This window comes from Mesoplodon mirus (genome assembly GCF_964341445.2).
Source record: "Mesoplodon mirus genome assembly, chromosome: 4".
Lineage (NCBI taxonomy): Eukaryota > Metazoa > Chordata > Mammalia > Artiodactyla > Ziphiidae > Mesoplodon > Mesoplodon mirus.
In genome coordinates this window covers 49,337,833-49,460,434 of record NC_138979.1, presented here as the reverse complement: position 1 = coordinate 49,460,434, position 122,602 = coordinate 49,337,833, and the positions used below count along the sequence as shown (strand labels likewise).

Here is a 122,602-nt window from a genome sequence, read left to right as displayed (position 1 = left end):
ATTAAAACTAGCAAGGGAAAAACAACAAATAACATACAAAGGAGTTCCCCATAAGGTTAACAGCTGATCTTTCAGCAGAAACTCTGCAAGCCAGAAGGGAGTGGCAGGACATATTTAAAGTGATGAAAGGGAAAAACCTACAACCAAGATTACTCTACCCAGCAAGGATCTCATTCAGATTCGATGGAGAAGTTAAAACCTTTACAGACAAGCAAAAGCTAGGAGGATTGAGCACCACCAAACCAGCTTTACAACAAATGCTAAATGAACTTCTCTAGGCATGAAACACAAGAGAAGGAAAAGACCTACAAAAACAAAAGCAAAACAATTAAGAAAATGGTAATAGAAACATATATATATTGATAACTACCTTAAATATGAATGGATTAAGTGCTCCAAACAAAAGACATAGACTGGCTGAATGGATACAAAAACAAGACACATACATATGCTGCCTACAAGAGACCCACTTCAGACCTAGGGACACATACAGACTGAAAGTGAGGGAATGGAAAAAGATATTCCATGCAAATGGAAATCAAAAGAAAGCTGGAGTAGCAATTCTCATATCAGACAAAATAGACTTTAAAATAAAGACTATTACAAGAGACAAAGGAGGACACTACATAATGATCAAGGGATCAATCCAAGAAGAAGATAAAACAATTGTAAATATGTATGCACCCAACAGAGGAGTACCTCAATACATAAGGCAAATGCTAACAGCCATAAAAGGGGAAATCGACAGTAACACAGTCATAGTAGGGAACTTTAACACCCCACTTTCACCAATGGACAGATCATCCAAAATGAAAATAAATAAGGAAACACAAGATTTACATGACACATTAAAAAAGATGGACTTAATTGAAATTTATAGGACATTCCATCCAAAGACAACAGAATACATTTTCTTCTCAAGTGCTCATGGAACATTCTCCAGGATAGATCATATCTTGAGTCACAAATCAAGCTTTGGCAAATTTAAGCAAATTGAAATCGTATCAAGTATCTTTTCTGACCACAATGCTATAAGACTAGATAGCAATTACAGGAAAAAGTCTGTAAAAATTACAAACACATGGAGGCTAAACAATATGCTACTAAATAACCAAGAGATCACTGAAGAAATCAAAGAGGAAATAAAAAAATACCTAGAAACAAATGACAATGAAAACACGATGACCCAAAACCTATGGGATGCAGCAAAAGCAGTTCTAAGAGGGAAGCTTATAGCAATACAATCCTACTTCAAGAAACAAGAAACATCTCAAATAAACAACCTAACATTACACCTAAAGGAACTAGAGAAAGAAGAACAAAAAAACCCCCAAAGTTAGCAGAAGAAAAGAAATCATAAAGGTCAGATCAGAAATAAATGAAAAAGAAATGAAGAAAACCATAGCCAAGATCAATAAAACTAAAAGCTGTTTCTTTGAGAAGATAAACAAAATTGATAAACCATTAGCCAGACTCGTCAAGAAAAAAAGGGAGAAGACTCAAATCAATAGAATTAGAAATGAATAAGGAGAAGTAACAACTGACACTGCAGAAATACAAAGGATCATGAGAGATTACTACAAGCAACTCTAGGCCAAAAAAATGGACAACCTGGAAGAAATGCACAAATTCGTAGAAAAGCACAACCTTCCAAGACTGAACCAGGAAGAAATAGAAAATATAAACATGCCAATCACAAGCACTGTAATTGAGACTGTGATTAAACATCTTCCAACAAACAAAAGCCCAGGACCAGATGGCTTCACAGGTGAATTCTATCAAACATTTAGAGAAGAGCTAACACCTATCCTTCTCAAACTCTTCCAAAACATAGCAGAAGGAGGAACACTCCTAAACTCATTCTACGAGGCCACCATCACCCTGATATCAAAACCAGACAAAGATGTCACAAAAAAAGAAAAGTATAGGCTAATATCACTGATGAACTTAGATGCAAAAATCCTCAACAGAATACTAGCAAACAGAATCCAGAAGCACATTAAAAGGATCATACACCATGATCAAGTGGGGTTTATCCCAGGAATGCAATGATTCTTCAATATACACAAATCAATCTTTGTGATAAACCATATTAACAAATTGAAGGAGAAAAACCATATGATCATCTAAATAGATGCAGAAAAAGCTTTTGACAAAATGAAACACCCATTCATGATAAAAACCCTCCAGAAAGTAGGCATAGAGGGAACTTACCTCAAAATAATAAAGGCCATATATGACAAACCCACAGCCAGCATCGTCCTCAGTGGTGAAAAAGTGAAACCATTTCCTCTAAAATCAGGAACAAGACCAAGTTGTCCACCCTACCACTATTATTCAACATAGTTTTGGAAGTTTTAGCACAGCAATTAGAGCAGATAAATAAAAGGAATCCAAATCGGAAAAGAAGAAGTAAAGCTGTCACTGTTTGCAGATGACATGATACTATACATAGAGAATCCTAAAGATGCTACCAGAAAACTACTAGAGCTAATCAATGAATTTGGTAAAGTAGCAGGATACAAAATTAATGCACAGAAATCTCTTGCATTCCGATACACTAATGATGAAAAATCTGAAATTGAAATTAAGGAAACACTCCCATTTACCACTGCAACAAAAAGAATAAAATACTTAGGAATAAACCTACCTAGGGAGACGAAAGACCTGTATGCAGAAAACTATAAGACACTGATGAAAGAAATTAAGGATGATACAAACAGATGGAGAGATATACCATGTTCTTGGATTGGAAGAATCAATATTGTGAAAATGACTATACTACCCAAAGCAATCTACAGATTCAATGCACTCCCTATCAAACTACCACTGGCATTTGTCACAGAGCTAGAACAAAAAATTTCACAATTTGTATGGAAACACAAAAGACCCCGAATAGCCAAAGCAATCCTAAGAACGAAAAAGAGAGCTGGAGGAAAGTAGCTCCTTGACTTCAGACTATACTACAAAGCTAAAGTAATCAAGTCAGTATGGTACTGGCCCCAAAAGAGAAATATAGATCAATGGAACAGGATAGAAAGCCCAGAGATAAACCCACGCACATATGGTCACCTTTTTTTTGATAAAGAAGGCAAGAATATACCATGGAGAAAAGACAGTCTTCAATAAGTGGTGCTGGGAAAACTGGACAGCTACCTGTAAAAGAATGAAATTAGCACTCCCTAACACCATACACAAAAATAAACTCAAAATGGATTAAAGACCTAATTGTCTTTAAGGTCATTAAGGCCAGACACTATCAAACTCCTAGAGGAAAACATAGGCAGAATACTCTATGACATAAATCACAGTAAGATCCTTTTTGATCCACCTCCTAGAGAAATGAAAATAAAAACAAAAATAAGAAAATGGGGTCTAATGAAACTTAAAAGCTTTTGAAAGCAAAGGAAACCATAAACAAGATGAAAAGACAACCCTCAGAATGGGAGAAAATATTTGCAAATGAAGCAACTGACAAAGGATTAAGCTCCAAAAGTTTCAAGCAGTTCATGCAGCTCAATATCAAAAAAGCAAACAACCCAATCCAAAAATGGGCAGAAGTCCTAAATAGACATTTCTCCAAAGAAGATATACAGATTGCCAACAAACATATGAAAGGATGTTCAACATCACTAATCATTAGAGAAATGCAAATCAAAACTACAATGAGGTATCACCTCACACCAGTCAGAATGGCCATCATCAAAAAATCTACAAACAGGGCTTCCCTGGTGGCGCAGTGGTTGAGAGTCCGCCTGCCGATGCAGGGGACATGGGTTCGTGCCCCGGTCCAGGAAGATCCCACATGCCGCGGAGCGGCTAGGCCCGTGAGCCATGGCCACTGAGCCTGTGCGTCTGGAGCCTGTGCTCCGCAACGGGAGAGGCCACAACAGTAAGAGGCCCGCGTAACGCAAAAAAAAAAAAAAAAAATTGTAAAAAATCTACAAACAATAAATGCTGGAGAGGGTGTGGAGAAAAGGGAACCCTCTTGCAGTAACGAAGACACAACGCAGCCAAAAATTAAATTAAAAAAAAAAAAGATCTGTTAGTTATCGATGCCACTACACACTTCCACTCCTTATCTAACATGTAAATTGACACAGCCACTATGGAGAATGGTATGGAGGTTCCTTATAAAACTAAAAGTAGAACTACAGTATGACCTAGCAATTCCGCTGCTGGGCATATACCCTGAGAAAACCATAATTCAAAAAGAGTCATGTACCACAATGTTCATCGCAGCTCTGTTTATGATAGCCAGGACATGGAAGCAACCTAAGTGTCCATCAACAGATGAATGGATAAAGAAGATGTGGCACATATATACAATGGAATATTACTCAGCCATAAAAAAGAAATGAAATTGAGTTATTTGTAGTTAAGCGGATGGACCTAGAGTCTGTTTAACAGAGTGAAGTAAGTCAGAAAGAGAAAAAGAAACACCAAATGCTAACGCATATATATAGAATCTGAAAAAAAAAAAAAGAAAGGTTCTGCAGAACCTAGGGGCAGGACAGGAATAGAGACGCAGACATAGAGAATGGACTTGAGGACACGGGGAGGGGGAAGGGTAAGCTGGGATGAGGTGAGAGAGTAGCATAGACCGATATACACTACTAAATGTGAAATAGATAACTAGTGGGAAGCAGCTGCATAGCACAGGGAAATCAACTTGGTGCTTTTTGACCACCTAGAGGGGTGGGATAGGGAGGGTGGGAGGGAGATGCAAGAGGGAGGAGATATGGGGATATATGTATATATGTAGCTGATTCACTTTGTTATACAGCAGAAACTAACACACCATTGTAAAGCAATTATACTCTAATAAAGATGTTTAAAAAAAAACTTTAAAGAAAAAGTAAGGCGGGGATTTCCCTGATGGTGCAGTGGTTGAGAGTCCGCCTGCCGATGCAGGGGACACGGGTTCGTGCCCCGGTCCGGGAAGATCCCACGTGCCGCGGAGCGGCTGGGCCCGTGAGCCATGGCCGCTGAGCCTGCGCGTCAGGAGCCTGTGCTCTGCAACGGGAGAGGCCACAACAGTGAGAGGCCCGCACACCGCAAAAAAAAAAAAAAAAAAAAAAAAAAAAAAGGCGGAAGATCAGGAGAGAGCACTGTCTTGGGAAACATTGGAGGAGGGAATTTTGAGGAGAGAATGTTAATTGACCAAGAGGTCTAGTTAGATAAGGAGTGAAAGTGTGTAGTGGCATCGATAAGTAACAGATCTTTTTTTTTTTAATTTAATTTTTGGCTGCGTTGTGTCTTCGTTACTGCATGCATGCTTCCTCTAGTTGCAGCTAGCAGGGGCTACTCTGTTTCAATGAGTGGGCTTCTCATTGCGGTGGCTTCTCTTGTTGCAGAGCATGGGTTCTAGGCGCGCGGGCTTCAGTAGTTGTGGCTCGTGAGCTCAGTAGTTGTGGCTCGTGGCTGCAGAGCGCAGGCTCAGTAGTTGTGGCGCGTGGTCTTAGTTGCTCCACGGCGCGTGGGATCTTCCCGGACCAGGGCTCGAACTTGTGTCCCCTGCATTGGCAGGCCGATTCTTAACCACTGTGCCACCAGGGAAGCCCCTAACAGATCTCTGATGGCCCCAGGAAGAGTAGCTCCTTGAGAGTGATGGTGTTTGAAGAAAACTGCAGTGGAGTGAGGTGAGGTTTGAAAGCAGCACCAGAAGTGAGAGAGACTGGAATGGGATGGATTAGAAGTCCACCAAGCAAGAGAAAATAATTGTGTAAATTGGAGTGACAGTAATGGGTAGGGATGGATTAAAGGCAGAAGAAAAATATTTTTAGGGAAGAATCAATTCTTGGTGACTGTTTATGAGTAGACAAGGGAAGAAGAATATGAGATGATTCCACTCTCCATCCCAGGTTACTGAGAGGGTCGTGGTGCCATTATCAGAGATAAGTTACACATATTGAGTTTGGCATGACAGTAAGACATGCAGCAGGCAGTTTATTAGGAGCTGGAAAATTGAAAATGTAATTGTTGTAATATTTACCAGGACTGGCTTTAAGTTGTGCCAGAAGCATTTCCGTACAGTATTACTTGTATAATATACTGTATACGGCCATATACTTCCTAGCTGAATTTCTCACTATTAAAACTTGAGGGTAACTTTCTTTTATACTGGTAGTATCAAAGCTGTGTATTTTAGCTAAGGAAATAATGCTATTAATCACTGCTTTCAAATGGATGGTTGTTCATGGAAGAACCATGATATTTATATATTTTTAATTAAACACTTATATAGCAATTATTTAAACACTTATGTAGCAACAGCCAGACACTGTTATAATCACTTTAAAAATATTAAATAATTTAAATTTAATCATCAAAACAGTCTCATGAGGGACATATTTTACCACTCTCATTTAAAAAAAGTAACATTGAGGTTAGAAAGGTGAAATAACTTGGCCAAAGCCACACAGCTTATAAATGGTAAAGCTGGGAGTCCAACCCAGACTGTCTATGATGGTATAAATGCAGACCTTATATTTCCACATTTCATCAGTTTCCCATACATTTAAAAAATACCAAAAATGTAGTAAATTAAAATGTCAAAAAAAAATAGTGTTTCAAACTTGTAACATTGGAATACCATTCATTATGATGCTGGTATGCGATGAATGTATGTTTTTAAATAAAAAGAGATACAATCTTAAATGTAATTGATCACCTTGGCAATGTAAAACACGATTTTGGTTTTTTTCCAGTTGAAATTAAAGAGAAGGTGCCCTTTGCCTCTAACCACTGGAATTAACTGTAAAAAATACTGTGGGGCTTCCCTGGTGGCGCAGTGGTTGAGGATCCGCCTGCTGATGCAGGGGACGCGGGTTCGTGCCCCGGTCCGGGAGGATCCCACATGCCGCGGAGTGGCTAGGCCCATGAGCCGTGGCCGCTGGGCCTGCGCGTCCGGAGCCTGTGCTCCGCGGCGGGAGGGGCCACAGCAGCGAGAGGCCCGAGTACCACAAAAAAATATATATATATACTGTTCGGCACTAAACATGCCACAAGATGGTCTAATAGCTAGAAAATCAAAACATTTGTTCACAACACCACCAAAAGAAAATAGTAATAAGCACAGGGTATATGCAATGTAATATTTTCATGTAACTGTGTCCTAAGATTGGATCTTTTAAGAAAGAAAAAAAAAATCATGAGATTCTGCCATCCTTCTAGACATCTCATTGTAAATGGACACTATTGATGATTTTAGAACTTCTGACTGTATTTTTGAGCTTACTAATGTTGGAGCAAGACTATAATAATTCATTTTGGGGGGCTTCCCTGGTGGCGCAGTGGTTAAGAATCCGCCTGCCAATGTAGGGGACATGGGTTCGAGCCCTGGTCCGGGAAGATCCCACGTGCTGTGAAACAACTAAGCCCGCGCACCACGACTACTGAGCCTGTGCTCTAGAGCCTGCGAGCCACAACTGCTGAGCCCACGTGCCACAACTACTGAAGTCCACGTGCCTAGAGCCTGTGTTCTGCAACAAGAGAAGCCACCGCAATGAGAAGTCCGCGCACCACAACGAAGAGTATTCCCCGTTCACCGTCAGCAACGAAGATCCAGCATAGCAAAAAATAAAAATAAATAAAATAAATAAATTTTTAAAAACTATAATAATTCATTTTTCAAAATGAGAATTAAAGAAGCATATGGTAATAAATTGTAAAAAATACACAGTAAAAAGAAGTAGGAATTCCAAATTATTATTAGTATTAATACTATTAATACTTAGATTTTTAATTCAGCCTCCTGAAGCAGGATGCCAAATAGATGAAGACTAATTAGATGTCATTGAAACGTTCTAATTCATGAAATACAAGTTTTTTTTTTCTTATTTTTCATATGAATATGTCTTGGGAGTAGATGGTGGTAACAGTTGCACAGCACTGTGAATTTACTAAATGCCACTGAATTGTTTACTTTTATTTATTTAGTTAGTTTTAAATATTTACCAGCTTTATTGAAATATAATCAACATATAACATTGTGTAAGTTTAAGGTGTATACATGTTGATTTGATACACTTATATATTGCAAAATGCTTACCAGTATTATTAACTATAGTTGGCATGTTGTACATTAGATCCCCAGAACTTGTTCATCTTACAACTGGAAGTTTGTACCCTTTGACCAACATCTCCCCATTTCCCCCACTTTCCAGCCCATGGTAAGCACCATTTTACTCTCTCTTTAAGTTTGGCTTTTTTAGATTCCACATATAAACGAGATCACACAGTATTTGTCTTCTCTGTTTAACTTATTTCTCTTAGCATAATGCCTTCCAGGTTCATCCCTGATGGCAAGATTTCCTTCTTTCTCATGGCTGAATAATATTCCACTGTATCTATATACCACATCTTTAGTCATTCATCCATAGAGGGACACTTAGGTTGTTTCCATATCGTAGCTATTGTGAATAATGTTGCAATGAGTATGGGAGTACAGATTTCTTTTCAAGATCTTGATTTCACTTCCTTTGGTTTTATACCCAGAAGTGGGGTTGCTGGATCATATGGTAGTTCTTCTTCTTCTTTTTTAAATATTTATTTGGCCGCGCTGGGTCTTAATTGCGGCACACAGGATCTTCCCTGCTGCATGTGGGATCTTCACTGCAGCATGTGAGATCTTTAGTTGGCATGTGGGATCTAGTTCCCTGACCAGGGATTGAACCAGGGCCCGCTGCATTGGGAGCACGGAGTCTTAGCCACTGGACCACCAGGGAAGTCCCTCATATGGTAGTACTATTTTTAATTTTTTGAGGAACCTCCATGCTGCTTTCTGTAATGCTGCACCAATTTACAATCCCACCAGCAATGCCCAAGGGTTTCCCTTTCTCCACATCCTTGTCAACACGTATCTCTTGTCTTTTTGACAATAACCTTTCTAACAGCGTGGCAATATCTCACTGTGGTTTTGATTCACATTTCCCTGATGATTAGTGGTACTGAGCATCTGTTCATGTACCTATTGGCCATTTGGATGTCCTCTTTGAAAAAATGTCTTTTAAGTTCCTCTGCCCATTTTCAGATTGGATTGTCTGCTTTTTAGCCATTGAGTTGTAAGGGTTCCTTATATATTTTAGTTATTAACCCTTTCTCAGAGATACAATTTGCAAATATTTTCTCTCATTCGGAAGGTTGCATTTCCATTTTGTTGATTCTTTCTTCTGCCATGCCAAAGCGTTTTAGTTTGAGGTAGGCCCACTTATTTAGTTTTGCTTTTGTTACTTGTGTTTTTGGTGTCGCATCCAAAAATAATTGCCAAGACCAACATCAAGCTTTCCCCTGTTTCCTTCTAGGAGTCTTATGGTTTCAGGTCTTATGTTTAAGTCTTTAATCCATGGAATACTAGTTTAAAGAATCAAAGGGAGTTACTGAGAAATCAAATAGCTTCAAAGAAGTTGGGGTGAAGGAGATTCCACAGTTCTGTTCAGAGATGGAACAGAGAGAGTGGTAAATAGTACATTTTTCGGGCTAGAGATTCCGTACCCTGTGGTTGAGGCGGCATGCTTTCAGAATGGCTAAGGCCTGATCTGTGTCACAAATTTGTAAAGCGATCAGAAAGATATGACAGGCTGTGTTTCTGCTGCTGGAAGGTCTTTACATTTAGGTTCTGATTGTTGGCGGCTGTCTCCGATGTAATTACCGCTTGTTCGCACTTGGCTTTTTTGGTGGGGGACTTTGCTTTTGTTTACTTAGTAGACGTCGTGCACCCTGAGAGGCAAAAAAAGAAGTATCCAAAATCTCCGTTCCCTGTGAAGTTAAGAAGTGGACAGCTGCCCCTTGACTCTCCCACTTTAACCCAAGAGACAGTTCTCAGCAGCTCTAAGAACCAGCCTTGTGCGGTCCGCAGATTTGCGCTCCCGTCCGGGGGCGGAACCCCAGGAAACCCCGCCTCCCAAGCCCAATCCCCGCTCTCAGCCTGCGGACAGGAAGCAGCTGCTGGCCTAGCAGCCCGGGCACCAGCCGCAGCGCGCATGCGCGCGCCCCTGGGGCACCTGGGGGAGGGGGAGGGGCGGGAGGAAGGGGTGCGGCTCCGCCTGCTGGTTGGGCGCTCGCCGGTCACGTGGCAAGGAAGGAGGCGGAGGTACCGGGCTCGGTGGGAGGGAGGTAGAGAAGAGGGAAGGAGCGAGGGAAGGAAAGCGGGGAGGGGAGGAAGGAAACGAACGAGGGGGAGGGAGGTCCCTGTTTTGGAGGTGCTGGGAGCTTTGCCGGCCCCTTAAGTGGGGCGAGAGGGAGGTGCTTCGCCGTTTCTCCTGCCGGGGGAGGTCCCGGCTCCCCGTGGAGGCTCCGGACCAAGCCTCTACAGCTTCTCCCTCCGGATCGATGTGCTGCTGTTAACCCGTGAGGAGGAGGCGGTGGCAGCGGCAGCGGCAGCGGCAGCGGCAGCGGAAGATGGTGTTTCTGAGAGTGTTAATTCTGCTCCTCTCCTGGGCGGCGGGACTGGGAGGTGAGGCACGACCCCGAGCGCCGGGGGCGCGGTGAGCACGGCAGACCGCGCAGCGGCAGCGGCGGCCGGGCCGAGCGGAGCCCAGTCGCTCCGTGTGGCTGGCGCGTCAGTCAGCCCGGCCGGCCGGCGGCGCCACTCGGGCGCGCAGCGCTCCCCGCTCCCTATTGTCCCCCGCGCCCCGACCGCGTTCCCTTCCGTGGCGGGCTGAGGAGGCTCCGAGCCTTCGGCGAGGCCTTTCCCGCCCCCTGCCGCCCCAGCAGCAGGGGATCCTGGGGTTGCCTGCCTGAGAGGCAAAGTCGAGATCCGGGTCGCCAGGCGAGAGCCGGTGGCGCTCAGGCCGGCGGCACCATCCCTCCAGCCTGCTCGACGGGCGCCGGGGCGGGCATCTGCAGCGGGGCCGCCGGTCTTTGCCATCCTGGTCCCGCGCTCACCCTCCTCACCCTTCCGCCCCCAGCTCATGCCTGGTGGCGAATTCCGGAGTCCGCTCCGTCGCGGAGAACAGCCGCGCAGGCTCGTGGGAAGTTGCGATTGTATTGTTCTTTACCGGGCGCGGCGATCCAGACCGACCCGGTTCTGCAGAGGGGCCGCCCGTGGAGGGGTTAACAGTGGTCTCCTTCTGGTCTGAGCCGGGCGGCTACCGCTCTCCAGAGTGCCTCGCCTCTGTCCGGGTGTTCGGAGAGAGATAGCGGGAGGGTGTGTTTATGTTCAATGGAAACATTTTGTTTCCCAGGGGAAAGGTTTTGGTGGGGAGAAAGATAAGCCGTTTTCGGGATGTTCACTGATCTGTAGGCTGGATTGCGTCTTTTAGAGGGACGGTCCCTCGGTGACCCAACTTGAAGAGTTTTCTTAAACTCTCAGGTGGAGTAGACATACAGTGTAATTAGTGGATTGTCAAAACAGTGGCAACCCTCCACCCCCCACGTTGGCGTTAAGTGTGCTAAAAGCATATAATTTCTTGATTACTCCAGTTTTGAAGACGATTTTCATTTCCAGTGTATCCCAGGACCAACTACATCATTTTGTTGTTGTGTAAAGTGCTTTATTTTAGGTTAACTTTTTGACTTCCTCCATAGTATACTTAAAGACCTTAAAATATGTTTAAAAGAATTGGATTGGAAATTTTTCCGGAGTGCTTTGGATTAGTATAGACAAATTTGATAATTTAGAAAATATCTGAGTATTTCATGTAGTGGATTGTTTTTGTTCTTTTCTTTGTAACTTTGACTGCAGAGCCAAGCATATTTTTGTCCTGTCTTCTACTTCGTCTGAGGATGATACTTTGTAGGTAGACTTCTATTGTAGTTTGTAGTGTTCATTTGCTAGCGAAACAGATTAGGAGCTTCTAGTAGATGTTTAGTTTGAAATATCTGTGCTGGATACCCTCTATAAGGGCCTTTGTTTTTACATTTGTATTTATGTCCTAAATGTGGCTTACAAGAAATTTCTGTTTTCACTTTTTGTTAGACACCGGTTTCTATGAGGTAGTAAAAAGTAAGGCGTCCACGTGAGGCAGTTTAAACTCCTGATGAGCAGTAGTCTATAAAATGTCCTTTGCTTTTCAAGAGTGAAACAGTAAGAATAGAAACTGGTGTATTCTGATTGTCGAAGAAAAATTATAAATTGACAGCATAATGTTTGTGGGCTAAGGCCCTTTTTAAACAAAATTTTTCTAAATTCAGAACTCTGGAGTCATTTATAAAGTACCATTTCGCATTAAACATTGGTTAAAAGGCTACTTGCTTTTTGATGTTTGTTTTAAGCAGAACTTTTACAAAAAGACACTAAGAAATCTTTCATTTTAAAATTAGCATCAAGATTGTAGCTTTTGGGTGCATGGAGATATTTGTAATTTAATTGTAATATATAATATTTTTATCTACAAATCTGAGCTTTTATGGTCAAGTTTGTAAGAAGTTTTTATGAGGATGATAGAATAGAATACATTCAGATTCTCTTATGAGAGGATGAATATGTTTGTGTAGATTAGAAGAAGCTGTAGTGGAAATATGGATTTAACTTTAAAGTATAAATCATTATTGGGTACTTAATTATCCTTTTTAGTTGCTTTCCCCTATCCGATTTGTCAGTCACTGTTTTGCATTAGTTTTTTCTTGCTCTTAGTGTGTTGGTGGGAAGCTGGAAAACAGAATGTTTAGAATCATAAAACTAAACTTTCCTAAAGTTGTCCATTTCTTGCACATGTCCCAGCTTATGCTGTATTTGTAGGAAAATACCATACATTTTCTAGAGTTTAGTGTCTATTTAGACATGACTCAAATATATACATAAAAATACTTTATTTTATACAACCACATTAGAAATTTATTAGAACTTCTGACTAAATGTAGCCCAAAGAATTTTTATGTATGTGTGAATTATACTTTTTAACACAAATATGTTGGTGAGTTGATGTTTTTTCTTTCTCCTCTTTTAAAGAAATTAATTGGTGTGTTTGAGAGGTCCACAGGTATTTTAGCTGTAGCAGTAAATTCAGTCCCATGTTTTGGTTTAATGAAATCATACTTTAAATGAACTTTAGAGTATGACACTTTTTTTTTTTTGATGGAGGCACGGCTCCTGGGGATCTAAGTTCCCCGATGACCAGGGATCCAACCGGGGCCCTCGGCAGTGAGAGTGTGGAGTCTTAACCACTGGACTTCCAGGGAATTCCGACATGTTTTTTATATTAAAAAATCTGGTGTAAATGCTTTGCTTTGTAGCATGCATTATAAAGAAATAAGTTTTCTGGAAGTTTGGCCAAAAGTATTAAAAGTATCAAAGTTTAAGCTTAAACTATTTCTCTCACTTTTACCAGCAAGTAGGGGCCTATGATGAAATTAATAAAGAGGACAGACTTCTTATCTTCATCTTTTTCTTAAAATAAATTTATTTATTTTTATTTTTATTTATTTTTGGCTGCGTTGGGTCTTCGTTGCTGCGTGCGGGCTTTCTCCAGTTGCGGTGAGCAGGGGCTGCTCTTCATTGCGGTGCGCGGGCTTCTGCTTGCGGTGGCTTCTCTTGTTGCTGAGCACGGGCTCTAGGCGCACGGGCTTCAGTAGTTGCAGCACGTGGGCTCAGTAGTTGTGGCTAGTGGGCTCTAGAGCGCAGGCTCAGTAGTTGTGGCACACGGGCTTAGTTGCTCCACGGCATGTGGAATCTTCCCAGAATAGGGCTCGAACCCATATCCCCTACATTGGCAGGCGGATTCTTAACCACTGCGCCACCAGGGAAGTCCTGTCTTTTATCTTTAAGGAGCTCTGACTCTTCATCTTTTCAACCTGAGATTGATAATCCAGGTAGCTGTATCATCTTGTGAAGGCCCATTTCAAGCCATCCCCTACATTAGCAGTATCTTTTCTGTGTGTGTACAGGACCTCTCTGAGTAGCAGGGTTTGAGGGAACTGGGCATGGCAAGCACCTCTGTCTTTTCTGATCTCCCTTTTATAACTTGTGATCTTCAAGGGTGTTTATTATCTAATATTTTAAAAATTATCTTACAGACTTGTAGGGTGGAGCAGGGAGAGTAAAGGGACATTTTTGTGATGTCTGCTGTGTATCTGATATTGTGTTAGAAGTCTCGCTTTTCAACATGTATGAGAAAGTGGTGATATTTTACATTTGAAGAAACAGGCTTGAAGAAATAATTTTTCTGGCATCATCCACCTGCTAAGTGGTGAATTAGATATTCAAACCCAAGCCAGTTTGACCTCAAAGCCTGGGCATTTTACCCATTGCCCCCTCATACCTTAAAAAAAAAAAAGTAATTAATTAATTAATTTTTGCCTGCGTTGGGTCTTTGTTGCTGCGCACGGGCTTTCTCTAGTTGCAGAGAGCGGGAGCTATTCTTTGTTGCGGTGTGCAGACTTCTCATTGAGATGGCTTCTCTTGTTGCGGAGCATGGGCTGTAGGTGCGCTGGCATCAGTAGTTGTGGCACACAGGCTCAGTAGTTGTGGTGCTCGGGCTTAGTTGCTCCGCAGCATGTGAGTTCTTCCCGGACCAGGGCTCGAACCCGTGTGCCCTGTATTGGCAGGTGGATTCTTAACCACTGTGCCATCAGGGAAACCCCTGTGTCCCTTTTAAATGGACTGAATTTAATCTTAAATGATTGAGGTTTAGTATAAGAACAGCTTACAGTTTTGGGCTAAACTTGGTTTAGCTGTCAATTTTTGTACTTGGAAAAGGGAGCAATACTAAGGATAAATGGAAAAACTGGAATAATCCTGCCAGTTAGATTCCTATGAGGGCAGTAACACTGCTGTCTAGCAGTGTGAAGGCTTTGCCTTAGGACTAATGGGGTGGGGACAGGCCTGTCCTAGCTAGGTTGCAGGAAATAGCAGTACTGAGAATAGTTCTCAGGGGGTGTAGACTCTCTTTGATGTTGGGTGAATTCATTCTGAAGCTACTACAATTCCAACTAAACAATGTGAGAACATGTACAGTTAGAACATTGCTGTTTAGTCACCAGTGTTTATTGTATGTCTGTGGCTAGTAGGAGTCATGATGGCACAGTCTTGAGTGAGAAGAGAAGAAAAAACATTGAGTTTGTCAGAGTAGACAGAAATGCCAAGATATAAAAATAGAGTTCCAATTATGTATTATAGCTGCAGTTGAAATGAGGATTTATTAAGCTGGAGGGACATCAGCCAGTTGGGGAGAGCTTTTTGAGACAGAAGAGAATGGCTTATAGTGTAGTAAGATGCATGTAGGCTTACTTGCCTGGAATGGAGAGTCCATGGCAGGAAATAAGGAGAAATGCTAACTGGGCCATAATGACTGGGACTCTCATTATTCATATAATAGGCCATGATAACTATGAAGAAGAGTATTGTGGAATTTTGGTTGGCTGAGCAGTTGGGATATGATACAATAAGGAATAAATTAGCTGCTTGATGAACTGGGTGATTGAGTCCTGGGTTAGGGTAGTGATTGTAGAAACAAATACGGGTACAACAAGAAATCATATGGAAGAAAAACTGGTAAAACTTGGCAAATGTTTAATGTGAAGGTATCACAATTTATTGAGGGCTCACTCTGTGTTGAGTTTGGATCTTAGAGGCTGTTGCATTGGAGAGAGTGTAGTTTTATAAAGCTTTGAGGACCTCAGCCTTTGAAGTTGAAAGTGTCTAAGATCTTGAATCTAGATTGAAGGTTATAGGTTGGGATGTGTGTCAGAGTTGAATTTTATCCTACTTGCAAACTAATACTTTTGTTGGGCATTGGTTAAAACTTTGCACAATCCTTCAATAATCTGTGGTTAGTCACTTGGGAAGCATTGTTCCTGACAGTTGGGAGATAGAAGTTTGGTGAATTTGAGGTGGAGGGGAGAAGTTAAAGGTACATTAACGAGTATATTTTTACCTTACAAGTATATATTTACTGTCCTTCAGTTGGAATTAGGCTCTTCAGTTCAAGAATATGCTTGATACTGTTGATTATATGTGAAATGTGAAATTCCTATTTCAGACACAAATTGGGGAAAAGAATGTGACTTCTGCATTTGAGGCAAATGTACATATACGATTTGTGGAGCAAAATTTTCTTTCGTTTATTTTTGCTTGCATTAATGATTGCAAGGGATATATATGTACACATATTTTTTGAACAACTTTGAACTTTGGATTTAGTTTTCAAAAGAATATGGATAGAATCCTATACTTATGAATTAGGTGGAATATTAATTTGCTTCTTTTTTCCTAAGAATTAAGTGGGATAAGTTTGTAAAAATGCTGAAGAGATTGTAAAGTGCTGTGCAAATATTGTTAAAAATATGTTGTTTCCAGGCCTAATTTCATTTGGAATCTATTAGTTACAAAATATAGATAAATAAATGTATTTTTAGAAGTTGAAATACTAGAACATCATTATCAAACATTAGCAAATAGAATTTGAGAAATCCATAATTCCTTCTTGAACACAGTTCTATCACTTTTTAATACTAATCATTCAGTCTTTTAAAATGCCTGTTATTATGAATTTACATCATAGTATTTATGTGGTTTTGTAGCTTTTAAAAAATTAATGTGTAGTTAAAATGTATACACAAGCATACACTGAAATATTTATAAGTAGTCTGGAGATAGTTTTGGTTGTCACAACTTGAGGGATGCTTACTAGCATCTGGTGGGTAGAGGCCAGAGATGCTGTGAAACATCTTTTTTTTTTTTTTTGCGGTACGCGGGCCTCTCACTGTTGTGGCCTCTCCCGTTGCGGAGCACAGGCTCCGGACGCACAGGCCCAGCGGCCATGGCTCACGGGCCCAGCCGCTCTGTGGCACGTGGGATCTTCCCAGACCGGGGCACAAACCCGTGTCCCCTGCATTGGCAGGCAGACTCTCAACCACTGCGCCACCAGGGAAGCCCTGTGAAACATCTTTTAAAATCCATGGGGCAGCCCCCACACAGCAAAGAATTATCGGGCCAAAATGTCTCTAGGGCCGAGGCTGAGAAACTCTGCTCTAGCAGAAATTTGCCGTCTTTGTCCTCTTCATCTTTTTAATTTTTGTTGTTATTTCTGATAGCTTACTGTCTTGATTACTCAAGTCACATAAACTCCCCATATTCTTATCCAGTTGAAGCCTTCCTCTTCCAGTGTTCTGTGCACTACAGTTAGGAAAAAAAAAATTCCAGAATTGCCCATTCTTCATCTTTGAGTTTGCATTTGGGAAGAAAATGTGATTCTCTTAATTTATTTATTTATTTTTTTTGCTGTACGCGGGCCTCTCACTGCTGTGGCCTCTCCCGTTGCGGAGCACAGGCTCCGGACACACAGGCTCCGCGGCCATGGCTCGCTGGCCCAGCCGCTCCGCGGCATGTGGGATCTTCCGGGATCGGGGCACGAACTCGTGTCCCCTGCATCGGCAGGCGGACTCTCAACCACTGCGCCACCAGGGAAGCCCTGATTCTCTTAATTTATAATAGTGATTGAATGACTGATAGCCAATAGTGATTGAATGACTGATAGCCCATGAGGATTATTTAAAAACCAAACCAAACCAGTTTCTTGTTAACCCAGAAGAGCCATGGATTAGCAGGATTTTAGTTTCTGTGGAAAGATACTTTGAGGCACTTAACCAGTAGCTTACTCTGCAAATCTCTCTTCAGAATTAGTTCTACTCAACTTCAACTTTTCACAATTTATTTTCTTCAAAATTTTAACTTATCAGTACTCAAAAACTTTCATGTCTTTTTCATAACTCCATCCCTCCCTCCCCTTATTGTCATTGGTAACACCTTTGGCAGAATTGTTTTATTTACACATCAGATTTCCTGGAAGGAGGCAGAGGCAGATGGTTTGGGGTACAATATGGGAGAAGGGTGAGGTGCTGAGAGTAGGTTTAGGATAAAATGCAATGTGTGGGGTAAATATATATCAACATTGCAGTGGTGGCTGGAGCCATTTTTTGTGTGTGTGTGTGTGTTTGTGTGTGTGTGGCAGACTGAAAGTCAAAGTCCCTTGTCTGTACTTATGTTTGCATTTACTTGAAATGGTGTAAAGGCATTTCAAATCAGCATAGAAATCTAAATTATGTACCTATTCCACTTTTGGATTTTTAAGTTGTATTTCATAAGTGGTCGAAGTTTAATACATTTGGTGGGTTTTCACTATTGATGTTTTATGTCCTTTGTGATAGATTTAGTTTAAAATTTATAGTTTATAATTTCACTTTGAGCCAGCTAACTTTACTATTTTTAATTCTTGGAGACTAGCTTATCTGAAAAAGTGGGTATGTTGGAATATGCTTATAATTGTAGACATACTCTCCTATTTTGAGCTTTCACTTGTAACTCAGGTGTAGATATTTGTAGAAAATGATTTGACTGGTTTCTAGTGAAGAAATAGATACTGTGGCTTAAGTTTGAAGTCACAATTTAGAAGTAACTTTTCCAAGACTGAAGTAAAGGCACTTAAGTATATTGCTAAAATATAGGACACTATAGTTCCTGGAAGTCTACCTTTGTCATACAAGAGAACAGCTTTGTTAATGGTATTTAGTGCTTCAAGATCAGAGTGAATACATATCACATATAAGAAGCATTGGTCAACCCAGTGTGATGCCTAAGACACAGTTGATGACTCAAGTTCCTTAGGAAGGAAATACACTTTAAAGTTGTGGAAAAATGCTCTTGGTTCCTAATTTTAAAATTACACAAGTGAAAAGTCTGTAGAAAACAACTTGATTACAAGTAATTTTTCTGACGAGTGGAAGTGTGCCAGCCTTAGCTTATTCTTACACATCCTCTCATTTATTGTAATTGAGTTTTTCTGTAAATAGGGAGATGTGTAATGTCAAAAGATTTTTGCAGATTTCCTTCCCCCATCCTTAAGACTGTACTATCAACTTTCTTTGATATTAATAGGAAAACAAGTTTATTTCTTACATATTGCTCTCCCACAAAAAGTTGTTATCCACCATCAGTAAGATATACTCTGTTTATTCCCCCTGATGTTAATGAAATTTTCATTCTGCGTTTTTTTGCCCTATTCTTATATTTAATTTAGATTGGAACAGAAGATTGTATGTTTTGGATTCAGGAGTTAGGAAGGAAGCTTTTGTTTGCAAGCATTCCTGAGAAGTAAGATGCTGCCTACCCATGGAATATGGGAAATAATCATAATGGTTAGCATTTATGGCATACTTACTATATTCCAGGTATGATTCTTAAAGTATAATGCGGTTGTTAGATTCTGCCTTTGTACGAAGATTGGGTCATTTTGCCATCAGAGCATAATTTAGGCTCTTTGTACTTATAGTATTTGAGCCATTTGACTTTTGGTCAGTCAAGTTCTTTGAAAGGTTTTTTGTTTTTCTTCGGTTTTTTTTGACATTAGAAAATGTTTACAGTTAAGACGGGAGAAGCACCTTAGAGAACATTTTATGCATAATATCATTTCAGTTTTGTCACAGATAAATTTATACATGTATTCTGTTTTTTTTTTTTTTTTTTTTTTGTGGTACGCGGGCCTCTCACTGTTGTGGCCTCTCCCATTGCGGAGCACAGGCTCTGGACGCGCAGGCTCAGCGGCCATGGCTCACGGGCTTAGCGGCTCCGCGGCATGAGGGATCTTCCCGGACCGGGGCACGAAGCCGTGTCCCCTGCATCGGCAGGCGTTCTCTCAACCACTGTGCCACCAGGGAAGCCCCCTATACATGTATTCATTTTTTAAAAGCTTGAGGACAGATACTAAATCTCTTGATGGTGAGATATAGGTTATATCTTTTACAAAAGTATCTATTAAAAAACTTTTGTGATGCGGAAAAAGAAAAAAACATTTTTTAAAGTTGGATTACCTTTAGTAAATACCAGTATCCTGGTGACTTTGAAAACAGTCACAGGAAATAAAATACTGTTCTCAAATTGTGAAAAGGGAGAGAGCGCCTTAAGATCTCCAGTGGCAAGGAGACTGAGTTATTGTTTTTTCTACTTAAAACCTGCTGGCAATTTTTCTGCCATTCTTGTATTGTAGGTGATTTTGTTTTTTTTTTTGGTGTTGCTTTACTTTTTTAGTTTTTTTTTTTTTTGAAAATTAATTATATGTTTTCTCCATCTTATAGGTCCAGTCCAATTATTCTTCTACCGATTTTACACATAGGCATTTGCTTGATATACTGTTTTAATTTTTCCTAACTTTTAATCTTAAAAATGTATGTATTTTCTGAAAGGTTGGAAGTATATATAGTCCAGTTAACATTTATATACCTTCAACCTAAGTTTATTAGTGGTTATCTTTCACCACGTTTGCTTTATCACTCTTAATATGTATTCTTTTTTTGTTCTGAACCCCTAAAGTAAGTTGGTACCCTTAAATACTTAAGTATGCATCTCGTAAGGTTAAGGACATTGTCCTTACATAACCAAGAAGATTCTTTTTTATTTTTTAATTGTTCAAATTTCCCATGGAGCTTGTAGATACTAAGTACCATGTGAGTTTATTATATATTTTGTGAAGGCCAGATTTCTGGCAACTACAACTAAGGACTAGAAAGTAAAACACTGTTGGTATGCTTTTATGTATAGGTAAAAAAGAGTAATAGTAGAGAAAGGAGACATTGACAGAATAACTACACTGCAGGATGGAGCTATTTTATGTAGGAACAATGGCACAATAACATAATAGCCTAGAGGTTATCATATCATTATGACCTCTTAGGTTAAAGATGTTGATAAGGGTGAGCCTGGCTCAAGAAGATGTTAAAGTAGAGGGAAAAAAAATCAGTAATGGTTCAAAAGGAAAGCTATTAGGCACATAGATAAACCCCAATTATCTAGAAATTTTCCTTAGTGGAACCTGTCATTTTCCTTTGATGTCAGATTACTAACATCCTACTGTACTCTAGGTTAAATGTACTTTATTTTCATCATTGTCTAGTAACAGATCTGTTTCTCCATTGTTAAGGACTTTACATGATGAGAATGTCTTCAGTGAGTATTCTGTTCTTTTTTTTTTTTTTTTTTTTGCTGTATGCGGGCCTCTCACTGTTGTGGCCTCTCCCGCTGCGGAGCACAGGCTCTGGACGTGCAGGCTGAGCAGCCATGGCTCACGGGCCCAGCCGCTCCGCGGCATGTGGGATCTTCCTGGACCGGGGCACGAACCTGTGTCCCCTGCATCGGCAGGCGGACTCTCAACCACTGCGCCACCAGGGAAGCCCCGAGTATTCTATTCTTTATCAGAAGGGAGAAAAGGAGTTAAAGATTGCCATCGATTGAGTCCTTCCTGTTACCTTCCCTGTCATTCATGTTGCCCTGCTTGGGTAATATATCAGTGATAAAAGAAGCTCCAGTTCTGTATTCAGGGGCAGCAACAGAACATTAGTTTTTTTGCATTGTTTGTTGTTGTTTTGTTTTTTACTCCTAGACTTGTAGGCTATGATTCCTTTTGTACAGATCTAGTTCATCTAAATAAAGGATTTAAATTAAAGGAAGAAAATAGTAGGCTGTTATGGGCCACAAAGCACATGTTAATTTAAATGGCAACAGACCTTTGGAAGAAGAAGCTTCTGTGCTGGTACTTACTTACTAGTTGTGTTAAATAACCCCTAATATGATGATGACCCCTATATTTGTATCTCCAGCCCAGGACTCTCTCTTGAATTCTACACTCCTGTATCCCAGCTACATCTCCAGCTAGATGTCTGGTGGGCATCTGAAACTTAACATGTCCAAAACCAAACCTCTGATTCCCCTTACCCCAGTCTTTTTTCCTGTAGTCCTTCCCATCTCAGTAAATGGGAGCTCCATTCTTCAGTTGCTTAGGCAAAAAACTTTGAGTTATCCTTGATTCCTCTTTTCACTTACACCCTGCATGCAAATCCTGTCAGCTTCTCCTTTAGAGTATATGCAAATTTTGACAAATTCTCATTAGCTCCACTGCTACCGCATCCATCTCGCTTTAATTACCGTAAAACCTGCTAACTCTTCTCCCTGTTCTCTTGTTCTCCCAGTCTCTTCTCAACATAGCAGTCAATGTGATTGTGTTCAAAAGCTGCTTTGGTCAGAACCATCCCCTGGTACATTGTGTACTTTAAAATGGTTAAAATGGTGAGATTTATGTTCTGTGAATTGTACCTCAACAAAAAAGGATAGCAAAATAAATAAAAAATTAAAAATACCCATTCAGTGGCTTAATATTTTAAGTAAAATCCAATGTCCTTATAGTGGCTTCTAAGGCCCTACCTGAGGTACATGCATGCTTATTCTCCCTACCTCCTGCCCCCAGTCCTTCCCCACTGTTCATTTCTGCTCCAGCCACACAGAGCTCTTTAAAAATTGCCAGGCTTGCTCCTGTCTCAGGGATTTTGCACTTGCTGATCCTTTTACATGGAACAGTTTCTCCCTTAGATTGCTGTATTATCTACCCTCTTTCTTTTTTATTTTTTAAGTTAAAAAAAATTACATGGTGGTGAAATACATGTAAAATTTACCAGCTTAACCATTTTTAGCTGTGTGGTTCAGTAGTATTTAAGTACACTCACATTGTTGTACTTTGCTCTCTTTCTAAGTCTTTACTGAAATATTATGAAGTCTTCTGATTACCTCATACAAATACATACATATAATACAAACCCCTTCCTTGGCATTCTCTATCCACTAACCCCGTGATAACATTCTTATAGCCATCCAAAGTTGTTTACTTGTTCACAGGGAACTCTATTCAATATCCTGTGATAACCCATAATGGAAAAGAATATGAAAAAATATATACGTTTAACTGAGTCACTTTGCTGTACGGAGAAATTAACACACCATTGTAAATCAAATATCCTTCAATAAAATAAAAAAATTGATTATGCGCCCCCAAAAATGAAGGTATTTACTTGTTTGTCTTACTGTCTGCCTTCCTTCTCTAGAATAAAGTTTCCTAAGGTCAGTAATTTTGTTTTGTTAGCTGCTATATTCCCAGCATCTAAAACAATGCCCATATAGTATATAGTGCATATAGTAAGTGCCCATTGTATGTGCTGAGTGAATAGATGAATGATTACTGAACTAGATAATTTCACTTTTTATGAATTAAATAAGAATTCCAATTTTCTAAGAGTATGTCTGGAAAAAAAGCCTTCAAAGCTTATAATTAATCTTTTTTACTTTAATTGACTTTAAAATGGAATGAAAATACTTTTTTGTTACTGTATTGGTTTTGCTCATTATTTTTATATGCCCAGCTAATTAAAAGAATTAGGTAGGTTGAATGGGTTAAAATATTCTTTATAGAAACCAAGTTGCTTTTTCTCAACTACTATGTGTTCCTGTTAAAAAATATTATTAAAGCACTTAGCACTTGTTATTCACTGCAAAAATTAGACTAAAAGGGGAAATGTAGAATGTCTTCATGGTTATCTGATTTTACTCAATAAAACTTGTAAACTTTGCTATATTCCTAAGATGAAACTTTAAAAAACCCATTTTCATTTTAGGGTAAATTTAGAATCACAGAATGTTTGAGCTAGAAGGAAGTTTTGGGAACTTCCCTGGTGGGGCAGTGGTTAAGAATCCGCCTGCTAATGCAGGGGACACGGGTTCGAGCCCTGGTCTGGGAAGATCCCACATGCTGTGGAGCAACTAAGCCCGTGTGCCACAACTACTGAGCCTACGCTCTAGAGCCTGTGAGCCACAACTGCCGAGCCCTCATGCCACAACTGGTGAAGCCCACGCTCCTAGAGCCCGTGCTCTGCAACGAGAGAAGCCACCGCAATGAGAAGCCCGTGCACCACAACGCGGAATAACCCCTGCTTGCCACAACTAGAGGAAGACCGTGCACAGCAACGCAGACCCAATGCAGCCATAAATAAATAAATAAGTAAATAAATAAATAAATAAAAATAAAAGGAACTTTTGTAGTCTTGAGTGGGTCGCTTAACCTCTCTGTGCCTTATCTTAAGATTAATTGTACTTGCCCTGCAACGTTGTTATGAGGGTGAAATGAGAGAATACATTCATTAATTAATTTAGCCATAATTTACTGAATTCTTACCTGTTATGTACTGTAAACTATTCTAAGCCCCTTTATATATATTAAGTAATTTAATCCATATAACAACACTGTTAGGTATAGGTATCGCTATTTCACTTATTTTACAGACAGGGAAAATGAGACACAGAGAGGTAGGTAACTTGTCCAAGATCACTCAATTAGTAAGTGGCACAGTTGGGATTCTAACACGTGACTTATAAATAAAGATAATGCTTGCTAAACTGTTGAAACCTAAAGTAAGATGTGTTGACCATATACTTCCACGGTTATTGAAAAACTTCATTACGAAAGAATATAACATTTTTAACTGTCCAGAAAGTCATGCAAAATGGTGATGAAAGCTGCATAGGTGATTGCAGAGACAAATACCTGAAATGCACTCATAGCATCAGTAGAAGATTAAACAAAAACTTACCTAGCAAATAGGTCTATAATAAGTTTAATTTTAACAAGTAGCACTTCGCAAATACTAGACCTGTTAGAAATTCTGATACTTCTTGGATGAGTATCGTAGATCACATTTTCTGATGATTGATTTATGGCTTTCTTATCAGCAAGGTATAGGCTGCTTTCTTTTTTTTTTTTTTTTTTTTTCTTTTTGCGGTATGCGGGCCTCTCACTGCTGTGGCCTCTCCCGTTGCGGAGCACAGGCCCCGGACGCGCAGGCCCAGCGGCCACGGCTCATGAGCCCAGCCGCTCCGCGGCATATGGGATCCTCCCAGACCGGGGCACGAACCCGTATCCCCTGCATCGGCAGGCGGACTCTCAACCACTGCGCCACCAGGGAGGCCCTAGGCTGCTTTCTTTATAAATTCAAATGAAAAAGGAAATTTCCGTGAAACGTTGAGTGGATTCATTAATTCTTACAGCAAACATTTACTGAGCACCTGTTTTCTTACTCTGTTTAGGTAATGAGGGTACATCATTGAAAAAATCAAAGTCCTTGTTCTCATGGAACTTTTGGCGGTAGAGGGATATGTCAATAAAAAATAATATGAAGAAAGAGCAGGATATTAGAATGAGTATGATTGGGACATAAGCTTTTAGATAGGGTGATCAGAGAAAGCTTCTGAAGAAATTTTGTAGATATCTGAATGAAGTGTGCCAACCCTGCTTTGGAGGAAGATGTTCCAGGCAGAGGGACGATAAAGAGACTAATGTGGTTGTAATACACAGAGTAAGGGGAGAGTGGTAGAAGATAAGGTGAGACCAGCATGGAAGTGGAGTGGGGGAATGCAGCCCCTTATCATCTTCAGCGTTATAAGCCACGGCTATGACTTTTTTTTTTTTTTGAGATTATAAATCATGATGAAGGCTGTGGAGGGGGAACAGCTAGTGAGGGGTGTGGGTGAGGGGTGGAACATTTTGAGCAGAAGAGTGACACAATGTAACTTTATTTGAACATTATCACTGTGCTGTGTGAAAAATAGACTGTCGGGGGCAAGAGTGGAAGCTAAGAGGCCAGTTATTTGCAATGGTTTTTGATTGTGTAGAACCTTTTGAACCTTGCTTTGTTTGGCACATTTTCAGCCTTATGAATTCCATCTCCTTAATTTAGATTCCCCAGCTTTCAGTTGCAACTAGGACACAGGCATGTAAACTAGTCTTCTGAACTAGGCTCCTCTAATCAGAAGCATCACTGGAGACCTGGATTCTGAACTGAGCAGACATGTATGCTTGCTGAAGTTTTGCCAATAGCGTGCATCTTTCAGACTGTTATGACAGATTTTTTTTTCCCTCGTTGTTTTAAGGTTGTGTTTCTGGTACAAAAGTGGGATTGGAAAGGCAGGACAGTGTTGGTGTTTTTCACAAGATATTTTTGGGGTAATTATGGTGTGTACTGCTGCTGCTGGGGATACCTGGATAATCTTGAGGAAGATAAAATGGGGAGGGTTCCAATATTATTGTCAAGTAGTAGAATATTACTTCAAGTAATAGACTATTGTATCAGAAATATGGGAATTGATTAAGATCATAATGGAGAATGCTTTAGTGTTTATGGAAAAATCTGTAAGTTCTGGGTCAGGTTTCCTGTGTAGGATTTGCATGTTGGGATCACTGGTTGTCATTTACTCTTTTTTTTTTTGCGGTACGCGGGCCTCTCACTGTTGTGGCTTCTCCCGTTGCGGAGCACAGGCTCCAGACGCGCAGGCTCAGGGGCCATGGCTCACAGGCCTAGCCGCTCCGTGGCATGTGGGATCTTCCTGGACCAGGGCGCAAACCCGTGTCCCCTGCATCGGCAGGCGGACTCTCAACCACTGCGCCACCAGGGAAGCCCCATTTACTCTTTTATATCCTCCAACTTTTACTACTTATGTCTGTCCCATTAACAAAAATATAGTTACTTATGAATAATGAGTCATTATAGGATGCTTAATAGTTTCTTGGAGGTGAGTAGAATGTTGATTTTATTTAGTTTCCTGAAGGGAGGACAAGCTGGACTATTTTGAGTTGTCTTTGTTTTAGATTCTGGATTTTTTTTTTTTTTTTTTGAAAAAGTGTATAACTTAGGGAAGAGTAAAAGAAAGGCCAAATACCCATATGCTTACCACTTTGACTCACCATTTTTCTTTAAAAATTTTTTAATTAGCTTTATTGAGGTATAATTTCCATACAATAAAGTTCAACAGTTAATTTTGAGAAAGGTATATAGTTGTTTAACCACCACCACCATAATAATAATAATAATAATAATAATATAGAACATTATTTACACTAACCAGTAAAGTTCCCTTGTGCTGTTTGCAGTCAATTCAGAATCCTTCTGATTTCCCTTTTGATTTCTTCTTTGACCCAAGGGCTATTTAGAAGTGTGTTAAGTTCCCAATATTTGGGAATTTTTCCAAGTATCTCCTACTGATTTAATTTCACTGTAGTCAGAAAATATACTCTCTGATTTCAGTCTTTTAAAATTTATGGAAACATGTTTATGGCTTAGAATTAAGGTCTATCTTGGTGAATACTCCATGTGCCTGTGAAAAGAATATATACTCTATTGTTCGGTGGACTATTTTGTAAACGTTAATCAGGTCAAGTTGTTTGATAGTGTTCAGTCCTTATTTTTTGTCTACTTGTTCAGTGAGGAGTGTTCATGATTTCCAACTATAATTTACAGATTTGTCTACTTTCAGTTCTGTCAGCATTTTTAATTTCTAAAAAATAGTCCTCCTCGTTCTTTTTTTTTTTTTTTTTAATATTTATTTAGGGCTTCCCTGGTGGCACAGTGGTTGAGAGTCTGCCTGCTAATGCAGGGGACACGAGTTCGAGTCCTGGTCTGGGAGGATCCTACATGCCACAGAGCGACTGGGCTCGTGAGCCACAACTACTGAGCCTGCGCGTCTGGAGCCTGTGCTCCGCGACAAGAGAGGCCGCGATAGTGAGAGGCCTGCGCACCGCGATGAAGAGTGGCCCCCTCTTGCCACAACTAGAGAAAGCCCTCGCACAGAAACGAAGACCCAACACAGCAAAAATAAAATTAATAAACTCCTACCCCCAACATCTTCTTTTTTTTTTTTTTTTTTTTTTTTTGTAGTACGCGGGCCTCTCAGTGCTGTGGCCTCTCCCGTTGCAGAGCACAGGCTCCGGATGCGCAAGCTCAGCGGCCATGGCTCACGGGCCCAGCCGCTCCGCGGCATGTGGGATCTTCCCAGACCGGGGCACGAACCCATGTCCCCTGCATCGGCAGGCGGACTCTCCACCACTGCGCCACCAGGGAAGCCCCCCAACATCTTCTTAAAAATAAAAAAAATAAAAAAAGAAAGAAAGATGAAGGCCAATATGCTAAGGATATCAGAGCAAAAAGAAAGAGTCTGGGTTCCTGATGGCATCAAAAAAATTTTTTTATTTAGGCTGTGCCAGGTCTTAGTTGTGGCACGCGGGATCTTTGTTGAGGCATGTGGGATCTCCAGCCACGGCATGTGGGATTTTTTTTTCTTTTTTTCTTGGTTGCGGCATGCAAACTCTTAGTTGTGGCATGCATGCAGGATCTAGTTCCCCAACCAGGGATTGAACCTGGGCTCCCTGCACTGGGAGAGAGGAGTCCTACCCACTGGACCACCAGGGAAGTCCCCTGTCAGCTCTTTCTTCACATACTTTAAGCTCTGTTATGTGATGCACATTTAGGATTGTTATGTTCTTTCGATGGGTTATGAAATGTCCTTTTTAAAAATTTTTATTTATTTTATTTATGTATTTTTGGCTAAATTGGGTCTTCGTTGCTGCACGCGGGCTTTCTCTAGTTGTGGAGAGTGGGGACTACTCTTCGTTGTGGTGCGTGGGCTTCTCACAACGGTGTCTTCTTGTTGTAGAGCATGGGCTCTAGGTGCACGGGCTTCAGTAGTTGTGGCATGCAGGCTCAGTAGTTGTGGCTCACAGGCTCTAGAGTGCAGGCTCAGCAGTTGTGGCACATGGGCTTAGTTGCTCTGCGGCATGTGGGATCTTCCCGGACCAGGGCTCGAACCCATGTCCCCTGCACTGGTAGGCGGATTCTTAACCACTGCGCCACCAGGGAAGCCCCTGAAATGTATTTTTTTAATCCCTCTTTTTTTTTTTTTCCCTTTCGTTTGTTTGTTTTAAAGTTTACTTTGATAATACTGTAGGCACTCCAGCTTTCTTGGATTAGGGTTTGGATGGTATAACTTCTCCCATTCTTTTTACTTTAACTCATCTTTATTTTTGTTAAAGTATCTTTTAGACAGCATGTATTAACATTTTCTTTCTTGAAAAATAAGAAAATGACTTCCATTTAATTATGTTTAAATCATTAACTTTTAATGTAATTATTGATAAGATTGAGTTTAAAACTGCCATCTTACTGTTTGTTTTCTGTTCTATGTGTTCATAGTCCTTTTTACCCCTCTTTTCCTATATTCTTTGGGATTAATTTGCTTTAAAAATGATTTCATTTTATTTCTGATATTGACTTATGTGGTATACCTGCTTAGTGTATATTTTTAGAGATTGTTCCTAGGGTGTACAGTATACACCTGTAACTTATCAATGTATACCTTTAAATAAAATACCACTTCATTTATAGTGTACTTTCATTTATCCTCTCCTCCATTATGCTGTATTATCATACATTTTAATTCTATGTGTGTCATAAATGCCATAGTACATTGTGTTTCTTGAACACAATCACTTAATTTTGAAAGAGATTAAAGAATGAGAGAAGAAATCTTTTTTATTTTCTCATTATAGTCATTGTTCCTGTGTCAACACAGGTTTGTGTCAACACAGGTTTCCAGCTGGCATGTTCCTTCTGCCTGAAAAACTTCCTTTAACATTTCTTGTAAGGTCTACTGGTGATACTTGTCAGCTTTGATGTCTGAAAAAGTGTTCATTTTACCTTTTTTTTGTTCATCTTCATTTATGAAAGATATTTTTACTGGGTATGGAATCTTAGGTTGACAGTTTTTTTTTTGTAACACTTTAAACATGTTGCTGAATTATCTTCTGTCTTATGTAGTTATGCTGTCATTTATACCTTTGTTCCTCTGTATGTAATGTGTCTTTTTCTGTAGCTCCTTTGGTCCTAACCCACCAGCTGATTTTAAGGGGTTTTTTGTCCCTAGTTTTCAGCTGTTAGCCCATGATAACTTTTAATTTCTTTGTATGTTAATTCCATCATCTCTATAGTTTCTGTTTCTAATATCTGATTTTTTTCTCCAGTAATATGAGAAAAAGACATTTTCCTGATTCTTTACATGCATGGTAATTTTTGATTGGATGCAGATCATTCTTGATTTTTACTTTTTTGTGTGTGTTTGATTTGTCTTGCCTTTAAACACTGTCAGATTTTTTTTGGTGTACAATTAAACTACTTGGAATCAGTTGAGTCCTTTGGAAGATGGCCTTTAAGCTTTGTTAGAGTGGATCCCAAACAGCCTGTAGTCTATGGCTCATTTTGCCCCGTAAATAAGGTGATGTTTTCCTGAGGGCTCTACCCAATGCTCCGTATATTACAGGTCTTTCTTCTTTGGATGGTGGGAATGTGAACACTTCCCAGCCCTATCAATATAAGCTTTTAAGATTGTGTTGCTTACTGTTTTTGTGGTTTATTTTTTTGGCCTGGGATACTTGATTCTCTCACATGATCAGATATGAATCTGCCAAACATGTAAGGGGACCCTTCTTTAGATCTCTGAGCTCCTTTTCTGTTAGCTTCCTTTTCTTTGGCACTCTGACCCACAAATTCTAAACGCCTGGCCTCTCAGAACTCAGATACGTGGCTCCTCAATTCAGCAAGACCAGCAGGCTCTGTTTGGGTTCCTCTACCCTGCATATTGACCTGAAACTGCCTCTGGGTAGTTAAGTTGGGCCAATTGTAGATCTTATCTCATTTGTTTATCCTCCAATGTATTTTGTCAAGTTTTCTGAATGTTTATGGTGGTAGGTTAAATTTAGTTCCTCTTACTCCATTATAGTCAGAAGTGGAACTGATAGCAGTTTGTGTCCTTTTTCTTTTTTGTCCCACTCTGAATCACTTCAGTGAAAATTATGCATGTCATTTACTCTTAAGTACTTCAAAGTACATCTCCCCAAATTCAGATTATTCTCTTACTATATTACCACAGTGTTGTTGTATTGAAGAAAATTAACAAGAATTCCTTAATATCATCTAAGACTGATTGATTCCAGTTTGTCCCGGATTGTTTCTAAGTGTTTTTTTTTTTTTTTTTTTTGTGGTACGCGGGCCTCTCACTGTTGTGGCCTCTCCTGTTGCGGAGCACAGGCTCCGGACGCGCAGGCTCAGCGGCCGTGGCTCAAGGGCCCAGCCACTCCACAGCATGTGGGATCTTCCCGGACCGGGGCACGAACCCATGTCCCCTGCATCGGCAGGTGGACTCTCAACCACTGTGCCACCAGGGAAGCCCTCTAAGTGTTTTTTGTTTCCTTTCTCAGTTGGGTTTTTTTCTCTTTTGCTTTTTTTTTTTTTTCCATTATTTTTGCTCTGGTATGTTTTGACATGTTCATGGTTGTGTGGCTCTTCTTTGTTCTGTCGTTTTTTTTCTGTGATAGAATTTGTGTTTAACCTACTTTTCTGCAGTCAGGACTCATGACCATTTACAACCTTTTTGAGAATTCCAGGGCTCTGTTCTCTTGAGATTTTTTAAAAAAGTGAATTGTATGGCTTATGAGGGTTAGGGGCAGCGTCTGGAGTTCAGTGTGCTATGCTTTGACACTTTCTCATTAGAGTATTCTGTTTATTTCCTTGACTGCTTCTTTGAAAGATTATACCATTAGGTTATACCCAGTGTTGTTTTAGTACACTGGTTCTCTTGAAAACAAGAAAAAAAAATCCTCTGATTTGTAGCCATTTCTAATTTCAGTAGCATGAATACTCTACCCATGGCTGATTTCAAGCTACCAACATGTCACTGAACACAGCTGGGAAGAGAATTGGCACTCATGAGTCCGCATCAGCTAGCTCTAACACACACTAGTTATATCCATTTCTTACTTGGTTTTAGTTCTTTAGGATTTTTTTTTAATGTGGGAGGGTGGGCTGCTTTTTATAGTTGTTTTTTCCCATGGTTCTCCCATTGTTTCATTAAGTATTGGAGGGAGAAACTACATAATACAGTTTCATTTAATACATTTTTTTTTTTGGCTGCACCATGTGGATTGTGGGATCTTAGCTCCCTGACCAGGGATTGAACCCAGGCCTCAGCAGTTAAAGTGCTGAGTCCTAACCACTGGACCACCAGGGAATTCCCTCATTTAATACATTTCCTTCAATAATTTTAAAAGTATTATCATGACCATATCATAAATACTGATACTTAGGCACAGTTAACAAAGAAACATAGGTCTTATGTAGAAGCTGATACTGAAGTGGAGTTGTTAACTGTATGTCCCTGGGTAGCATTTTTAACTTTCCCATTTAAACCCTGTGAATCATGTTTTATCTCAATTATAAAGATTCTGAAAGTCATTACTCAGGTCCTTTGTAAGTGATGGTAAACATTATGTTGCTTCATAAAATTCCTTTGTGTGTGGGACAGAGAAGAGATGACTTTGTTTAATAACTCTCCCAGAAGTGTTACCTCCATGCAAATAATTGAGCCGTTATCACATGTGCTTCACCAGAACAGCCATAGTTACTGTTTTAAGTTATCAGAAGTGGCAAAATGCTTTATCTGCATTGTGACTTAAAAAGTTGACTTTTTGGTGTTGAAAAAGGAGTGGAAGCAGTAACTTTGCAAAGCTAAGTTTGTACTATGACTATTCAGTCCACTTAAAAGAAATACAATTCAGTAATCCTACTTTGATTTTGAAAATGAAAGACCTACCCCTAAGTTCTCATAGTACAACTTCCCCATTCTTGATTTTTTCTTGATATTTTATCTTGTGTGAGGTATTTTTAAAAAGCCACATATAAACTCAAAGATATTTTTAAGGAATGTGGAAGATGCATTGGTACAATATATAATTCCATTATTGAGTCCTGATTTTTAGAAGTTCCATACTGGGAGGTTTTATTTTCTCTTATACCTTGGGTTCACTATATTTTCTATGCTAGTTGTAAGATAGCTGTGGATTCTAGTTTCAGGCTCCATTTCTGTCACCTCTCTTGAGAACAGTGCATTCAAGAGTATGGTGAAGTGACTCAGTATTTTATTTTATTATTATTATTTTTTAGGAGTCAATTTTACTTTATTTTTGAATTTTATTTATTTTTTTATACAGCAGGTTCTTATTAGTCATCCATTTTATACACATCAGTGTATACATGTCAATTCCAATCACTCAGTTCATCACACCACCATCCCCACCCCCTGCCGCTTTCCCCCCTTGGTGTCCATACATTTGCTCTCTATATCTGTGTCTCAGTATCTGCCCTGCAAACCAGTTCATCTGTACCATTTTTCTAGGTTCCACATATATGTGTTAATACACAATATGTGTTTTTCTCTTTCTGACTTCACTCCTGTATGACAACCTCTAGATCCATCCACGTCTCTACAAATGACTCAATTTCGTTCCTTTTTATGGCTGAGTAATATTCCATTGTGTATATGTACCACATCTTTATCTATTCGTCTGTCGATGGGCATTTAGGTTGCTTCCATGACCTGGCTATTGTAAATAGTGCTGCAATGAACGGTGGGGTGCAAGTGTCTTTTTGAATTAATGGTTTTATCTGTGTATATGCCCAGTAGTGGGATTGCTGGGTCATATGGTAATTCTATTTTTAGTTTTTTAAGGAACCTCCATACTGTTTTCCATAGTCGCTGTATCAATTTACATTCCCACCAGTGACTCAGTATTTTAAATTGAATGGTCTTTTCATGCTAGGCTTTGTGCTAAGCAGTTTACTTGCATTTAAGGTATTCACTTTTGTCTCTATTTTACAGATTAAAAAAACCCCTGAGATTTAAAAAAAAGTTTAATAATTACCCAGATCATGTAGTTATGGTGAGGAAATGTCAGAATTTAAACCTAGTTCTGTCTTTATTCCTGAATGTATGGCCTCAGTTTGTGTATATAGGTCTCAAAGACAAGTGTGAGATAAGGCAAAAAAGGAAGTGGAGGAAAGGGAAGAGATGGTGATGACTGAAAAATTTACTGAGCTTTCACTGTATGGTAGGCACTTTGCTAATTGCCACACATGGCTTAAATCATTTAATCATTGTAACAGCCTTAAAAAAGAGGTATTCTACTTCTCTCTGTTTTAAGGGTAGGGAAATGAAGTTGAGTTTTCCACTTGATCAGGGAAACAAGCTAATAAATGAAGGTAATGGGATTCAAACCCAGAGAATTTTTTTATTCTAATAAGAAAATGCTTACCATAAAATTGCCTATCTTAACCATTTCTGGTGTACAGTTCAGTAGTGTTAAGTATATTTACCTTGTTGTGCAGTCTCCAGAACTTAAACCCAGATGACTTAAGAGTTTGTATCCTTAACCATATAATGAAAAGCAACTGACTGCATAAACACAAAATTTAGTGATGGAACATTTAGGCTTTATGCAATACATTAGGTGAGAAGCAATGGGTTTTAAGACACTGGTCACCAGGTGGTGAAGGACAAGATCCCCAAGAGAGGGGAAACAAATGAAGCGAGACCTATGATTGTTCCAGCTTTCTGCCTGGAACGAATTTCCATCTGCAATTCATTCGTGCTACAAGAGGAAACCTAGGTGGAGACCAACAAACTCTGAGTTGAGATGGAATGGGACCAAAGCAGCTAGAGTTTGCAGACAGTATCAGAATGAAGGGCGTTGCATAGAGAGAGAATCCCTGAGATCTGCAGAGGGTTCCCCTGGAGTGTTTGTCAGAGTATTGATCAGTGTGTATATGTGAGGAAATTACCTGAGGCCAGGGAAAGAAACAGTGCCCTGTATTCACATAGTGCAGGAAATAGTACTTGTTCTTATCAGCCAGATGGGAAAAACTCATGATTTGTGGAGCATTGGATAGAGTACTCAGATATGTCTTGCCCCAGTGGTAGGGAATAAAGTTAGCCCTACACTGAACACTGCTCCAGACCCATGTAACAAATCATAAAGGCAAGACCCAAAAGGATCAAACTTTCTAACTACCTTTACTTTGTCCTGTAACAAAGCCTAAGAATATTTATAAGAATACAAAAAATGTCCAGCCCCTACAAGGTGAAATTCACAGCGTCTGCTGTCTATTCACTGAAAGATTATGAGACATGCAATGAAGCAGGAAAACACAATCTGTAATGAGAAGAGTAAGCAGTCAATTGGAACCAACCCATAACTGTCATGGGCATTAGAATTAGCAGACAAGAACATTAAAAGAGTTATTACAACTGTATTTCATATGTTTAATAAGTTAAATAGAGACCTAAAAGGTATAAATAAAACAGATGGAAATCTAACTTCTACAGATGAAAACTACAATGTTTTCAATGGAAAGCACACCAGATGGCATTAACAACAGGTTAGACATTACAGAATATTATTGAACTAGAAGACAGCAGTAGAAACTATTCAAAATGAAACAGGGAAAAAAAGAATTTTTGATAAATATGAAACAACCCATCAGTGGGCTGTGGGAAGAATTTGAGTGACCTAATATACTTGTAACTGGAGTCCTTGGGTGGGTGGGGGTGGGGAGAGTGAAACAAATTGAAAAAATAAGAGTTGAAAAATTATAAACCCACAGACCCAAGGAGTTTACTGAAACTAAAGCTCAGTAAATATGAAGAAACCAAAGCATGTCAAATTGCTCAAAACCAGTATTAAAGAGGAAAGTCTTAAAAGCACTAGGGAGGGAAAAGACACATTATATTCAGAGGAGCAATGGTAAGGATGACAGATTTCTTGTCAGAAGGGATATGGGTGAAAAGAGAGTGGAACAAGGTTTTAAAAATATTTAAAGAAAAAATACAAACTTGTCGACCTGGAAGTCTGTGCCCAGTGAAAATATCTTTCAAAAATGAAGACAAAAATAAAGACTTTGAGACATCCAACATCTGGAAGAGCTCTTCACCAGCAGAAGAAATTTTAGAGGAAGTTATAGGTAGAAGGAAAATGATACCAGATGGAAATATGGATCCACATGAAGGAATGAAGAGCCCTGGAAATGAGAAATAGAGCTTTTTTTCCTTGTTATTTAAATCTCTTTAAAAGATAATTGTCTGTTTAAACCAAAACAATAACAATGTATTGTGGGCTTTATAAGATACAAGTAAGTAAAGTATATGATGACAATAGTCTAAAGACCAGGAGGAAAGAAATGAAAGTATAGTAATGTCAGGTTCTTATACCTGAAAGTGTTATAATATCATTTGAAGGTAGACTAAGTTAAAGATGTATACTTATAAGCCCTAAAGCAACCACTAAAATAACCAAACAGAGAGTTTTGCTAATAAGCTAGTGAAGAGGTAAAAACAGAATCATAAAAAACTAATTAGTCCCAATAAAGGAGAAGGGAGTAGAGAATAGATGGGACAAACAGAAATAAATAGCAAGATGATAGACTTAAACCTAACCACATTAGTAACTACTTTAAATGTAAATGATCCAAACACTCCAATTAAAAGGCAGAGATTATCAGATTGGGCAGAAAAGCAAGACCCAGCTCTATGCTGCCTACTGTGAACTCACATTAAATATGTAGGCACAAATAGGTTAAAAATAAAAGGATGGAAAAGAGATACCATGCCAGTCAAAAAAAAAAAAAAAAAAAGGAGTGCTATATTAATAACAGACAAAGTAGATTTTAGAACATAGAATAGTACAAAGAATAAAGAAGATCATTTGATAATTGATAAAGGAGTGAATTAATCCAAAAGGCATAATACATAATAATCTTTGACACTTATGCATGTAATAATAGAACTTCAAAAATCAATTAAGCAGGGCTTCCCTCGTGGCGCAGTGGTTGGGAATCTGCCTGCCAATGCAGGGGACATGGGTTCGATCCCTGGTCCAGGAAGATCCCACATTGAGCTCTAGAGCCCACGAGCCACAACTACTGAAGCCTGCGTGCCTAGAGCCCATGCTCTGCAATAACAGAAGCCATGACAATGAGAAGCCCGTGCACTGCAAGGAAGAGTAGCCCCCGCTTACCGCAACTAGAGAAAGCCCACACGCAGTAACAAAGACCCAATGCAGCCAAAAATAAATAAAATAAATAAATTTAAAAAAGGAACAACAACAAAAAATCAATTAAGCAGAGAACTGCAAGGAGAAATAGAAAAAGTCATAATTACAGACAGAGATTTCAATACCTTTCTCTCAATAATAGAACAGGTAGATAGAAAATCATGAAGGGTAGAGAAGACTTGAACAACACTGTCAGCCAGTTGACCTGGTTGACATTTATAAAACACTGTACTCAATAAGTGCAGAGATTGACATTTCTAGAACACTCATCCATTAACAGCAGAATATACATTCTTTTCAAGTGTGCATGAAACATTGCAAGGATAGACCAAATTCTTGGTCATAAAATAAGTCTCAATGTATTTAAAAGGATTGATGTCATACAAAGTATGTTCTCTGGGTATAGTAGAATTAAATTAGAAGTCAATAAAAGAAAGATAACTGAAAAATTCCCCATATTTAGAATCTAAATAACAGACTTCTAAATAGCACATGAATCACAGAAGAAATCAAAAAGGAAATTAGAAAGTATGTTGAACAGAATGAAAATGGTAACACAGCATAACAGAATCTGTGGGATCTTGCTAAAGCAGTATTAAGGGAACATTTATAGCACTAAATACCTGGATTAGAAAAGAAAAGTCTTAAATCAATGGTCTTTACTAAAAGAAGAGTGATTAAACTAAAAGTAAGCGGAGGAAAGAAAGATCAAAGTGAAAAATAAAAAAATAGAAAGCAGAAAAATAAGGAAAATCAAAGGAAATACAAGTTGGTTCTTGAGAAGATCAGTAAAATCAGTAAATCTCTAGCTATCCTGATCAGGACCAAAGAGTGAAGATAACAGATTACCAATATCAGGAATGAGGGAGGTAACATCACTATAGATTCAAAAGATATAAAAAACATAATGAGGGAATATTATGAACAGCTTTATCTCCATAACTTCAACAGCCTAGGTAAAATGGACAAATTCTTACCAAAGGTCACTCAAGAAGTAGATAACCAGAATAGCTGTTTATATATCAAATTGACGTCATTAATAACCTTTCACAAAGAAAATTCCAGGCCAAGATGGCTTCACTGGTGAATTCTATCAAACATTTAAGGAGGAAATAATACCAATTCTACATACATTTGTCTAGAAAATTGAAGAAGAGGTAATACTTTCAAGGTCTTTTTTTTATACTGATACCAAAACTTGACAAAGACAGTCCAAGAAAACTACAGACCAGTATCTCTCATGAACATAGAAAACAAAAATTCTAAACAAAATTATAGCAAATTGAATCCAACAGTATTATAAAGCATAATATACTATATTCAAGTGGGATTTATATCAGTAATGCAAAGTTGGTTTAACATTAGAAAATGAACAATTTTTAAAAAATTGAACTATAGTTGATTTGCAATGTTGTGTTAATTTCTGCTATACAGTAAAGTGATTCAGTTATACATACATACATATATATATATATATATATACATTCTTTTTTTATTCTTTTCCATTATGGTTTATCACAGGGTATTGAATATAGTTCCCTGTCCTATACAGGAGGACCTTGTTGTTTATCTGTTCTCTGTGTAATGGTTTGCATCTGCTAACCCTAAACTCCCACTCCACCCCTCCTCCATGCCCACCCTTGGCAACCACAAGTTTGTTCTCTATGTCTGTGAGTCTGTTTCTGTTTTGCAGATAAGTTCATTTGTGTCATATTTTAGATTCCACATATAAGTGATACCATATGGTATTTGTCTTTCTCTTTCTGACTTACTTCACTTAGTATGATATTCTCTAGTTCTATCCATGTTGCTCCAAATGGCATTATTTTGTTCTTTTATGGCTGAGTTGTATTCCATTGTATATATGTACCACATCTTCTTTACCCATTCATCTGTTGATAGACATTTAGGTTGTTTCCATGTCTTAGCTATTGTGAATAGTGCTGCTATGAACATAGGGGGTGCATGTATCTTTTAAAAATTTTTATTTAATTTATTTTTGGCTGCATTGGGTCTTCATTGCTGCACGTGGGCTTTCTCTGGTTGCGGTGAGTGGGAGTTACTCTTCATTGCAGTGTGTGGGCTTCTCATTGTGGTGGCTTCTCTTGTTGTGGAGCACGGGCTCTAGGCGCGCGGGCTTCAGTAGTTATGGCACGAGGGCTTGGTAGCTGTGGCTCACGAGCTCTAGGGTGCAGGCTCAGTAGTTGTGGAACATGGGCTTAGTTGCTGTGCAGCATGTGGGATCTTCCCGGACCAGGGCTTGAACCCGTGTCCCCTGCATTGGCAGGCGGATTCTTAACCACTGTGCCACCAGGGAAGCCTGCATGTATCTTTTTGAAATATAGTTTTGTACAGATGTATACCTAGGAGTAAGATTGCTGGATTGTATGGTAACTCTATTTTTAGTCTTTTGAGGAACCTCCATACTGTTCTCTATGGTGGCTGCACCAACTTACATTCCTACCAGTAGTGTAGGAGGGTTCCTTTTTCTCCACACCCTCTCCAGCATTTATTGTTTGTAGACTTTTTAATGATGCCCATTCTGACTGGTGTGAGGTAGTACCTCATGGTAGTTTTGATTTGCACTTCTGTAATAATTAGTGATGTTGAGCATCTTTTCACGTGTCTGTTGGCCATCTGTATGTCTTCTTTGGAGAAGTGTCTATTTAGTTCTTCTGCCCATGAAAATCAGTCAATTTAATTTTCCATTATTAATAAACTAAAAAGAAAGAACCATATAATCATCTCTTTAAAAAATTTATTTACTTATTTTTATTGCAGTATGGTTGATTTACAATGTTGTGTTAGTTTCAGGTGTACAGCAAAGTGATTCATTTTTACATATTTTATATATATGTATTTTTTCAGATTCTTTTCCCTTATAAGTATAATTCCCTGTGCTATACAGTAGGTCCTTGTTGGTTATCTATTATAATCATCTTAACAGATGCAGAAAGAGTGGGTGACAAAAGTCAACACCTCTTCCTGATAGTTTTTATCAGCAAAGTATTAATAGAAGATAACTTTGTCAACCTGATAAAGGACATCCTAGACAAACCTATGGCTAACATCAAAACGTGTGTGTGGTTAAAATTCCCATTATAATAAGTTTTTAGGGACTTCCCTGGCAGTCCAGTGGTTAAGACTCCATGTTTCCACTGCAGGGGGCGCAGATTCGATCCCTGGTGGGGGAACTCAGATCCTGCATGCCACACGGCATAGCCAAAAAAAAAAAAAAAAGTATATGAAAATAAAGTACTAGGATTAGTGAAACAGTTTCATATTTATAGATATTTGAATAATCATGGAGTCATATCAGAACTAGAATGGGCCACAAGATGACATTAATTCAAATTGTTTATTTTTTATAGGTCAGTATGGAAATCCTTTAAATAAATACATTAGACATTATGAAGGATTATCTTATGATGTGGATTCATTACACCAAAAACACCAGCGTGCCAAAAGAGCAGTTTCACATGAGGACCAGTTTTTACGTCTAGATTTCCATGCTCATGGAAGGTGAGTAAATTTATGCTGTGTCTGAAGTTCCCATGTATTCAATCTATATTAAGAGAAGAAATTTATACCCTTAATTTTCCTTCTCTAATGGAAAGGTCCGCATTTGGAAATTCAGCCTATACTGAAATTTGGTATATACATTAAAAAATGTTTTCTTTTAAAATGGATTGCCCTTTTTATGTTGTTAAGGAAACAGTCACATTTAAATGTTTTAGGTTTATGAATCAGATCATCTATTGTATTATTAGAGGATGTGTCCTTAAAGAAGAGTCTATGTTTGTGGTTCAGCTAATTTTATGTGTTTTATGGCCTATGTGTCTGTTCTCTGGTGCCAACAGTGAAGATAGCTAGTTGTAGGCCATTAAATAAGTCATTTAATTTCTCATTAACTCCATTTTATCAGCTCTAAAATGACAACTTGTAGACAAATGACCTACTGTACTGCTTAATCCTCAGACAGAATTGTTAAGGAATAAAGAACAGGGAGCCAAGGGAGAGAGGTAAAAAAAAAATCACATTTATTTTGTCCTGTTGTGTTCCAGGTACATAGATGCTTTATATGCATTTTCTTATTTAATCTCTCTACACCCAAACAAGGTAAATCTTTTTATATCCAAGGAAACTAAGACTCACAGAAGTTAAATAACTTCTTTAAAGTTACGTAGCACAGATTTTACCTGGACCTGGCTGATTCAAGACCCCATATTATTTTTTTCTTTGTCTGTTAGGAGTACTCAGATACAAAATCTTCAAGTATTCTTTGTCAGATTCTCTGCCTTGCCTGCTGTAATGAATAAGTCTATTCCTTTTGTACTTTTTCTGCAGTTGTAACCCTGATTTATTATTCACCTCCTAATAGGTTTCCCAGCTTCCATTCCATTTATCATTAAAGCTATCCTATGTACTGCTACAAGATGACTCTTCCTTAAATGCTTCCTTTTTCACGTCAGCTTATTGCTCTAAAGTGTTCAGTTAATGATTGTTAGCCAGATTTCTTAACTGGGCTTTCAAGATTCTTTGTAAATTAACTCAAGTCTATTCTAAACTTACTTTGTTCCACTTCCTAATATTGTGTCTGTTTCATTCAGAATGAGCTTCTCATTGCTGAATATACCATGTACAGTTTGTTTCCTATATTATTTATCTTAAATTCTGATCACCTTTTAATACACAATTCAAGTTCTACTTCTTTGAAGCTTTATTTACACCTTCCTCTGAACATTTAAATTACTTACCTGTACCGTTGGCATTGGTTCCATATCTCTTCCTTTTCATGTGTGTATTTCTTGTTTATTTTTCTGTAACTGTGTTTTTTCTTCCTCACAGGCAGACACATGCTACTATTTAGTGTGTCTGCTATTTGCCTTTATACTATAGACACTCAAGAAAGATTTTAATGGATGAAAAAAATCAGATAATAAGAACTGCTATGAAACAAAGTATTTTGCACATGGAAATTAATGCATTACTTAACTTAATTTCCATATTACAAAACAATGATCATTATAGAAAAAAGTACTTTCAAGTTATAAAATCTACTTTGTTTTGAAGGAAGAAAAAATTCATTTCAGGATCTGTTCTTCTAGATAAAAATTTTAGTGATGGCAAATCATGTAAATTTTTATGACCCTTAACCTCAGTAAAAATTTTAATTACCCATTCTTTATTGGTACCATGAAATAATAAGCAATCATTAAGCCTTCCTAAGTTTTTAATAACTATCTCAAAGTAAATTTAATGCTGTATTGCAAATATCGTGTGACTGCCAAAAGGAAAAGTTGAGATTCTAGCTGCCTTTGGTTTGGATACCACATTTCTATTACATCATTAGATTTTTATTAGCTCCATTACATAATTCATATTGAACATATGGCAAAACCAAATCCCTACCTCCTTTTGTTTTTTTTTGGTACATGTGTGAGAGTAACTGAGAGAGAGTGTACAAGTACACGCTGTTATTTAGTTATTCTGATAGGAGCTGCAAGATGTGCGTAAGTCATTGTATAAGAAGAAAATGTGATATGGTGCTTTACAGATAAAATGCTGTACATATTCAAAGGGAGGAGGACTTACTTCTAGCTTAGGCTCTCAGCAAAGGACCTGGACCCAGGAAATCTCATTCTTTGTATTAGTGATTATCTTAGGTACTTTTAACAGAAATCTGTTTAATTAACTATATACATATACTACATTTTCTAGAATAGATCTGAATTCAGGAATTTAATTTTGTTTTCTCAATTATTATACTTGTATATTCACACTGTCTCAGAGTTTGTGCCCTAAAACATGGTTATTGTGACTACCTTATAACATACCTTAGTTAAAAATGTGATCTCATAGTTTCATTTCTCCCTTTCCTTGAAATAGGCCTACAAAAATGACCTTGATAAATGTAATTATAGATTTCCTGCTAAGTTTCTTCTTCTTCCCTACCATATACAGAATGTTGGTTTTGGGTACTAGCACAGCCTCTGTAGGGTGTGGGTATGTGTGTGTGTGTGTGTGTCTTTCAGTATTAAAATCATTCTTTGTTCTGTTTGTTTTATGCCTAAGCACATGAACACAATTCTTTCAACCTGGCTTCCACGTTTCCTAAATAAGAAAGGGTGGAGCACATCCCAAGTTTACAAATATCAGTGTTAAATGAAGGAATGTTGAGATTCTTTAAGCCTAATGTCCATTCTTGAGAATTCCATGAAAAACCATTGCTCTTTTTTTTTCTCTTCCAGTTTTATTCAGATATAATTGACATATAGCACTGTATAAATTTTAGACTTATAGCATAATAATTTGACTCATATACATCATGAAGTTACATTTTTTTTTCTTGTGTGTATATGTATTTTTAAACATTTCCTTCATGTTTTGTTTTCCATTATATACTTTGGGCAATCAACTTTATTTTCTGGTCTTCTCACGACTTTGCTAACTTTACTGCCTTTCATAGATTTACATTTGAGTAGGAAGCTACTTAGTAAAGAACTTGTGATTTTTTTTTTTTTTTTTTTTTTTTTTTTCTTTTTGCGGTATGCGGGCCTCTCACTGTTGTGGCCTCTCCCGCTGCGGAGCACAGGCTCCGGACGCGCAGGCCCAGCGGCCATGGCTCACGGGCCCAGCCGCTCCGCGGCATATGGGATCCTCCCAGACCGGGGCACGAACCCTTATCCCCTGCATCGGCAGGCGGACTCTCAACCACTGCGCCACCAGGGAGGCCCAGAACTTGTGATTTTTATAGGAAGTATAATATATGTATTGAAACAGTCGTAAACTGGGTAGAGAAAGGAGTACTCTGGTAATTTGGAGCCTGAATGGTGTTCCCTTCTGACTTGACATGTGTTATCTAGAGACTCTTTTGAGCCTTAGCTCCCTTATTAGTAAAACCTTGAAGTATGGATGAGATAATGTTTAAGGCCTCTTCCTGCTTTAAAGTTCTACAAAATATATTAGTAACACTCAAGTAACTAAATTAAAAAGAACTCAAAACACTGTCTAGTCAGTAATAAACTATTTTTTATGCTTCTGTGTTTAATTGTTTAGGTACATAATAAATCAGAAATTGTTTCCATCTAATATGTGATTTGTATATAGTGTAAAAGATACCAAAATTTTATCTAAGTGCAGTACGATGTTTTGGAGTTTTCTTTTTTCTGATTTTGATAAGATAATTATTCCTGTAGCCTTAACTGTACATTTACAAACTGTTCAAAATAAATGGTCAGATAATTTGATTTGAAGTTTCTTTGCAGTTTGAGACTCAAGTTCTCCCTGCCTCTGAAATGTGAGGGTATCAAGGATGTGGCCCAGGTAACCTGTGAAAGGCATAAGTATTCTCTTTGGGTCCTGACTGGAGCTGGGTTACTCAGGAATTGTCTTGGACTTTATCTTTGACATATCATGAGTAGCGTAGCAGAAACCCAGGGTGCTTTTAACTCCATAGACAAACCAGCACACTTTAAGAAGCAGAAGTGAGAATCTAGGGAGCACAGATAGATGCCAGCTCATAAAGAAGAGCAACAGAATAAATTAGAATTGTGTAAAAATGCTATTGTTATGGATATGGAAAAACAAAATTAAAAAAAATACTGACCTGGCACTGAAAGCTATTCCAACAAGGTGTGAGCAAGTTTGAGCAAAAATTCCTAAAGGAAAATGGTATTTATTTGTACCTATTTTATGTCAGGTACAGTGCCCTTTAGCATATACTTTTGTTTAAGTATATTTCATACCACTCTCTGTCTCAGCAGTGGATTTTCTAAGATATGCAATTCTTAGTTATTGCCTGATTGCCTGATTCCTCGTTACACAGAAATTAAAAGTCTAACAAATATGTTTTTTAAAACTCTGAAGGCTACACTGGCTATTTGAATTACTTACTGAAATAAGAAATAGCAACTGAGTTGTGTTCACGTTAATTCTGTGTTGAAGAAGTTAAATTGGGAGCTGATGATGGCTCTGAGCTTAGCTTCTTGGATAAGATTTTAACATGAAATATCATTTTTATTTTTCATGTTTTTAAGCACTAACTAGGGTTTATGTGATATGAAGAGAGGGAATGAGTTTTAAAAAACTGAGCTTCCTCCTGTTTTGAAAAAGGAATGGAAATAAGAGTGTAAAAGTATTTCTTTTGTTTTTAATTTAATTAATTTAATTAATTTATTTATTTTTGGCTGCCTTGGGTCTTCGTTGCTGCACGCGGGCTTTCTCTAGTTGAGGCGAGCGGGGGCTACTCTTTGTTGTGGTGCACTGACGTCTCATTGTGGTGGCTTCTCTTTGTTGCGGAGCACGGGCTCTAGGCACGCCGGCTTCAGTAGTTGTGGCACGTCGGCTCAGTAGCTTTGGCTCACGGGCTCAGTAGTTGTGACGCATGGGCTTAGTTGCTCCACGGCATGTGGGATCTTCCCAGACCAAGGGTTGAACCTCTGTCCCCTGCATTGGCAGGCAGATTCTTAAGGCAGATTCTTAACCACTGCGCCACTAGGGAAGTCCCTGCTTCTCCTTACACAGGATAAATTTACTTATTTTTGCTTGAGTTTTAGTTTCACTTTTATCTTCTTTGGGAACTCTTGAGGAATCTCGTATATGTATTTTTGCTTATTTGAGGTAATCTATCTACCTCAGGGCCATCAGTAAAGCCTGGAACTGTGTTTTTCAAACTGTAGAGCCCTAGAATTTCTTTGGAGGTTGCCTCAGGTTCTTCCCAATGGGCCGCAGGTGGGCTGACTCTGCCCTTTCCCCTTCTACCAACCTGTTCTGTTTTATCCTTTTTTTTTTGGAGGAGGCAGATAGTGGCTTCTTTAAGATAATTTGAAAAAGGACTTTGCTGTTTCAAAAGTATACTAGTGGAAGTAAACTAGATATTTGACTCATAGTAATATTTGCTGTTAATACTGGCAACTTGTCTTACAAAAATAATTTGGGTGGAGACTCTGTCAAGCATCTTTATTAAGAAGAAGGTGAATGTTACAAGGAAAAGAATACCTAGAAATGTCAGGGATGGCTATTAAGTACTATTTTATTTCTAGGAATCACTACCCAGGCCTACCATAACCTGTTCCATTTAGACACAGTAGACCTGTCTGGGACTGCTGGATTACAGACATACTTGGAAGCAAGGTTTTTGCTCTCAGGTTTCTTCCCCCTGTTACCAAGGTACTTGATTAGTCGAGGCTTTTTGTCCTAATATGACTTCAGTTCAAGGGATGCACCTTTAACTATTGCTGTTTTCCTCTGAGAGTCAGAGCCATATTATCTTTAGCCTAAATAGCTATCATATGGGAAAAGGCAACTTCTTTTCACTTTATATTCTTACTGTTCTAATATATAGAATGGTACCTCTTTAATATAGAAGGTATATGATCATCCAAAAACTTAAAGAATCATATCCTAGCATAATTAATTTTGTTGTTCTGTACCAAAGGTGGTTCTGGTACCTCTGTTTGTTTGTCTAGTTTAGATTTAGAGTGCTTTTCTCAAGCCTTAGAGGGGAAAACCAACTATTATTACCACATGGTACAACTGCATTTTCAAAGCACTGAGGCCCGAGATTTGAAATCTGTTTCGTGTATTTTTTCAAATTGCTGTCATTTGTTAGCTGATTTTGCCCTCTTATAATTTTACTCTATTCTTTATAACTTTACTATATGCCACTGAGGAAAGAATTATAATAGAACTACTATAATCAAGATGAGAGACAAAATACTATTGATTCATAGAATCAGCATAGTGATTAAATCTAACAGTAGGAAAATATTCCCAGTGCAAATGATGTTCCTTATACAGAGCATCTTCCTCCTCAGAGGAAATCTAAAGTTTATCTTTGATTATAGTATACTATATTATAATAATAAAAAATGAGGGCTTACCTGGTGGCGCAGTGGTTGAGAATCTGCCTGCCAATGCAGGGGACATGGGTTCGAGCCCTGGTCTGGGAAGATCCCACATGCCGCGGAGCACCTGGGCCCGTGAGCCACAACTACTGAGCCTGCGCGTCTGGAGCCTGTGCTCCACAACAAGAGCGGCCGCGATAGTGAGAGGCCCACGCACCGCGATGAAGAGTGGCCCCCGCTTGCCACAACTGGAGAAGGCCCTTGCACAGAAACGAAGACCCAACACAGCCAAATAAATAAATAAATAAATAAATAAGGGAACTAAACTTACTGAAAGAAACATAGTAAAATGGGATTAATAATCAAAGGGAACTTCTTATGGTGGTGTTGTAAAGTAGAATTTTCAGTAAAATTCAAATAAGGTTATATTTTCACTTCTGTATCTTACTTGCATTTGTTCAGATTTTAAAAGGTGACTTGGTGAAGACTGATAATATTACATACATTAAGACTGCTACAACACTCAGCGTATATTAGCTTGACTGCTTCTGGCACATGCTTGAGAGGCATTCGTGGTATGACTGAAAGCAAGATGCAGAAACCAAATACTAGAGTTCTAGTCCTAATTCTAGTCTTGTGACCTGAGTCATACCCTTTGATAAAAATATTCATCGTGCTTCCTTTGCAATGTTACTGTGAGGACCGGATACAGTAATATGTGTGAAAGTGCTCTGAAAACTGTAAACCTATATAAATTTAAGAAGAATGTTATAATCTCATCATTATCATCACAATACTACTATCTCAAACAATTCTCTAGGGGCTTTTACCACTAGGAAGGGTATCTCTGCCCACACAATTTTATTTTATACCCTAGCTTTTGGGAATACAATGATTTTTTAAAAAATGTTTATTTATTTATTTATTTGGTTGTGCCGGGTCTTAGTTGTGGCTCGTGGGCTCCTTAGTTGCAGCTCACCAGCTCCTTAATTGGTGCACGTGGGCTCCTTTAGTTGCAGCAGTTGGGCTCCTTAGTTGCGGCATGCAGTCTCCTTAGTTGTGGCATGTGAACTCTTAGTTGTGGCATGCATGTGGGATCTAGTTCCCTGACCAGGGATCAAACCTGGCCCCCTGCAATGGGAGCATGGAGTCTTAACCACTGCGCCACCAGGTAAGTCCCAGTACAATGATTTTTTTAAATTTATTTATTTTTATGGTGGCAAAATAACATGTAACTTACTATTTTAATCATTTTTAAGTGTACAATTCAGTGGCATTAGGTACATTCAAAGTGTTGTCTAACTATCACCGTGATTCATTTTTAGAGCTTTTTGATTATACCAAACAGAAACAATAACTTCTAATTCTGCCCTCCTACCAGCCCTTGGTAACCTGTGTTCTACCTTCTGTCTCTAGAAATTTGCCTATTCTAGGTCCTTCATAACTGGAGTCATATAATATGTGGCCTTTTGCATCTGGCTCCTTTCACTTAGCATGTTTCTAATGTTCATATGTGTTGTAGTATATCAGAATTTCATTCCTTTTTAAGGCTGAATAATCCATTGTATGTACATACCAATCATATGTACATCTTTTTTTTTGGCCGCGCCATGCGGCTTATGGGACCTTAGTTCCCTGACCGGGGATCGAACCTGGGCCCTTGGCCGTGAAAGTGCGGATCCCTAACCACTGGACCACCAGAGAATTCCCCATACATACATCTTGAAATCCATATGTTGATGAATATTAGGATTGTTTCCATCTTTTGGCTATTATGGATAATGCTGCCACACACACTGGTGTACAAGTATCTGAGTCTCTGATTTCCATTCCTTTGGGTATATACATAGAAGTAGAGTTGCTGGATCATATGGTAATTCTGTTTAACTTTTTGAGGAACCACCAAACTGTTTTCCCAAAATACAGTGATTTTTATAAGGCAGTGTTCACTGTAGTTTTTCTGACCTTTGGGCCAAAAGTTTAAGCAATTAAAGAATCAGGTTGGGACTTCCCTGGTTGTGCAGTGGTTAAGAGTCCTTCTGCCAGTGCAGGGGACATGGGTTCGAGCCCTGGTCTGGGAAGATCCCACATGCTGCGGAGCAAGTAAGCCCATGTGCCACACTACTGAGCCTGCGCTCTAGAGCCCGCGAGCCACAACAGCTGAGCCCGTGCGCCACAACTACTGAAGCCCATGCGCCTAGAGCCCGTGCTCTGCAAGAGAAGCCACTGCAATAAGAAGCCCGCGCACCGCAACAAGGAGTAGCCGCCACTCACTGCAACTAGAAAAAGCCCACGCACAGCAACGAAGATCCAATGCAGCCAAAAAATAAATAAAATAAAATAAAATAAAAAGAATCAGGTTATGTTTTCAGATGATTTTTTTATTCAAGGCTTGTTGAGAAATTGGGAAGGTAGGATGTGTTCATCAGCTAATTATTATTATTACTTTATAATGTGTTGTCTGACAGGACTATTGCAAAGAATTTGCAATTTATATAAATATTAAAATAGTGTAAAGATATGAACTATCAAACAGATGGTAGTGGAATTAAAATTAGAGAACTGGAATCCAATGACTTAGTTAATGGAGTAATATATCCAGCTTCTGATTATTCATTTGTAGTTGATCTGTTTCATGGATTGTGACAGAGTTTAATTCAGTCTGGCTTCTACCATTTACCTGCCTTCCAGGCTCACCCTTGTTCCATTCCTTCTTTGTTTATATATGTTTCAGATGCACATTAATTTTGATATTAATAGAGCAGTGCATCTTGGGCGTATGATGTAAATTTGATTTTTTGTTTTATTATCTGTGTTGCTTCTTGACTCTATATGTGCATAATTGAAAACTGATTTTATATATGGTTTCAATCCAATTTAAATCAATAGTGAGAATAATGTTTTGTATATATGAGATGATTTGCTTATGCAATCAATATTAAGATTAGAAGGGGCCTACTTCAAGTGTTCTTAAATTCTCTCTGTTACAACATCCCTCTAGGATTGCTATCTGCATAGACATGTAAAGTGATATAAAACTATTTTTTTGAGTAAGGATTGCAGCATAGATTGTTCTCATATTGAACTTAAATGTCCTTTCTGAAGCTTTTACTATTTTGGGGGAGGGAGATATAGAGTACTAATGCTGCTGCTTATAATGATTTTAAGGTAAAACAGTTTTGCTGAATAATAAATCCTGAATGACAAACATATTAAGCCCTTAGATTTTTACTGTTTAGTCTGTTTAACAAAGATGCTCTTTTAGAGGTGGTATTTATATAGTAAATTAAAAGTGTATAAATGATAAATTAATGATTTTTCAAAATGTGATCCTTTAAAAAATAATGTGTGTATTTATACTCACATTTATGATCAAGAATTTCATGTCTATTAGTTGGTTAAAAGGAATTTTATGAAAAGGATATACAACAAGAATTCAGGCAAGATTCCTGTTTGTTTAGGATTGTCTTTTTTTGACTTTGTGGAGTTCCCATTTAGAAGATGTGTTTGGCTTTGTTGATTACTTGCTGCAGTAGATTGGAACGTTAAGGTTCTAAGGATGTCTTTCCTAGCCTACAGTCCTTGTCACAGTAGTTGGGAAGCCCTAGGAGTTTTTTGGTGAGAGGTTTAGGCAGGTAGGAATGAGTGCAGCTGCAAAAAAAAACGTTGCCAATACAGGAAATTAAGGGAAAAAGATAAAATAGTGTTCAGAAAGGGTGATACTCTATGAAGGTAATGGCTATACCCAACTGTTGACCCCTATTCACTTGAAAAATTATTTGATTTTTTCTTTAAAATCAACATTATTGAAGTATAGTTTACATAAAATATATTCATTTCAAGTGTATAGTTTAAGTTTTGGCAAATGTATACACTTGTGAACCACCATTCAAATCAAGGTGTAGAACTTTTCCATCAGAGCAAAAAATTCCTTCATTCCCTTTTGCTCTTAGTCTCTCCATCCCAGGCAACTACTGATCTGCTTTCTGTCACTAAAGATAGATTTTGCCTATTCTGGAATTACATATATATGGAATTATATATACTGTGTGCATTCTTTTGTGTTTTATAAAAGTACCTATTTTTAGTAGTTTGATGATTTTATTGCTGAATAGTTTGCTACTGTATGAATAAGCCACAACCTTTTTTTCTCTCTTTACTTGCTGATAGACATTTAGGTTATTTCCAGGTTTTGGCTATTATGAATAAAGCTGCTTTGGACATTTGTGTCCAATTGTTTGTGTGGACATATATTTTATATTTTCATTTCTCTTGGTATAGAATTGTGGGTCATAGGGTTTTTGTATGTTTACCTTTATAAGAAACAGCCAGTTTTCCAAAGTGATTGTACCATTTTTTACTTCCGCCAGCAATGTGTCAGAGTTCAAATTATTCCACATCCTACTAACATTTGGGGGTTGGCTAATTAAAGACTTTGGTTCATATTCACTGAGTAGAAATTGTGTTATATGCAGACCTTTATGGCAGTTATAAAAGAGACTTGATATAGTTTTTAAAGTTAAATAATGATAGCTACTTTGCTACCCTTTACATCTCCTTTGTGCCAGGTACTGTGTTAATGACTTTACATACGTTATAATCTCTAATCCTTAAAATGGTTCCAGAAAATAGAATGTGTTATCTTCATTTAATGGACAGGAATCCTGGGCTAGTAAGGATTTACTAGGCTTAAGATTTAGGCTTAAGATTTTGATTCTGAGTTTGATTCTAAAACCCTAGATTTCTTTATTTAACTTTATTTCAGTATTTTGGTCTTTCCTTTTCCTTTATAGAGGACAGTTAGAATGAGTATGATTTCAGCTAATATCATGGTCCTTTGGGTTTGGGATCTCCAAATTGAACTGAGAAAGGTCTAAAAAGAATTAGAAGAAGATGCCCCAGGGAAAAATAAAGGAGTTGTAAAGTTTTCTGTGTGTGTGTGTCTGTCTTCCTGTATGTGTGTGTCTGTGTGTGAAAGAAAGAGCATACATACTTGCTTTTGTGAGAAGAGATGTTAAGTATCTAATTAGATGGCACTTCCTTATGTATTCTCTTATCTGAGTTGTGAATAATAGGGGAAAATGGAAAAGCTATGGAATTACTAGAGAGGGGAGACAGGTAGTGGTGAATTAACAGTAATTGGGTCACGAAGCTTGTTTTTATCTTCAAGCAACTTAGTTGCTGTTGGAATGATCTTGTTTCACCATGTGAGAATCAGTCTGTAGGCATTTATTTTTTTAATATATCCCTAGATGATTGCTGTTTAATTGTATGTGAGTTGTATCACAGTGTTAGCTTGAATTTCAGAGCAGAATTTTTATAAGAAAATCTTGGCCAGTTATTTCCCAAATAGACAAATTGTGTGAAACAATTCACATTTTGCAGATTTTTTTTAATTAAAAAAATAATTGTTTAAATTTGGATCCTTTTAATTTCATTTTTTTTCCTTTCCTACCCTGTTTGCAGACATTTCAACCTACGAATGAAGAGGGACACTTCCCTTTTCAGTGATGAATTTAGGGTGGAAACATCAAATACGGTACTTGATTATGATACCTCTCATATTTACACTGGACATATTTATGGTAAGTTGAACCTTAAAAGAACCCTCTTTAATTTTTTTCTATACAAGGAAATATATGCATTTTGAAGTATAGGCAAATATTTCAGAAAGATGGGATAAATCCTGGGGAGATTTGAGTGTATCGTGAAGAGCAATGGGCTTTGAAGAATGAAGTAATTCTTGGATCAACCTTTACATATATGTTTAGTATTGAATTATGCAGCGTCTGACTTCTGAAAGGTAAGAAGTTTTGACTCTCTCATTACCTCCAAACTGTTAGGTTTTAAAAAAAATTTTAATGATTTATATAATTTTCTGATCTTCCAGTCAAGGAATTAACAGTAACTTAACTGTTTTATAACGAAACTGTAAAGATTATCTTAACAGCCAAAAATAATGTGACAAAGTCGTTCATAGGAAAATCCTCCCAGGGCCTTCCTTCCTCTGGATCTATTTGCTTTTTGTTCACAATTCTAATGAATTTCTCTTACTACACCAGATTTAAAAAGATATTAGGGAGATGGGGGGCACACTTATTAGCCCAATGGAAAATTATATCTGTCAGCTTAGTAATGTAGGGAGAACAGAGCAATTGATGGAAGTCGTAAAAAAGTTTAAAAATCAAAGTCTTCTGGAGGTATTAGGGGCAAAATATCATTGAGTTATAACTGTATGTTAATAAATACTCAAGATGATCCTATTTATTAAGAGTTATTAAAGTTAATTGAAAGTTAAATTTCATTTCTACATATTAGAGAGATTTCCACTCAAAATCCTGACTTGAAAAATTAAATGCTTTGAGAAAGATTTCTTTTTTTTTCTTATGATGATGGGTAAATGAGACATTTCTGTACTTAAAATTTCTTATTTGTAGATCAAGCGTAGTTAAAAAATTAAAAGTTTTTTTGTATTCTTATAATTCTTCAATGGAAAAGGAAAGTGTTTTTCCATAGGTCAAGATTTCTAATGTTAGATTATAGTTTTCTGTTATTTTCTTGATCATTTACCTTGCTGGGCAAGTAACTTAGTAGTCTCCCAGCCCCCCGCCCCCCCTTTTTTTTTGGTAGGTGACAGTCAAAAAGTGTACAAGACTAAATGAGTTTGCAGATAAACATCATATCATTTAAAATACAAAGGTCTTGGAGTCAGCTTCAGTCTATGATTAACTTAAAGTCAACTAATTACTGTTAATCTACAACTTAGAAATTGCAGAAAGCCTGATTTTTGTTTTAATGAGAAATTTTTGAATGGCAAATTTAACTTTTAAAGCCCCCTCCTAACTTCCCACCTCTTCTTATCATTTGATGTTTGGTACTCAGCTTTTCTTTATGACCGAACCAAAACTACCTTTTTTCTTATAATTGTCTTTCCCTAAAGAAGTATAATTGATGGGACACTATCATGAACCTTTTTCCAATATCTTAGAAAGAATTGTTGGCATACTTTTGTTCAAATTGCTTCTGAAATATTTAATACTGTCTTATTTTTATTTTTATTATTTTTATTATTTTTATTTATTTTTTTTTTGCGGTACACGGGCCTCTCTCTGTTGTGGCCTCTCCTGTTGCGGAGCACAGGCTCCGGACACGCAGGCTCAGTGGCCATGGCTCACGGGCCCAGCCGCTCCGCGGCATGTGGGATCCTCCCAGACCGGGGCACGAACCCGTGTCCCCTGCATCGGCAGGCGGACTCTCAACCACTGCGCCACCAGGGAAGCCCCTGTCTTATTTTTAAAATGTATTTATAAAACCTACTGGTGGTAAGGAAGCTAAAAGGTTCGTGCAGAATATATTAGGTGGGAAAGGAACTTTTTTCTTATGGCAATTAGAGTAGAAATTCAAAAGATACTTTAATATCTTTTTTTTGAAAGTGTATATTTTATCAGTGGATCTGCTTGCCTCTAAGTTTATTTAAGTCATTTTTTTGAATGACTATTGCATGCATACCAGGCACTGTTCTAGGTTCTGGGAATTTGATTGTCAGCAAGACAGATGTTCCATTTTTCATTGTTGTTACTGTATATATACTGTATATATTTTAACTAAGTTCCAGTTGTTGTTCACATTCAGGTTGATATGTTTTATGTGAAAATTAATTTCCCCGGTAAATTTGTATTTAGTTTTTTTCTCAATACATAAGAATGGCTTTATAAAGGAGAATGAGTTTAACATTCATGTGCAAATCAAATTTTTAAGAGTTTGTGGCTTTCATTAATAGGTGAAGAAGGAAGTTTTAGCCATGGGTCTGTTATTGATGGAAGATTTGAAGGATTCATTCAGACTCGTGGTGGCACATTTTATGTTGAGCCAGCAGACAGATATATTAAAGACCGCACTCTGCCATTTCACTCTGTCATTTATCATGAAGATGATATTAGTAAGTACTTAAATTTTGCAAAGAGTATATAAATAGTTAAAACTATGTTGAGACAAATGAAACCTGAGCTGTTTTCTTTCCTAAGCTATTAATCAGGCTAGAAAATAGTTTCACAACTAAAATCTCAATTAAAGAATAGATCTGTATAGTTGAGACAATATCATTGTCAGTCTGTGCCAGTACTACTTTGTTGATATGCTATGAGTCAACCAACTCCGATTGAACTGGAAATTCTATATTGTGATATCATCCAGTCATTTAATGCTGTAACACCTTTGTGTGTGTGGCCTACTGAAGCATCATCCTCTTGTGTAAATTTCAGTGTGGGTATTTGCATAGTATTTAAAGAATATTTTAGATATTTTTGTAATTTCTAAGCCTTTTGAGTATTTCTTTTTGGAATCTTGAAATGACTTCCACTTGATAAGACTTCAGATTTATCTTTATGGATTTTGTTCTCGACCGTGGTCTTTATATATGGTAATTTGTTGGGAGAGCTCTTTTTCTGTGTTTTAAGAGTAGAAAATGTATTTAGACTTCCCCTTTTCATTCTACCATTGTCTGTATATCCATAGTCATTTAATCACTAGAATGCTGTAATGAAATGACCCAGAAATACATTCCTCTAAGTCACAGGCCTCTTATACTCATATTTTATTTTTGACTGTAGTAAGAGTAGTCTATCAATTTTTGCCTATTTTCCTTATTTGGCAGCTTCCAGGCTTCATTTTCCTTTCTACATATAGAAATTTGTTGTCAGTAATTTTGTTCTCACCCCTGGTAATGTACTGGAAAGTCTTAATCATGTCGACTTCTTGCTTTATCAGCTCTGACAGTTTCTGTACTTAAGTCTGTCCAACTGCTTGTCATCTCTAATGCTCGATTACTATAGAAAATAGCATAATTATTCTAGATAGAATACATTTATGATTTTGGCTACTTGTTAAATCATAAATTCGTTAATGACACTTGTGCACATTTTTGCTCATCCCTATCTGATTCCTTTTCCAATTTCCCCTCCTGGTATTTCAGACCCTCCTCAAGCTCCAAACTACAGTCTTCCTTCACAAGCTAGAGTATGAATTCCTTTGCTTTCCTTTCTTTCTGCCAGTAGAATTATCATCTACTTCATTTGTATGTTATTTTGTAATTTTCTGAGTAATTTAATCATTTTGCAGGTTTACCTCCCCTATCAGGGTGTGTAAGTTCTCCAACTGCAGTTTCTGTTTCTTTTGCTCCTTTAACATTTCAGATATCATTTATCTCTGCAGCAGTTTCTTCACTGATACTTAATAAAGTCCTGCAACATTTTCCCTATAATGTTTTCTCAAAATCAAACAAGACCTTTGGGAAAGAAAGGAGAGGAAGAAATGATTGTCAGATTTTGAACTGATGATTTCCTTCCCATGATATTGTAGTCAAACATTTTCCTTTGCTTTGTATGTCTTATAAGTATCTTCAACTGTGTTTGTTCTGCCTTTTATGATTTCTGTTGTTTTGTCTTCTCTCTCGTTTCCTTTCTTCTCTTATCTACTTGTATGTAGTTTAAGAATGTTCTGCTCTTTTTTCATACTTGTGTTTCTTCCTCATCATATAATTGCATTTCTTTCACTTTGCATCTTATAGTAATTTTCAAAAATCTCCCTTTATTTCAGCCTTTTCTTTTTCCCCAAAGGTGATGAGTTAGATTGCAGAATCAGTGACATTGGATGCAACTTAGTTTTCTGTTCCTTTTGGCATTTAACTTTACCATTGATTTCAGTGCTTAACTCTTACTTGTCTTGGTAAACATATATTCATGGTAAGGAGATCTTTTCATGTTCTGCTTGTTATTACATGCCAGTAGTGGTATTAGAGCCTAAAAACAGCAATGTTTAGAGTGATTTTGTTTGTAACTTTTTCTGATAAATAGAAATGTAATGATATGAGGATAAGAGTATGGGAAGCAATTGCCTTAAACAGAATTTTTAATGCTTGCAGATTTAGACAATTACTTTTGAAAAACTATCTGAAAATCTGTCAAGTTAACTACAAAAGGAAAGCACCCATGTATTAACCATTTAGTTTTTAAATAGTTGCTCTAGTCTACATTCTAGACCAAGGGTTGGCATCTTTTTCTGTAAAGGTCCAGATAGTAAATAATTTGTCTTTGTGGGCCATATTTGCTCTGTTGCAGCTGAATTCTGCCACTGTAGTATGAAAACAGCAATAGGAAATATGTAAATGAATGAGCATGGCTATGTTCCAATAAAACTTACTGACACTTAAATTTGAATTTCATGTAATCTTAACATGACACAAAATATTATTCTTTTAATTTTTTCCCACCATTTGAAAATGTAAAAACCATCTTTAGCTTTCATGCCAAACAAAAGGACTCATTTATCTAGCAGGCTGTTGTTTGCCTACCACTCTTCTAGAGGATGGCTAGATAAATTTACTTTTTTTAAAATTGAAATATAGTTGACATACAATATTATGTTAGCTTCAGGTGTGCAACATAGTGACTTGACATTTAAATACATTATGAAATGATCACCACGATAAGTCTAGTAACATCTGTCACCATACAAAATTATTACAGTATTATTGACTGTATTCCTTATGCTGTATGTTACCTCCCCGCAACTTACTTATTTTATAATTGGAAGTTTGTGCCTTTTAATCTCCTTGACCTATTTCGCCCAGTCTCCTACTCCCCTTCCCTTTGGCAACCACTGGTTTGTTCTCTGTATCTATGACTCGGCTTCTGTTTTGTTTCATTTTTTTTTTTTTTTTAAGATTCCATATGTAAGTGAAACCACATGGTATTTGTCTAGATTAAATTTACTTTTAATTGGCCCTTTAACCTCTCTGTGTAGAATACCTAAGGTTCTAATAATATTAGTGGTAGTACAAGTAGTTATTACTCTTTGATGTATAACCAGCACCATATAAAGTTCTTTGCTTACATTATTTTGTTAAATCTCCACAATAACCCTGTGAGGTATATAGGCACACATGTTATCCCCACTTTATAGATGAGGAAACTAAGCCTTAGAAAACTTATGTCACTTGATTGTGGATCTTGTGTTCTTAACCACGTGTCTTCTGCTTCACTCCTGGAAGAAAGCTGTAAATTCTCACTGCCATTATTCCAAGGATTTCTGGGTCTTCTCTGAAATCTGTAATAACACATTTGCATCTATTGCTGTTTAGAGCCAAATTCTTTCCCTAACATATCTAGCAATGGATGCTTTATTTCACAACTAATAAAAAGGGAGAGGATGTCCCTTTATTATTTAATAATAATATTATTATTATTTTCATATAATTTGCTTAAGTGCCAATAATTTATTTTTACAGCTAAAGTACTGCATGGCTGTTTAGATCATTGTGTATATGCTTGATTGAATTTGGTGTCCCTGTATTTGTTATTTTCAGTGGAAGCAAATAACAGGGGAGGCACGCCAACTTTGGATAGGAATCCTGATGAGAATTTGGCTACACTCCTCTTAATGCTGTTTTTGCAACTCTAGGCATGAATATATGAAACCACCATGGAAAATGATGCTGATATTCTGGAGAACCTTAGGGAATGGCTTCTAAGGCTGTACCAGAACACAGAGACAGTTTTCAGTGAAAATATTTAATAACTTCTAGATGCTTTGATATCCAGTTAGATGTGAAGGTGATAACTACGTGTAGTTATCAGCTTAAAATTCATACTTGTTCAATTCTATACTTAGGTGGTAAAAAACACTCTCTTCTAGGACATAGGAGTGTGAACAATTATGACAGGGTAAGAACACCATTTAGTCCTCTGCCTCTTGGCCCAGTTTATTTTAAAGAAACTGGGAAAAACATTGTCCCATAAACTATACTGCTAGTCTTAGTAATATGAATAGCTTTTAGGAATGACTGACTGTATGATTGCTTGGAATCATTAGTTGTAAATAGTGGACCTTTGCACCCTTTTGTATACTACCTTTCTGAGAGGCAAAGGTCTAAGTAATTTTCCCATGCTGTACTTATAAAGAAATATTTTGTTTCTGAACTAAAAGATATTTTAAGTAAATACATGAAGCCACAGAGTAAGAGTGTTTAGGTTTATTCTTTCACTTCAGATTATTTATTTTCCTTTGGGTGGTATAGGAAAGCCCAAAGAGCTTGAATTTGCCTGTGCCTCATAGTATTGTATCAGTAGTAGGTTACTCTTACTTTCAGCGTGTGTGCTAGCTGTAACTGTACTTATCTTTCTCTTGTGCTTCAATGGGAAGACTCCTTATTTCTTGTTCTGAAAAATTGAGACTGTTAAATTTTACTTAACCAGTTCAAGGTGAAGGCCTCCTTCCGGTAGAAGCCTCTTCATTTGTGAAACTTCAGGATATTGCTTTTAATAAACCTTAAAAAAAATCAATTAGTTTCATATTGTGTTTTTGAAGTTGTGGATGTAAATGAGTTTTGTCATAGTCACTAAGACTTCCAACTCCTTTTGTGTCACTGTTAGTGGAAAGGAGGGACAAAGGATAGAAGGAAAAGAGGAAAGGAAGAATTGAATTGGAAAGTATTGATAATGACTAGCATTGTTCAAATCTGACATTGTTAGATTGTCACATTTTCCTTCCAGAGGTACCAGGAAATTCTGAGGATTATCGTGGAAAGTTTCTATATGTGCTTAAGGTCCAGTCTGAGCTTGGAAATGTGCTTATGTGTATGGAATTGTGACAAACTGTGGTAGACACTTGGAAAGATTAAGGAATGGAGTGTTCTGATTGATAATTCAGTAGCAGAATGGCTTAAGACTATGATAGGAAGTGCCCATGACTTCAGAACTCCCATAGAGTATACAAGTTTATTGGTTAATCTCTATACTGTATGTTTTAATTCACATGTTTTACTTAGCATTGATGTTAAATACTTAATTTTCTTAAGCAAAGTGACAGTATTTAAAAGAAATATAAGAATTTAGTGGCATTGTTGACTCTGTTTTTGCTTTTTTTCCCCCTGAGTTAATCTCTAGGGAAATATAATTTCTCCAAATAGTTCTCAGGCACAAATGAAGAAAAGTTGAGAAGCCTGTGAGAAATGGTAGCTATCTGAAAAATATTTAATTAGAAATGTGAGATATTTAATTGGGAACACATTTAAAAAAACAGATTAAAAAGAGACAGTGAGGGATTTAATTCTTTTTGCAGAATTTGGAGGAAATATGCCCAGCCCTTTTATATTATTCAATCACAGTTTATTTTGTTTTATTTATGTAAATAAGACTCAAGTTACGAACACTTTAGATCAAGACGTTTTCTGATTGGTTACCATATGTATCGGGTTAGCCAAAAAATGCATTCAGGTTTTTCCATAAGATGTTATGGAAAACCCAAATGAACTTTTTGGCCAACCCAATATATATTTGTGTATATATTTATTTAAAAACATAAATAGAAAATATTTTGGCTGCATAATGATCATTTCAGAAACATAAGATTATTTAAAAATAAAAGAGCTCTTATATTGTAAAACAGCTTTAAAACTCATCCTAGAAAGTAAAATTATATTTGGAAATTTTGTTCTTTTTTTCCGAGAAATATCACCTCATGACTGTGTTTTGCAGTGTTTGAGATGTTTTTACAAACAGATTGAATAAGAAAATTAATTCATTGTACATCTGAATATTGCATAAAGATACAGTTTTTAATAAGTTGTCATTATACTGTCAAGTCATGTTTTGAGAGTTTGGAAAAAGTTTATAGACATTTGATGTGATAGTAAGAAGAATGAATTTGAAAGTTTTAAATTAAGACTTCACAAGCATATGCATTTAAAAAATAGGGATTTTCTTTTGGGGGGCATTGTTTCTTCATCATACCTCATCAGCAAACTGTTCATGGAAAATAGAGTTTTCTGGAGTAGACCAGAAGATTGATGTAGTTCTGAATTCAATAGAATTCTGTAACTTTAGTACGATTGCAAAAGGGACTAGAATTAGTTCTAAACGCTAAGTTTGAAGATGATGGAAACTGAAGCCTAAAGAGTCTTAAGCAACTTGGGCAAGATATTTTCATGGCAAGGATCCATGTTTCCTGGCTTTTACTCCAGTACTTTTTAGTTACATTGTTAAGTTAGTAGAGACTTGTTTAAAGGTGGCTAAAGTCAAGGGACTTAATGACGGTAAAGACGATTATTGTGAAGATTAAAAAAAAGATTAGGAGAAAGCTAAGGCTTTATTTTTGGTATCATTGTTGATTTTGCAGAAGTGTGGCTATCCTCCCTACTGAAAAATAGAGTAATTTTACATTTTACGTTCAACTTTTATGAGTTATGAGTTACAGAAAAACTAGTAGAAGTAGCATTGAGTATATATGTGTGTATGCACTAGGGATAAGAGGCGCTAAAACTAGGTCTTTCACATCTCTTCTAGCACAATTCAGTGCTTGACGTTTATGCTAGCGACCTTGTGGGTGTGCCTGAGGACATTGGTCTAGGACTTGGGCCCTGTAAAGAGTTGCTTTACATTGTGATATAAGATTTATTATAAAAATGTTAAATTCTGTTCATGGTTTATAAATTTGGAGATTAGATAATCTCCATAAGCAATCTTGTTATCTTATATTTATATTCAGAAATTAGACTAGGAATTCAATGATGTGGATTTTACTGCTTTCAGCAACTGTAGAGGTTTAGAATTGCTGGGGAAGGAAAAAATTGCCCTCTGCCCTTTTTAGGTTCTTCTACCTGGTCTAAGAATTAAATTGACATGAGACAGATGAAAAGGAGAAAATCAAATTTAATTATGTATGTACGAGGTCTCCATCAGAAAAATGAGGCCCCAGTTAGGCAATTGAGGTTTATATGGCATTTGAGAGGAGAAGGGGCTAGGGGTTTGGTACTTCAAGGGGGAGGGAAAAAATTATAGGAAGATGGAAAAGCAAATGTTGGATAAACAAATGTTTGCTCTGCCATGCAGGAACAAGGGGACACAGAGAGGACTTGGTCTCTGGGCCCTGCCAAGTTCCTCCTACCACACCTAGCCCATTTTCTTTGTAGATCTCTCTGGTGATAGTGCTGTTCCTGAACCAGGCCCTTTATCTAAATTCTTCTAGGCAGTTAAAGGGCAGGTAAAAAGAAAGACTTCCTTAGTCTTCTGTTTCTTAAAAATAATCAGTCTAAAATAATCCTTATGCCAGAGAGAGACATGGGGTGGCAAATTTTGTTCCCCTGCAGAATCATGGACTTAAAGGCAACCTTGTAGGGGACTTCCCTGGTGGTCTAGTGGTTAAGACTCTGCGCTTCCAATGCAGGGGGTGTGGGTTTGATCCCTGGTTGGGGAACTAAGATCCCACATGCTGCGTGGCACAGCTAAAAAATGAAAAAATATTTTTAAAAAGGTGACCTTGTAGATCAACTAGTTAAAACTGTTGCAGAGTTTAATTCATTTGCTTAAGATCACACAAGTTAGTGGGAGACATGGTAAGGAAAAAGCACAAGAGGTAATGTGTCAGAACTGAGGCATGGCTTTTGTATGAGAAAGTAGTTTGAAGGGAAATCAGGATGAAGTTTGAGAATAGCTTTGTGACCTTATGCAAGTAAGTAACTTTACCTTTTCTGGGTGTCATTTTCTTCATGTTATAAAGTGAGTATGTAGATCATTAATACTTCTTATTTCTTCTAAAATTTGATGATTCCAAACTACTTTTCCTCTAAAGCTGGAAATATTTTTGGTTTTTCTGATTATCAAATGACTATATAAAATAGACATTTTTGCTTGTGAATTAAGTAGAAGATGAAGTGTATCCATCACTGTTAGCATATTGGTGAATAGCCCTTTAGGTCTTGCTTATCATTTTTTTTCTTAATAAATTTATTTTATTTATTATTTGAGTGTCTAATCTGTACAAGACACTTTCAGATACATTGGATACAGTGATGAACAGGGCAAAGTTTCTGTCCTAATGCACTTTACAGTCTCCTGATCAGAATAATAGAGCAAAATTTCTCCTATTGACCTGATACCCGTGATTCCCTTGGCCCCCAACACTAACCTTTCTTAAAAAACAAGGGTGGGAAGGGACATGCCTGGACCAGCTCTGAGTTTGTTTCCTGTGAGAGCAGGGTTGTGAGTGCATGCCCCCAACACTAACCTTTCTTAAAAAACAAGGGTGGGAAGGGACATGCCTGGACCAGCTCTGAGTTTGTTTCCTGTGAGAGCAGGGTTGTGAGTGCATGTTGAAAAGGGGACCATCTTTAGCTTACTGTCCTTCATACTATGCCCTTCTCTCCCTGTTCTCCCCACCCTCCCCAAACAGACTGGTTGTGGGGGATGGGGGAAGGGCCACTAGGGAGAAAGGGACCTCTGTCCACTGCAATTGGAAGGGGGAAGGGTATTTGGGGGCTGCTTGACCCATCCGTCCATTCCTCCACACTCATCATCTCTCCTTACAGAAAACAAAAAGTCTGCTCGTCTTTTTACTGTCTCAATGAATCCTTGTGGATTTTTGGCAACTTTGGGAGTCAGTGGCATTTTCATGGGCAAGGACCCAACCCACCTACCCTTCAGATACCTAGCAAATCAACTTTTTGTACAGTATCTGTCTGTGGAACCACTGTCTTTTAAATTCAGTGAATATCATAAAAGTTGGGTCATTTGATTGAATTTAGTGATTCATAGTGTGTCATTGGAGGAATTACACCAAGTTTTGATGGTTAGAGAGTTATCTCATAGCTAAAACTTTGGACTCTGCAATCAAATTCCTAACCTGGCAGTCATGTTGAGGGAGGGATGGCTTGCTGGGAGTAGTGAGGAGATAAAGTCTAGTCTAGTTAGTCTGTAGTGAGAAGTGGGTGTTTTACGCATCTGTTGGGCAGATGATCTGTACTGTAAATATTCCCCCTTCCTGGAGTGGATGATTGAGAGTTAACTAGAGCTATTTCCTGCTTGAGGTGGTATCACAATATATGTATTATTTATATCTGTGCTTCCTACAACAAAACAGAAGCAAGAGGTTGGCATGCAGAGGAACTGGAAGAAAGGCCGTAGATTTAAAGCTGATCTTTGTTTTAAATAGGCTGAATATTCTACGCCAATGACTCATTCTTTGTGAAAGAATATGCTGTTTGGCCTTTTCAGGGGAACTACAGTTGCATCCTATGATTTAGCATCTCAATGAGGGCTTATTCATTAGTTGAACAAAGGCTTTTTCTAGAAATGGGGATTATATTGTCAGTAATTTTAGAGGGAAAATGTCATTGTCCATTTTCATAGTTAATGTGGTGACCAGGGAAAATAGGTTCTTTTAGAAGTTTTGAAAGTATATGGGAAACATTTTATACTCGATTCCTTTTTTTCTATTGGAAGAGTTTTGTGCTGACAGATTTTGAAGCACATATAAAATATATGATATATAAGATACAATTTACAAAGAAACAAAACACTAGTTCTTTTAAATATTCTAATTCTTGATGTTTCTTTTTTAAAATAATTAATTAATTAATTAATTAAATTTTGGCTGTGTTGGGTCTTCGTTGCTGCACGAGGGCTTTCTCTAGTTGTGGCGAGCAGGGGCTACTCTTTGTTGTGGTGCGCGGGCTTCTCACTGTGGTGGCTTCTCTTGTTGTGGAGCACATGCTCTAGGCATGTGGGCTTCAGTAGTTGTGGCATGCAGGCTCAGTAGTTGTGGCACACGGGCTTAGTTGCTCCGTGGCATGTGGGATCTTCCCAGACCAGGGCTCGAACCCGTGTCCCCTGCATTGCTGGGCAGATTCTTAACCACTGCTCCACTAGGGAAGTCCTTTGATGTTTCTAATGTTTTAAATTATAGTGTACTATATAGGTCATAGTTTTATTTTTTAATTCCCCTACACATTTATAAATAACAGGAGAGTTTCAGTAGTTTGACAAAAATTTTTGAAGGTCATGGAGCAGTTGTAATTTTCCCCATTGATTATTAAGATCATTTTGCATAGTTTCAGTGCATGGTCAATTTTACTGCCTGTGATACTGTGGTAAAGCGGGGACTGCCTGTAGTTAAACAGTGAAATAGGATTGAGAAGGGACTCTAGAAATACATTATCATTGTCAGGTGGCATAAAGGAACTGCTTGAGGTTACAGATTATAATTTTTAAATGAGAATAGTTATAGTTACCAGTTGCTTCTCCAGCCCCATTCAACTGGAGCGGTATAGGTAGAGAGCTGAATTTAAACAGGTTTTGGTGGAGAGTTGGGAATGGGGTGGTGGCAAGGGAGTTTAAGGTAAATGCAGTGGAGTAATTATAATAATAATTGTCTATGGGATTTAAACTGAATAAGGAGAAAGAGAATATCCACTAGTGAACAGGGTGGTAGCATAGGTGGATTGAAGGGTTTTTGAGATGTCAAAGGACTGTTGGAGTCTAAAGGGAATGTTCTGAAAAGATGAGTGGTGGAAAGAAAGTAGGATGAGGAAGTTGAGATTAAGAAGGGGTTTCAGAAATTGAGGTAGGAGAAGACAGTTGGAGGAAAGGTAGGATGAGTGTATTGGAAGGATCATCTCCATGAATGTTGAAATCACTAAGAATTATGATGGGGTGGTATCAGAGAGAGTGACAGTGAGTTAGGAGCTATAAATAAGGTAATAGAGGGAAGTAGTGAATTGGAGGCAGCAAAAACTTACAGTAAATTGGAGTACTTGGTGGTGTAGTCTCATAACTATAAAAGCTGAGCCCCAATGAAAATAGTCTTGATGTTCCCAAGGCAGGAAGTGGTAGATAGCTGTGAGTGTTTAGGTGAGGGTCAAGGGAATGTCTTCCTAAGAACAGGGAGAGTTCTGGGGTTTCCCCTTGATTTCTTTTTCAACTAAATTTATTTATTTATTCATTTATTTAATTTTTGGCTGCATCGGGTCTTCACTGCTGCACGCAGGTTTTCTCTAGTTGCTGAGAGCGGGGGCTACTCTTTGTTGCGGTGCGCGGGTTTCTCATTGCGGTGGCTTCTCTTGTTGTAGAACACGGGCTCTAGGTGTGCAGGCTTCAGTAGTTGTGGCACATGGGCTTCAGTAGTTGTGGCTCGCAGGCTGTAGAGCGCAGGCTCAGTAGTTGTGGCGCACGGGCTTAGTTGCTCCGTGGCATGTGGGATCTTCCCAGACCAGGGCTCGAATCCGTGTCCCCTGCATTGGCAGGCGGATTCTTAACCACTGCGCCACCAGGGAAGTCCCTAAGTCTATCATTTCTTCCACATTTATTGGTTGGAATTTACAGCTGTTGCAATCTTGACCTCTGGTAAAAACTAACGTTTAAATCAGAGCTGTTATATCAATGTGAGTAGGTTGTCCATAACCCCTTCCTCCTACCTGCCAGTTTAGATTTGTATTGTGATATTTAGTTAGTATTTCCAGTGAAATAGGTCACTAGTGTCACTTCAGGTTCTAGATTTACTTAAGAAACAGTGTTTCTAATTATAATTCTATGCATTATAACTATATGTTACTTAAGGATGTTTCAGTGCTTCGCCTCTAACCCATGTCTCGATGTTTTATTTTGATAGTTCTCTTAATTATGGGTAGTAGATTGAATTACAAAATATGTTCACGAACTAAGGAGAACCTTAACAAGGGAAGTATGTGAACCTTGAGAGAGTGGAATAAACTTTTAAATGACTACACTAATTTGAACAGCTGTCTGGAAGTAGAAACAATTCAGTTAAGGCTAAATTAATCACCTTTTAATTATAAAGGGAAAACAAGTAATAATAAAATAGTTATTGCTTTGTAAAGCATTCACTTGAATTATACATTGAAGAAATTTAAACTCAGTCTGCTTTTACTATGCCATGGAGCATGTTTCTAGGTTACTTTCCCTTATGACTAGTTGGTATTCATTGAAGGAATTCAAACCAAATATGATATATTTGCCTAACTGTAGTTCAAATTGAGGTAGCTTTATACATTTGCAGAATAAGAAATTTAATGTGTTTGAACGGAAAGTTATAAATTACAAAATGAAGTAAATTGCAGTGTTAAAATGCTCTGTATATCTGAAGTGGGACAGGTTGGGAAAGTTAAATGCAGAATAAAGAATGATTATTGTTCTTTTTTAGAATTCACAAATCATTCATGTGACAAAAACTTAGAGACCAATGATGTTGAAGGAGAACTTCAGAACCTGCCAGGTTTTAAAAGTAGAATGCCTAGCATAATGCCTTTGCCATTGGAGCCCAATAAGCATTTATGGCTTTTATTAATTATGACAGTTAAATTTTCATTTATAAGATAATTGGTAATACCTAAACATGTGACAGTAATAACATTTCTTCTTTGTGTTTTAGACTATCCCCATAAATATGGTCCACAGGGGGGCTGTGCAGATCACTCAGTATTTGAAAGGATGAGGAAGTACCAGATGACTGGTGTGGAAGAAGTAACACGGGTAAGGATTTTAATACAAACTTGTGTTTAAGAACCTCAAAGGCCTTAAGAGAACAGGGAAAAGGCAATTTTCCTGGACTTATATGTAGTAAAAATGTGGATTTCTTAGACAGGGTAATTGACCTACTAAGTACATCTTCAAAGAGTATTACAATGTTTCAAAACTCAATAACCACAAAAACTCAGTAAGTTCCCTCAAAAAAGGAAGGCCTGATAATACATACATCCCCTACTCCAGCTATCCCTCCTAGCTCTGCTGGTCAATAAACCCCATTTAATGGTTTATTAGTGAAAGATTTTGGGGAACCTAATAGACTATAAATAAGATAACAAATGTTCTAATTGAGCTATATATAACCACTTTACAAAGCTCCAGTGTGGGAGGCCTCTTAGCTCACAAATAACCAAACTTTTATCCAATTTTCTGAAAACAACACAATCTAAGAACTTCAGGAAAACAAATATTGATATACAAATTATGGCTACTCAAAAATGCAAAAAAAAAAAATGCATTTCCTGTAGGTAAAATGCAATGTACATTTATAGTGGGAAGCAGCCGCATAGCACAGGGAGATCAGCTCGGTGCTTTGTGACCACCTAGAGAGGTGGGATAGGGAGGGTGCAAGGGAGATGCAAGGGGGAGGGGATATGGGGATATACGTATACGTATACGTATAGCTGATTCACTTTGTGATACAGCAGAAACTAACACACCATTGTAAAGCAATTATAGTCCAATAAAAATGTTTAAAAAAACAAAAAACTTTTGTTTAAGAAATGGAAGTGAACTTGGGTATGTGTTTCTGCATTAAAAATGTATGTTCTAGGATTTCTAAAAGATTATACTGCCGTCAGGAAATATTTATATTTTTTAATGCTCAAAGAGGCCAAGGAACTTGCTTATAATAAAGGTGTGATGCTGCGATTTGAGTACAAATCTGCATGACCCAAAAAACATAATGTGTCCAAAATATTCTCTTACATGTTTTATCATAAAATTTAAAAATATCCAGTCTGAACATGTATTTTGTATAAATGTGTTTATATTAATATGAAAATTAGAGTGACCAACTTCCCCTGGTTTGCCTGAGACTTCTCCAGTTTAACATTGAAAATCATGTGTCTCTAAGGAAACCAAGATGGTTAGTTACCCTAATAAAAATCATCATACTTTTGATACTTTAATTGTAAGTTTTTCTGCCATTGACTGTTGACGTTTTATTCTTTTTTTGACCTCCTTTATTTCATATATAGGTGATAGTTTTATGGTTATTTAAAACACAAGTTTAAAATTAAAATTTTTTCATTTTTATAATAAAACATCATATATTTTGAACATCCTTTCTAAAAGTAGTAGCATGGATTAACATTTCTTGAGTCACAAATGCAGATTTGTATGTTTCTTGATCTGCAAAATGGCATAAATAATACCATTTCAAATGGGTCTTTTAAGTCTAAGTGAGATTTTATTCTTGTATTCATTGAACAATTTTTTATTGATCTCCCATATGTCAGAAGATCTGTGATAGGTTCTGGGAATATGTGGAAATTAAGATGAAGGCTTGTCCTCACAAAGTTTATAGTTTAATTGGAGACACAGAAAAATTGAAGATAGTAAGAAATGGAAGAAGATTAAGCAAAGGGTGATATTCTACACACAAGAAGACTAGTTAACCTAGCCTTGCAAGTGTTTGAGGACAATAATCAGAAACTAAAAGAAAAAGCAGAAGTTAGGTTGACCATGAAGAGATGGAAAGAGGAGGAACAGTATATACAAGGCCAGAGAGATAGCAAGACCAGTAAAGAATTCTTAACTTCAGAGTGAGGTGCAAAACTAGAGACAAGGAGACTAATTAGGAGTTGTTGCAGTTATTCAGTTGAGAAGTGATAGTGTCTTGTACTAAGGTATCGGCAATGTGGATAGAGAGGCTGAGAGTATAGATTGCTAGATATAATACAGTTTAACAGTGGCTAGACACAACATTTAATATACAAATGTAGGTTATATTTTTTTATATTAGCAGCAGACCACCAGAAATGTCATGTAAGAGAGGACACCATTAAAAATAATACCAAGGATATTATGTATCTAAGAATAAATGTAACAAAGAATTATAAGACCTGTATAAGGAAAATTACAAAATTTTATAAGAAATGTTAACGATGATTGATTTTATTATGGAGAGATATACTATATAAAATGGAACATAATACCTAATATAAAAACATTAATTTTCCCCATATTGATTTGTAGATTCAGTGCAATTCCATACAAGTTACAACATGATTTTTCACAGCACTTGATGGGTCTAAAATGTTACAAGGAAAAGTGAAGGCTAAGAAGAAATGAGGCCCATCTGAAGGTGATGAACAGGAAAGAGAGATTTACCCTGGAAGATATTAAGACTGACTCTAGTAATTGAGAGTGTACTTTCAGCATAGGGATGTACAAATTGACCAGAGGAATAAAATTGAGTGCTCAGGAACAGATCCACACGTATATGAAACTTTGTTATGTGGTAGAGGTGAAATCTCAAATCAGGGAGGAAAGTAGAGACTATTGAATAAATGGAGCCAGAGAAAATGTTTATCCATTTGGAAAAAATGAAGCTGGATCTTCATCTCACATTATATTTAAAACAAAACAAAACTCTATAAAGTACTAAAACGAAAACTTTGAAACTCTTAGAACAAGTAAGTGGAGATTTCCCTTTCCAGCTGTGATAGAGTAACTGGTATCCAACTAGCCATCCTGTAAAAAACAACTGGAAAACAAAACAAGAACAACAACAGAAAAAAGAAACAATTGTTTTCAAATATTGGCCACAGGCAGTACAGGATTGAGATACCTGAGAGAGGAGAAATAAGTATCTCTGTGATTTCCCTGACTTTTTGACTGGAGGCAAAATTTTAGGAATGGCACAATGAAGGGCATTTCAAGAAGAGTAAGAAGTGCACAGCGCTGTTGCACAATAGAAGAGATACGTTCAGGTTCTGGAAGGCTGAGGTATCTGGATTTATGGACATAGTACCTGAGAGGAGAGAGCTATGCTGAAAAAAAGCTCTAGATATCTGCACAGGGATCGCCTTGAATCTATGAACTGAAACAACAATCAGAAATTGTACTTGGTAGAGATCTCAAGCCATGCTTGGAGTAGGCTAATCTCACCCTAGACTAAAGGCTACTCCAGACCTGTCCTAACTAAGCTGAAAAAACCAAGCTTCAGGAAGATCAAGGTGATTTTCAAGTAAATTAGTTGCCTGTCAGAACAAAGCTCAATAATACTTGTTAAAGAAGGACACTGAATGCAGATACTCAACAATGTAGCATTCAGAATGTCAGATGTTCAGAAAACATTGCTAGATGACCAGAAGCTCAAGAAGTTGGAAAATGTGATCCATAATCAGAACAAAAAACCACCCAGATAGAAACAGACTAGAAATTACAGGCATTAGCACATGAGGGCTTTGAAACAACTAATATTAATGTGTTCAAAAAACTACAAAAAGCTATGAAAACAAAGAGAATAGTAATTATAATAAAAGAACCAAATATAATCTCCCAGTGGGGATTTATCTAGTAATTGACAAACAGATTTTCAAAGTTATATGGAAATATAAAGGACCTACAATAGACAAAACAATTTTCAAAAAAGAACAAAAGCTAGAGGACTTATACTACCTGATTTTGAGATTTACTGTAAAGCTACAGTAGTCAAGATGGTGTCATCTTGACCTCAGGATAGACTTACAGGTCATGGAACAGAATAGAGAGTCCATATCCATTTGGCCAGTTGATTTTCACAAAAGTCCCAAGGTAATATAAAGGACGAAAGAGCAGTCTGACAGATAGTACTGGAATAATTGAATATCTATAAAAAAAAAAGAACCTCAACTTATACCATTACACCTTATACAAAAATAAACTCAAAATGGATAATAAATCTGCATGCTTAAAGCTAAAATGTAAACTTCTAGATAAAAACATGGAGGAAATTTTTGTGACTTTGGAATGGACAGCAATTTCTTAGGACACAAAAATACCCTGCCGAAAAAAATTATGAACTTGACTTTGTCAAAATTAAAAACTTCTCAAAAGATACAGTTAAGAAAATGTAAAAAGAAGCCACAGGGCTTCCCTGGTGGCGCAGTGGTTGAGAGTCCACCTGCCGATGCAGGGGACACGGGTTCGTGCCCCAGTCCGGGAAGATCCCACATGCCGCGGAGCGGCTGGGCCCGTGAGCCATGGCCGCTGAGCCTGCGCGTCCGGAGCCTGTGCTCCACAACGGGAGAGGCCACAACAGTGAGAGGCCCGTGTAACGCAAAAAAAAAAAAAAAAAAAAAAAAAAAGAAGCCACAGACTGTGAGAAAAATGTCAGCAGTACGTATATCTGACAGAAGGCTTCTCCGGAATATAACAAGAACTCTTATAACTCAGTTTTTAAAAAATGGTCAAACCTCAATTAAAAAATGGGCAAAAGCATTTGAAAAGACACTTGACAAAAGAAGATATTAAAAAATATTTTGTATTTTCAAGTAGAGAAACACTTTGAATAAGGCATGGAATCTTTGACTATTAAAGAATTGATGTATTTCACTCTATGAAAATTAAGAGTAAAGGACACCTTAAAGTGAAGACAATTACAAACTTTGAGACAATATTCACAATTCATAACATGGACAAAGAATTGTTTTCAAGAAATAGAGAAGTAGTCTTTCTCCTGTTTAGAGCAACTAATAGAGACCAACCTGACCTCAAAATATGAATATTTAAAAAAATATGTTATATTTGTGTCCGCATGTGTGTGTATTTGTTAGAAGGCATTGGAGAGATAACAAAGCTGTGAAGAAGTGTGGGACCAGATCTTAGGGAAAAAAGAGAGCACTTAGGAAGGTGAGCCTGACGTTTGGGGCTACCTTTTCTCTAGCTGTATCTTCCAGTTCCTGAGGAGGTAGCTAAGAGACTGAAAAGCAGAATAGAACCCTCCAGGTTCTTGAGGCTAAAGATAAAAAGACTATTTCGGGACTTCAGGTTGGGATCTTGAATGAAGGGCTGCTCCCTAGAAGTAAGGGTGAATCAGAAAGTGTTCTGCCTCCCCTCACAGGGGTTAAAGTTTCACACCACATCTTCTTAATCTCTGATTGGATTAAGGTAATCGAGGATTACTAGTGCACCAAGGCTCATTGCCTGCCAGAAGTGAAAACAGATCTTCTCTTGAGAAAGATATCATTACTTGAAGCCTCAGATTATATCTGTGGTTTTCCATGCACATTGTCTGGCACTCAGTTCAAAATAATTAGCACATTAGCAAATGAGGCAACATGATGGAAGAGTGAGAGGGAAAAAATTATTTATCAAACATTAGCCATTCAAGAATAAATGACAGGTATACACCCTCAGAGAGCTTACAGTATAGCTGGGGTGTCAGACGTGTAAACAACCTAAAGGTATGTGAATAATGAAATGATCAGATACAGATACAGACTTTATAATATGTTCAAGTACATAAAGAGGAAATTAAAAATTTCAGCAGAAAATTGAAAATGAACAAAAGAACCTAATGGAAATTCTAGAATTGAAAAATATAACAACAGAAACAAAGAATTTGACGGGCTTAGATCTGAATAGTACGTCATAAAAACATAAGGCAAACCACTTAGAAACAAAAGTGTAGAAAACACAGAAAAGAGCTTAAGAGACATAGGTGATACATTAAAAAGGTCTAAAGTATGTGTAATTGATATCTCAGAAGGAGAAAAAATGAGAGTGAAATAGGGACAGATGGTGGCTGAGAATTCCACATATGACAGAGAATATCAAACAACAAATTTAGTAAACCCTGTAATTAGTGCAGGAAAAGTCTTTCACAAAGAAAATAACACTAGCACAATGTTAGAGAAGTCTAAAAACCAAAGAATATACTCTTAAAAGCGACCAATAAAAAAAGTCTAGTCACCTTCAGAGAAGCAACAGTAAAAATGACAGCTCATTTCTCATTGGAAACAGTTGAAACCAGAAGACAATGGAATGTGCTGAAACAGTAACTGCCATCCTAGAATGATGTACTGAGCGAAAATAGATAAAAGTACAATGAAGACAGTAACTAAGAGAACAGTCAAACATGGAGTTGTCAAGGGAGAAGGAAATTATAAAATGTGAGTGTAAATTTGGAATTGTGGCTTAAAATTTAATTAATTTAAGTTGAATTCTCTATTACTCTGTCATCAAAATTCACTTAACATGGTGCTTTTAGATGTCAAGAAATGTTTAAGTGCTTGGATTCAATAGCAGTGTTAATTCTTTAAACAAATACTTATTGAGTGTCTACTGTTTGCCTGCGAAGCGTGTGTTAGCTGATAGTAGTATAGTGAGACGCAAACACCGAGATAATTTCTTCTTTCCAGAACTCTCATTCTAGTGGTTGAAGTAATGGTGGGGGGCTGGGGACAGAAAATAAACAAATAACCACATGATAAACTGTACAGGACATGGGTACATGGTTCTGTGAGGTGGTATGATGGGTGAATTGGTCTTTGCTAAGTCTGAAGAAAAGAAGTTAACTAGATCAGGAGAGACAGCATTACCGTGTGCAAAAGACTGTGACAGGATTCAGACCGTGTGTTGGAGGATTGGAAAGAAGGCCTATGTAGCTGTAGCACAGAGAGCTAGAGGTGGGTAATGTAGTAGGGTCTCTCTGTGAAGTAATATGGAATGGGACGGAACTGGACAGGTAAGTAGAGTCTGCAGTGCTGACCGGGTGGTGCATATAAAGGGTTTACGACTTTATCCTTAGAGCCATAGGAAATCATTGAAATACAAATGCAGGTGGGTCATATTTTCAAAATTGTGTTTTGAAAGGATTGCAGTATGAAGATTAGATTGAAGGCCAGAAGTGGATAGAGGTAGATTCCCATCGCTCAGATTGCAATACTCTAGGTAATAAGTGATGGCGGCTTGGGCTAATGTGATGGAGCTACAGGTAATGGGCAGATGCCCTAAGTATTTAGAAGCTAAATCTGACAGGGCTGGGTGATAGATTGGGTATTAGAGGTGAGGTAGAGGAAGATGTCAAGGTATTGTAAACTACTGTAAGACTTGCTTTATATTTACATATTAAATGGTATGTTTTGAAAATGTTTCAAAGTTAAAGAATTGCTTGAATAAATAAGTCATCTATATAGTAGAATGTTATGAGACTGAAAGTGGTGTTTATGGAGAATTTTTAACAGTGCAAGGAAATACCTATGGTCTTACATAATAAAGTAGAAAGCGAAATGGTTCATAATGTGTATTCTTAACTATATAAAATTATGATAGTGAAGCATACTGATGATTAGAAATGACTCTTTTTGACATATAGACACCTCAAGAAGAACATGCTATTAACGGTCCAGAACTCCTGAGGAAAAAACGTACAACTTCAGCTGAAAAAAATACTTGTCAGCTTTATATTCAGACTGATCATCTGTTTTTTAAATATTATGGAACACGAGAGGCTGTGATTGCCCAGGTATTTATAATTTTGCTACTATTTTAGTTTTCATATTCTCATATTGTTTCATTATACCTGTATATTCCTCTAAAAATTAAAGTTAGTGCATATCTCATTTTGGAAAAATAAAAAGTATGTATTTTCAATTGTGATATGAGAAAATATGTAAGATAAGAACACAAATAACTGAAAGACCAGTTAGGATATTTTTGTGTCATTCTAAAGAGAGATGTAAGAAAATGATTTCATGAAGGAGATGACACTGGGAGCTTAGCTTGGAAAAGAGGGTCAGATTGTCATTTGTGGTCTTAAAGGAGGGAAAGGTAGAGGAGTCTTTCCAATGAGAATCTTTAATTTCTATTCTGTATTCTCCTTGTACTTAACACTTTCTAAGTTATATTACTATCTGCATTTGTGTCTTACTGAAGTATAAATTTTTTGGAGACACTCTTCAAAATATCCTTCTTTATTTTGTGGTACGCGGGCCTCTCACTGCTGTGGCCTCTCCCGTTGCGGAGCACAGGCTCCAGACACGCAGGGTCAGAGGCCATGGCTCATGGGCCCAGCCGCTCCGTGGCATGTGGGATCTTCCCAGACCGGGGCACGAACCTGTGTCCCCTGCATCGGCAGGTGGACTCTCAACCACTGTGCCACCAGGGAAGCCCAAAATATCCTTCATTTTGAAGGTATCCAGTGAGAGTTTGATGAATGCATTTTGAGTCCAAGGATTTGAGACTGAGAGGGTGGAGGTGTCATTAGTATAAATGGTAAACTCATTTTGTTGGTGGTGATGAACTTACTTTTAGACACATTTAAAAGCCCATGTACATGGTGATTATAGGGTATTGAAAATGTAGAACTAGAGCTTGGGAGAGGTTAGCCTTGAGCTTTCTACATGGAATTTAAGGGTGCAAAAGAGATTGTTAAAATAAGGAGAGAGAATTAAATCAAAAGGGAAGGAACTGGGAGATAAAATCTCTTTATAGTGAATAGGATGACGAGGAGAAGCTATGGGCTAAAATATAATAGTTAAAGAGGTAGGAGATAAAATAGAATTAGCCAAGGAATAAGCAAAGTTTCACAACAAAATGCATAACCAATAGTGTCACATGTGGAGATAACAAAGAGAATGACTACAAAGTAATTAACTCGATGTATATGTATGTCAAATATACAGTGTATATTTGTATATGTATGTCAAATCATGATGTAGACTTTAAATATCTTACATTTTATTTGTCATTTATACCTCAGTAATGCTGAAAAAAAGAAAGAATGATTATAAAGGTTAGCTGATTTTTAGTTATTAGAATATTATTGATGGACTTTAAGCAAGCTCTCAATAAAGTTGTGAGGGTGAAAACATTGTGAACGATAAGGAATGGGTTGGCAGGAGCAGTTAGGATTTCAAGAGATGTGAAAAACAGAAAAAAAATGGTGTCTTAGGAATAATATGGAATATTTGAGTGAAAGGGGGATAATGAGAAGTTGGTCAGAAGAGGAAAATGATCCAGTAGAGAAGCAGTGTTAGATATGAGAAAGAAAAACTGATGAGAAAGAAAAACTGATGTGAAACAATGTCCTTGAAGATCCAGTAAAGATTGGGGTTAAGAATATAGAAAAGTTACTCTTTAAGGAAGAGTTACCATTTGAGGGAGATAGAAATGGATAAAGATAGAAAAGTTTGGGGACTTCCCTGGTGGCACAGTGCATAAGACTCCATGCTCCCAATGCAGGGGACCCTGGTTTGATCCCTGGTCAGGGAACTAGATCCCACATGCATGCTGCAGCTAAGGAGCCCACCTGCTGCAACTAAGACCCGGTGCAACCAAATAAATAAATAAATATTAAAAAAGAAAGAAAGAAAAGTTTGAAGATTAAAAGAGCAGCAATCACGATGAACCCTCAGTAAAGTAAGATGTCTGATCAGTCATCTGTGGAAAAATGTTTGAACTACCACTGTTGGGGGTGGAGAAGGATCAGTGAGAATTGGATAAGGGATTGCTAGGCCAAGCTGAGAGTAGATAGCACAGATTTATAATGGACTTTATCAGCAGTGTTATGATATTCTTTATCATTGTTTGGCAACCTGGGCTACTGTGTGTGTGTGGCGGGGGGGCGGTACGCGGGCCTCTCACTGTTGTGGCCTCTCCCGTTGCGGAGCACAGGCTCCGGATGTGCAGGCTCAGCGGCCATGGCTCACGGACCCAGCCGCTCCGCGGCATGTGGGATCTTCCCGGACCGGGGCACGAACCCGTGTTCCCTGCATCGGCAGACGGACTCTCAACCACTGCGCCACCAGGGAAGCCCTGGGCTACTTTTGAAATTATTATTGTTAATGCTTTTACTTGACTATTTATGTTTATATAATTTCTTTGAAAATAGTTTTGAACCTATATATATATGCATGTTTTCACATAAATGGTAGCAAGAGTGCTTTTTGTAAATGAAGATGGGAAGGTTGTATATAGAGTGGTTTAGAAGCCAGAGAGTTAAGTTGGGAGTCAGCTAGGAAACAGAGGATCTTTCTGTGTTCTATCACCCTGTTTACCTCTTCTTAGAATTTAGCAAAATCTGAATGTATGTTATTTATACTTGTATTACTTCCTTCCCTTCCTCCCCCTCTAGAACAAATCTGTAAATTTATAGGGACCTGCTCAATTTTGTTTACCCCTGCACCTCCAGCACCTAAAACAGCGCCTACCGTAGAGTAAATGGTGGACAAAACTTACAGGGTATGTACTGCTGCATCAGTGGAAAGACTAAAGCCGGAGACTGACTGAGTGTCCTGATATTATCAGGGAGGTATTCACAGCAGATGTTTGAGCTGAGTCTAAGGGGTTGATACCCTAGGCATAAGGAAGCAGCATGCGAAAAGGCATGGAGGTATGACAGGGCAGGATGGACTTGAGGAAACCAAGTTGTATTGGGTTGGCCAAAAAGTTCGTTCAGTTTTTTCCATAAGCTGTCACTAGTAGTGCTTAATTGTCTTTAATTTCATTTGAAACAATTTTGTTACATTGTATTGTGACAGCTGTCAGATCGGCATGCGTTAAAAAAAAACTTATCAAAATTGGTGAATTTTTGTGTAGCCATTTTAATATTGATGGAAGAAAAACATTTGGCCTATTATGCTTTATTATTTCATGAAAGGTAAAAACACAACTGAAACACGAAAGAAGATTTGTGTAGTGTATGGAGAAGGTGCTGTGACTGATCAAACCTGTCAAAAGTGATTTGCAAAGTTTCGTGCTGGAGATTTCTCACTGGACGATGCTCCATGGTTAGGTAGACCAGTTGAAGTTGATAGCAATCAAATCGAGACATTAATTGAGAACAGTCAATGTTATACCACGTGGGAGATAGCCGACATATTCAAAATATCCAAATCAAGCACTGAAAATCATTTGCACCAGCTCGGTTATGTTAATTGCTTTGATGTTTGGGTTCCACGTAAGTTGAGCGAAAAAAACCTTCTTGCCCGTATTTCCGCATGTGATTCTCTACTTAAACGTAACGAAAACGTTCTGTTTTTTTAAAAACAAATTGTAACGGGCAATGAAAAGTGGATACTGTTCAACAGCGGTCCCCAACCTTTTTGGCACCAGGGACTGGTTTTGTGGAAGACAGTTTTTCCACGGATGGGAGTCGGAGGGATGGGTCAGGCGGTAATGCGAGTGATGGGGAGCCGCAGATGAAGCTTCATTTGCTTGCCCACTGCTCACCTCCTGCTGTGTGGCCCAGTTCCTAACAGGCCGAGGACCACTACTGGTCTGCGGCCCAGGGGTTGGGGACCCCTGCTGTACAATAATGTGGAACGGAAGAGATCGTGGGGCAAGTGAAATGAACCACCACCAACCACACCAAAGGCCGGTATTCGTCCAGAGAAGGTGATGTTGTGTAGATGGTGGGATTGGAAGGCAGTCCTCTATTATGAGCTCCTTCCGGAAAACCAAACAATTAATTCCAGCTAGGACTGCTCCCAGCTAGACCAACTGAAAGTGGCACTCGACAGAAAGCGTCCGGAATTAGTCAACAAAAAACACAGAATCTTCCATCAGGATAACACAAGACCGCATGTTTTTTTGATGACCAGGCAAAAACTGTTACAGCTTGGCTGGGAAGTTCTGATTCATCCCCTTTAGATTTACATTTATGTGCACCTTCAGATTTCCATTTATTTTGGTCTTTACAAAATTCTCTTAATGGAAAAAATTTCAATTCCCTGGAAGACTGTAAAAGGTACCTGGAACAGTTCTTTGCTTGAAAAGATTAAAAGTTTTGGGAATGGAATTATGAAGTTGCCTGAAAAATGGCAGCAGGTAGTGGAACAAAATGGTGAATACATTGTTCAATAAAGTTCTTGGTGAAAATGAAAAATGTCTTTTATTTTTACTTAAAAACCAAAGGGACTTTTTGGCCAACCCAATATATGACTGAGGCAAGAGTACATGTTTGGTTTTGGCCAGAGAAAAATATGGAAAAGTCACTGAATTTCCCTTCTCAGTTCCAGCTCACTAATCTTTTTCATCCTTTCATCTAGTATATGATATTGACATTTTAAAATTTGAATGTGGTGGAATATGAATAATTCTTGATTTGGGAAATGGAAATTCACAGTCTTTTTCACATTTCGACATTGCCTCTAAAATGTCTTTTTTTTTAAATCAATAGATATCCAGTCATGTTAAAGCGATTGATACAATTTACCAGACCACAGACTTCTCTGGAATCCGTAATATCAGTTTCATGGTGAAACGCATAAGAGTAAGTAAGGAATTTCAATAGTTAAGAACATTAAGAAAGAGAAACAATAAGGATCATGTTTACAAAAAGAAAAATGCTTGACTTTTACTTCATCTTTATGCATTAAATAGTTAAATTGTATTTGCTGATGCAGGTTATCTTTACTCTTGGGTTTTACACACACACAGAGGGGATACTTGGGTTTATGACTTAATGAAATCTATAGGGCTTTAATCTGGACTGCAGAAGAGGTATGGTAGAAAGTACTGTTTTCTATCTATCTAATTAACATACCAGTTAGAAAGCGCTCTAAGTAACTGCAGATACCGTACCTGACATTTTTCTCCCTGATATTATTCCCCAGTTTCTTCAGATTTGCCTTACGCAGTGTGTTTCAGAGTGTGTCCCATTTGATGCTGCAGCGGAGGGAAGGATAGATACAGTGGTTAAATACAATTGGAAGTTGGAAAAACACTTAATACTGTTTCCTCTTGAAATTTAACAGTGCACACTAATGTATTTCAAGTTTTGAGAAATCCTTTGGGAAAGAAATCCATATTTTTCTAAGCTAATTTAACCTTTTTGTATTAACATCAGCTGAAACTCCAAAGACCTGCAGTTCACATTTTGAGAAATGCTGATCCAGAACTACTGATTCTTAGTTTTAATGTTATAAATTGTTAATAAGTAAATATTATTATTAACAAATTGGACTGTTTCAAAAATTTTCTAAATATGAATTCTTTCGAAGTATAAAGCTTTTAAGAATCTGAGTTTATAAGCTAGATAACCTGGGTTTTAAAAATCATCATTTTACAAAAGTACTTGCCACAGGGTTTCTTTATTTAAAAAAATTTTTTTAATGGCTTTTATTGTTTTTAAATGTTATTTTTGATTTATTTTTTGCTGTGCCACATGGCTGTGCAGCGTTTTTTTGGCTGCGCCGGTAGCTTGCAGCATCTTAGTTCCCCAACCAGAGATCGAACCCAGGCCCTTGGCACTGAAAGCGCTGAGTCCTAACCACCAGACCGCCAGGGAATACCCCACAGGGTTTCTTTATATTTTGTGCTTTTATTCTTCTTAAAATATTGTTGACTAGCTTATAGTTTTAGTACATATGTGTAATATATTTTTAAAAATAGCTGAAAGTGGTCCTTACTTTTAGAATTGACATGATTAAATATTACATTGGATTGCCTTAAGGTGAAATATGGTTCGATATACTGTATAAGAACTGTTTGTAATCAATTGCTTTCATGTATTTTGAGAAATATAAACCTTTAAATGAGCAAGTAAAAGTGATAAGTGGTATAAGTATTGCTATTTAGTAGAGCAATGAAATGCAAAGTAGTGAAAAGTAGAGAACACCTGAACAAATTTTAGTGAAACACATTTGTTTGACTAAAATAATCTGCATTGAATAGATGCATGTATATAAAAGAGTTATATGGCGATTAGTTGTTTTTCAGGCCTTTAACTAAGATTAAAAGTTTAGTTTAAATGTCATCAGTTGAAGTTTGTTTGTGACCCATTAAATAATTTGAAATTTATATTTTATAAGCAAATATTTAAATATTAATCATCCCGGGCTTCCCTGGTGGCACAGTGGTTAAGAATCTGCCTGCCAATGCAGGGTACACAGGTTCGAGCCCTGGTCTGGGAAGATCCCACATTCCACGGAGCGACTAAGCCCGTGCGCCACCACTACTGAGCCCGCGTGCCACAACTACTAAAGCCCACGTGCCTAGAGCCCATGCTCTGCAACAAGAGAAGCCGCCACAACGAAGAGTAACCCCCGCTTTCTGCAACTAGAGAAAGCCCACGTGCAGCAATGAAGATCCAACGCAGCCAAAAATAAATAAATAAATTTATTAAGAAAAAATTAATCATCCCATTTTTAATATAGGTACCTAAAATTTAGATGCAGTTTTTATTTGTAGCCAATATTACAGAAGTATCAGAGAATTTCATTTCTATGTTTAGTGGGAAAAAGCGATATGCAGCATGTCTCTGAGCACGGGCTACCTTTAATATATAGTGTTCTTGTTTGTGTGTGTGTGTGTGTGTGTGTGTGTGTGTGTGTGTGTGTGTGTGTGTTAGTGTTAGATGACCATAACTGATGGTTTATGGTTAATTGTTAATGGATGAACCAGATGGTCTCATATCTGCCTTTAGGCAATTGCCTTCAGTGGTGTTTCTACCATCCTGTTTGTAAGCTCCTTGGTTTTTACTGAAGGATGTGGATCCTAAAAAGACCTATAGTTTTCATTTTATTAACTGTAATAGCCATATCACTGATATTTTCAATAGACTGAGATTTCCCTTCTAAGCAATGTTTACTCTCATACATATTCCTTTTTATTCTCTACCAACAGTCTTGTTTGTAATTCTCTGACTTGGGGAAAACCAAATTGTTCTAGGACTTCAAAGGTTAGGCAGAGGTCTCTGAAAGGAAGCATTGAGTAGTAAATGATAGCTTTTGTTTTAGTTGAAGTTTGGTATCAGAACTGATTATTCTTCATATTGTGAAGGAGGAACCTGCACCCAGGAGTATAGTAGCTAAGTGTCGAAGGAAACATTCTGGAGGAACTCAGCTTGAAATAGTAAGAGAAATGAATTGGCAAAGAAAAAAAAATGCTTGCTCACATTCAGGGGAAAAAATTGAACTTGAAGTTAGTTGTGCTTGACTCATGACTCTAGGCAAGGAGAACCAAGAATATGATTTGTCTGCTGACTTGACAGTTTTGGGTTCAATATTTCTTTTATGTTGTACTAATTAGCTGAAATATAGGGTTTTATGTCATACTTGTCATCGTATGTAGGAGATTAGCACTAAAGGAGACTCATCAAATGATTAAGTTGAGAAATTCTACTTCCTTATTGGAAATTTTGAAAGCAGAACTTGTTTTCCCATCCCAAGTGTTCAGTGTTCAGGAATCTGTGAACGCTTGCTCAGAAATGTAATATACTCAGTTTTAATTCCCCTACCCGTCCATCCTTCCTTCCTTCCCTCCTCCTTCCCTCCTTCTTCCCTCCTTCCCTCCTCCCTTTTTGGCTTCTGTGATTAGCTCAGGGATGGAGGTAGTGGGAATAACTGTAGAAGCTTTAATTTAGGCCTGACTTCCTTGGGCCCCAAGCATATTGTCCAGGTAGATACTACGTACACTAAGGCTCTGCTAATGTTGGTTGCTTGTTAAAATCATTGTTTTGGATTTTAGATCAACACAACTGCTGATGAGAAGGACCCTACAAATCCCTTCCGTTTTCCAAATATTGGTGTGGAGAAGTTTCTGGAGTTAAATTCTGAGCAGAATCATGATGACTACTGTTTGGCCTATGTCTTCACAGACCGAGATTTTGATGATGGTGTCCTTGGTCTGGCTTGGGTTGGAGCACCTTCAGGTAGTTTATCTAAATATGTCTTGACTTACTACTTGAAATGAAAAGCAGTTCTCTTGATGGATTGAATTTTACAAAGTATAGGAGAAAGTGATGCCTGTACAGTATCTAAATTTACACATCTTGAGTAATTGAGTAGGCAGAATTCATAAGCATAATGTAAATGGAAAAATAATTGAAGCAGCTTTTTATTTTGAAATGAGTACTAACAGGGAGATATCGTGACATTTGGTACATTCAGTAGCTGAAATAAATAATTTTATGGGAAAAAGTACGTAGTTCTGAAACTGAAAAGCAAAATATTAATTTTTTCACAAAAGTTAATGTAATTAATTAATTATTTTGGGAGGTAGGGGGATGGGGAGAGGTTCTTAGAGTCAAAAGGGGAAAACTGTGTTCTTGCTTCTTCTGCCGTGAGATAAAGAGCAGAGAAATCCTACTCAGGAATAGCAGGTAGAAAGAAAAGAAAGACTGCCTTTATTATTATTATTTCTCACCTTTATTTTAACAAAAGGGAAGTGTTGGCTGAACAGAGATGTGGGCAGGAGGCCCAGTACCCATAGCTCCACTGGCTTGACTGCATGGCCCCACATTCTGCTGGGGTCTCTGCCTTAGCCATGAAAGCTACTGTCACTGAGAAAGCTGGGGTGGGATAATCCCCTTGCCATTGCAGTTGGGGTGGGGGTCTGTGATTCACAGTGCAATAAGTTCAGTAGCCTACTTTAGAGAAATACAAATTGATGAATTGAAAGATGTGTAGAAAGAATCCCGGACTCTTTGAATATAAATTTTGCCATATAGAATTTGATCAGTAGTCTATCATCTTCTGAGCTATACACAGCAGTTTCTCCTGATACATAATTTCTGTCTTTTTCAAAGAATAAACTTCTGCTTTATCCAGGGCAAGACAGGCTTTTCTATTCTTAGTTTATTATGCATATTTTAACATCTTTAATACCGTATTTTTGCTTTTATACTTGCTCTTTTTTTTTTAAGCCAGCAATGAATATCCTTTTTAGTTTCCAAAGCTTTTGTTTTTCTTCCACATTTTAAAGTGTACTCAATTTCATGATGTCATTAAAGTACAAGTTTATGTCATAGGCTGCATATATCATAGTGCAGTATTTTTGTATATTTGTCCTTTACAATGATCTGTGCTGGTTTTGTGTTACTTGCGTTGTCAGCAGATTGTACACCTCACTCTTTCCTATAATAATTGACATGTTTTATAACTTTTATATTCTGAAATTTCTTTTCCCCTCCTTGGTTAGTTGGATAATTTTATCACAAAGTTTATAGTCCCTTCTCCTTAATCATCAGTAAGTACTATAGAAACTCAGGGATTCATTTTTCTTTATATATTACCATTAATATAGTGGCTCTTTAAGTGTGCTCCATGGACTAGCAGCATTTGTATTACCTGGGAACTTGTTAGAAATGTAAATCCATGGGCCTCTCTCAGGTCTACTAGTTCAGAAACTCCAGGTGTGGAGCCCATCAGTCTTTGTTTGAAGAGGCCCTCCAGGTGTTTCAGATGCATACTAAAGTTTGAAAACCACCATCTTAATATTTTTTCTCACAAAATGTCTCCTGGGCAAATGATTGGATGATCTCAGACTAAAAACTTTCTGCCGTTTTGCATTTTCAACTCCAGACTGTTGTTCATTAAGAATGTAATGGTCCTGAGAGAGCTTGGTCAAATTTTCCCGAAACTTCAGATATCCTCATGTCTACTTTTTAAAAAAAATCGACTGTATATTTAGAAAAGTTTTAGATTTATAGAAAAAATTGAGCAGATAGAGTCGTCTCCACTACCTTCCTATATTATTAACAGCTTACATTAGTATGGTACATTTGTTACAATTAATGAACCAATATTGGTACATTATTGTTAACCAAAGTCAGCCCATAGTTTATTCAGATTTCTTTAGTTTTTTTTTTTACATCTTTATTGGAGTATAATTGCTTAACAATGGTGTGTTAGTTTCTGCCTTATAACAAAATGAATCAGTTATACATATACATATGTTCCCATATCCCCTCCCTCTTGCGTCTCCCTGCCACCCTCCCTATCCCACCCCTCCAGGCGGTCACAAAGCACCGAGCTGATCTCCCTGTGCTATGCGGCTGCTTCCCACTAGCTATCTACCTTACGTTTGGTAGTGTATACATGTCCATGCCTCTCTCTTGCTTTGTCACAGCTTACCCTTTCCCCTCCCCATATCCTCAAGTCCATTCTCTAGTAGGTCTGTGTCTTTATTCCTGTCTTAACCCTAGGTTCTTCATGACATTTTTTTTCTTCTTAAATTCCATATATATGTGTTAGCATACGGTATTTGTCTTTCTCTTTCTGACTTACTTCACTCTGTATGACAGACTCTAGGTCCATCCACCTCATTACAAGTAGCTCAATTTCGTTTCTTTTTATGGCTGAGTAATATTCCATCGTATATATGTGCCACATCTTCTTTATCCATTCATCTGTTGATGGACACTTAGGTTGTTTCCATCTCCGGGCTATTGTAAATAGGGCCGCTATGAACATTTTGGTACATGACTCTTTTTGAATTATGGTTTTCTCAGGGTATATGCCCAGTAGTGGGATTGCTGGGTCATATGGTAGTTCTATTTGTAGTTTTTTAAGGAACCTCCATACCGTTCTCCATAGTGGCTGTACCAATTCACATTCCCACCAGCAGTGCAAGAGTGTTCCCTTTTCTCCACACCCTCTCCAGCATTTATTGTTTCTAGATTTTTTGATGATGGCCATTCTGACTGGTGTGAGATGATATCTCATTGTAGTTATGATTTGCATTTCTCCAATGAGTAAAAATGTTGAGCATCCTTTCATGTGTTTGTTGGCAGTCTGTATATCTTCTGTGGAGAAATGTCTATTTAGGTCTTCTGCCCATTTTTGGTTGTTTGCTTTTTTGTTATTGAGCTGCATGAGCTGTTTATATATTTTGGAGATTAATCCTTTGTCCGTTGATTCGTTTGCAAATATTTTCTCCCATTCTGAGTGTTGTCTTTTCGTCTTGTTTGTAGTTTCCTTTGCTTTGCAAAAGCTTTTAAGTCTCATTAGGTCCCATTTGTTTATTTTTATTTCCATTACTCTAGGAGGTGGATCAAAAAAGATCTTGCTGTGATTTCTGTCAGAGAGTGTTCTTCCTATGTTTTCCTCTAAGAGTTTTAGAGTATCCGGTCTTACATTTAGGTCACTAATCCATTTTGAGTTTATTTTTGTGTATGGTGTTAGGGAGTGTTCTAATTTCATTCTTTTACATGTAGCTGTCCCGTTTTCCCAGCACCACTTATTGAAGAGGCTGCCTTTTCTCCATTGTATATCCTTGCCTCCTTTGTCATAGATTAGTTGACCATAGGTTCATGGGTTTATCTCTGGGCTTTCTGTCCTGTTCCATTGATCTATATTTCTGTTCTTGGGCCAGTACCATGTTGTCTTGATTACTGTAGCTTTGTAGTGTAGTCTGAAGTCAGGGAGTCTGATTCCTCCAGCTCCCTTTTTTCCCTTGAGACTGCTTTGGCTATTCGGGGTCTTTTGTGTCTCCATACAAATTTTAAGATATTTTATCCTAGTTCTGTAAAAAATGGTAATTTGATAAGGATTACATTGAATCTGTAGATTGCTTTGGATAGTATAGTCATTTTCACAATATTGATTCTTCCAATCCAAGAACATGGTATATCTCTCCATCTGTTTGTATCATCCTTAATTTCTTTCATCAGTATCTTATAGTTTTCTGCATACAGGTCTTTCATCTCCGTAGGTAGGTTTATTCCTAGGTATTTTATTCTTTTTGTTGCAGTGGTAAATGGGAGTGTTTCCTTAATTTCTCTTTCAGATTTTTCATCATTAGTGTATAGGAATTCAAGAGATTTCTGTGCATTAATTTTGTATCCTGCTACTTTACCAAATTCATTGATTAGCTCTAGTAGTTTTCTGGTGGCATCTTTAGGATTCTCTATGTACAGTATCATGTCATCTGCAAACAGTGACAGCTTTACTTCTTCTTTTCCAATTTTTATTCCTTTTATTTCTTTTTCTTCTCTGATTGCCATGGCTAGGACTTCCAAAACTATGTTGAGTAATAGTGGCGAGAGTGGACATCCTTGTCTTATTCCTGATCTTAGAGGAAATACTTTCAGTTTTTCACCATTGAGAATGATTTTTGCTGTGGGTTTGTCGAATATGGCCTTTATTATGTTGAGATAGGTTCCCTCTATGCCCACTTTCTGGAGAGTTTTTATCATAAATGGGTATTGAATTTTGTTAAAAGCTTTTTTTGCATCTATTGAGATGATTATATGCTTTTTATTCTTCAGTTTGTTAATATGGTGTTTCACATTGATTGATTTGTATATATTGAAGAATCCTTGCATTCCTGGGGTAAATCCCACTTGATCATAGTGTATGATCCTTTTAATGTGCTGTTGGATTCTGTTTGCTAGTATTTTGTTGAGGATTTTTGCATCTATATTCATCAGTGATATTGCTCTGTAATTTTCTTTTTTTTGTAGTATCTTTGTCTGGTTTTGGTATCAGGGTGATGGTGGCCTCATAGAAGGAGTTTGGGAGTGTTCCTTCCTCTGGAAGTGTTTGGAAGAGTTTGATAATGATGGGTGTTCACTCTTCTCTAAACGTTTGATAGAATTCACCTGTGAAGCCATCTGGTCCTGGACTTTTGTTTGTTGGAAGATTTTAAATCACAGTTTCAATTTCATTACTTGTGATTGGTCTGTTCATATTTTCCATTTCTTCCTGGTTCAGTCTTGGAAGGTTACACCTTTCTAAGAATTTGTCCATTTCTTCCAGGTTGTCCATTCCTTCCAAGTTGTCCATTTTATTGGCATAGAGTTGCTTGTGGTAGTCTCTTAGGATGTTTTGTATTTCTGTGGTGTCTGTTGTAACTTCTCCTTATTCATTTCTAATTTTATTGATTTGAGTCCTCTCCCTCTTTTCCTTTATGAGTCTGGCTAAAGGTTTATCAGTTTTGTTTTTCTTCTCAAAGAACCAGCTTTTAGTTTTATTGATCTTTACTATTGTTTTCTTTGTTTCTATTTCATTTATTTCTGCTCTGATCTTTATGATTTCTTGCCTTCTACTAACTTTGGGTTTTGTTTGTTCTGTTTGTTCTTTATTTCCTTTAGGTTTAAGGTTTATTTGAGGTTTTTCTTGTTTCTTGAGGTAGGCTTGTATTGCTATAAACTTCCCTCTTAGAACTGCTTTTGTTTCATCCCATAGGCTTTGGATCGTCGTGTTTTCATTGTAAATTGTCTCTGGGTATTTTTCGATTTCCTCTTTGATTTCTTCAGTGATCTCTTGGTTATTTAGTAATGCATTGTTTAGCCTCCATGTGTTTGTGTTTTTTAGGTTTTTTTCATTGTAGTTGATTTCTAATCTCATAACGTTGTGGTTTAAGATGCTTGATATGATTTCAATTTTCTTAAATTTACTGAGGCTTGATTTGTGACCCACGATGTGATCTATCCTGGAGAATGTTCCATGTGCACTTGAGAAGAAAGTGTAATCTGCTGTTTTTGGATGGAGTGTCCTATAAATATCAATTAAATCTGTCTGGTCTGTTGTGTCATTTAAAGCTTGTGTTTCCTTATTAATTTTCTGTTTGGATGATCTGTCCATTGGTGTAAGTGAGGTGTTAAAGTCTCCCATTATGTATTGAGGTGCTCCTATGTTGGGTGCATATATACTTATCGTTGTTATATCTTCTTGGATTGATCCCTTGATCATTATGTAGTGTCCTTCCTTGTCTCTTGTAACATTCTTTATTTTAAAGTGTATTTTATCCGATATGAGTATTGCTACTCCAGCTTTCTTTTGATTTTCATTTGCATGGTATATCTTTTTCCATCCCCTCACTTTGAGTCTGTATGTGTCCCTAGGTCTGAAGTGGGTCTCTTGTAGACAGCATATATATATGGGTCTTGTTTTTGTAACCATTCAGCAAGCCTATGTCTTTTGGTTGGAGCATTTAATCCATTCACGTTTAAGGTAATTATCGATATCTATGTTCCTGTTACCATTTTCTTAATTGTTATGGGTTTGTTTTTGTAGGTCCTTTTCTTCTCTTGTGTTTCCCACTTAGAGAAGTTCCTTTAGCATTTGTTCTAGAGCTGGTTTGGTGGTGCTGAATTCTCTTAGCTTTTACTTGTCTGTAAGGCTTTTGATTTCTCCATCAAATCTGGATAAGATCCTTGCCGGGTAGAGTAATCTTGGTTGTAGGTCCTTCCCTTTCATCACTTTAAATATATTGTGCCACTCCCTTCTGGACCGCCAGGTTGTGTCAGACCCCCAGGTTGGGAAGTCTGATGCGGTGCTCAGAACCTTCACTCAGTGGGTGGGCTCCTGTGGTATAATTGTTCTCCAGTTTGTGAGTCACCCACCCAGCAGTTATGGGATTTGATTTTATTGTGATTGTGCCCCTCCTACCATCTCACTGTGGCTTCTCCTTTGTCTTTGGATATGGGGTATCTTTTTTGGTGAGTTCCAGTGTCTTCCTGTTGATGATTGTTCAGCAGTTAGTTGTGATTCTGGTGTTCTCGCCAGAGGGAGTGAGCGCACGTCCTCTCCTCCTCCATCTTGAGCCAATCTCCTTGATATTCCTCGAATTCTTAACCTGTTTGAAAGTGTAATTATAAGGCTAGGAGAATTACATCATTAAAATATTACATCATTAGAATAGAGGACACTTAATATTGACATTTTGTACAGGTCTGGATTGTCCCTTGCAGCATGTATTAACCTTTGGTCCCTACCCATTACATATGAGTACTGCTCCCCAGACTTGACAGATAAAGAAATTCCCTCAGACATTTCCTAATAACCTATCTGGGAGTGGTACTAGTGTCTGCTTCAGAATTACTGCTCAGATTAATATTGTATGGTCAGCATGATACTATCATTTTAGATATTTAGGCCTGCTCACATCAAAACTTTATTTATGGATTCTGTCAAGGTATTATACTACCCTGTAGTTTTTGTAATTTTTTTCTTTGGGGGGAGTCTTTTTTTAAGTTTAAGACTGATATTCTGTGATTAGCTTTCAGAATATCCTGTAGATAGAAAAATGTCATACTTCTTTGTTGGTCACTGAGTCATCCATCCATCAATAATTGCTTTTGACTCAAATTAAAAACATTTTATTCTTCTCATTACATAATTTCTGTTTTTCAGTAATGACTATATGTAGTAAAATCTTTAATTTACAATGTAAAGCAATTACTGAACTTGAGTTATGGCTTAGCTATAGGTATTTATGATATCATTAATTGAGTTTCTGGCATATCAAAACTGGCTGCAGTATTTAAAAAGTTAAACCATGACTTATAATATTAGACATAGTATTTTATTTCTTCCTGTATACCTGAATTATTCCAACATATGCTATTAGTCTGTGTAACAAATAATAAACTTTCCAAATAAACAATAGTTATTAAAACCAAAAGCAGTTAAGATGTTGAACAAGATATGAATTATAAAGACTATATTTCAGAAGAGTACACTCAAGTTTATGTATGATCTTCCTTTAAATTAGATAGACCTTAAAAATACAGAAGGTATATTACCAGAGTTTTTAATATATGCTATTTACTTTTTTTTTTTAAACTGATAAAGATGTGCAGCGTGGAGTCTTCTTTGCTTAATTCAAGTTTGACAGTATTACATTGGACCAATTTTCATATGACAGATCTTTGATGAGGCAGGATATTAATTTACTATTTGTTTAAAACTGTAATATATAGACTGTAATTATTACATACAGAGTGCTTATTTCTGTCTTTTCTAGTTTTTAGAAATAGTGATAACAGTCCTTAGGACTGAGCTCCAAAAGTAGACGTAGCTTAAGAGAATATATTAAATATTCATAAATCATTTGCTGTTTTCTTTCTATGCAGTTTTTTGTGTAGAAGATGTAGTAAGTTTTAAATATAGAGATTCTCAGTCCTTTGCTGGTTAAAATCTGCATATGACTTAGCCTTTCAGCTTAGTTTTCTGTGAAAGCACATCATCATTTCAGCTTCTTAAATTGTATCCTAATAGTCATTAAATTTATGATTTGTTGCTATGTACTTTCTAATATTAAAAGGAACAAGGCAGCAATTGTAGTGTCATGCCATTTGTGTACATCTTTTTTGAATTGCTTTCTATTATATGCTTTATCAGAGATTATAAATGTTAGACTTTTAAAAATGGTTTAATAACTTTGTTGTAACTTTGTATGTAGTAGAAAGCTAATTTGAAATAATTTGATCAGTTATCAGAATATCCTAATCCACGTGATATTTTAATTAAAATAATTAGAGTAACCTCTTAAATCTGAATGTAAACCAAAGAACTTCTCACTGAAAGTCTTTAATAGTTATTTAAAATACTGTGGTCTCCTCAGTTTAGTGTACATAAAGACAGTGATTGGCCAGGCAGTTTCTGATTTGCTGTTGTTCTTTTTCTAATTTCTTAAATTAACTGCCTTTAGATGTGAAAGCACTTTCATTTCGGCATTAAGCTCTGATGTTCAGGAACTATAAACGAACAGGTGAACTACAAAATGATTTAATATGTATCATATAAGTAAAAATGAAGATTTTTCTTTTAAAATTTGCAAGTATCCTCAAGACATGTTGGAAAATCATAATTCAGTTTTTTGAAACTATTTTGAAAAAAAATTCAAACTTGACAAAAGGTTGCAAGAGTAGTACAGTGAACTCCTTATAGATTAATCACTTAACATTAATCAGTTAACATTTTGCCACATTTGCTTTCTCTCCCTTCCCACCTTCTCTCCTTCATTCCCTCCTCCCTTTTTTTACCCACTTGACATATTTTTTCCCTTTTTTTAAGCTTTATTGAGAGATATATAATTGACAAATAAAATTGTAAGATATTTAAAGTGCACAGTGTGATGATTTGATATTTGTATACATTGTGAAAGGATTCCCCTTACCAAGTTAATTAATACAACCATCACCTCACATATTTACCTTTTTCCTTTTTGTGTATGTGTGAGAATGTTTAAGTTCTATTCTCTTGGCAAATTTCATTTATACAATACTGTGTTATCAACTGTAGTCATCATGTGTTACACATTAGATCCTCAGACCTTATTCTTCTTATAACTTGAAGTTTGTACCTCTATCAGTCTCTCTCTGTTTCCCCTACCCCCAGCCTGTGTGACCACTAATTCTTTTCTTTTTTTAATAATACATTGTATGTTGCCTCTCAGGATAGTGAATTGCATACTCCTGTGCATCACTGCTATTATTGGTAGCAGTGACTTTCTCAGAATCTCTTTGAGAACATTTTGTTCAACTTTCATTTAACTTAAGTATAAGTTGTTTTTTGTTTGTTTGTTTGTTTTACAAGATGAAGAGGTGTAGGATTTGACCCAGTGTAAATGCTGAAATATTTACATTTAACAAACTGTTAAATATTTGTTTTGCTAAATTAATGGGAGAAAAATTGGGGGACATTTTGATTATGAAGAGGAACATTTTATAAGGACTTTGTATTCAACCCTGGGAATTTATGTGTGCCATTAAAACTTTTATTTGAAATGACTTCCTAACCTTGGACCAAAGAAACTTTTGAGTATTTGATATACATGTGTACCAATTTTGGACTCAAAATACATATAAAATGTTTCAAGTTAATACAGCATATATTAGAAAATTATTTGGGGGGAAATAGATGCTAATTTTAGCCATCTTCTGTTCTGTATTAGGAAGCTCTGGAGGCATATGTGAAAAAAGTAAGCTTTATTCAGATGGTAAGAAGAAGTCTTTAAACACTGGAATTATTACTGTTCAGAACTATGGGTCTCATGTACCCCCCAAAGTCTCTCACATTACATTTGCTCATGAAGTTGGACATAACTTTGGATCTCCAGTAAGTATTGCTTAATTATGACATTTTTTAAAAGTTACTAATCTTTCACATTGTGTAATTTTTGTTGTTATTGTTTGCAGTGAAAACAAGTACACATGAATGTTTAGTTTTTATATGTCAGAACACAGTAATGTACTTGACCATAATACTGAAAAGGAGGAAGATAGAATATTTGTAATTAAAATAAGAAAATAAGCACAACAGTGCCAGAATTCTATGAAAGCAAGGAATTTTGTCTGTTTCATTCACTTCTGTGTCCCCTGACATTAGAATAGTGCCTGGGGGACTTCCCTGGGGGCACAGTTGTTAAGAATCTGGCTGGCAACGCAGGGGTCATGGGTTCGAGCTCTGGTCCAGGAAGATCCCACATGCCGTGGAGCAACTAAGCCCGTGCGCCACAACTACTGAAGCCCACGCACCTAGAGCCCGTGCTCCGCAACAAGAGAAGCCACCGCAATGAGAAGCCTGCGCACCACAACAAAGAGTTGCCCCCGCTCACTGCAACTAGAGAAAGCCCACGTGCAGCAACAAAGACCCAACACAGCCAAAAATAAATAAATAAATTTTTAAAAAATTAAAAAAAAAAAAAGAATAGCGCCTGGTACATGATTCATTCAAATATTTATTGAATGAGAATCACTTTTCATTGCTTAAAGTACATTTTGAATGTTAGCAAATTGTGGGGTTCTTGTTTGGTTTCTGTTAAAGCATTATTGGGGTTTACTAGATTTGTCTTTCTCTACTGTGGAATGAGACTGTTATTTTAAAATCTTTCAGTATGAAAAATTTGTAACATATGTAAAAGTAGAGACAAATAGTACGGCAAAGTCTTCCATTCATATCCAGGACAGGGGTCAGCAAACTTTTTCTGTCGTGTACTAGTAAACATAGTAGGTGTGGGGGACAATATTTGGTCTCTGTTGCATATTTTTCTTTGTTGTTGTTTTTCTTTTTACAATCTTTTAAACATGGAAAAACCATTCTTAGCTTAGGCTATATAAAAACAGGCTGTGGGCTGCGATTTGCCAACCTCTGATTCAGATTCAGCATCAACGATCATCAAGATTTTGCCACATCTCCTTTCTGTGTTTCTTTCTTTTTCTTCGTAAGGTGTTAGAATCAAATTCATTCCCCCTTCCACATTTCAGTATGCATCTCTTAAAAAATTAGACATTTTCTTCCATAACCACCGTGTGGTTATGATACCTGACAAAATGAGCAGTTCTTTGGTATCATTTAATACCCAGTTCATTGAATTGATTTTCAAGTGAACTGAAGATTAATACACATGGAAATACAAAATACTGAAAGATATTCTGTCTTTGTGATTTTGGTGGGGCTTATTAAAACAACAAGTTTGGGAAAATTTCATTTGAAAACTGTATATAAATTCATTTACTTGTACCTTATCACTTGTAAAAACGGAAATTTTTATGAGCTTAGAAAAAAACTGTAATCTCATAGCTTAAAATTCTCAAATGCTCTTACCTAATGTTCCCCCAGTTTGTAAAATATAAGTACCCTCTCACTAAGTTGCAAGTATTTCTTGTAATTCCAATCAGAAATGGATGGATTATTATCAGTACTCTTGGATAAAGTATTTAAAATGCGTTGAATCTCTCTACCTCTTGTCTGCTTTTGTGATACGTTCTAAAAAGAGTAATTGAAATTTTAGAGATGAGCAGAAAACTCTTGTTAATTTGCATTTTCAAGGGCAGTTAAATGTCCTCGACTCTCGCAGTCACCTTCATCCAACCCTTACCAGGGGATTTTTGTACCCTTCCAACTACTCTTCTGTTCGTTAGTCTAGGGTCTCTCAAAGTTTAATGTGCATACAAATTACTGAGGATCTTACAGTATAGATTCCATTTCAGTGGGCCTTTGGTCGGGCCTGAGTGTCTGCCTTTCTAAGATACTCCCATGGGATGCTGCTGCTGCTGGTCTGTGGGCCATACTTGGAGTGTAGGATATCTGGTTTGTTCTCTTTTCACTTCCCTTCTAATCTGTCTTCTGCCTGGTTGCCAGAGAGGTGTTTTTAAGACATTAATGTAATATTACTTACTGCTTATTGTTGAATGGATAAATTGGTTCACATTTTTTTGCCTATCTTGCTATCTTTTCCTATCATACCAGACTACTTCTAATGATTCTGTCATGCTCAAATACACCTCATCCCTTTGTGTATGTTCTTCATGATACCACACATATAGATAGTAGGTACTTAGTAAATATGTATTAAGTAATTTAATAGTGAGGTCAGCCAAGACCATGAACTCCTGAGCCTGTCTCCCTTGACATCTTTATCTAAAATCTGTCTTTATCTCTCCTGTCATATATCTGTATTATGACAATGTTACTTTCTCTCTGAGTGGTTCATTCTATCCCTTATATTTATTTATCCTATCCTAAATGTTTATTGCACACCTGCTGTTAACCACTTTATAAACTTTGTTGTGGGGAGTTGTAATCATAAATGAGACAAGTTCCTGTTTCTCGGTATGAAAGTCTTAATGTATTGACTCTTAGCAGATGAATCTTTGTCTAGGTATAGTTCTTTCTTTTTTTTTAATTAATTTATTTGTTTTTAGTTTTGGCTGTGTTGGGTCTTCGTTGCTGTGCTTGGGCTTTCTCTAGTTGTGGTGAGTGGAGGCTACTCTTCGTTGCGGTGCGTGGGCTTCTCATTGCAGTGGCTTCTCTTGTTGAGGAGCACAGGCTCTAGGCACACTGGCTTCAGTAGTTGTGGCACGTGGGCTCAGTAGTTGTGGCCTGTGGGCTCTTGAGCACAGGCTCAGTAGTTGTGGCGCACAGGCTTAGTTCCTCCGCGGCATGTGGGATCTTCCGAGGCCAGGGCTCAAACCCACGTCCCTTGCATTGGCAGGTGGATTCTTAACCACTGTGCTGCCAGGGAAGCCCTAGGTATAGTTCTAATCGGTCTGATCATGTCACTTCTGTTCACAACCTTACATCCAATACCTGCTGATATTGCTAATACAATTTTCTTTTCTTAGCATTTAGGGTTTTCCATAATTTGGGTCCAAGTGTAATTCCAGTGTTATTTCTTCTTCCCTGTCAAATTAAGTCATTTTAAAAAACTTTACTTCTGCCAGGAAGCCAATTCCTTCCCATTTCTGCTTATTGAAATCTTGATCCATGTGGTTATATAATGTAAATTAATATGGCCCTTTTGTCAGGCAGTTTGGCAGTATGTATCAAGACCTTTAAAATGTTTGACCTTTTAACTCAGTAACTCTACCTCTGGGAATCGAACTAAAAGAAATAATTGCAGAATGTGTCAAAGATTTATGTAAATTTCAAAAAAGAAATAAAAATAAAAAAGGTATCCATTGCAGTTATACCTTCACGATTTTTTCTTCCCTTCTGAGACAGTGACCCGTAAAAGAGCAAATTATCTTCCTTTTCACAGTCTAAAATAATTGTAAGATCTACTCTAAAGGAGAGTCCACAAGCTTCCATTTTTCTTCTGATGAGAAAATTACTTTAGTCAGATGACCTGAAAACCTTATTTTACTTCCTGTTTATGTAACTCTATATTCTTTTTGACAGCATGATTCTGGAACAGAGTGCACTCCAGGAGAATCTAAGAATTTAGGACAAAAAGAAAACGGCAATTACATCATGTATGCAAGAGCAACATCTGGGGACAAACTTAACAACAATAAATTCTCACTCTGTAGTATTAGAAATATAAGTCAAGTTCTTGAGAAGAAGAGAAACAACTGTTTTGTTGGTATGTATATTTTCCCAGCACTTTATTATGAATATTTTGAAACATTCAGAAAACTTGAAAGAATTATATAGTAAACACCTAGTATGTGCCCACCACCTATATTTCACAGTTGTTAGCACTTTAATACATTTGCTTTATCACACTTCTCAATCTCTTCATCTCTCAATCAATATTTTTTTGTTGAAATTTAAAGTGCATGTGGATATCAGTATACTTCAGTCCTAAACACTTTAGCCTACATAAGTAGAGTTCAGTTTAAGTAAAGTTCAATATTGTTTGTGGTGGTTTTGTTTTTCACATAAGTGCAATATACAAATCTTAAGTCCACCATTTGATGAGCTTTGACAGATACATTTACCTGTGTAATCTAAGCACCTGTGAAGATGTACAACATTTCTATCACCCCAGAAAGTTCTTTCATTTCCTTTCCCCATCAATCTTTGCACCCCTCCTGTAACCATTATTCTGATTTATTTCTCCATAGATAGATTTTGCTTATTTTATTTCATATAATTGGAATCATACAGTTTGCACCCTTTTGTGGAAGGCTGCTTTCACTCAGCCTACTATTTTGAGAGTCATTATTAGTATTTTGTACCATTTTTTTTTCCCACTGAATAGAAGTGCATTATATGAATATATCACAGTTTGCTTATCCACTCTCCTATTGAATGGAACACTTGGGCTTTTTAGGTTTGGGCTAATATGAATAAAGTTGCTATGATTTTTTTCTTACTGTGGTAAAATATATATAACATAAAATTTATATTTAAACTAATAAAGTGTACAATTCAATAGCATTAAGTATATTTACAGTGTTATGCAACCATCACCGCTTTTCTGTTTTCAAACTTTTAAAATCACTCCAAATAGAAATTCAGTAACCATTAAGCAATAACTCCTATTTCTTTCTCTTCCCAGCCCCTAGTAACCTCTAATCTATTTTGTGTCTCTGACTTGCCTATTCTAGGTACCTCATATAAACGGGATAATGCTTTTGTATCTGGTTTATTTCACTTAGCATAAAATTTCCAAGATTTATACAAGTTGCAGCATGTATCAGAATGCCATTCTTTTTATGGCCAAATAATATTCCATTATATGGATATACCACATTTTGTTTATCCATTCATCTGTTACGCCTCTCGTAGGGCATTTAATATGTTCTAAATATTCTACCTTGTATTACGTTTTTGGGGTCCTTGTCCTATTTTACAAGATTTTAAGTTACTTGAGGGCAAACACTGAGGCCTGCTCATATTGCACATAAACAACACTCTTATAGATGAGTTAAACATATGGCAGCAAAGTAGAAAGAATTGAGGAAGGTTTCCAGATAAACATGGCCTTTCATTTTTTTAGCTGCATTTTTTAAAATAAATTTATTTATTTTATTTATTTATTTTTGGCTGCACTGGGTCTTCATTGCTGCACGCAGGCTTTTCCAGTTGCGGTGAGCAGGGGGCTACTCTTTGTTGTGGTGTGTGGGCTTCTCATTGCGGTGGCTTCTCTTGTTGTGGAGCATGGGCTCTAGGCATGCAGGCTTCAGTAGTTGTGGCACGCGGGCTCAGTAGTTGAGGCTTGCAGGCTCTAGAGCGCAGGCTCAGTAGTGTGGCTCACAGGCTTAGTTGCTCCGTGACATGTGGGATCTTCCTGGATCAGCACTCAAACCCATGTCCCCTGCATTGGCAGGCGGATTCTTAACCACTGTGCCACCAGGGAAGCCCTGCATTTTTTTTTTTTTTGAGGTATAATTGACATAACACTATGGCCTTTTGTTTTTAATTGAAATTTATACAGAGATAATTTAGATTCACATGCAGTTGTAAGAAATAATGGAGATTCCATATACCCTTCACCCAGTTCCCCCCAGTGGTAACATCTTGGAGAACTGTATAGTATCAATACAGTATTACATATAGCAAGGATATTGACATTGATACAGCCCACAGATCTTATCCAGATTTCCCCAGTTTTTCCTATCCTCATTTCTCTGCGTGTATGTTTAGTTCTGTACAGTTTTATCATGTGTAGGTTTATGTGTCCATCACCACAGCCATGATAAAGAATAGTTCCATCACCACAAGTAATTCTTTTTTTATTATTATTATTTTGGCTGTGTTGGGTCTTCGTTGCTGTGCGTGGGCTTTTCTCTAGTTGTGGTGAGTGGGAGCTACTCTTTGTTGCGATGCACAGGCTTCTCATTTCAGTGGCTTCTCTTGTTGCAGAACATGAGCTCTAGGCGCCTGGGCTCAGTAGTTGTGGCATGCAGGTTCTAGGACGCACGGGCTTCAGTAGTTGTGGTGCGCAGGCTCAGTAGTTGTGGTTCGCGGGCTCTAGAGCATAGGCTCAGTAGTTGTGGCGCACAGGCTTAGTTGCTCTGCGGCATGTGGGATCTTCCCAGACCAGGGATCGAACCCGTGTCTCCTGCATTGGCAGGCGGATTCTTAACCATTGTACCACCAGGGAAGTCCCACCACAAGTAATTCTTGGCGTTGCCCTTTTATAACCACACTCACCTCCTTCCTGGTGTCCCTTCACCTGCCCCACTAAACTATTCTCCATTTCTAAAATTTTGTCACTTCAAAAATGTTATATAAATGGAGTCATACAATATGTAACTTTTGGAATTTTTCACTCAGCATGATTCCTTGGAAATTAATCCAAATTGTTTGCCTGCATCACTTGTTAGTTCTTTTTTATTGCAGGTGGTATGTGTGTACTACAGTTTCTATTAAAGGATATTTGGGTTATCTTCAGTTTTTGGCAGTTATGAATAAAGCAGCTATAAACAGGCTTTTTATGCGAATATAAGTTTTCATCTCTCTGTGATAAATGCCTCCACATCCAACTGATGAATCAATATAGCCATTGTTTGTTTTTATTTATATGAAACTGCCAAACTGTTCTCTAGACGGCTGTACTATTTTATATTCCCACCAGCAGTGTATGAGTGATCTAATTTCTCTCTATCCTTGTCAGCTTTTGGCATTTTTATTTTATCCATTGTGATAGGTATATAGTGGTATTTCATTGTAGCTTACTTTGTATTTTTCTGATGACTAATGACATTGAATATCTTTTCATGTGCTTTTTTGCCATATGTGTATCTTCTTTGGTGAAATGTCCATGTTTCTTGGCCATTGAGTTTTTTTGTTTTTTTCTGTTGAGTTTTGAGGGTTCTTTATATAGTCTAGATGCTAGTCACTTGTCAGATATTGGTCTGCATATGTTTTCTTCCTGTCTGTAGCTTGTCTTCTCATCCTCTTCACAGTCTTTCGCAGAGCAAAAGTTAAATTTTGATGATGTTCAAATGATCAATTTTTACTTTTATTGATTGACTTTTTCTTATAAAAGGTCAGATTAAAATTACATTGATGTTATCACTTTTGTTACTGTTGTTGTTATCAGTGGTAGTTTTTCTGAATCTTCTTAGTGTAGAAGTGACACATAGATTCTTCATCTGTAAACTGGGTTTTCACAATAAACTTCCTGATTGAAAATGACTTTAAAAATGAGCATATTTGTCTTTCTCTGTCTGACTTCACTTAATATGATAATCTCTAGGTCTATCCATGTTGCTGCAAATGGCATTATTTCATTCTTTTTTATGGCTGAGTAATATTCCATTGTGTGTGTTAGTGTGTGTGTGTGTGTGTGTGTGTGTGTACACACCCCATCTTCTTTATCCATTTATCTGCTGATGGACATTTAGGTTGCTTATATGTCTTGGCTCTTGTAAATAGTGCTGCAGTGAACATTGGGGTGCATGTATCTTTTTGAATGAGAGTTTTCTCCAGATATATGCCTGGGAATGGGATTGCAGGATCATATGGTTTTAGTTTTTAAGGAATCTCCATAGTGTTCTCCATAGTGGCTGCACCACTTTACATTCCCACCAAGAGTGTAGGAGCATTCTTTTTTCTCTGTACCCTCTCCAGCACTTATTATTTGTAGACTTCTTAATGATGGCCATTCTGACTGGTGTGAGGTGATACCTCATTGTAGTTTTGATTTGTATTTCTCTAATAATTAGCAATATTAAGCATCTTTTCATGTGCCTGTTGGCTATCTGTATGTCTTCTTTGGAGAAATGTCTATTTAGGTCTTCTGCCCATTTTTTGATTGGGTTGTTTGTGGGGTTTTTTTGACATTAATCTGTATGAGCTGTTTATATTTTGGAAATTAAACACCTTGTCAGTAGCATTGTTTGCAGATATTTTCTCCCAGTCTGCAGGTTATCTTTTCATTTTGTTTATGGTTTCCTTTGCTGTGCAAAAGCTATTAAGTTTAATTAGGTCCCATTGGTTTATTTTTGTTTTTATTTCCATTACTCTAGGAGACAGATCCAAAAAAATACTGCTGCAACTTATGTCAAAGAGTGTTTTGCCTATGTTTTCCTCTAGGAGTTTTGTAGTATCTATTCTTATATTTAGGTTTTAATCCATTTTGAGTTTATTTTTGTATGTGGAATTAGAGAATGTTCTAATTTCATTCCTTTACATGTAGCTGTCCAGTTTTCCCAGTACTACTTTTTGAAGAGACTGTCTTTTCTCCATTGTATATTCTTGTTTCCTTTGTCGTGGGTTAACTGACCATAAGTGCATGGGTTTATTTCTGGGTTTTCTATCCTGTCCCATTGACCTATATGTCTATTTTTGTGCCAGTCCCATACTGTTTTGATTACTGTAGCTTTGTAGTATAGACAAATACCAGAGAAAGACAAATATCATATGATATCACTTGTATGTGGAATCTAAAAAAAGGATACAAATAAACTTATTTACAAAACAGAAATGGACTTACAGACATATAAAACAAACTTATGGTTACCAAAGGGGATAGTAGGGACAAGGGCATGGGGGGGAGATAAATTAGGAGTTTGAGATTAATATATACACACTGCTATGTATAAAATAGGTAAACAACAAGGACCTACTGTATAGCACAGGGAACTATACTCAATATCTTGTAATAACCTATAATAGAAAAGATTCTGGAAAAGAAATATTTACATAGATGTATGTATGTATAACTGAATCACTTTGTTGTACACTTGAAACTGACACCACATTGTAAAATATCTATACTTCAATTTAAAAAAAATAAATAAATAACATTTACATAAGATAGAAAAAAATGAGCATATTGCTTTTTAGTATTATGGGAAGGAAATTTGTTTCTTAAATGACCGTGAAATATGTACGTATTATAATTTTTGTATTTAAACAGCCCCTTTTCCTTGTATTTAAGCTGTTAGCAAATAGCTGATTTGAAGTAATATTTTTGTATGAGACGAAAACTAATGTGTAGTAAATATTGCATGAATGGTTTTCTGACTTTTATCGTTTTTCCTTTTCTCCTAAATTACATGTCACATGAATTATAAAATGATTATAGCTAGACTGTAGAAAAATCATTATTATTTACTTAGTATATATTTGCATGTGCATGCTTCTAGTTTTTGAGAACAAAAGAGATGCTATAAAATGAAAGAGAGAGGGAATTCCCTGTCAGTCCAGTGGTTAGGACTCGGCACTTTCATTGCCATGGGTCCCGGGTTCATTCCCTGGTTGGGGAACTGAGATCCCACAAGCCTCGTGACATGGCCAAGAAAAAGAAAAAGGAAAGAGTGGGATGGAGCTTCAGTTACGTCTAAAATTTCCTTTAATGTTTGTTGTGGTCAAGGATAAGAATGAAGTTTCTGAGTATAAAGCTAGGCTTTCTAGTAGAATATTTTTGATTCAGATGTGCATTGTTTTCGGTTCCTGTGCTTGAGATATGTTCCCTTCCACTCACTCAGTTCTCAGTTTGAAGGCGGTGCTACAACTGTTTTCCACCTTGATTTGGTATAGCAGAAAGAAAAGAGCACCAGATTTTAGATCTAGAAGACCTGGGTTTAATCTGTGTTTTGTCCATACTGGGGCATATGGTTTCCAGCAAGTCACAAACTCTGTGAAAGTTAGTTTTCTTTTCTCTAAAATGAAGACATTTGATTCTTTTCATTTCCCTGCAGATACTGAAATTCAGTGGTTTTATGTTCTTACTAAGAGTAACATTCTTGTTTCAATTTTAAACTTCACTGGCAAAATCAAAGAACTTTAAAAAAGAGCCTAAATATCTTCTGAAATTATTCACTATGCTTAGACCAGTCTAACCTTAATGAACTAAGATTTGACCCAATATTGTTAGACTCTGGAAATACAAAAAGTGTAAATAATACATGGTTCTTCCCTTAAGGAGCTTGGTCTAGCTGACAAGCAAAACAAATGTACATTACAAAAAATTTACTAATTGACTAGGATACAGTCAGCCAAATAGAATGTGGGAAATTCCATAAAATAAAATGACCCAATTTCTTTAACAATTAATAGTGTAAAAATAAAAAGAGGGGAGGGAATCTGTTACGTATTAAAAGAACTTAAGATACATGTCAACCAAAAGCAACCGTGGGGAGAGGGGTTGGGGGAAGCTTGTGTGAAACTTGGTTCAAATAAACTAATGTAAAGAGGTAATTGAAGAAAATTGAACATGGATTGGCTATTAGATGCTATTAAGCATACTGTTTTTTAGATGTGATAATGGTATTATGTTTAGATTTTAAAAAGAAAGAACTCCTTATCTGTTAGATTCATCTTGGGGTATTTGTTAAGAGCAGATGAATATGTTAGATGGAGTTGTTTACAGCATATTGTTGAAGTTGTTAAAGCTAAGTGATTGGTACATGGGAATTCACTGTACTTATTCTTTTACTACTTCTGTGTATGTTTGAAATTTTCTAACAGAAAAGGTTTAATTTTTTTCTGCTTGATGAAACACTGACTTACTTTGTACTTATGTGCTAAAAATATAAATAGTACAGTCATTGTTCAGTAAAGCTCAGTGTGGCATGGCCTAAATAGAATGCTACCACTTCTGAGAGGGACCTTAGAAGGGAGCATCAGTCAAATTCCCTCACTGTACAGCTTAAGAAACTGAGGCCCCAAAAAAGGGAAGTGACTTGCCTAAGCCCACATTGCTAGTTAGTGACCAAACCACTGTTATAATTAGATCTCCTAATTTCCAGGTTCCTAGTTTGTTCTACTTTTCTTATTCTTCAAAATTTTCCTTTCTCCTTTTGTTCTGCAGCTTTAAAGAGTTTGTAAATTTTAAATAAAATTAATGTTGCATATAGTGCTTACTTTGTCTTATTTATTTTCTTCAGAATCTGGCCAACCTATTTGTGGAAATGGAATGGTAGAGCAAGGTGAAGAATGTGATTGCGGCTATAGTGACCAGTGTAAAGATGAGTGCTGCTATGATGCAAACCAACCGGAAGGGAAAAAATGCAAGCTGAAACCTGGAAAGCAATGCAGGTACCTTGCTAATTCCAGTAGTGTTAATGTTCCTGGAAAGTCACCTGAAGGCAGTTATGTCAGATTTCAAACTGAGATTAGGAGATGTATGTGGTTTTGGAACTTTGTTATTTGTTGTTGGTTTATTTTTCTGGAGTAGGAGTATTTAGGGCACTGTTGTTGGCAGATTGAACTACTTGTAATTGCAGTTTGTGTGGTGGGTGTTAAAAAAGGACATGCAAAGGACACTCAATAAAATACATATTATTTAATGCCACTTTAAAAATGTGACTTTTGTCAGTAGTTTTAGAATCTTAACTTTAAATATTTAGATAGTATGGATTCCATACACTCCTGTAACTTAGTTGTCATATAATTTTATTTCACTTGCCAAATTATTTTGATAGTGATAGATATAAGCAGTAGAATACTGTTTGTGCAGTACTTTTAAAATGGATGTTCTGTGTATCCTAGTTTGATTTTAGTGTGTAAATGTGAGAAAAGTTGATAAATTGACTAATGTGTATCTATGAAAAACAATGATGACTTGCCTAATATTTAATCCATTTTCCATTATAACCTTTTACTAAAGGCAAATAGAATAGAATAAGAAAGCTGAATACAGTATGCCTTCATTATAAAAACAAGATTCTTAATCACTTTTCTGCACTTATTAGAATGTTGAAATTTAATAGCCTCTTATTCCAATAAGACTTATTTAACAGTAACATACTTAGCATTTATGATTTAAAAATTAGGACTGTATCTATGTGTATAGGAAATATCCAAGTGATTTTCTTTACTCACCTCAATGTTTCTTCTAGTCCAAGTCAAGGTCCCTGTTGCACAGCACAGTGTGCATTCAAGTCAAAAATCGAGAAGTGTCGGGATGATTCAGACTGTGCAAAAGAAGGAATATGTAATGGCATCACAGCTCTCTGCCCAGCATCTGATCCTAAACCAAACTTTACAGACTGTAATAGGCATACACAAGTGTGCATTAATGGGGTAAGCATTTGATTTGTATGTTGTTTATTTAGTTTTATGAAACTTTTTTCAGAATAATTGTTTGTTGCCACTTAAAGCCGCATAAAGTAATTAATCTCAGTCCCAGTTTCAACATCCCTATCTATTTCCTCACAAAGCTGTGACTGCATTATGTGGCATAAGTGCCTGGTGGCATTTGATTAGTTATTGACTTGTCTTTCATCTTTCTACTGCATGTATTTGATACTCTCTAGAGAAAAATAGTTACGTAACTAGGCATGTAACTTTGTATTGCTTTTAAGTTTTATAAATTAACATTTTAATACTCTAAATAAAAGAACTCTCAGTTATTTCCTCTGAATGTGAAGCCTTTAAAGCTTTCTTGGCTAAATAATCACTTTCCTCTACATGAGGAAAATTTCATTTTTCTCTTCTTATAAAGGAGCCATAATAACCAACATAAAGTCGATGCTTATCTAATCTCCTTCTCTGTTTTTGTTTAGTCTAGATTTTTAAGTTACCATTTCTTTAAAGATTTACTGTCTTATTTGCACTTACTCTTTTTTTTTTTTTTGCGGTACGCGGGCCTCTCACTGTTGTGGCCTCTCCCGTTGCGGAGCACAGGCTCCGGACGCGCAGGCTCAGCGGCCATGGCTCACGGGCCCAGCCGCTCCACGGCATGTGGGATCTTCCTGGACCTGGGCACAAACCCGTGTCCCCTGCATCGGCAGGCGGACTCTCAACCACTGTGCCACCAGGGAAGCCCCTGCACTTACTCTTTTTAAGATGTGTTTATACCATCCATTTCTGATACTAATCTATGCTTCCCCCCCACCCCCGACTTGTATTTCTACTTAATTATTTTAGCATTGGAGGTGTCTCTGTCTCCTACTGTCAACAAGAGGTTTGACTGTATAGGGATTAAATAATTGGTCTTTTATTTTTCTTTCAGCAATGTGCAGGTTCTATCTGTGAGAAATATGGCTTGGAGGAGTGCACCTGTGCCAGTTCTGATGGCAAAGATGATAAGGAATTATGCCATGTCTGCTGTATGAAGAAGAGTAAGGCTTTTAAAATGCAAGAGTATAAAGTCTGTTTCAAAAACCTATTTTCTCCTAAATTTTGTGTTAAACTTTGATATACAGTTGGGACAGATAATTTCCAGCTGGCCTGATCCTCTTGAGAAATTTTTAAATGTAGTATAGAATTGTGTTTCTAGTATTATGGTCCCTACAGTGTTTTTAAAATGATAAACTAGAAAAAAACCTGCCAGCGTTTTTACAATAATTAATATAAATACTGTTAAAAGGGTTTAAAGCCATTGTAGGCACTAAGTCAGGAGTTGCTGGTTGTTTGTTTATGCTGTAATATTTAAGGTGAATTACCAGTGGTGTTATCTAGTCTAACTAATGAAAGTCTATATAACATGTCATGGTGATGATTTTAGGCAGTTTCTTCCTTTCCTCCCTCTCTCCCGAGCTAGCCCGATAGGAAATCTGATCTTCAACTTATATTTGACACTTCTTTTGCAGTGGATCCATCAACTTGTGCCAGTACAGGGTCTGTGCAGTGGAACAAGTACTTCCTTGGTCGAACCATCACCCTGCAACCTGGATCCCCATGCAATGATTTTAGAGGCTACTGTGATGTTTTCATGCGGTGCAGATTAGTAGATGCTGATGGTCCTCTAGCTAGGCTTAAAAAAGCAATTTTCAGTCCAGAGCTCTATGAAAACATAGCTGAATGGATTGTGGTAAGTATAGTTTTTATTTATAAAGAAACCTTATCTTAAAATGATTTGATCATAATTTTACTTGGTTAGAGGTCTGACCCCTGTTATGAGAAAATCACTTCTTTTCTGTTTATACTGCAGTTATAGTTGACCCTTGAACAACATGGGTTTGAACTGCATGGGTCTACGTATAAGCAGATATTTTTCAATAGTAAATACTACAGTAGTACACAGTGTGGAGTTGGTTGAACCTGCAAGTGTGGAGGAACCATGGATATAGAGGACTTTGGAGGTGGTTGGCTAACTATGATTAACCCGCCACATTCAAGGGTCAACTGTATTTTATCTGAAGAGTGATTTTTAAAGTTCAGGTAGCCCTGAGTATTACTTTCTTCTAAAGTGGTCAGAATCTCCACATGTGTATCATTCATAGATTTAGTTGGTAGGTGATGGGAGTCATGCTGTTTTACTCTGCTCCCTGGTTCATGTCCTGGATGGGTTACTTCATCCTTTGGTCCATATGATGAGAGTATTGTCATGGAACTTTTTCTTGAAGTTGTTTTGGAAAGCCCTGCTTGCTTTTTATACTTCTCCCTTGTCTCAATATAGCCAGCTCTGGGTTCTACTTTGCTGAACAGGAGAGATGAAAGATTTTTCTAAAGGTTTTTTTCTGATGTTTCAGTGTAGTTTCTGCGTCTTCATCTTGTCCGTGATAGGAAAGGTTGAGTAGGGTAAGATCAGATACAGAGCCTTTTGCAGATTTTTTTATGATTATGGATGTTCATTCAGTATATATCTACTGAACTATATTATTCTTAAGCCCACATTTTCCCCAGTTGTACAAATGTTGAATTTTTGAAAAAGATTGCTGAGAATGACTATCTTAAGTCACTTAAATATTTATGTTTCTAAGTGTTTGCATTAAAATAACAGTAGGAAACTTGCAAGTGATGTATTTGAGAGTGTGTTGTGCCTAAACTGAATGAGTTTGCTTTGGAAATTGACTTAAAACTCAGCTCCTCTCCCCTTCCCAAATTATTTTTTACATTTTTTTACTGTGTGTTAAGGATTGAGGATGCCTTAAAAGCACACACAAAAATAATCCTGTCTGGGTTGTGAGCCCTTTTTGGTACTATTGTAATAAAAATAATACTTTGCATGTTAGAATATGTGATTTTTAGATACGTAATGACTATATAGTGGTAGGATTGTTGAAGTTGGATTTAGGAGACCTAGGTTTTAAACCAAATAATTGGGTCTCCTTAAAATGTTGTATGTTACTCATTTTTGTACTCCTGTGCTGGGTGTATAATTTATGTATTCAGAGAGTACCTGTTAAAACTGAAGGTGCCTTCTGGCACTATGGTAAAGTGAAAAGGGTACAGGCTTGGAATTACACGAGGATTCAGATCATCCTTCTGATTGACAATTCTGTGACTTCAGGTAGCTTACATTTCTTGGCTCCCTTACTTCCCTGTTTTCAACTCAAATCCAGTTCTTATTTTCTTTTTTTCTGATTATCTCTAATAAGAAAAAGTTGAGATCTAGTATACTTGTCTACTATGGGAAACAGTGTTTTCAAAGAAAAAAATCTGATAATTGGAATCTCAGAGTTATGTTCTGCTGAGTTTATGTTGTTGTGCCAGATGTTTTAGGTTTTCTAGATAGTAAATCATATCATCTAAAAATAATATTTTTCCACTTTTCTCCATTATATTTAATTTTGATTCATTTTATTTAGAATTTCAAAAACTCATTTATTCCTATTTTAAAATATTTAATAGAAATGATCTTTTTAGTTAAAGTGTTTTTAAAACCTTTTTTCATATTTTAGATTTGAGGATTTTGTGAAATGCTTCTTACAATGAATTTTAGCAATGTGAAGTCTTGTGCTCTGGAACTGATTAATCAGGCACTTTTAGGTTTATGCAGATTTGCCGTAAATGGGTATAGAACGCTGTTATTTTAAATCAGTGTTGACATTCACATGCCACCCTTTCAAATAGCATGGTCCATAATGCCTGAAGAGTACCATTAGGCTGTTGCTGCATTTGTGGGCATTAATCAGATCAAACAGTAAGATAAACAACAGCCACTTCCTTACAAGTTATTTGTCTCATTTGTGTTACTTGCAGAGTTCACTTGCATAGCAGAGTTCATTTTGTTACACTGGTCTTTCATCATGTATAAGGAAAGTGTCCTTCTAGTTAGTAATGTAGGTTATTAGTTTGCTCTGGTAAGAAGCTGTGAAAGGGATGATGGGTTAGTTTCACTGACTTTCCTTTCCATTGGTACCTGGTGGCTTTTTTGTCTCCTTTCCACAGTATACTATGGCATCTTTTTTCCTCATGAGGGTAGAGTGGGAAGAACCTTAACAGTTTAATAGTTCAGGGCATGAGTTACTGACTGCTATAGGAACCGTGGAAATGATGTAATAAAGACTTTTACTTTCTTTTCTGGGGAAAAGTTGTTCTTGACAGTAATGCTTGAATGTAGGCTGAGTGCCTACTGTGTGTCTCGCCAGGAGATAATGATAAACATCCTTTGGATTTATCAAGGGGTCACCTAGTTCTTGAAAAGTTGGGGAGCATTCACCAGTAAATCTGTTAAGACCCTGTACCACTGTCTCCTTTTCATTAAATGGGTACATTGGTAATTCTTTTTCATTTTCTTCCATAGTTACTGATGTGTTCACATTTTCTGCACCTTTTGTGTTAGGTTTGACATAGGAAACCATCTTTGACCTGGATTTTTTTCAAATCTATCACTGTATTTACCCCACACTTTAAAATAATCGCCTGTTAGTTTGTGGCTTTTTTCTTTTTAATTTGTTCAGATTTATTAGGAGTTCATCTTTTTATTATTATTTTGACAAGAGTCAACTATGTTTCTCATTTTTGAATTAATTTCTTCTCTCTTATTTTGCTGTAATTTTACGAACCTAGGTAAGTATCTGGTGTTCTTTATGAAAGATTTAGAGCAGTGTTTCCAAGTGCTTCACAGAACACTAGATCCATAGGTTTTGTGGTCAGATGAATCTGGAAAATATTGCATACTATAGTCCCCTCTTAGAGATTTGTGATAATATTGTGAGAAGCCCCACGATAAAAAAATCTTTTTAACTTCATTTTCCAAACTTACCTGACCTTTATTCATATTGTACATGAGAATCACCTAAGGGCTTAGACCAATTAAGTCAGAATCTCTGGGGCTGGAGTATAAGTGTCTGGGTCATTTCAAAGCTCCCAACTCTCAATTCTGATGAGCAACTGGGATTGAGAACCAACCATTCATGTAGAACAGTGGTTGGCAAACTATGGCTCATGAGCCAAATTTAGCCCACTGCCTATTTTTGTATGGCTCACAGCTAAGAATGGTTTCACGTGTATAAGTAGTTGAAAAAATTCAAAATAATATTCTTCTGGGGACTTCCCTGGTGGTGCAGTGGTTAAGAATCCTCCTGCCAATTCAGGGGACACGGGTTCGAGCCCTGGTCCTGGAAGATCCCACATGCGGCGGAGCAACTAAGCCAGAGCACCACAACTACTGAAGCCCGCGCGCCTAGAGCCGGTGCTCCGCAACGAGAGAAGCCACCGCAGTGAGAAGTCCACGCACTGCAACAAAGTGTAGCCCCCGCTCGCCGCAACTAGAGAAAGTCTGCGCATAGCAACGAAGACCCAACGCAGCCAGAAATAAAGAAATAAATTTATTTTTTTTAAAAAAAGAATATTATCCATAATGGACCTAATGGCCATAATTAATTTAAAAAATATATATTCTTCTGAAAATTATATGAAATTCAAATTTCAGTGTCCCTAAGTAGTGATTTCTCAGAACATGGCCATGCCCATTCAGTTATATACTGCTTATGGCTGCTTTTGCACTTTGAATAGTTGCAGCAGAGACTGCTTGGCCCCATAAAGCCTAAAATATTTGTCTGGCCTTTGATAGGAAGTGTCTGCCAAGCCCTAATCTAGACCAGTGGATCTCAAAGTGTAGTCCCCAGACCAGCAGCATCAGCAGCACCTGGGAACTTGATAAAAATGCAAATGATCAGGTCCCACGTGGACCCCTGAGTCGGTATGTGATGGTGTGTGCTAAAGTTTGGGGTTCATTTTTACAGTCTCTGCAGTGTAATGACTCCTTTTTAAAAGACTTTTAATGGAAAATTTCTACTTTGTCTTCCTGCTATGTTGAAAATGGAAGGTGGTTGTGGACCTCCAGAGTCCTTTGTTGCCTAGTAGAATAGGCTTCATAGATATCACTGCCGAAACTTTAACAACAAAGATGCAGTATTGTCACGGGGCTTAGCATATGGTAAGGAGTCAGTATGTGTTTGCTAGATGAATGAAGCAGATTACTATGTCATAGTTTATATGGAAAAGAAAAAATCATACATATTATCCTAACTTTGAAGTTGTAATGTTTTTAGGTATCTCTCAGTGGTATTTTAACCTGCTTGCCCAGGCTGAGTATAAAGTAACAAGAAGATTAGTAGCCAGTTGCTTTCGAGAGGGGTGGTGCGTGGAGTGTTGAAGGATAAAAGAACATTTAGTCAGAGTCCAGACAATGGTATCTTCTGAAGGATGAAGGGACGCTTTCTGCCCCTGCAGGATGGCATAATCAGTATCCTGACAAGGGACTGTGGGTCTCACATGGTCTTGTGACTACCCGGAAGTCTAGAGCGTGTTTGCTGTGACTGAGAGTTGTTAACACTGGAAATTCACCAAAAGGATTATATGATTAACTTTTTCTAGAGATCTTTAAAATCAGCTAAGATTATCTTATGTCTGAAGAGACTTGATGGCTTGTCTTGCCCCTTCCCCCTCACAGTTTTTTGGGTGAAACCTGTTTTATTGTTTTGTTAGCCTATAGGTCCTTTTTGTTTATTTAGATTATTAAATAAAAAACTATTGTAATTAGAACATAATAAGTTAGACTGGCAAATTTTGACCTTTCATTTTTGTCATTTTTACTTAAGTTTTCTACTTTGTGTTCTTTTGGCCATATAAGTGGATGTATTGAACATCATCTATCTGTTTCTTATGTAGAATTATTTTCTCAGACTTGATTTAGTACTTGTTAACTTCTAAGCTGTTTTTTAAACTTTTGGATGTCTTCTCTTTGTCTCTTAAGTTTCACTTAACACCCTTATATCTATGAAAGACAAGAGCTTGACTCGTAATTGACATTCATTAAATGCCTGTTGAATGAATGACAGCTCTCTTTTATTTCAGACTCTTAACAGGTGGACAAACTGTGATCTCTTTTCTGAGATGAAACACATATATTGCACTTATTAGCCTGGTTGGTATTCTTTTTCCAGATTTTATAGTATATGAGAAAACATGTGATTTAGCATTTACCACTCTGATAATTCTCTCTTGAAGGGGGCATTTAAAAAAATCTTCTCTACCAAAGGTGACCATATTTACTAACACTCAAATGCACTATTGTTTTGTTTGGTTTTTTCCTTGCTATCTTCTATCCACTGCGATATTCTGTTTCTGAGAGCTACTATCATTGTCACAAAAACATCTCAGCTTTGGGCTTTTGAGGTATATAGTTACCTGGAAGATTTTAGAGGAAGACCAGGAACACTGCTAGAAGGGACTGGAAATTCTCAAGGACCTGGGTGCCCCATTTTCGTAAATGTCTGCTGATCTCAGCTGGGACTCAGTCCTTTTGACCTTTGTTTTCTACAAAGTTATAACCACTGTTAAATTCAGGCCTCCTCCCTCCAGTCTGCTCTTGTTTCTGCCATACTACTTGCATCTCTATTTAATACTGTACAGGTACTGAAAAACTGGTATTAGAAGAGGTGTCAAACCATAATTTTTTATGTCCTCTGTTGTAAGAGACTTTTGCATTATTTGTGCGTGCGTGCAATCTAGATATAATAAATGTGCCATCTAGATATAATAAATAAATAAATATTATAAATGAGACATGTTTCGATAAGTCAGTATTTGGAGTAATGACTCACGTGTAATAACTAGTCCAACAGGTACTTTTTGGTGGAGTAGATACTGAGTTTATAGAATATAAATTCAAAAAGCTTGCAGCCTAGTTTGGGATAGAGAGGATAAGCACATAGAAACATATTTTCAGTTCTGCATCATGTTTTCACAGGAAATAGGAGAACCTATTTGGAGAAGGCTTCTTTAAGGATGTGATACCAAAGCTAAGTCCTTAAGGACTAGTAGAAGTAGAGGGACAGGTGGATGTTTTATGAAGAGAGAGCAGCTGAAATAGTCACAGACATAAGAAATATTTTAAATAAAAATTTTTTTCACATTTATTCTTTTGAAAAGTGTGATTATCCTTTTTTTTTTTTTTAATTGACAAAGTAATATGTTGCAAAATAAGCCGCCTTTTTTCCCTGGAGCCCAGTCCTCTCAAGACGAGTTTCTTATATATTTTTCAGAAACTATTTTTACAAGAAAATATATTTTTAAAAGACAAGTGGAATCATATATTTACTGGGCCACAATTCATTGTGTGCTCTGGTTTTGTTTTTTTTCTCTCTCCCACTTAATGATTTATCTTGGAGACCTTTGGTGGGAAGCTTTTGAAGAAGGGTTTTACATAGAGGAATGACATAGTTCTGTGTTTTAAGTAGTTGTAACACTAATGACCATGTGGAAGATGGTTTTCAGCAGGGAAGACTAGAAGGAAGGAAATGTGTTAGAGAATATAATGAACGTCAGGAATGGAAGGGCATCTCCCATAACAGAACTAGCCCACCAGCCTGAAGGTAGTAGGAAGACCCTTGACCCTTTGTGCTTATAAAATGGATCACGTTAGAGGTTATACTGCCTTTCCAGAGGGTATTTGGAAATTACCAGTAGTTGTCAGAGTAACTGAGGGACTCTACTGGCATTTGATGGATGAGGGCCATGTATGCTAAACTTCCTGCATTGCTCAAAATGGTCCTGTACCACAATGCCAGCATGACTAACACTGAGTAAGAAGCACTCATCTGCATCCTAGTCACAGGCATGCTTGTTTAAAATGCAGTTCCCTGGGCCCTCCACCAGAACACTGAATTGTAAGTAATGTTTTACTGGAACACAACCACATTCACCTGTGTTGTGTCTTATCTATGGCTGCTTTTATACTACAGTGGCAGAAATGAATTGTTTTGACCAGGACCATATGGCCCACAAAGCCTAAAATGTTAGTTGTTTGGCTCTTTATAGAAAAAGTTTGCTGACCCTTGGTAGAGACCAGTAGTTCTCAGTCTTGGCTGCATAGTGGAATCATGTGGCAGCTTTAACAAAACTGCTGATGTCAGAATGCCACCCGCACCCTACTGGAGTCTGGGATTTCGTCCAGGTATCTGAGTTTCCAGGCGATTCTAATGTGTAGCCGAGGTTGAGAACCACTGGTATAGAGCAGGAAGAGTACTTGTAGCAGTACAAGCTGGTGATTTTGGTTCTTAGTGATTTTACTGGGTCAGAGCGTCAGAGTTGCAGACAGGAAAGGTAGGAGAAGGTCTTAACTTCATTGAATGCCGCATTTAAAAGGCCTCTGGATGCTTGGAACACGACAAAAGCTGTGCATATAGTTCTGCATGTGACAGTAGGCAGAAATGAAAAGAGGAATCAGCCAGCACTTGAGTTGACAGACTGAGGACAGGACTTAAACCCTGCCCTTTTTTTTTTATAAATAGCGGGTCTGTTATTTGAGGATGAATAAAACAGGAGCCTGTGGGAAATTTATTTAACAAGGGAAAGGGAGTAATAACCTAAAGACTTACAGGGAGGAGCAGTGCTCTGAAAATTATTTTCTACAGAAACCAAAAGAAAGTTTTAGAAAACTATCTGGCAATCTCAGTAGGATGCAAGAAATGGCTTCTGAAAAGTAGATTGTAAGCTGTGGTTTCCAAGCCAGATTCAGCCCGGCAAATGTGTCTTGTATGGTCTACCTGTTGTTTTTAGAAATTTTGAATGAGTTGTTAGCATTTAAAAAAAGATTTCTTGTCAAAATTCAGATTTGTAGCTTCTCTTTAAAGATAAGTCTTTCGGCAGTAAGGCTGACTTGCACGACCCCTTGCTCTCTCCTTTCTTGAACGCTTCATTCCTAAAGGCAATTAGGTGAGGCCAAGCAAGGCATCCATGCCTGGTGAGGGGAGCTGTACTGGCACAGGGCAGGGTGCCCTTTGTACCCTGTAGAGGGGTGACTGGCTTGGGATGTCAGGGTACAAGTATTGTGAGGAGGGTGTCTGCTTAGCGGGGGCAGTTTTAAAAGGAACTAGGGCTCCTTGGAGAAATGACTGATTCCAGTGCTGGGGCAGGGAAAGAACAAGATGAACCTGGAACTCTTTGTGCCAGCTGAAGTGCTCAAAGAATGGTGAGGACATGCCCAAAAGACACAATAATGATAGTAATGGATTATAACCCATTAAGGAAAATAGGAAATCATGAGGGAATAAATAAATGGATAAATTGAAAGTTTTGTGAAGAATAGAATATTTATATAGTTCTAAATTATGTCCGTACAAAATACTCATTGACTACAAAAGAGAAGAGTATCTTTTTGGTAAAGTTTGGCAGTTAACACCTTGATCAGGTCCTTAGTAATGAGATCAAAGTCATGTGTCACCTGGTTGGATGCAATGAGAAGAATACAGCATCACTTCTGAGATATTCTTACTAAAGATGTATGACCTGAATCTAATAATAAAGAAACATCTGAGAAACCCCAATTGAGGGACATTCCAATGCAAAATAACTGACCTGTAATCTTCAAAAGTGTCAAGTTATATAAGCTAAGGAAAGACTGTGGATTGTTTCCAGATTGCAGGAGACTAAAGAAACACAGCTGGTAAATGCAGCACAGTTCTGAATCCGATGGCATTGGGACATGTGGCAAAACTTGAATGAGGAAGTCTGAGGATTAAATGGTAGTGATGTAACAATGCCAATTTCCTGATTTTGTTGTGATTATCTAGGAAAACCCCCTTAAGTTGCAGGAACTATATGCTGAATTGTTCAAGTGTAACAGGACATCATGGTAGCAGTTTACTCTCAGATGGTTCCAGATTTTACAAACTTCTTTGTACTGTACTTGGGACTTTTCTATAAGTTTGGGATTCTTTCAAAATTAAATTGATATGTTTATATGTATATATATGAAAGGCTTTATGCACACACAGGGAAAGTGGCTTGGGGTATTTTACCACAACATTCATTTTTATTTCAGCTTCTGTTTCTTTAATTATATTGTCACTGCTGGATAAAGAAAACAGTATAGAAGTAGTAGCCTGCTTGTTTTAAGGTCCCAGATCTGAGAAGCGCTTCTTAAATGGGAGTTTTATTGGCAATAATTAGCAATAACTATATATGTATTATAACAATCTGTGTAAGCCAATATAAGGTTCATAGTTTTCTAGTTGTTACTATTTTGTATGATGTTTATTAGTACATGCTATCTTAAGACAAAAATTGAATATTTTGAATTGCAAAATAGACTTAAATTTATTAAGAATGGCAACAGTAATTTTTCTATAAATAAGATTATGTCAGTAGTTTTTGAAGGTTTTTTGTTTGGCTAATTAATTTAATATGATTTAAGTTGGAAATGAAATTTTTTAGTACCTTCTTAGAGGTAATCTTCACCTGCTTCTAGAATGTGTGTATCCTTCCACTTTTTATATTAGACACTTAACCTTTAAATAAGTAAATATATATGTAATAGATATTATATATATATATATATAATGAAAACTAAGATACATTATATAGGAATAATTTAATAACAGTAATCGGACTCAAGTTTCAAATGAAATAGAGAAACAGGAAAGAGGGGTCTCAAAAAAGATAGAATTTCAGTCTTAGCTTTGATGATTAGAAAAAAATATAGGTTAAAGAATATTTTAAAACTATCTAGTAGAATTTAAAGCAAGTTATATACCTTCTAAGTCGCTGGATAGTATAAAAAGCAAAGTCTGTAAGAGTAACAGGCAAAAGAAAGGAAGGAAGTATTTAAATCAGAAAATATTTAGTAACATGGGAAAATGCAATATAAACTATATGCAGGATGATCCCAGTTTTGCACGTGTGTTTTTCTGTGAGTATGACAACCATAGTTATATAGAAAAGAGACTGAAATGAAAATAAGATTGAGTGGTTTCCTCTAGGAAGTGAAATTATGGGTGATTTTTGTTTTCTCTTTTGTACTTTTTTTTTATTTAAAGAGATTAATATATATGTGCTTTTATATGATATCTACAACTCCCAATGAACAGGTGTTCTTTGAAAATTAAAATATAATATATCCTATTGTATATTTTATAGTTTTTTCAGTGGAAAAATCTGTTTATTTCTAGGCTTATTGGTGGGCAGTATTACTTATGGGAATTGCCCTGATCATGTTGATGGCCGGTTTTATTAAGATATGCAGTGTTCATACTCCAAGTAGTAATCCAAAGTTGCCTCCTCCTAAACCTCTTCCAGGTAAGACAATTTGAGCAATATTTTTATTACTCAGAACCATTTAGCAAGTAGAACTGAATTATAAATGGGTCTTCAGTAACTAATATATAATACTTTCTCCTTGAGAATGGGATTACTGGATGAATTATGTAGTTGATTTTTAAGTGTGTGTTTTTTGTTGTTATTTTTTTTATCAAGCCAGTCTAGCTTATGGCTGCCGATTTAATGCTAATATATCCTTTTAAAAAAAATCCAAAAATCTTCCTTTTTTGGTTTTATTGTGATAGACTACTTTTAAATGATTGTTCTTTCTATTCTAATAGCTATGCTTCAGTTATGGTTTTTAACGTTCGTGGTCTTGAAATATTTCCTGGCACGTAAAGACATTTTCCCTAGGGATGATGCTTATGGGGAAATACAAGTTCCAGTCTGTGGGAGAGTCTTAGTGTAGAGGCTTCAGTCACCAAACAACCATAGTTATTCTCCATCTCTGAAAACAACTCCTAAGGTTTTGTCTCCACCACCCTTTACCTCTCAGGGAGACAGGGCTGGGAGGAGATACCCTCTTTAGACGAGCCCCAGGGATTTGGAGAAGGAGGGTCGAGCCCCGGGGATTTGGAGAAGGAGGGTAAGGAAGCGACTGCTCTGGGTTGTTTAGGCCTCACCTGTTTACCCCTCCCCAAGGTAGGTGTCGCTTCCACGCTCCCCTCAGGACACCTGCGAAGTAGGTGTGGGACAACACTGTCCCAAGGCCCGAGGTAAATGGCGGTAGTTCCCTCTCCTGCCCCCCACTCACTTCTCATTGAAGCCTCTTGCCTCAGGCCAAATCCACTGCCCTACACAAAGTTGTTTAAAACTAGGGGTTTCTTATAATTTTCTCCATTTTCCCTCGGTTGTTCCCCTGTATTTACCTATCTTAAGGCAAGAGAGGTCAGTGGTCATGCTGGGACAGTATCTTGGTGGGAATCAGAGGAAATTTGATTTTGATGTCATTGCTTTTTGTAAATTAGTACGTTAGCACTCTGGAACTGATGTCAGTTTCTTAGGGATTTCCAAGGGCTAAGTGACACTTTTTAGATACATTACCAATTATGGCCTTATTTAATGATGCAATTCTTTTACTTAATTTCATTTTAAGAATTTTCCAGCTCTTAACTGTTGTTTATTGAACCCTCACAAAAAATGTTGAGCACTTTTACGTGAATTATCATATAATCCTCACAGCAGACTATCTGAGTTAGTTATTATCCCTATTTTACAGACTAGTTAGTCATCTGAGTTTCAGAGAGGCTAAGTCATTTGCTCGAAGACACCCAGCAATTTCTTCCTCATGGAGTCTATCCTCAGACCCCATATTAATCTAATAGTTGTAGCTGTTAAGCACTTGAAATGTGGCTAGTCTCAACTGAGATGTATTGTACATATAAAATACATACAGACTCTGAAGACTTAGTATTTAAAAAATGAAATATTTCATTAATGATTCTTTATATTGATTACATCTTGAAATGATAATATTTTGACTATATTGGGTTAAATGAAATAAAAATATTATTAAAATTATTTTACCTGTTTCTCTTTAACTTTTTTCATTGTGGTTACCAGAAAATAGAAGCTTACATATACGGCTTATATTATATTTGTTTTGGACAATGCTGATCTAGAACCTTTTTTCTTTTTCTTTTCTCCTTTTTTTTTACTGAAATGGCAGCTTTGTTTTTAAAGATTAAAAAGCTCATGGTAAATCTCTCTTGCTTTTGTTTGTGACTCACAGGCACTTTAAAGAGGAGGAGACCTCCCCAGCCCATTCAGCAACCCCAGCGTCAGAGGCCCCGGGAGAGTTATCAGATGGGACACATGAGACGTTAACTCAGCTTTTGCCTTGGTTCTTCCTAGTGCCTACAATGGGAAAACTTCACTCCAAAGAGAAACCTATTAAATCATCATCCCCAAACTAAACCCTCACAAACAACAGTTGAAGAAAAAAATGGCAAGAGATCATGTCCTCAGATCAGGTGGAATTACTTAAATTTTAAAGCCTGAAAATTCCAATTTGGGGGTGGGATGTGAAAAAGGAACCCAATTTTCTTATGGACAGATATTTTTAACCTAATGGCACAAAGTCTTAGAATATTATTATGTGCCCCGTGTTCCCTGTTCTTCGTTGCTGCATTTTCTTCACTTGCAGGCAAACTTGGCTCTCGATAAACTTTTATCACAAATTGAAATATATATATTTTTTTCAACTGCCAATCAAGGCTAGGAGGCTCGACCACCTCAACATTGGAGACATCACTTGCCAATGTACATACCTTGTTATATGCAGACATGTATTTCTTACGTACACTGTACTTCTGTGTGCAATTGTAAACAGAAATTGCAATATGGATGTTTCTTTGTATTATAAAACTTTTCCGCTCTTAATGAAAAATTACTGTTTAATTGACATACTCAGGATAACAGAGAATGGTGGTATTCAGTGGTCCAGGATTCTGTAATGCTTTACACGGGCAGTTTTGAAACGAGAATCAGTTTACCTTTTCCTTATGATGGAGTTGGTTCTGATATTCATTTTGTTTTATCAAATGGCTGCTAAGAGCACAAGAGTGACGATGCTGAAGAACACAGTTAAGTGCAAACTGGACATATGCAGCATACTACTACTTCAGGCTTAGTTCTTTATGTAAGTGTCTGATTTCCGCTTACTTATTTTAAACTTTCTAATTCAATTCCATTTTTGAATTGATAGGTGAAATTTTATTCATGTTTGGTAGCAATTATGTCAGTGAAATGATTCTTTTTATTTGCAGCCTCTTATTTGTATGCTAATTACGTTTTGGTTTTGTCTGATACGGAAAAGAAAAGCTGTGTCTCTATTTTATCAAAATATTTGAACAGCGTTTTCAGCATATCATCACTGATCATTGGTAACCACTAAAGAAGAGTGATTAGCTCAACCAGTAGTTAAAATTGTAGCTAGGCCTTCTGACATTTTTTTTCCCTAAAATATTTTAACTGCAATGAAGGTGAAACAGCACAATGTCCCATTCCAAATTTATTTTTTAAACAGTACGTGTAAATAATTGGCTTTTTAAAGAAAGGAGGCAAAAGCATTTAATGTATTAAAAGGCTTATTGCTATGCAGGAATGGAAGGGGGCATTACAAAAAAACTTTAAGCTTGTGACATATTTATTGCTTCTGTTTTCCAGCTACATCACTTAAATTAGAAGTAAACAGCTATGATTTTCCTGGCTTCACATAGGAGGCAAATAGGGAAAGTTGAAAAGATTTGTGTTTGGCTTTTTTTTTTTTCTTTTTTTCTTAAGAGTATAAGGTTTACACAATCATTCTCATAATGTGACGCAAGCCAGCAAGGCCAAAAATGCTAGAGAAAATAATGGGATCTCTTCCTTGTAAACTTGTACAGTATGTGGTGACTTTTTTCAAAATACAGCTTTTTGTACATGATTTAGAGATGAATTTTGTACATGAAACCCCAGATAGACTATAAATAATTCTAAACAAACAAGTAGGTAGATATATATGTAATTGCTTTTAAATCATTTAAATGCCTTTGTTTTTGGACTGTGCAAAGGTTGGAAGTGGGTTTGCATTTCTAAAATGGTGACTTTTACTCTGCAAGAGTTATTAGTAACTTCTTGAGTGTGGTAGACTTTGGAACATGTACATTTTTTGCTTGTAATGTTATCCTGTGGTAGGGTTTTGGCAGGTACATACTGTCCTATTTTATTTTGAGTCTAAGTTAAATGTTTTCTGAAAAGAGATGCGTGCACTGAACTCTTTCCACTGCAAATCAAGATGTGGTAAAACAAAAGGATCAAGACAAATGAGATCTAATACTACTGTCAGTTTAATGTCCACTGTGTTTTATACAGTATCTTTTTGTTCACTTTGGAAATTTTTACTAAAAATTGCAAAAAATAAAGTATTGTGCAAAGATGTAAGGTTTTTTGAAACTTGAAATGCATTAATAAATAGACTTGATGAAATCGTCTTGAAGGTTTCATACTCTTTGAACTCTGAGAACTATCAAAAGAAGCTTCCAGCAAGGCAGCTTTTCCTTACTAAATGAAAGAGATTGTTAAGCAGAGAGGACGACTCTTCCCACACAAGTACAGATATCTTTATTCCTAATTAAGACTTCATGTAAAAATTTTATGATTAGATATCTCTTTCTACACACAATGAACATTTGAAAAACGTTTAGTCTCAACTGCTTTATATTATTTCTAATCAATATTCAAAGTGCTTAAACGTGTCTGTCTTAGCAGAAGAGCTGAGTCATTTTGGGAACTGGTCTTATATATATTTTGCAAAGTTTTGAATGCCAAGTACCTCATTTATTTTAAAAGTCTAGTTTGATGATAAGTGTTTTTTAAAAATTTGAGCCACGTTTTCCTGCTTTGTCAAATTCATAGCAAATAAGAGACTTGACATTTCAGTCTTACCTAGAAAAAGAATTGTAAGCCCAGAGTGGTGCCCTGCACAGAACAATCTGCCCCAAACCCAAGTTATTTAGTTATTTTTTAAATATATTGAGGCCAGCTTAAATAAGTAGTATTTGTTAAATGAGCAAAAATATGCAATACTTTTTAGTTACTTTAATTTAGAAACCTCAAAATGTATATTATGTTTAATTATGTTTGTTTATGAAACCATCAATATTGATTCAGATGATTGCAAATGTATTACTTTTACTTTACAATTGAATATTTAAATTTTGTTTAAATCAGCAATAGAATAAATTATTACAGTTTCTGGACTAGTGTTCTCCATAGTGTCAGGCAATATACAGTTTTGGGAAGGACTTCTTTTGGGGAATGGCAGCTTTATCTGATCAGTCTTGTTTTCAGCAGTTTGTGCTTTGAGGTACTTCATTTTTGTTATATTTACGGACTAGTGAAAACTGAAGATTTCTCCAAATTGAGCAAACTACTCTCGAGTTCTTATTTCGGTCCCTGTGGTCTGTACATTTTAAGACCTAATGACTGTTATTTCTCCAAGGATGGGATTGGATTAGTGTCCTTGGCAGCTGGGCAATTGTGGGTACATGTGCTTGGGAAGGCTTTTAATTTCCTAAGTATTTCTAATCGAAAGTACAAGAGGGTCAGTGTAGTAAGTCCATTACAAAACTGGACAGTCCATCTTCAGGGGTATAAGAAGTGATGTTCTTTATCCAGATTTAAAGAGTCAGGGTCTCCCAAAACTAGAGAGCAAGTTGGATATAGTTTAAAAGCAGCTGCCAGGGACAGTTTTTCTCTAGAGAAGTCACTAGAGTCGCAAGAAATTGTAGTTTCCTGAAAAGCACTTTTGACCTCTAAGTAACAAAAAGGATAATTAGTTTGCCCCACAGAGCTCAGCTTCAGTTTCAGCATTTCTGGTTTTATGTTCTTGATTGAAAACAACTTCCGTTTGAATCACTTTTTCTGTTTATTACCAGTTCAGTTTTTCCACTATCATTTCTGTATCCAACCCTTTACATTATTAGGATACAAGTGAACCCTTGTATTCTGTATTACTGTATTGTTTGTGTGTCTTAGGTACGTACATGTATGCACTATTTTCAGTAGAAATTCATATATTTTGTAATTGATAAGCTCTTCAGAGTATCCGTTCTCTCCTATGAAAAGCAACATGATACTAGGTAAAAATGGATGGTTGAGCAAAGTATTTATTAGCCTCTGCTCTTTCCTAAAATCTCTGCTAAAATCATAGTGACTGGGGAAAGAAAACAACATATCCAACAAGGATAAGGAATATCGAAGAGAAGATAACAAGAACAACATTTTGGAGACTGGAAAGCAGATGGAGAAGTAGCCAAATCCTAAACCAGCCAGTGGAAACATGAGAACAGCCCAGTTTGCCTTGTTAACATTTTGGGATATAGTCTTTAAGACTTTTTTCTGTGCACCTTTCTTATTTAACAATACATTGATATTGTATCTGCATCATTTTAATGACTGTAAATATTTCATTCTATGGATGTATTATACATTTAAAAAATTAACCAATTCCCTATTGTTTGGATATTTAGGTTTTCAGATTGTTCATTATTTTAAACAATCCCTTAAGGAAAATCCTAAGCCTAATATTAAAATAAATTCCT

General features: G+C 37.1%; 1 protein-coding gene across 1 annotated transcript; it reads left to right on the top strand.

Moving 5' to 3' along the window:
- The first annotated feature begins 10,121 nt into the window (after positions 1-10,121).
- Positions 10,122-120,490, top strand: ADAM10 (ADAM metallopeptidase domain 10). The gene is made up of 16 exons (XM_082617721.1): positions 10,122-10,456; positions 39,884-40,034; positions 51,827-51,945; positions 54,141-54,299; positions 66,578-66,678; positions 74,039-74,188; positions 78,845-78,937; positions 82,135-82,318; positions 92,071-92,234; positions 95,799-95,982; positions 103,187-103,337; positions 104,141-104,324; positions 105,256-105,364; positions 105,836-106,056; positions 116,369-116,495; positions 118,249-120,490. Exons 1-16 carry the CDS (start codon positions 10,402-10,404, stop codon positions 118,341-118,343), a joined length of 2,247 nt encoding a protein of 748 aa, XP_082473847.1. The 5' UTR covers positions 10,122-10,401; the 3' UTR covers positions 118,344-120,490.
- Positions 120,491-122,602: the final 2,112 nt, after the last annotated feature.

What these genes read in the sequence shown, in the direction of transcription:
- ADAM10 (XM_082617721.1), top strand. Translation starts at nt 10,402, where the DNA reads ATGGTGTTTCTGAGAGTGTTAATTCTGCTCCTCTCCTGGGCGGCGGGA. An exon ending in TTATCATGAAGATGATATTA is followed by an intron (nt 54,300 to 66,577) that starts GTAAGTACTTAA and finishes TTTGTGTTTTAG; the next exon opens with ACTATCCCCATAAATATGGT. An exon ending in TGTCTGCTGTATGAAGAAGA is followed by an intron (nt 105,365 to 105,835) that starts GTAAGGCTTTTA and finishes CTTCTTTTGCAG; the next exon opens with TGGATCCATCAACTTGTGCC.